General features: G+C 47.0%; 2 protein-coding genes and 1 pseudogene across 7 annotated transcripts; all 3 read left to right on the plus strand.

Annotated features, from left to right (window-relative positions):
- The first annotated feature begins 464 nt into the window (after positions 1 to 464).
- On the plus strand, positions 465 to 18522 carry DEF6 (DEF6 guanine nucleotide exchange factor). 2 transcript variants are annotated; one of them, XM_090282260.1, is made up of 11 exons: positions 465 to 614; positions 9809 to 9949; positions 10540 to 10725; positions 12353 to 12589; positions 12675 to 12821; positions 14672 to 14780; positions 14979 to 15277; positions 16275 to 16441; positions 16553 to 16751; positions 17640 to 17829; positions 17933 to 18522. In XM_090282260.1, exons 1-11 carry the CDS (start codon positions 519 to 521, stop codon positions 18154 to 18156), a joined length of 1995 nt encoding a protein of 664 aa, XP_090138386.1. In that variant the 5' UTR covers positions 465 to 518; the 3' UTR covers positions 18157 to 18522. The 2 variants fall into 2 exon arrangements, with proteins under 2 accessions (XP_090138386.1, XP_090138387.1); XM_090282261.1 differs by having other exon boundaries at positions 467 to 614; positions 17640 to 17730.
- Positions 18523 to 28569: 10047 nt separating this feature from the next.
- PPARD (peroxisome proliferator activated receptor delta) lies at positions 28570 to 109575 on the plus strand. 5 transcript variants are annotated; one of them, XM_090282268.1, is made up of 8 exons: positions 28570 to 28687; positions 32402 to 32485; positions 95580 to 95804; positions 104778 to 104932; positions 105722 to 105860; positions 107178 to 107380; positions 107537 to 107987; positions 108543 to 109575. In XM_090282268.1, exons 3-8 carry the CDS (start codon positions 95681 to 95683, stop codon positions 108788 to 108790), a joined length of 1320 nt encoding a protein of 439 aa, XP_090138394.1. In that variant the 5' UTR covers positions 28570 to 28687; positions 32402 to 32485; positions 95580 to 95680; the 3' UTR covers positions 108791 to 109575. The 5 variants fall into 5 exon arrangements, with proteins under 5 accessions (XP_090138394.1, XP_090138390.1, XP_090138391.1 ...); XM_090282264.1 differs by having other exon boundaries at positions 107178 to 107987; XM_090282265.1 differs by lacking the exons at positions 28570 to 28687; positions 32402 to 32485 and adding an exon at positions 44054 to 44157 and having other exon boundaries at positions 107178 to 107987.
- LOC150006876 (coiled-coil-helix-coiled-coil-helix domain-containing protein 2 pseudogene) lies at positions 89109 to 89950 on the plus strand (annotated as a pseudogene).
- Positions 109576 to 131860: the final 22285 nt, after the last annotated feature.

Genomic DNA, 131860 nt, shown 5'->3' on the forward strand with positions numbered 1-131860 from the left:
ATGGCACTAAAAGAAATGCTTTGTCCAGTGCCTACTCTGTGCTTTACATCCATTCTCGGACCTTCATATAACTCTGTGAGGTGGGTATTTTTCCTGCTTTACCAATAAGGAAACTGCTCAAGGAGGTCCAGTGACTTATCTAAGACCCGATAAGTGTGGAATTGGGACAGGACACAAACCCCACCCCACCCCCACCCCCCGCCTGCCAAACCTCTTCTGACTGCAAAGTCAGGATGGGCTGACTTGTTCCTTCTAGCAGCCCAGACCAGGCTGAACACAACTGGGGCTCCAGCTCTCTGGGGCTTGGTCCTTCAGCTACCTTACTAGGAGCGGGGGCCGCTGAGCACACTGCAAGAGCAACAGGCTGGTTACCACCAGTACAAGCAGCCTGCGCTCGAGCAGGCAGGTGGAGCTCTTGCTCTGTGCCTGGGCTCGCCTGTGGTCTGTGCAGCCGTTTGCATTTCCTGAAACCGGATCTTGGTGTCAGAGCCACCCCCGGCCGGGCGGGTGCCTCAGCCATGGCCCTGCGCAAGGAGCTGCTTAAGTCCATCTGGTATGCTTTCACGGCACTGGACGTGGAGAAGAGCGGCAAGGTCTCCAAGTCCCAGCTCAAGGTGAGGGGTGCCCGGGGCCCAGGGGAGGCTGGCGGACACTCCTCATTGGTCTCTACCGTCTGAGCCAGGCATGAATACTGCTACTCTCCAGGCACCCAGCCATCCCAAGGCCCCGGCCTGGAGTGGGGGCCAGTACTGGGTAACTGGAGGCCTGGCGGAGATTGCTGCTTGCTATCTAGAGACCAGGGGGTATGTGCAGAGCCATTGTCCAGAGCCTTGCCCCTCAACTGTTGGGAGGGTGGAGGTGGCATCATGGGGTTCTGAGGGCCACGGGCCAAACAACACCCCAGAGTCCATGTGATGAGTGCACATCTCAGAGTCAAGCTTGGGCACGCACCCTAGTCCTTCCTGCTGCTTCCTCCTGGCTTTGAAGAGTGGCAGTTAGCTAGTACTTGTCAGTTACTTCCTCCCGGAGCTGAGAGAGAGACTCAAAGAGCCTTTCCTAGTCCAAACCAGGCTGGCTCCATCACCCTTGGCAGAACAGCTCCTCTGAAGCTTGCCTCCCAGGTGAGACAGAGCAGGGAAGGGGCAAGGACTAAAGACACCATTATACTACTGCCTGGCTCCCACTTCCCCTCCCCCCACATACCAAGTTAGATTTTTACCTTAGGCCTTGAGACCTCAGGTTGGGAGGAGGTGGAATCTGAGTTTAGGAAGAGCCCCATCAGTTCATTGGCCCTAGACAATTCCTGGCAGACTAAAAAGTTTCTTTTCCTCCCTCCTCCAGTCCTGGGTTAGTGCTGTCCTCTCCACCCTAGTTAGGGAAGAAGCAAGATTTTCAACCCATGCGCTACAAGAGGCACACTGGTGTGCTGCAAGAATTTTTAAACGGTGCAATATCTGACTATTCAGGGGCACTGACCTCTTTTCCCTTAGCTTGTCAAGTAAAACGATGACAACAGCCAATGCTACAATAGCCATTTGGTGTGAATGAATCAAAGTTATACTATATTTTTGTTGTGCCGCAGAATTTTAGTAATTAGTTGTTGTGTGCCATGAGATGAAAAAGGCTGAAAATCACTGCCATAACTAACCTATTGGAGCTAGAGAACAGTAGAGACAGGAGCAAGGTAGGCCTCAGCTCTCTGGGATCTGCTTTAGGGGTTCATTCACTTCACAAATGTTTATTGACCACCAACTATGTACCTGGCATGAGACGAAGGCCCTAGCTAGATTCCTGGCGTCATCCTCGGCACCCCCAAAATAGGGGTACAGTCTCAAGGAAACCTTCATTCTTAATGACTAAGGTAGGAGGTGCCTGGAAACCTGAGAGAGATGACTAGAACTGTATAGGTGTTACTCCTGCCCCATTCCAACGCCCTACCTTGCTGAACTTAGAAGTAGTGTAATTGGATGTCCCAAACTGGTCCTATCCAATAATCTATCCCTTTCCCAGACTTGTGAGCATCCAGTACTGTAAATGATTCTTGACTCCACCAGAAAGGTGAGCCCACTACCGCCTTTGATCATCTGGGAGAATATATGCCTACAGTCAGGTTCTTCCTTGTATTATACTTAAATTCTTTTATTGCAAATCATGTCATCTAGTGGGGTCTTCGGTTTGGACAGAAGATCATCCAAAATCCATCTCTGCTTGAGCTCTGTCTTGGCCTCTAACTGGGTCAATGCCTGCTCCCCACCCCCACAGGTTGAGTATTTGCAGGGAAGGGGAGCTTGCATACTTGAACTGTTTGCTGTTTGTAACATCCCAGCTCCAACTGAGCCCACTGCCAGCAGACTCTTGGGTCACAGGAGATCAATGGTATATTTCTCCCTCCGCTTGCAGGAAACTGGTTCACTCTGGGAATCTGAGCTAGCTGTGAGAGTCTCAGGCAGGTGGTGGGTGGGGCAGAAATGTAGGGTCCCTGTCATGGGAAGTACACACTGGAATGGGAGGAAGTAGTGATAGTGTTGGGGGCGGGGATGCCAGAAGGGCAAAGAAGCAATAGAGAAGTGGTCAGAATGCAGAGGAAGAAGCAGATGAGAGAGATATACCAAAAGGGCCCACCCTCTCCTCACTAAAAGTGTCCCTGGTCTTGGAGTCCTTGGCTGGGACCAAGCAGGAGAACTGCGCCAGCCAGGGCAGGCTGTATCTGTCTGTGACAGTCACCACTTCTGCCCTGAGGTATTGGTAGAAGGGCTGCCGCTGTCTGTCCTGGGCAAAGCCATGATGAGGCCAGAAGGAGAAGGAGGGACAACAAGTCCTCTTAGAAGTAGCCCAAGAAGTCAGGAGCGTTTTCTGTGGAGAAGAGAAGTCTCAGGAGAGAGATCAGATGAGAGGAGAGAAGACAGATGGATTGTTTATTCTTTCTGCAGTCATTGCATGTTGCTTCTATGGGTTCTCAAGCCCCCTGTATCTGCATCTACTCCTGAAGACTCGAAACAACAGAACCATGGGCATGGCACCACCCCAATCCCTGCTCTTGAGCTTTTAGGGAACTCCAGACCCCCAGAGAATAACCACTCCCCCACATGCCTCTAGAGGAAGCAGTGAATAAACGAAGCCTCTAAGGTCAATGGCCACCAACCCAGAGATCAGGGGCTATGTGAATGGGTGGGGGAGCCTATGGGAGTTCTCTCTGAGGGAGGCCGAATGGCAGCTTGTGAAAGCTGCAGACACCTGGACACCCCCATGGAAACTCTGAGTCAGTAGATCTGGGTGGGCCCCAGCATATTTCAGTTTCACCAGCTCCCCAGGTGATTCTGATGCTCAGCCAGAGCCAATGCAGCATAGAGATCAAGAGCAGGACTTTAGCATCCTTCGTTCGACAAGACACTTCAGCTCTCTGAGCCTGATGTCCTCATCTGTACAATGAGGATAATGAGAGTCCCTACCTCTGGGGCCGAGGATTGACCTGCTCATGCTGGCCTCCATCCCAGCCGCTTCCTTTCCAGCCTGATCCTCTTCTGGTCACACCCACTCCCCACCCCAGCCCCCACTACACCCAGGCACCGGAAGCCTGGCAGTCTGAGGCCTGGTAAGCTCTCTGGGGAGAGAACCTGGGCCCTAAGTATCTGGAGCCTTTATGTAATTCCTTTTTGTCCTGATACAGGGATCGGATGCTCTGCCCTGGGCCCCTCAGACTCCACTGGCAAAAGGTATAGGTGAAGCCCTGTGTGGCTTGGTTGGTGCATCATTACAGAACCAAAGGGTTGCGCGTTCAATTCCTGGACCGGGCACATACCTAGGTTTCGGGTTCTATCCCCGATCCAGGCACAAATGCATGGGACGCAACTAACTGATGTTTCTCTCTCCCTTCCTCTCTTTCTTCCTCTCTCTCTAAAGCAATGAAAAAAAATGTCCTTAGGTGAGGGTTTTTTAAAAAGGTGAGGAAGGTAGGCCTTAGAGGACAGTGTGGGCAAATGGAGAGAAATAGCTCAAATAGCGCATGTGCTGCTGTGGTAGCAGGTTTTATCCTGGGGTAGGAGGGGGTTTGTGCCTTATTTCATTGACCCCCTCACCTTTCAGAGAGATGAAAACAGGCCCAGTGAGGTTAACCTGCTCAGAGAGATTCAGTCCATGTCTGCCTGCCTTTTGTATATTTCCTACTTCTCCTCATGAAGCATTTAAGTTCATTCAACAGATTTATTGTGCCCATTATGCGCCAAACCCAGTGATACAGCAGTGAATAAGACAAGCAGAAGTAAATCCTAGTCCTGGTGGTGCTATCATTGCAGTCTGAGAACACATATGATAAACGAAATAAGTAAAAGCATATCATGTGATGAAAGAGGATAGATGACACGGAAGAAAATAAAGCCGAAATGGGGATAGGAGTGTGGGGGTTAGAGAGGATGGGGTTATAGATTCAAATAAGGTGATCAGAGAAGTCCTCCCTGAGAAGTTGATATCTAAGGAAAACATGGAAGGAGAAGAGGGTGTGAGCCATGCCATGACCTGGGAGAAGAAAGCTCCAGGCTGAAAGGAGAGCAGATGCACAGGCCCTGAGGCAAGAGTGTTCTGGGCTTGTCTGACTGGCAAGAGGGCCAGAGTGGCTGGAGAGAAGCGAGGAAGAAGGATAAGGCCAGAGAAGGTGCAACAGGCCAGGTCACACGGTGCCTGAGTGAGAATTTACTCAGAACAATGGGAAACCAATGGAGCATTTAAATTAGACTTGAGGATCTGTCAAAAACATTCAGCATACAGGGGACACTGTACTGAGCTTGGAGTCAGGGCTGAGATTAGAGCCTTTGCTACCTTCAAGGAACATAGAACACCCAGCAATGCTCACACACAGGGAACAGGAAAAGAATGTTATTAGAGAGCAACTTAATTATAGGGCAGATTAATAATAGTGGTTAATTGCACCCTTTGTTTTTTATCTGTAATTTAAAAATTTTGTCATAAAAACTATATGTTTCTGTTTTAAAAAAATTATATAGAGTTCAGAAGAATATAATTTTTTAAAAGATGAAGTTTATTATAAAAATAAAACATGTTACTAGTTAATAAAATTCAAAGACAAATGTAATGTTAAAGATGGAAGCTCCTCCCTTCCCTGGGAGGAGTGGTGAGGTGATAGCTGTTAACAGTTTGCTGAGTCTCCTAGATTTTTTTTCTACGTACAGATAAACATACTAGGTTGAACAATATGGAATTGCTGACATTTGGCTGTTTTGACCTACTAAAATAACAGCTTGATATGGTTCAACCCAATCTTTGAACACACATTCACTTTCTTTTTTATCCTACAGCTTACTGTTTTCACCTGCCAATATATTATGCATGGCTTTCCTTGTGTTTATACAAATAGAACAACCAAAAAAGAAAATAACTCACAACTTTTGTTAAGCACTGCACTTTGCACCCCCCAGGTGCTGTGCTATGCTCTTTGTTCTAAAAATCCCCATGTAGCAGGCCTCCTTATTATCCTAACAGAAAAGTTAAATGATTTGCCCATGAGCACACACATGGCAGAAGTAAAATCTTCTCAACCACACAGAGGTCAACAACACACTGTACCCGTCCCCTACTGAAAGAGCCTCAGGCTGCCTCTAATTCTTCATATTATAAACAATGCTTCAGTGAACAGTCTTGAACATGTAGCTGTGTTCCCTTGAGCATCTGTAGGTTGGATGATTAGAAATGCTGCGCTCATGCTCATTTTTAAGTTTGATAGGTTTTTGCCCCCCAGAAAGACTACCAATCATACCTCACCACAAGGGCATTCAAGTCTGCTTTCCTCTGTGACTTCCTCAGGACTTGATATTACCAGTCTTTTGCATCTATGTCAATTTGTCAGGTTAAAAAAAAAATCACACTTTTGATACAAGAAGGGAGCCAATGTTTGTTCCATGCAGACCTAAGTCTGGACCTCCATTCTCACAGTCCCTCTGCATGGCAGGTAGTATCCCATTTTATTGACAACAAAACTGAGGCTCAGAGGATGAAGGATTTTATCCAAGGCACCGCAACTAGAAAGGGAAGGTCCCTGGTCTTCCATTCCCTGCCACTGGAATGTAGCACTTCTTAACAAGGTGTTTTGAGGCTTGAAGGAGGATAAGGACATGGATAATTTGAAAAGAGGCTAGGAGGCAACAGGTGAAGATATGTAAAACTCTTAGAATAACACTTGTCATTTCAGAAGTGGATATTTCTGTTGTGTTAGTCCCCCTGGAGTGTAGGCGGCATTGAACCAGTGGAGATTGGTATCCTATGATCACAGGTGTATCAATGAGGTCTTTTCTGGATACAAACGATAGAAATCTAACTCAAAATAACTAAAGGGGGATTTTTTTAATTGGCTTACGTAACTAAAACTCTAAGCATAGCATTGACTTTGGGCATGGCTGGATCCAGGTTCTCAGCTGATGACTCTCTTTATCCCTTGACTCTGCTTTTTTCACTGATGGCCTTATTCTTAAGCAGGCACTTCCTACACAGGAGCTAAGATGTCAGATGCATCTGTCTTCCAACAACTTAACAATTCCATGGAGAGTTTACCTTTCACTAGAGGAAGCAAAAATCCTAGGGCTGAGTCTCACTGGCCCAGATTTGATCAATGTGTCCTTCCTTAAACCAATCACTATGACTTTATCCTCTCCAGGGACATGCTTAGTGATTCTGGAGAGAGGGGAAGGCAGAGAGAGAAACATTGATTGGTAGCTTCTCGCATGCACCTGGACCGAGGAGTGAACCCATAACCTAGGCATGTTCCCTGAACAGGAATCGAACCCATGACCTTTAGTTTCACAGGTTGATGCTCCAAGCAACTGAGCCACACTGGCCAGGGCCCAATCACCATGACTTTAATGTGCCCATCCTTGGAGACATGTGAGGTAGGGGTGCAAATGGTCAATATCACAGATACTAAGAGTGGGAGAGAGGTACTTCTCAGGGAAATCAAGTCTCTATTACCAAAATAAGGGAGAGGGAAAAGAGTTCATGAGGAAGAAATTTCAGCCATCCTCTTGAGCAAGAGAAGGCAAAACCAAAGATGGCATATGAGATCATTAAAAGAGTGTGGGAAAGAGGGTTGGGGTGGGGATCAGGGTTGGCTGCCCAGAGGGAAATTAGAGAAAAGAAAAATGCAGATGCTCTGCTGAGCTCCACAACATTCCACTTGGCCAAGTTGAACCTGAGGCCCAGGAGAACACTGGGGAGAAGTCTCAATCCTTTCTCCCCCACCTCTCACAAAAGAGAATAAAGAAATGAAGACTTGGCACACATGCCATCTCTAGATGTTGTCAGCTCCTGCCTCAGAGAAACTAATTTCAAGGTTCACTGGTGGTGGTGAAATCAGTCATGAAAAACAGCATTTATTGACTGTCTTTGGTGTGCAGAAGAGAACCTAGGTAGCTGAGGGATATAAAGATGGGCAGAAACCTTGTCTCCAGAGTTCACAGTCTACTTGGGAAAGAGGCTCATGATCAATATTTTAAGAGGGAGGCAGCCTTCAGAGCCAGGCTCATCTAGTTCCAACCTGAGTTCTGCCATTTATTACTATTAACCTCTCCAAGTCTGGGTATCTTTATCTGAAAAACAGGGATACTAATGTCTGTGTATCACAGTTGTGGAGATTAGACACGGGGTACAGAAAGCACCTCATACAGTGGCTGGCACAATAGTGACTAATCATTTATGCTGTCTAAGTGCTATAGTAGAATTACCCCAAGGCGATTTTATTTTTTCCTCATTTCCTTGTTCAAACTTCAACCTCTTTGTTTTAATATCATGGGTCTGTTAACCAACCTGTGCTTCCCCTCCATACTGTCATGGCCACCATCCTTTCTAGGCCTAGTCCTCCACATCCCACAGACCATTTTCATGATCCTTCCTCTGAGCCCTCTCCAGCTCCCTTCCCTCTTTAGAGGGGCAGTGCCTGGAATTGCACACAGCCTCACCCCAGTGGACATACCTGGGTGCTAGCTAGGCACACTGAAGCTCTAACATGAATGTCTGATGGAAACTGATCAATTCAGGGCTCTGCCCTGGGATGACAGGCTGTCTCCCTGCAGACAGCCCAGCATCATAAAAAGTACTTGGGCTTTGGTGTCTGCGGAGCTGTATTTGAACCTCAGCTTCTTGTTCACAGTGGGTCCTTGGGCAAGTTATTGAATCCCTTGAGCCTCAGTGTCCTTGTCTGCAGAAAGAGAACTGATCTCCCTACCTAGTGAACTGGCTAAGAGCATGGCTGCCTGGGCTTGATCCCAGTTCTACCAGCTCTCTGACCATGGGTGAGTTACTTAATGTCTCAGGGCCTAGAGGTATTTTTCACCTCTAAAATTGGGATGTTAACAGTTATTATGAGGGTTAAGTGAATTACACGTAAAGTACTTACCTAGCTCGGTTCTTGGTGCATTGTAAGTATATAAGTTTTATTTTTATTTTTTGAGGTATAATTGACATTTAACACATTAGTTTCAGGTGTACATCATAATGATCCAATATTTGCACATACAGTAGGCACATGAACATGGGTTTGAACTGCATGGGTCCCCTTATGTGCAGATTTTTTCAATAAACATACATTCAGCCCTCCCTATCCATGGGTTTTACATCTACAGATTCAACCAACCATGGATCAAAAACAGTATTTTCAGCCCTGTCCGGGTGGCTAGTTGGTTGAAGCATCATCCTATACACCAGAGGGTCTGATCCCCACTCAGGGCGTGTGCAGGAGGTGACCGATCAACGTTCCTCTCTCACGTCAATGTTTCTCTCTCTTTCTTTCTCTTCATCTCTCTAAAATCAGTGGACCTGTCCTTAGCTTAGGATTAAAAAAAAAAACATACAGTATTTTCAATTCATAGTTGGGGATCTACAGAGGGCCAAGTGTATGCATTGTTCTACTCTATTTTATGTAAGGGACTTCAGCGTCTGTGGATTTTGGATGTTAGCATCATGGGGATCCTGGAACCAATCCCCCATGGTTACTGAGGGACAACTGTAGTTAAGTTTTTCAGGAGTCAAAAGTTATACCTGAATTTTCAACTTTGCATGTGGGCGGGGCAGGGGGGGTGTTGTTGGCGCTTCTAACTCTGTGTTGTTCAAGAGTCAGCTGTATTGCAAAATGATCCCCACGGTAAGTCTAGATAAACTCTGTCACCATACATAGTTACAAAAAACCTTTTTTTCTTGTGATGAGAACTTTTAAAATTCACTCCCTGGAAAAAAAATGCAGACACTTGGCCGGAAGGCCACACATCTGAGGTTTTGTCAAAGCACTAGAAGCCCTGGTAGTAATTCTCAACACCAATGTCCTTCCTGATGGAGAAATGGACTCTTAGCAACTTTCAAATATGCATTACGGTACTATTAACTATAATCATTATGCTGTGCATTATATCCTCATGACTTATTTTATAACTGGAAGTTTGTACCTTCGACCCCCTTCACCCGTTTTCCCCACCTCCACTCCCCACCTCTGACAACCACCAATCTGTTTTCTGAATCTATGAGGGTTTTTTGTTTTTAGATTCCACACATAAGCAACATTATATGTATTTGTCTCTCTGTCTGACTTATTTCACTTAGCATAATGTCCTCAAGTTTCATCCATGTTGTTGCAAATGACAAGATCATTTTTTTATGGCTGAATAATATTCCATTACATATTTTTTAGTTATGATTGAATTGAATAATGTATGCAGAGGACTTAGCCAGGATGGGGATGGGGACAAACAGAGAGGGAGCTGTCCTTTCAGCCAGTTTTGGTTGGGACGCAGGAAAGCTGACTGCCACTCTGCCTCAGGTGCTGTCCCATAACCTATACACGGTCCTACACATCCCCCATGACCCTGTGGCTCTGGAGGAGCACTTCCGAGATGATGACGATGGTCCTGTTTCCAGCCAGGGATACATGCCCTACCTCAACAAGTATATCCTGGATAAGGTGAGGCCCAGCATGGGGGAGGAACCTCTAACCTCTCCCCACTACCCGGGCCCTATAAACTCCCACTTCTATCCCCTCTGTGTTTCTGGTTTCCCATTTCCATCCTTCACTTCCTAGCCACTTGCTCCGTTAACTCACCTTCAGTCTCCCTCACCTCTATCCTAGCCTCCATCCTTCCCATAACTTCCCACCCCATCCCTGCGCAGTCCCACCTCCAGCTTCCAGCTGTAACCTGTACAAAGAGCTCTCAACTTCCCCCAGTGCTCTCCCCACTGCTTCTCCCAGCTTCCACTGTCTTCTCAGGTTCTTCTTGACTGTCTATTCCACCCTGGGCTTCCCCTTCTTTCTCCTCTGGACTAAGGGACTAATTTCTCTGTTGGCAGGGAACTTGGGTGGGTGTGGATGTGTGTGTCAGGGGTTGAGGGAGCAGGGTGCTTGCAACCAACTCAGGGGTTCTTCAAGTTAGAGCCCAGATTTGGCTGGGTGGGGAGCAGAAGAATAGATGTCCCCGAGAAACCAGCTGGAGCCTAGTGTAGGGGTAGAGCCAGGACGGGGCAGCCTTCTTGGCTGACTTGCAGGCCTGGTGGCAGGTGGAGGAGGGGGCTTTTGTTAAGGAGCAGTTTGATGAGCTGTGCTGGACCCTGACGGCCAAGAAGAACTACCGGGTGGACAGCAACGGGAACAGCATGCTCTCCAATCAGGATGCCTTCCGCCTCTGGTGCCTCTTCAACTTCCTGTCTGAAGACAAGTACCCTCTGATCATGGTTCCTGATGAGGTGAGGGTGATGGCAGCCCCAGGGACTGAATCACTTGGGACCAGGCCTCAGCAAAACTGTGAAGGAAGCCAGATCGCCTCTGTACTTTCCCACATCCCCTTTCTTCTTTGTCTTCCCATGCTGATACCTGTCTACACCCAGCTCTGTCTCCAGGTGCCTAGAATTGCCCACACCAAAACACCTGTGCCTTCTCCCAGGCGAACCAAAACTATACTTCCTTCAGGGTTTTGCTGGCCCTCACAGTAGGAAACTGATCTACCAATTCTATTTACACAAGTGTAAATGCCTGATACATTAATGGGCATTTAAGAACAAAAACACTTAAGATCAAATGGTAGGATTTTAGGCACTGTGACAATTGGGGGCCCTATGAGGGGGAGGGAGACCTTTATGGGGCATCTCTCCAATTATTCTAGGTGGACAACTGAGTGGCCCTGGTTCCAGATTTTCTCTTCCTGTCCTCTACAATACAGGGGAGACCAGGGCAGACTCATCTCAGGACCCCAGGAAGGTAGCCTGGGAGTAGAGGCCTGGAATCCCAACCTCCTTCCTCAACTCATCAATGAAGCCAGGACAGGTGTCCCCCTTTTCCAGTCAATCTGCACCCTCCCTCTGTTCTCCACCTCTCTCCCATCCATTCAGCCTTCTGACCCTTTAGCCCTCTTGGCTGTGAAGATGCCAGGGTGAATGTAGGTCTTTAGATTAGGGTATACAGGGGAGGGGTCTTCTGTATTTACAAGAAGTGGCATGTCTAACTGCACTCAGATTTGTATCGCTGCTTCTGTTTGTGGGAAGAGTGAGAGGAGCCACCGGAGTCCTGAACTGGCCCACCCCACCGCACTCCCAGCTGAGACCCAGTAGCCCCCAAAGTGGAAGTCCTTAAGAGGATTTCCCAAGAAGCTGCTAGGGCAGGAGAGGGACACAGACTCCTGGGTTGGTACCCTCGCCAGACCCCTGCCAGTCGGAACAAGGTGGCCTCTCAGAAGGTTGCTTGCTCCTGTGATCAACACGCAGTGTGAACAAACTGCAGCAGGATGTACCCCAACCACCACTTCCTGTTCCTCTGTAACAGGTTTCCTGTCCCTGCCCTGCTTATCCCCACCCCCAATCCCCTTGCCCTCCCACAAGGGAGGACACCCCCAGGGTTGAGGCTTGGAATGGGACTCAAATGGGACTCAGGAGGTCTGAATCAAGTTCTGGCTGCCTGCGACTTGCTGTGTGATTAAAACAAGTCACTTCCCTCTTTGGGCCTCAGTTTTGTCATCCGCTAAGTGAGGGTATTGGTTGAGAGGGCCCTTGCACCCACTCCGATATTTTTGTGTGATCTGCTGCCTCTGCCTGGCCCCCAGCCCGCAGCTTCCACTTTCACCTGCCCTTAATTTAAAGCAGGAAGGAGTGCGACTGGAGCTTGGGGAAAGGGAGAGGATTCCTGAATTGTGGTTGCGGCTCCAGGATCCCCTCCCAAATCTCTACCGCGGTCTCCACCACTTTAATCCTCTGTCCCAGTCCCGAACCTCCTGTTTCTGGTCACCTCTGCCCAGGGTCTGGAGCCAGACGGGAGCGCCCCCTACTGTTAGTGTCGGCAACACTGTGCTGCAGTCACCAGGCCTTCCTTCTCCCCCTTCAGGTGGAGTACCTGCTGAAGAAGGTACTCAGCAGCATGAGCTTGGAGGTGGGCTTGGCCGAGCTGGAGGAGCTGTTGGCACAGGAGACCCAGGCAGCCCAGACCACCGGAGGGCTCAGCGTCTGGCAGTTCCTGGAGCTCTTCAACTCTGGCCGCTGTTTGCGAGGTGTGGGGCAGGACACCCTCAGCATGGCCATCCATGAGGTCTACCAGGAGCTCATCCAAGATGTCCTGAAGCAGGTCAGGCCAAGCTGGGAACTAGGGGAGGACCCCAGGGAGGAGTGAAGGAGGGCTGTGAAGCCTCTGACTTTGCTCTGGCTGGCAGGGCTACCTGTGGAAGCGAGGACACCTGAGGAGGAACTGGGCAGAACGCTGGTTCCAGCTGCAGCCCAGCTGCCTCTGCTATTTTGGGAGTGAAGAGTGCAAAGAGAAAAGGGGTACCATCCCACTGGACGCACAGTGCTGTGTGGAGGTAAGGGGACAGGAGAAGGGGAGGAGCACACCTCAGAGCCCAGAAGGTCTTTAGTGTGGTGTGATATCAAGAGAGTCAGGTGGAGGGCAGATGGAGAAAAGCCAGCGACAAATTTCTGGGTACCTCAAGACCATTCTCATCCATGTCAGGCTTTAAAAAAAAAAAAAAAGAAAGAAAAGAAAAGAAAAAGGAAAAAAACAGACTGCAAATTAAATACTAAAGTCATTGGTGAATAATGTGGATTTTGCTAAAGATTTCAGAGGAGACAGCTTATGTCTCACACTACAAATCAAAACTTTCTCAAAATCTTCTTTACAGGTCTTACTCCTTCACCCAAATTCCATTCCCTTTGGCAACTCTGTACCTCTCTATTCTTTCTCCACACTCCTTTCCTCCTTCCTCTCCCTTGGCTCTGTCCATTATTATTTTAGAGGCTTAAAATAACAATTTTTAAAATTATAATAAATATATATAAAACATGAAACTTGCCATTTTAAGCGTACAATTCAGTAGCATTAAATATGTTCACAATGTTGTGTAACCATCACCATTATCTATTTCCAAAACTTTTTCATCATCTCAACCCACGAAGCAATAACTTATTCCTATCCCAGCCAGCCCCTACTTTCTGTCTCCATGAATTTGAGTATTCTAGGTACTTCATATTAGTGGAATCGTACAATATTTGTATTTTTGTGTCCGGCTTATTTCTCATGGCATGTTTCCAAAGTTCATTCATGTTGTGTTGTGGATCAGGACTTCATTCCTTTTCATGGCTGAATAATATTCCATTGTAGATATACAACATTTTGCTTATTCATTCATTTGTTGATAGACATCAGATTGTTGCCATCTGTTTACTGTTGTTAATAATGCTGTTATGAACATCTATGTACAAATTTCTAGGTGGATATGTGTTTTCACTTCTCTGGGTACATACCTACGAGTAGAACCCAAACTGTTTTCCACAGCAGCTGCACCATCTTACATTCTTACCAGCAGTGTATAAGGGTTCCAGTTTTTCTACATCCTTGCCAATACTTGTTACTTTACATTTAAAAAAAAATTATAGCCATCCTAGGCTCTGTCCATTTTTGTTTCAAATGAGGAAAGTGTGGTATCACTGTGGGAAGAACACAGATCTAGGCAGAAATCCCAGCTCTACCACTAACAGGCAGTGTGAATTGGGCAAGTCCCTGGACCCCTTGGAGCCTCAATTTCTTTCTCTGTAAAGTGGAGATAATGATGCCTGCCTGCCTGGAAAGACTGTCTGGGAAGAGTGAATCAAATGATGCCTATAAAACACTAGTATAGCCCTTAGAATATGAGAAGCTCAAAATGTGGTAGCTATTATTTTCCACTACAATGTAGCTTAGGGAAGGCAGGGATTTGCTCTGTTAGGCACAGCTCAGTATCCCAAATGCCTAGAACAGTGAGTGACACTCAGTAGGCACTCCAGAATATCTGTGAAAGAAATGGAAACGTTCTCAACAGCAGGGCCATGTGAAAAGCAGTGGTCTGGATAGTGAGGACCCTGTGACTGGAGGTGTTCAAGCATGATCTGCCTAAACAAACAGTGGTGACTAGATGCTAGGCCCCATGGAGAGATACTAATATGAAAACAGCCCCCCCCCCTTCAAAGAGCAAGGCTACAGAGTTGTGGGAAAACAAATGCCTCCATAATTAACCTCCAAGCGGGGGCCACCCAGGCTCCTGGCAGACAGTGGGAGGGGTGCCCAGGAAAGATGGTCAGCCAGGAGGTGTGGGGGCTGGAGCACCCCGGGGCAGGGCGGGTGTGGCCCCGACCCTAATGAAGCCAAGCCTATCTGGGGATACCTGCCCTGTCCCAGGTGCTGCCGGATCGCGAGGGAAAGCGTTGCATGTTCTGTGTGAAGACAGCCTCCCGCACGTACGAGATGAGCGCCTCGGACACGCGCCAGCGCCAGGAGTGGACGGCTGGTGAGTTGCTGACCGGGTGGCCTACGTCTTGCTGGGCCTCAGTCGCCTCATCTCTGTAAAGCAGGTGATGACACTTTGCCCAGCGGGAGACTGGAGACGAGTCGAACGACTCTTAAGGCCCCTTTTCGGCGGTGGGCCACCTCGAGCCGCCCTGCCCGGAGCTAGCCCTCGGCTGACCCCCTCCCGCTCCCTCCGCAGCCATCCAGATGGCGATCCGGCTGCAGGCCGAGGGGAAGACGTCGCTGCACAAGGACCTGAAGCAGAAGCGGCGGGAGCAGCGGGAGCAACGGGAGCGGCGCCGGGCAGCTAAGGAGGAGGAGCTGCTGCGCTTGCAGCAGCTGCAGGAGGAGAAGGAACGGAAGCTGCAGGAGCTGGAGCTGCTGCAGGAGGCGCAGCGGCAGGCCGAGCGCCTGCTGCAGGAGGAGGAGGAGCGGCGCCGCAGCCAGCACCGCGAGCTGCAGCTGGCGCTCGAGGGCCAATTGCGAGAGGCGGAGCAGGTGGGTCCCACCCCTCGCAACTGGGCTGTGGGCTGTGGGCTGTGGCGAGGCCAGGCCTGGCAGCTGAGGACTGGGGGGCGGGGCCTGGGCTGAGGGCGCAGCCCGTGGGCGGAGGAATGGTGGCAGGCTTGGAATGAGGGATTGTTGGGACAGAGGCCGTAGGCTTGGAAAAAGGGTATGGGGCGGGGCCAGTGCCACTGGGGAGAGCTTTGGGATAGGGAAGGGTGGAGGGTGCAGGAAACTAGCAGAGGGCGGATCAAGGGAAGAGATTGGGCGGGGGGCGGGGCCCGAGCCAACGGATTGGGTGGGGCCTGTGCTGAGTGCTAGGTGTAGATTGGGGCCTGGTTGGGGGCGGGGCTTGGGCTGAGGAGCCGCTAAAGATGACTTGAAGGATGAATCTGGATCAAGGTTGGAAAAGGTGGGACTAGACTTGATCTGAGTTTACAATGAAACTACTTTGGGGAATGCAGGATGGAAGGAAGGCCGCATGAAAGTGGAGGCGGACTAAGTATGTAGAGACAATTAGCTTTAGGACTTAAGAGAACTGGAGTCAGAAACAGTGGATTCATTCCCAGCTCTGCCTCTTAGGAGCCCTGTGAGCTCAGGCAAGTTACTTAGCCTCTCTGTATCTCAGTTAGTTACCAGTGTCATGTTGATGCTGATGGAACTTTGCTCACAGAGGTTTGGTGAGGATCAAGTGAGGAAACGGTTGTTATAACAATTATTATAATTATAGCCCCTCCCTTCCTAGCATTAGGCTTAATTATAATTATAACACATTACATTATATGCAGCATCTGTTCACTGATCATTATCTGACCTAGTCAGGTTCTCAGAAAGGGATCAGATCAGGAAACCCCGACATGAAGGAACTCCTCAGACTCTCACCTGGAGATAGCTAGTTGGGCCGGCCTAGCAGAACCCTGGGTAAAGGGCAGCATACCTGCCACCTCCCTCCCCAGTGCCCCCATTGACCTGGCCTTGTGTCCCTGGGCAGGCCCGGGCCTCCATGCAGGCTGAGATGGAGCTGAAGGAGGAGGAGGCTGCCCGGCAGCGGCAGCGCATTGGGGAGCTGGAGGAGATGCAGCAGAGGCTTCAGGAGGCTCTGCAACTGGAGGTGAAGGCTCGGCGGGACGAGGAGGCTGTGCGTCTAGCCCAGACGAGGTAGGACTGAGGAACTCTTCTGATTTCCCTTCCTGACTCTCCCACCGTCCCACTTGCTGAGCACCTGCCAGGTGACTTGGCTCTGGAGACGACGCAGTGCACGCCCCACAGACTGCTGGAGGAGGAGGAGGAGAAGCTGAAGCAGCTGCTGCAGCTGAAGGAGGAACAGGAGCGCTACATAGAGAGGGCGCAGCAGGAGAAGCAAGAGCTGCAGCAGGAGATGGCGCTGCAGAGCCGCTCCCTGCAGCAGGCCCAGCAGCAACTGGAGGAGGTGCGGCAGAACCGGCAGAGGGCCGACGAGGACGTGGAGGTGAGAGGAAGTGGGGCAGGGAGATAGCGTGCCTTTTAGAAAACACTGGCTCTATCCTCCTTTGGCTGTGTGACCTCAGGCGAATTGCCTGACCTCTCTGAGTTCAAGTCCCTCATGGAGAACAGGGATTGCTAAAAGCATTGTTATAAAGGTTGAATGAAAGAATACATGATATTTAGTAAGGGCTGAAGAAACATTAGCTGCTATTTTTATCATTATTATTAATGTGGGCAAAAGCTTTCCTTCTACTCTTCCAAGACTGTAATTTGCTATTTCTGTATTTTGCATCCATTCCTTGGAGCCCAAATCTCTATAAAAGAGGGTTTTGTTTTTTATGTTTTCTTTTTAATAATATTGTTTATTTTATTTTGCTTTGTTGGCTTACATGGTCATTGTAAAAATTTAAACACGGAAATATGTAAAATAGGAAGATAAAGTTCCTCTATGATCCCACCACCCCACTGCTAACAGCTAGGTGAACATTAGAACAGAGGTTTTTGCTTTAGTTCCTAGAGAGGTGGTGTGGTACAGTGGGGTAGAGGTCAATGTGTGTCCCCAAGGAAGTCACTTAACCTCTTTTGTACTTGTCTGTTGTTAACTTCTGCTCTTGAGGTTAAGTGAGATAATAAATACACTTAGCACATCTTAGCTGATTAATAAATGGAAACTATAATGATGATTATTTTTTACCCTTTGGGAAGGGCTATGAGTCTCCTGAAACTGGATACCAACTCACATATACATAACTCTGTGAATATACATGAGTTTTTCTGAGGAGAGGATTAACAGCCTTTGTTACATTCTAAAGGGCCTGTGTACCTTAAAAGGTCAAGGCACTCTGTCTTGGATAGTGGCTCTGACCCACTGTCCACTGGCTCTGCCCTATAGGCTGCCCAGCGGAAGTTGCGCCAGGCCAGCACCAACGTGAAACACTGGAATGTCCAGATGAACAGACTCATGCATCCAATTGAGCCTGGAGGTAAAAAGGGAGGAAACTCTGGAGCTATCCCTGGAATGAGGAGGGAGAAGGGAGGGCAAAAGGGATACCTCCAGATCTACAGAGCCTGCAGGACTGAAGGTCAGGAGATTCTCCTCTTACCCCAGGGTTGAGGCAAGGCCCATCAACCTCTCCCCTTCACATGTACCTTTCTCCTAATTCATGTCTGCCTGTTCTCTGCCAGACAAGCGTCCCACCACCAGCAGCTCCTTCACAGGCTTCCAGCCCCCTCTACTTGCCCGCCGTGATTCCTCTCTAAAACGCCTGACCCGCTGGGGATCCCGGAGCGACAGGACCCCCTCACCCAGCACCAGTGAACAGCAGAAGTCCCTCAATGGTGGAGATGAGGCTCCCATTTCGGCTTCTACCCCTCCGGAAGATAAACTGGACCCAGAACCAGAAAATTAACCTCTGCTAGTACCTTGTCCTCCACCCCAAACTCATGCCCACCAGGACCTGGCCACAGCTGGCCTGTGGGTGACACTGGCCCCTGCAAAAGAGGGAGCTGAGGACCTGGTGTCAAGGGCCAAGGCCCTCCAACCATGAGACAGTCCAGAATGGATCCTAGTTTATTTTTTATATCAGCCCCAGGCCCCAGAACACTGAGGCTATCTAGGATGTTGACCCCTGAGAACTTGATCATGTGCCTTAACCCCAAGGATCCTATGCCCTGGGCTGGGAAAGAGGAAACAAGCAAGCCAGGGGCCATCTGCTCCTAGACTGCCACCAAGCTGTGGAGGCACATTTCCAAATAAAAACTGTTCTTGGAGTGAATTATTGATCACGTCTGCTGTCCATTTCTCCTGCCTTTTCCTCTTTTCTTCCCTCAGGTCCAGGTATAGGTCCAAGAAAGAATAAGGTATATAGTACAGTTACTAGGAAAGTACACTCTGCCACTTCCTAACTGGGTAACTTTGGTCAAGTTTCTGTACCTCTCTGTACTTCAGTTCCCATGTTAGTAAAATAGGAATAATAGTAGCACCTACCTTATTAGGTTGTTGTGAGGATTAACTGCTTGGCACATAAGCAAGCACTGTTATTAGTATCACCCAAAAGTGTCTATTGAGCATCTATTCTATGCCCTGTAAGTTCCCAGTTATTTAATTCTCATGGCAATTCCAAGAAGTAGATATTATTATTTTTTGTTGTTGTTGTTATTCTTGTTTTACATGTGAAGAAATTGAGTCTCAAAAAGGTCAAGTAACTGGTCTAAAGCCTTCTAAACTTCTCTTTTTGTATTATCTGACTTACCAACCTTAATACCTAAGACAGAGATTTGAGAATTTAGGGTGACTTCCTCCCTCACCCACCTCATGCAAAACCCATCATCAAATCAAGTAGATTCTCCTCTATCCCCATAGCTACTGCCATGGCTAAGGGCTTTGTATCTTCCACCTGCATGTTGACCTTTGACTCCTCCATCTTGCCCCATATCTAATCAGTCTCCAAGTCCAATTGGTTGGATTTTCGTGGTCACTTTCAAATCCACCCTCATGGCCACTACCTTACTCAGGCCCTCATTACCTCCCAACTGGATGAGAGCAGTAACTAGGTCTCCTTGCTTACTTTTCCCCCTATGGCTGCCTGAATTGGCTTTCTAAAATGCAGATCTGTCCTTGACTCTTCCCATTTTCCAGTCTCTCAGTGGTAACCTGAACAGGCAATTCACATTACCATATATCCCACAGGCATTTGAAGCTCATGAACATCTGGCCCAGGAGGACATCCTATGACTCTGCTTTATAGATCTACTAGAAGCTCCCTTTTCTTTCTTCCTTTGAGCTTTCACATGGGCTGTTCTTTCCACCTTACTTCATGTAACAACCCCCATAACTAGATGCTTGAGTTCCTTGAGGGCAGGGATATATCTTTTTCCACTTAGGTCTCCAGTGCCTAGCACAGTGCTTGGCTCTTAGGAAGAATGCAACAGATTTTTTTTTTAAGAATTCATTAATAAATTCATTCTAAAATGAACAACTGTGTGTCACACAGCTTAAAAGGGATGAAGTAAGATTCAAACCCAAGTCCATTCATTTATTCAACAATTAAGCTCTTATTATATGCCAGGTATTATGCTAGGGGCTGCCTATATGACACAGAACAAAACAGCCCCCGTCCCTCCCAGAAATTACATGCTATCTGATTATAAAAATTCATGTCTTTTGCAAGTCCGCCAAGCTCTATTGTAAAGAACCTCATAATCTATAAAGTGTCATGAAACAAAGCTGCTAGTATGACATGATGAAAATGTCAGGGACAGGAAAGTAAGGTTCAAACTCTCTCTTTAGGTAGGAGCTGGGATTCAAGATGGCCCTTAAAATTTTTAATAGATAAGAAAGGAGAGTAGGAGTACATGGGAAAAATACAAGTAGAAAGAAGTATAACACATTTATGGCACAAGAACTCTGGATTCTGGATATTGGATGGAAGGATCAGTGGACCTCTATTGGTGTGGGGTATCTCTAGGGTACAAGAAATTTTAAGAACAATTTGTAAATCCTCAACTTCCAAGTACTGTTTACCAAAAGTGCTTTCTCTTTCACAATTTCGCCTTCCCTACTTTCAGTAGCAAGATTCACCATTGACCCATCCACTGCCATTCAATAGTGGATTACCTAAAAGGGTAAAATTGCTGGAACACTACATAAAGCTCCAATTTGAATGCTAGTGCAGGGCTGTGGGTGCTGAGAAGTGAATGGTTCAAAATTGGAAAACAAATTCTTTTGTTTGTCTTTTTTAAGAAAGCATAGGCTTTTATTTTAACTTATTTCTTGACTTGAAAGAGAGAGGGAAACATTGATTTGTTGTTCCACTTATTTATGCATACATTGGTTGCTGCTTGTATACATGTCCTGCCTGGGGATTGAACCCACAACCTTGACGTATTGAGACAATGCTCTAACTAAGCTACCTGGTCAGGGATTCTTTTTTTTTTTTTTTAAGATTTCATTTATTTATTTTTAGAGAGAGGGGAAGGGAGGGAGATAGACAGGGAGAGAAACATCAATGTGTGGTTGCCTCTCACGGACCCCCATATGGGGACCTGGCCCACAGTCCAGGCATGTGCCCTGACTGGGAATCAAACCAGTGACCCTTTGGTTTGCAGGCTGGCGCTCAATCCACTGAGCCACACCAGCCAGGGCAATTCTTTTGTTTTTTAAGTCAGGAGGTTTCCCAGTCTGCTTTCAAAATCCAGAAGTATTTAATCACATTGCCAGCTGAAAAATAATTAACAATGTCTCTGTGATTTTGGGTGTTGGGGGCAAACAACTTAGAAGTAGATGCCATTACTTTATCGAAATTCTCAATTCTCATCTACTTATCACGTAAACAAGGTTTCTAAGCTTTAATATGAAAAAAAAAAAAGGACTAGAATTGATGTTGAATGTAGTCCCATTCTACAATTAATAGTCAACTATGTCCTGGCCTAGTAGCTCAATTAGTTAGATCAGGGGTCCCTAACCCCGGGCTACAGACCAGTATGTTCCATGGCCTGTTAGGAATGTGGCTGCACAGCAGGAGATTAGTGGCAGGAGAGTGAGGGAAGATTCCTCTGTATTTACAGCTGCTCCCCCTCACTTGCATTACTGCCTGAGCTCCACTTCCTGTCAGGTCAGCTGCAACATTAGATTTTCATGGGAGTGGGAACCCTACTGTGAACTGCTAATGCCAGGGATCTAGGTCGTGTGCTCCTTAGGAGAATCCAATGCCTGACTCTCTGAGGTGGAGCTGAGGCAGTGATGCTAGTACTGGGGAGGGGTTGCAAATACAGATTATCCTTAGCAGAGAGGTTTGACTGCACAGAGACCATAATAAATCAATTACTTACAGACTCATATCAAAACCCTATTAGTAAGTGGCAAGTGACAATTAAGCTGCATCTGGTGGCAGGCCATAAAGCCATCCCCCAACCCCAGTACATGGAAAAATTGTTTTCCACAAAACTAGTCCCTGGTGCCAAAATGTTGGGACCACAGGGTTAGAGTTTAGACTTGAAAGCCTTGGTTTTCTCATCTCTAAGCAGGGTCCATTCCAGGCTTTTGAATGTTCTATGATGGGACACATGAAGGCATAGATGGTTGATGTATGAGATAGTGAAAGAAAGTTACCCAGATGCCTGAATGCAATCCACATTGAGACTGGAAGAAGCAGCTGTCTTGAGGGCCATTACTACGGGGCAGGAGAAGAAATTTCCCAGTCTTTTAATTTCAGGGTTAGAAAATAACTCCTCTGTCCTTCCCAACATTCTGGACAAAGCCAAGTGTATCCAATCTCTGATGAACTCAGAAATATCTATTAACTTGGGACCATGTGGAAAGCACAGATCATGTAGCCCCATTGGTCCCCTGGTCACCACTTTGTGGTTTGTATATGGGGAAGTGACTGGCTGGAGAACAAGAAGCTTGTTGCAAACTTGCCAGAATATGTGGAGATCTCTGACGAGTCTAGAAAGTGCTGCAGAAGTTTGGTAGGAGCCAACTTTTCCCATTTTGAGCTGTGCCTGGGGCAAATCTAGTAAAAATGAAGATCCAGGGTAGCTGTATTAGTCTGGATTTGTGATTCAAGTAACAGATTGATTGAAGTAAAATTTAATAGAGTATAGAGAAGTTCCTTATGTAATTGGGAGGATGAAAGAGCTAGCTTGGAGGCTGTATAGTGCTTCCATGGGTAATGTCACCAGTGCTGGACTCTGCTCTTACAACTGCTGCTTCTTACAACTGGAAATTACTGTATTTTTTGCACTATAAGATGCACCAGACCATAAGATGCACCTAGGTTTAGAGAAGGAAAACAAGAAAAAAAATCTTCTGAACCAAATGGTGTACCAAAATATTTAATAGAATATAACAGAATAGAGTATTCCCTCACTTATTGCGGGTGTTATGTTCTAGAGCGCCCCATGATAGGTGAAAATCTGCGAAGTAGGAACATTACATTTATTTTAGTATTTATATATATATTAAGGCTATATAAACCATTCCCACACACTTATAAACCATCCCCAGTCCTTTATTAACCTTTCCCACTCCCTCATTAACCTTTTCCACACTTTTATAGACACTACTTATGTTCTTAAACATATTCTACACTCTTAAACCAACGTAACTTTAATAACATATGTATACAGTACTGCAAAATCCCGCGATAGAGTGAAAAATCCACAGTATATAATTAAATATAATATTTTTTAAAAGCCCATGATACAGTGAGGCCGCGATAAGTGAACCGTGATATAGAGGACTACTGTATTTCAACCATGTAAAGTGAACAGCAGTCAACAGCAATATTAAGAACCATCATCACTGTCATTAACAAATGAGGAGGGACTTTGAGGTTCGAGTACTCTTCTAGTTTTCTGGGGACCCCAAGAACTCATCATTGCTAGTGTCAGAATTTATGAAGCTCAGTTGCTCACAATCACTGATATCACTTTCTTCGCTATCTTCATACTGACCAGACGCCCTGAGATTCAGCAGTGAAGTGGGACATTTAAGCATCCCCAGGGATTTCATGTGGGCCCACCGCTTCCTCTTCTAACAGTTGTTGCCACCGCTGACAGGTCAGGTAATACACATCACAGTCTGTGATGCAATATTTGCTCCATAAGACGCATAGACATTTTCCCCCACTTTTGAGGAAAAAGAAGTGCATCTTATGGAGCTGCTGCTCTGCTACTTACTTGAATGGATTATTTGTATTCCCCACTTCATCTTTCCAGATTACAGTGTGTCTGATTGGTGGGATTTTGGTCATGTGGCTATGCTCTAGCTACAAAGGAAGCTGGAAGCAAATGCCTGACATCGTCAGCTTCTAAAGTGGGTGATTCCCCAAATACGGGAAGGTGATTCAGAAGTTAGGAGGCCCAAACCAACAAAAGCCTTGAAAATGGCACATCCTGAGGCCAGCAATCTGGGTGGCAAAAGGCACCATGATCACTTTATATGAGGAATGAGGAATGTTTTAGCTTAAAGAAGAAAAAATATGGGGGACTGGGATCAAAAGGGCTCTCATATGGAAAACAGTTTCACTTAGTGTACCTCCAAAGCCAAGAATGAAGAGGATAAAAATTTCCTCAATATAAGGAAGATATTTATTTTTGTTCCTAAAAAACAAACCATGTTTCCATTACGCAAACAAAAAAAAAGCTCAGAATAAAAATATAGAAAAAAAAGCTCACAGAACCACAACTCAAGTGCAACTGCTGATAATATTTTAGTGTGCTTCATTCCAGTTTTTTCTATGATAATTTTAAAAAAGCTTTTATTTATTTTTAGAGAGCAGGGAAGGAAGGAAGAAAGTGAGGGAGAGAAACAGCGATGTGAGACAGAAACATCGATTGATTGCTTCTCCTAGGTGCCCCATCTGGGGACTGAACTTGCAAAAACCCAGGCTTGTGCTCTGATTGGGAATCCAACCAGTGACTTTTTGTTTTACAGGAAGACACCCAACAATGGAGTTTCCCTGGTCAGGGCTATGCTAGTTTTTTGTTTTTCAAACAATATATATATATATATATATCTCGTCGGCAGCCGTCCGTCTCGAGAGACGATGGTGTAGCTTCTTAAGAGTCTATCTGCACCGCCGAGAATGGCTGTGCAGTCCAACTCGGGAGTGACACGGTATCTGTCTCCTCCCGTGTTGAATCGACATCTTGCGATGACGCTGGAGTGTCCTCTCCAGTGAAGCTGAAGCTACAGAGCCTGGGCAGGGTGATATGGAGGGTCTGCTGTTGCCCATGCAGCAGACCCCCCCTCTCTTCGCAGCTGAAGGGTCCAAGGGAAAGACGAAGTCAGTACAGCTTGGCTTCAGGTGCGCCGCAGGAGTTGCCGGTGTTGACTACAACGTCAAACCGCCTTAGGGACTCCGGCTCCGGATTTTCTGTCGGGGTTTACTCCCTTAGCCTTTCCCCTGAAGAGGTATGCCGCAAGGCAGAGGAGGTTTTTTTTGGAGTCAGAGTTTTCCTTCTCTGATATATATATCTATATATGCTATATATATAATCAGATCCTGCTCTTTTTTCTACTGAAAATCCGATCATAACATTTTTCACTTTTTAACCAAATCTTTGTAGGAATCATTTTTTTAAATCCTTCCCTAAGGACATTTTTTTCATTCCTATTGAGAGAAAGACACAGAGAGAGAGACATTGATGTGAGAGAAAAACATTTATTGGTTCTTCTCAGATGTGCCCTGATTGAGGATTGAACTCGCAATCTGGTATGTGCTCTGACAGGGAATTGAACCTGTGACCTTTAGGTCTATGGGATGACACTCCAACCTACTGAGCCATGCTGGTCAGGACTGCAGGCATCATTTTAATTTGTTGCATAATATTTCATCAAGAGCATATAGCATATTTACAAAACATTTCTCTGCTGTGGGACAGTTAGGTTATTTCCAGTTTTTATTGTTGTTGTAGTAAACAATATTGCAATGAGCAATGGAATTACGGGATCTAAACATTAAATATATATTTATTAAATATTACATCTATCCTTGTACATATAAAAGTGAAATGAGATGAAATGTAGTATCTTAACAGTGCTCCCAGAATTTCTTTTAGGGAGAAAGCTGTCTTTATTAGGGGAAATAAGCCTGTTAGGTACCACTAACATTAAGTGAGATTTCAGGGCATGAGTGTTGACAGGAAACCTAGCAATGAAGAAATATAGCTAAGATGTTTCTTTCTGCCTGAAAAGCCAGAGGAATTTGTTTTCTCTCTGGAGAAGATGGGATACAGGAGAGAATAGCAGGGCAGAGAGGAAAGGAAGTGATTTGGGAAAAGGCTAGGCCCTATGGGGTAAAGGGCCAGTTAGAGAAAACCTCAGGAATTGATCAAGTTGACAAGACTTAGCTATACCTACTTAAAAGGAAGAAGGCATATGTCCTATAGAGAAATGCAACAAATGTATGAATTCTTAACGCCATGGAATGATTTGTGTAGAATCTCAGAATATTTTCAACAGTTTTGATAAACTATATTTTTAAACAAAGCCTTCCTAAAAAAAACAAACAAGAAACAATAACAACAACAACAAAAAACCCTCAACTGAGGGTGAGAAGGGACTTTAAATAATGCCTATTGTGTGAGTTTAAACTGTTTGTAATGAATGCATCATCTGACCCTGCCCCAGGGCCCAGAGTATCATAATGACTTCTACACTCATGAGCGTTTTGTGTGGGATGAGGTGTAGGCAGTCCTCAGGAAGGATGGAGTTTCATCTCTACATTTCTGAACTATGGGACTGCAATAGTCAGGTTGAAACAGGAGCCCAGAAGCAGAGATTTTGGAGAATATTAATCCTCAGAGATTTGCAGAAAGTTTAGGGAAGGCTTTGACCTCCACAATCCATTCTTACTTCAATCTCAAAGGGCCAGGAGGTTGACATTTGAATTACAAAAGTAATGCATATTCATTTTATTTTTATATTTAAAAGTATTTTTTAAATTTATTTTTGAAGAGAGGAGGGGAGGGAGAAAGGGAGAGAAACATGGATGTGAGAGAGAAATATCTATTGGTCGCCTAACCAACTGAGCCACACCAGTCAGAACCATATTAATTTTAAAAACTAGAATATAAAAGAAGCAGAAAGAAAATAAAATCACTCAATAAGTGTTATAATCTAAATATCTGAGGGTGTGGCCTGAGGAGTGTATGCCAAAGGAGAGAAGTAATCTTTATAATACTTGAAATATAGTGGAGAGGAGGAAATTACCCATTGATCATATATCCATGAGTCAAGATTGTTACAGAAACAGGGGAGTCCAAAAATCCCCAGAGTTTGCTGCTGGGGGATGGGGAGAAGTAAGCAGCTTTTCAAATGCTTCCACATGCCTGAGGCTGGTGGCTACTGTCTTTCTTATGCAAATAGCTTTAATGCATCCAAAGCCTCAGGTAGATGGGAGGAGTCTTGAACCAGGGGATGGTATGGAGAAAGCACACAGAACCTGCGTAAGGTTCTGTGAATGGTCAGAACTGTTTGCAACGCTCACTGCGTCAGAGGACGCAGTCAGGGATATATAAGCAGCTGTGGACATTTTAGCTCTCTCTCTCTCTTTCACGCTCACGCGCTCGGTCTGGGGCTCTCGCTCTCTCGCTCTCTTGTGTGCTCCCTCCACGTGGCTTGGTAAAGAGGCCTTCTCCATGTGACTCGGAGAAGGGGTCTCCAGGCTGCTTTAAGAGGCTCTTGCCATGCGGTTTTGAGGAGAGGAGATCCATGCGGTTTGCAGGAAGAAGGCAGTTTGCAAGGAGGCTGAGAATCCAGGCGGTCCTGCATTGAGAGCTGGAGGGCACCACAGCACAGAAAGGACCTCCCCAATCAGAATTGAGTGATTGACAGCTGCTGGTAAAGCTGAACTGTGTTTGGAAAGTAGGGAAACAGTTTCTCTGACTTTCCGAAAACTAGCCTGGTTTGGTAGGGGGGAGGCAAGGATATGTGTTTGTGGGTATTTTAAAGAGCATAAGACTTAACAACAGAAATCCGCAAATAACTAAATCTATATAACTGTTAAATAAACTATTCTTTTTCTTTTCACTAAACTCTGGTATTGAGAGTTATAATTTTGGCGGCGGGCAATCGGGCCCCTAACTAAAGAGCCCGTGGGTTTGTTTTCAACTGGAGTAGCCCAGGGGTTCTGTAACAAGATGACAAATCCAGCTTCTTCTCCCAGCTGGTAGGTACTTTTTTATAGTATTTCTGAAAGGACAGGTTGGAATAACAGGTCACTTCCAGGTCCTAAAGAGTTGGATTAAGAAGCAAGAATGGAATTTTCTACAACAGTAGGGAGGATACCTCCCATTTATGTGGGCAAGAGTATTAGGTAAGTATATGGGAGACAGGCAATGTAAGAAACACTCACAGTAAAACACCAGGACACAGGACTTCAGCAGCAAAGAAAGGCATTTATTCACGAGTCTGCAGAGTCAGGCGCACAGCCAGCCAGGGGCATGCGCTAGCGAATTAGACAAAGAAAATTGGTTTTATACTAATGCAAATAACTCTCCCTCCCTAATGCGATTAGTTCCCCCTCCCCTCTCCTTCTCCCCCGTTTTTCCATTCCTGGTTAATCTGGGTTCACAATCTAACGTGATTAACTACTTAACTCAGGGTGTGATTAACTAAGGGTAATCCAGTTATAAGTCTATCTCCAACTTATTTGCAAAGTTATCTAGCTACAGCTTCCCATTTCTCTATGTTTGGTGACAACAATCTTCCTCCTTTTGATCCCAGAGATATGTGTGAGGAGCTGCGGAATGTCATTTCCTCGACCCTTTTCCATGATTCATCTGTTAATTTTGTCTTACTGGTTTGAGAGTCAGTGGCTTTTTTATCCCTTTCAGTAAGACGTACAGAACCATAAATTTCTAGTTGCAGAAGCCTCTCAAGGGAAGAAAGTCCTTTTACTAAACGTACAAGCAGCACGAGCTCCTCCAGCGGAGTCTGGAGTCTGAAGATTCAGGTCCTGTTGCTTACAACAAGTCACTCACCTCTTCACTGGATGATGAGGAGGCTATACCAGATGATCCTCTAGTTCCCTTCCAGGTTTAAATTCCCTTTTATGTTACTTGCTAGACTTGTTTAACTGGCCTGTCACTCCCTTCCAGCTCCTTCCTCAGCTGCCACGCCCGCATCCCCGCATCCCACACCAGAGGGCGCTGCAGCCGGGGCCCAGGGCAGCGAGCGGTGGGCCGAGTAGCAGAAACAGAGGAGTCTCCAGGCGGTGCGGTGATTGGCCCCGGCAGAGGTGGAAAGGGGCGTGAGGAGGGGGGCGGGGAAGTCGAGCTGCGCGGTGACGTCATGATGTCGGGGGCGGAGCCGGGCCGCGCAGCGTGTGACGCCGTAGCCGCCGCGGAGCTGGGGATTAATGGGAAAAGTTTTGGCAGGAGCCTGCGGAGCCTGCGGGACGGTGGCGGTGGAGCGAGAGGCGGCCAGGACAGGTCAGTCGGGACGGGAGAAGCGGGTAGGCAAGCAGCGGAGGTCAGCGGCGGGCTCGGGCTGAGGCGGCCAACGGGGCTGGGACACAAGGCCAGGAGGGGAGAGGGTTGGGGAGAGCAGCAGGGGTCCGCCTACCGAGCGCTGCGGTTTCCCGACGCTCCTGCCCGGGTCGGTCTGCGCTGGTCGTTGCTGTCCTGGCGCCCCGCCGCTCCTATGCCTCCAGCCATTTGGACCTTCAGTGCTGTGTGAGCACGAACTGCAGGCCTCCCCTCCCGACTCTGTGACCCTACTTGGGCCTCGTGGTTCCGTCTCCTCCCACTTCTGTGTTCCGAGACCTGGGTCTCAGGCTTGGAGTTCTTTCCCATTCCCCACCCTTGCCTCTGCCCCCTTACTTCATCTCCTCTCTAGTGTCCCCAGATCCATTGCCCTTTACCCAGGGTCTCCATGGGGATCTTCTGTCCCCCTCGTTATCCTTGTCTTCTGCCTTCGTCCTTCCTCCATCCTTGTCCTCTCAGTCTTTGCTCTCTTTTCCCCTCCCTGTCGCCTCCTTCCCCCGTTGGCTGGACGCTGCCAGTATTAGGATTCCCCATCATCTTCGTCGCGATGGTGCTAGGCTTTTTCAGCCCGGTGCTTGCCTACCGTTTACCTAAGCTTCTGCTATTCTGGGTCCCCGCCCACCCCCACCATTCCCGCCTGAGGGCCCGTTTTTGCACCTCTCTCTGATTTCCTTATTCACCCTGTCAGCTACCTCCCCTTCTATCCCAGTGCCTTGCCTCTGCTTCAGGGAGAAGCATTAGCTCCGCACACTACTGTGCTTTTCCCTTGGCCTGTAGTTGAGATACCGGCGGGATGAGGGTGTTCAGTCCCTGACCGAAGTAAGGAGCTGAATGTCTGAGGTAAATAGCAGGTTATGTATGTGTGAGAGAATTTACTGGAGTGTTGCATCAGGGATGTTGTTCAATTTGTAGACCATTCTAATCTCAGCTTTAATACTTCTTCTTTATGGGTTTGTTGACTTCCAGGAACCCTTGGGAAGAGACTGGCCGCTGAGTTGGGTGTGCGCCAGGTGTAGCTGGAGGCCTCATCCAACTCTTTTCCCCTTCCAGGAAACAGTGCTCTGTGTCTTTGCACTCTGAATGTACTAAACCATTTAAACCATGAAACCCCAGCCTAGCTCTGCCCCGACTCCCACCCTCTACCCTATGCCTCATCCCAAAGAGCTAAGGGAGGTCTCCAGAAGATATGTCCCAGAGAATGCCTGTGTTTCTCAACCTTTTTCCTCTGTACTGACTCCAGAAATTTTTTTCCCTGTTTTAAATAGATTGCTGCCTGATAGCTCTAGGGGTGGCAGACATCTGTCCCTTTTATTATTGGTGGCTTGAACCAGCTGCTGATTTTCCCTCTACATCTCTGATCCACTGAAAGTGTCTGGGCCCCTGATGTTGGTCACTCACTGAGCAGGTTCTCTTGAAGTTTCTACCTCCGTGTTCCTTGGGAGCTTAATTACCTTTGGATTCAAGGAGGAGGTTGACACTGAAGTTCCATTTCTTTTGCCTGGGTGTTACATTGAATATTAGGTCACCACCTGCCTGGGCAATCTGTGGGGCTGCATTAGTTAGACTGTGTCAGGAACTTAAGTTGCCTCTGGTCACAGAGATCACTCTCTCTGGGACTAGAGAGCCCACCACCTATGTGGTGTGTCTGGGTACTCAACCCAAGGTGGAAAGTTCTTTTCAGGTATCTTCAATTTGAGCTCCTTCGTTTGGCCTTAGTCCCCTAGAGAGATCGCCAGGAAATAACATATCCTCTGTTTTTGCCCAATCTGGTTTTGGAGGATTCGGAAAGCGTGACCCACTCTCACGTTTAGACTTGAAGGCCTGTTGTTTCACCTGGCTCTGGGTTTCTAGGCTCCTCTTTTGAGGATCATGCTCTCTCTCTTTTAGCCAGAATTGGACACAAAATTGACAACTTTTAGGAGCTTTGGTGGAGAGCCAGCTGAACCAGCTAGACCAGACTTTAAAAGTTTTGGAATCCTCCTGGGCACTGAACGTTTTTGAGAAAAGCATAGGATCATGGATGGCTGAGCCAGTCCCCTTTCTACTGACCCATGAGCCCTTTCCTAAGCAGCACTTGGGAGAAATTTGGGCAGAATAGACCAAAAGAGGTCCCTTGTTCCTATGAAAAACATCCCTCTGGAGTTTTAATGGGTCATTCTAATGAAGCTGAGGTTGTGTGTTTGGCAATAATTTAGTCTAATCTCTGGCTCCCATGGATTTTACCTGACTTTTGAGCAGTTTGCTACTCCTCTCTCTTTGCTCACCTTCAGTCTCCACTGAGGTGGCAGGTGAGAAAGACCTGAGAAGCAGTTAAGCCCAGTCCCTGTGGAGTAGCTTGGGCACCAGCAGCTCTGGCTGGATAGCTTCTTGCAGTGTGTCCACTATTGTTTTCTGTGTAGGTAGTCACAACTGTCAGTTACCAAGTTCCCATTCAGTGATTCTTTACATAGCCTGTGCCAGCCTGCCTCTCTTTTTCAAAGATGTGAGCAGACAGGCCTCTGACATTATTCTATAGATGGTGTAGCCCATCACTTTCTTAGTTTAATGAACTAAGTTCACTAAATCACTTTTGTTTGGCTGCCTTTCTCCTTGTCCCTCCACCACTACTTTCTTCCTTCTTTGCTGGGTGCCTCAGCCCACTCAGGAAGAAGTGCCTTTACTCAGCCTCCTGACTCCACATGTGGTTTTTCAGACCCCTTCCCCCAGGACCCGGCCAGAGGACAGCTTGTGTGGGATGCTGGCATGTCCTGGGACTGTGCAGCTCCTCTCTCTCAGGAGGAGTTGGACCTGTCACTTCTAAAGTCTTCTATGTCCTGTCACTGAGCCCTCCACCCCGCCCCTGCCTCAAGGGTGTTCCTTGCCATCTGGGAAGCTAGATTGTGGGGCCTGCCTGTTAATGCCAGGAGCCAACTCACTGCCCAGCATTATCCACACCTTTTCCTCCCTCTGCAGCATTTCTATGGGCTTTGTCCTGCCAGCCCCTTGCTTGTGTTATGTCAGGAGTTCTGTGCGTGATGCCCTTGCTGTGCCATGTTGTCTCAGATTGCCCAGTGGCTGCCTCTTGTAGATGGTTTGATGTCCCTGAGCTTTCTTCTGTGCCTCTGGATCTAGGGGGAGGAGCTACTTGCAGCAGCTGAGTTCCAGTGCCAGAGGAGGGCTGGGCACTTGCTTGAGTCTGGCAGGGAAGAAATGTCCCCCTGCATCAGGTTTCAGACATGTGGGTCTTCTTGCTTGGTAGGCAGTTACTGGTCTTCATAGCTCGGAGGCTGGTGATTGGGGTGTGACTCCAGTCCTGTCTCTACCAGCTTTGGTGAAGGAACCAAGCATGACTCAGGGTATCTCCATTGGGAGTGCTGAGCTCTAGCTCCTCCTTCACCTTGCCAGCTCCTTCGGTCCCACCCTGGTACAATCAGCAAAGCTGGTGTCTTCTTACTTGGAAATGAGCAGACTACTTCCAGGATTGAGAAATGTTTGCTGACTCAGGCTCAGAATAACAACATCTCAGAGAGTGTGTGTGAGGGACAGAAGAGGAGCCAGCTGGCCTGAGGAGCACTCCTAGAGCCCTAGTGTTTAATTTTAACATATTAGAGCTGTTTTGTTTTTTTTTTTAACCCCTGGTACATCTCAGCTAAAGATGTTGGGTTTCTTTCTATCCTGCAGTGTTGCGTGGTGTTTTGGGTATGTACGTGGTACTTACGCAGTGGCTTCTGCTCACCGACAGATGAGGACAGATGCACCAAAGAGGTAATCCTATTTTCTTTACCCAGGGCCCTCTAACAACTGGCACACACATCCCAGTTTTAGGGTCCTGGCCTAGAAGATGAAACAACTTCACTAGGACTGAGTCTCACATCCCAGGTACTTGTCATAGTATCTGGCACTCATAACTTGCATATAGCAGGCACCGACTAAATAATTATTAAATGTCTGTGACTTACATGTTTTTTGTGGGAGCATTGAATTTTCACATTCACACCCACTAAAGCATAAACTCCACAAGGACAGGGACTTGTTTTGTTTCCTATTGTGTCTAGGACAGTGCCTGGCACAGAAGATGCTAAATAAATCTTCGTTGAATGAATAAATATACACACTTTCTTCTTTGCCAATATGGATGCCAGGGTCCAAAGATGGTGTGTATCATTCTCTTTCATTTATGCACTATTTTTGAGTATCTACTATGTTCCAGGCACAGTGCCAGCACTTGGGAAATGACAGTAAAAGCAACAGAATCAGTCCCTGTCTCATGGGTCAGTAGTTTGCTGGCATATATGAGAACAGGGAATAATACACAGAATTGTTTCTTCCATCTCTGCTGGGGTAGTGAGTCCTTACCAGAGTCTGAACAATGCGCTGTGCTTCCCACTGTTGTTTGCCTGTTCTCAGGATGCCTGGCAGGTTTTATAAACTCTTAGAAGGGAAGCTCCAGAGAATTTGATGTTCATTGTCCCAAATAGGGACGCTGAGCTATTGTGGGGTCCCTGCTGGGGGTTGGGAAACATGGGGCTCCTGTCTGATTTGTTTTAATTTCTGAATTTCAGTGGTTCCAGTAGTTGTTTATGGGCTTTACTTCCCTTTCTCTGCCTTTAACACCCTGCGGGTTTTCCTGTTGCCTAACAGGGTGCTGAGCCCATGTGTCTGTCTGTCTGTGGGGGTCAGGTTGTTTGTGGATCTTGCAGGAAGGCCTCAGGCAGGGGCCCCTCCTGTTCTCAAACCCATACCAAGTCTTTTCCTCTGAAGGAAGTATGAAGGAGGAAGAAGGGGAGTTTGGGAGGCTTCTGAGATTCCCTGAGAGGGGATGAAGTAGAAGTTCCCCTGAGCAGGAAGAGCCACTGAGTTTAATTGATTTGTTTTGTCATTTGTTTTGTGAGCCGCTAGCCATCGGGGCAGCAGTGTGCGTGTCCAGTTCATCTCTGAGGTGAACTCCAAGTGCAAGCTAGAAGTGTTCTTTTTTATTTCCCCTGGCAAAGTGAGGCATAGCTCTATCAGATTTTTCGGTGTTAATATCCATATAAAAAACTGTGGTGTTGCCATCTTAGTCTTTCCTATCTGAGGCACTTTTGTGGGCCAGGTGCTGTGACAAATGTTTCACGCATGGTCTCATGCCCCAAGTGTGTTGAATCTAGTTGGGAAGAGAAGACATATGCACAGAAAGGCTTTTAAGACATCAGAGAGCTGGCAGGTACTAAGAACATGGATATTCACTCAGAGGAACAAATCATCACTGAGGGTTGGCTTTGGCCCTGAAGAAGTGGGTTTCAGATTGGGCTTTAAAGGAAGGTGGTTTGTGTTGATGTCAGCTTCAGACTGTTGTAGAACAGTGATTCTCAGACTTTTGGCCTTGAAACCCTTTTACACTCTTAATAATTAAGGGTCCCAAGAACTTTTGTTTCCCAAATTAAAATTAAAACTGAGGAAGTTTTAAGAATTACTAATTTATTAATTCATTTACTGTAATAGTGCTTAAAAACTCACAACATTTATCACAGATGAAATTTTTAATGAAAAATAGCTATTTTTCAAAACAAAGTTCTGAGGAGTGACATTGTTTTACATTTTTGCTAATCTTAATATCTGGTCTAATAGAAGGCAGCTGGATTCTCATAACTGCTTATGTGTTTAACCTCTTAAAGTATGTCTTATTTGAAGGATATGTAGAAAATCTGGTTTCACATAGAAATGTAGTAGGGAAAGAGGGTTATTTTAATATGTTTTGCAGGTAATTGTGACTGTTCTTTGATACGATACCAAAACTTGACAAGTGGTAGTATAATCTTAAAGGGTAGCTGGAATGTGGAGTCTGAAACCTTATCAACAAATTTTCATGCTTTGTAACATTAAAATCTGTCTTGCTCTTTGAATTGGATCTTTTACTTTGAGTTGTTCATTGGTTCACTGAGTTACAGAGATCTTGTAAAAGCTGACATTTCATTTCAGTAAATAATATTCATTAATAGCAGCACTGATCTCGTCAAAAAAGTCATCAAGTATTTGGAAGCTGTTGAGCTCACAGTGGTGGATACAAGTTTTCCATAATTTTGAATTTCTCATGAAAGCTTGAATTTTTTATTTTTTATTTTTTATATGATTGGTAATATACTGTCAGGTCTTTTTTTTCCCTTGCGGTGACTGTCAGTTCATTTTCAAGAAAAGTTTGTCAGATACCCAAATCTAAATAATTATAATTTGTTCATTTTTTTTCCAAGTAAAAATTGTATTTCATGAGAAAAGTGTCTAGTTTAGTTTGCAACTCAAACAAGTACTTTTTTGTATAATTTCTATTTTGTTATACAGAATAATTAAAAGACTTGCACTCAAGGGTCAAGATCTAATAAGTTAGTTTTTGTTGTAGTTCATCTAGGACATTTCTAAGTGAAATTCGCACTTTATTATCTTTAATGGTTCTGTGGGTTGACTGGGCTCAGCTGGGCAGTCCTCACTTGGGGGCTGTAATTTGTTGTGGTTAAAGGGGGGCCCGGGCAGGAGTCATCTAAAGGCTCGCTGGGCTGGGCGTCCACACTGGCTCACTCATGTGGCTGGCACTTGGTGCGGGTTGTTCACCAGAGTGCCTGCATGTGGTCTCTCCGTGTACCTTGGACTTCTCACGGTATGACAGCTGGATTCTGAGTAGAAACATCCCAAGAGTGAGTGTACTGAGAGATCCAGGCATAAATGGCGAGGTTCCTTATGACTTAACTTTAGAAGGCACACAGTGGCCCTTTCGCTGTATTTTCTTGATCATAAGACCATTTCAGGTTCAAAGAGGGAGCTGCACAAGGGGCATGGTTTATTGGGCGGGAGAGAGGCCTCCTGGAGACCAGCGTCCTTTATGTGAGGTAACTAGGCCTGTATCGGAACACTTCTAGGAGAAAAGTGCATCTTCTCATGTCTTCCGTTCTTGGAAACCATTGTTGGCAAATTTCTGGGTTGATAGAAGCTCTCGAATGCTAGATGAAGGAATTTGTACTTTATATTCTTTGGGCAGTGGGTAGTCATTGGTAGTTTTGGAGTAAGGAGTGATTGTGTTAATATTGCCAAAAAAGGTGGAATGAATGGAGAAAAAATGGAGGTAGAGAGGTTAGATAGGAGACTGACTATTGCAGTAATTTAAATGTTAAGAAATTCTTCCTTATGTTAAATTTGAGTTTCTCGCCTTGGCTGTTGTGGCTCAGTGGACTGAGTGCCATCCTGTGGATTGAAAGATTGACAGTTCGATTCCCAGTCAGGGCACATACCTGAGTTGTGGGCCAGGTCCCCAGTTGGGGGCGTGTGAGAAGCAACTGATCGATGTTTCTCTTGCACATCAAAGTTTCTCTACCTCTCTTTCTCCCCGCCCCCCCCCAAATAAATAAATAAATTGTTTAAATTTGAGTTTCTCTGGTTGCTGTTAAAATTATTGATTTTGATCTATCTGCCACACAGATTAAGTGCCCAGAACATGGGTGGAGTAGCACCCCCACCTCACCCTTGTTATTTATGGATGCTGATCAATGGGAGAGATTTATGGGTTCAAAAAAGTTGAAGCAACTAAATTTAGGTTTTATTGTCAAGGGACATTAAAAAGTTAATCATGATTTGTTTTGAAAAACGTAGAGAATATAGAACTGCATGTAACACCTAACTGTTTCAAATACACTTCAGTTTCTCATAGACCAGTTGGAAGTGAGAAGAAGAAAGAGGGGGACAAATTAGAGAGTGGTAGGGAGAAAGACAACGAGGGGGGCAAGAGGGATGTCAAGAGGAGAAAGCCGCAAAAAGAATCTGAAGGGGGATGGGATTGGAGGAACTGCTTGAGACTTAGAGGCTCCACATGGAGTCGTGTTCACAGAGTTGGCTCCTGTGGCTCCCTGTGGCCCTGGCTTCTGGGTTTTAGCGCCTCCTGTTCTTTCCCTGTCTCTGTAGCTCCTTCTGTCTGTGAAGAGACCATGGGAAGGGCTGGAATGGATTTGGAGTTATGGCATAATAAGTATGATTAAAATGAACCTCAGTCAGTGCTGGTTCGTCCCCTTCCTGAGCTCAGTTCTGAGGTGGTGGACTCAGGGAGAAATGCCTTTCGGAACCAGTTCCTCCCTGATGTACGGGCTGTGGCATCAGGAGCCCAGTCTCAGAACAAGGAGTCTTCATCTTCTGCATTGGCGTTCAGGCAGTGCGTGGCGGCAGGCAGTGCGTGGCGGCAGGCAGTGCGTGGCGGCATCCCTCCTTCTTCTTTTGAGCACAGTCTTCAAAGCCTAACTTTTAACACATCCGTTGTCTCAGGGGCTCTCCTGGAGCCATTACGGAATTCTCCACAGCTAATAACGACACAGCTTGAGCGTTCTCTCATGAGGCGGGTACAGAAGGAGAGGCTCCTGGTGTCGTGGGAAAACCCTCAAGCATCAGTTCATTTTTACATTATTGTTTTAAAATAGATTTTCATTGCTTTCGTTTGTAACCTGCTTTAATCCTTTGGTCCTTATTACTGCTTTTGGGACTTTCTTCCTCCACAAGTTGTGACTTCAAAGGCTACCACTTCAGTGGTGGTACAGGCCAAGTCTGCTCTTTCAACAGCAGCGTTAGCCCGGCAGGCTGCCCACCACGCACAGCAGTCTGTGGGACCACACGCCTCAGAAACAGGTCACCCTTCAGTTTGCCAGAACTCAGGGTGCTACTTATCACCCCCATTTCCAAACAAGCAAGCGTGGCATGCTTTTCCTCAGTTTCCCTTAATTGCCTAAAACATTTCCTTATTCATAATTCTCACTTTAGTTTTCTTTGCCTGCAGTTCCATTCCCTCTAGCACAGGGTTTCTCAGTCCCGGCACTATAGACATTTCGCACTCTGTGTCGTAGGATGTTTAGCATCATCCTTGGTTTCTACCCACGAGATGCCACCCTCCCAACCCTCCAGTGGTGAAAACCAAGAATGTCTCTAGACATTGCCACAGGTCCCCCTAGGGGACAAAATCACCCCTGGTTGAGAACCACTGCTCTGTCATTTCCCACTAAATATTTCTGGCCAGCTGGGTCCACTGGTGAACGTATCAGTAAAATCAATAAGATAAACATACAGTTTTTACATTGGGAACTTAACCTACTTAGTCACCTCTTGGAGGGTTTTTGGGGTGGAATGAAATTGTTCACAATGAGCAGGGTGTTCCAAGTTAGTAAGAAACCATATGATGTCTACACAATGGAGGGACAGTGTCTGAGGTATAAGGCTGTCGTCTCCTGGAGTGGTTGTGTTTCTCCAAGTCTTTCAGTGTTGGGCAGAAGCCACCTTCCTGTAGCTCCCAATGGTGCTGTGTAGAGCAGAGTTGGTAACGTGTCATGTGAACTGTCATTAATCTGTCAGTTCCTGGTGTCAGACATCTTTACCAGTTGATCTGGCACTCTCACCACAGCGGTCTTCCTCTCCACACCCAGATGGGTTCTTAGAACCCTCCACCCCAGACAGTTCCCGGGAGAGAAAGCTTAACTGCCACCTTGATCTCAAGCTTGTTCGTCTGACCCAGACTGTTTTTGTTGTTGTTATTGTTGTTTTCAGCTCTCCTATAAAAGCCTTCAGGACAGTCCAGAGGTCCTGATGGGTTCCCCTTGACCCTCACCATATGCATCCTGAGATGGACTCCTGAGAGAAGAAAAAACTACCCTTCTCTTTTCAGAAGGTCCTCCGAGGGCCACAATGCTCAGTTTCATGAAATTGCCCTGTAACAAATTACCACAACCTTGTGGCTTAAAACGTATTTATTCCCCTACAGTTGTGGAGGTCAGAAGTCCAAAATCAGTTTCACTGGGCCAAAATCAAGGTCTTGGCAGGGCCAGCAGTACTTATAGCCAAAGAAAGACCCTGGATGCTGCCAAGACTCCTGCTCTGACTCTTCTTTCCTTTTTTTAAAATTAAAAAAAAAGTATTGATTTCAGAGAGAGAGCCAAACAATTTGTTGTTTCATTTCCTTAAGTATTTATTTGTTGATTCTTTTTTTTTTTAATCCTCACCCAAGGATATGTTTATTGATTTTAGAGAGAGAGAAAGAGGGAGAGAGAGAAATATCAATTGGTTAGTTCCCATACAAGCCTTGATCGAGGATCGAACCCACAACCTATGTATGTGCCCTGACCGGAAATCAAACCTGCAACCTTCTGGTTTAATTGGATGCTGCTCCAGCCAACCGAGCCACCCAGCCAGGGCTGTTGGTGTTCCTTGTATGTGCCGTGACCAGGGATCAAACCTGCAGTCTTGGTGTATCGGGATGATGCTCTAACCAACTGAGCTACCCGGCCAGAGCTGACTCTTCTTTCCTGTGGACCAGAGGTCTGAACTTTGTTTCTTCCAAACGTGCGGAGTCTGTCTTTCATGGTGGTAGACTAGGCAGTGGCCCCCAAAGATATCCAGGTCATAATCACTGGGACCTGTGGATGCTACCCTCTATGGGAAATGGACTTTGCAGATGTTATTTGATTAAGGATCTTGAGGTGGAGAGATTATCCTGGGTTATCTGAGTGGGTCCTAAGTGCAATCACATGTCTTTTTAAGAGGGGCGCAAAGGGAGATTTGATACAGAAGAAGGCAGTGTGACTATTGCAGCAAAGTGCTGTGGTGCAGGCTCCAAAACGGAGGAAGAGGCCAAAGAATGAGCTCTAGAAGCTGGAAAGGCAAGGAAACAATTGCTCCCCTAGAACCTCTGGAGGATGTGCAGCCCTGCCAATACCTTGATTTTGGCTAAATGAGACTGATTATGGACTTCTGACCTTCAGAACTGTGGCGGAATAAATATGTTTTGTTTTAGCCACAACTGTGTAGTGATTTGTTTCAGTGACAGCAGGAAGCTACTACAGGGCTTATCTACCTCCTGGTGACTTAGCTGATCCTTGTTCTTATTTTATGGCAACTTTAGAGCATCCCTTTTATGGCAGTTGGAGATCTAGGTTTAGCCTCTTTCCTGAACAGTCTTTGAGACTACAAGTTCTCAGGGGAGTCTTTGTGACTCCTTGGGAGCAAAAGAGAAGGCCTCAGATAGTATCTGACGCTTGCTTTTGGAACTCACCCCACACATTCAATTAAGTCAGTAATAAAGGGTTTCTTTCAGACTGTTGAGGACCCAAGATTGGTTTAAATCTGACTTTAATTTCACCTTCTCCTCCTCTCTTCTTCTTTTCATTCATTCAACAGGTATTTATTGGGTACCTTCTATGTGCTAGGCACTGTTTCAGGTACTGGGGATGAAGGAGTGAACACAGCAGAAGGAACTACTTCCTGCTCTTGTGGTGGTTGTGGTGGGGGTAAGGGGAGAGAACCAGAATTAAATAAAAACTTATCAGATGGTGATGAATGCTATATCAAAAAAATAAAGCAGTTAAGAGTTAGTGGCAACTTTAAACAGGGCTTGGGGACAGCCTCACTGAGAAGGTAATGTTTAAGCTGAAAAGAGGAGACTGAGCCATGTGTGGGCAGAATCTTACAGGTAGAGGGAAAGCAAGTACAAAGGTCCTGAGGCAGGAACATGGCGGATGGGTTTGAAAAATAGTCAGGAGACCTGTATGGCTGGAGCAGGGTGAGGGAGGAAGAGAGTAGAAGATGAGATGTGATTAGGGGTCAGCTCATCAACGACCCTGAAATACTGTGAACTTTTACTTCACGTGGCCCATTTCTCCTTCCTTCCTTTCTCCCTTCTCACACCATCTCTTGATCTTTATGCCTGTGTTCCTGAGTTCCTTTCTGTAGAATATTTGTCACATCATACCTAGGGAATATCAGCAATTATGTAAACATAGTCAACTTAAAATATTAGAGGAGGAGGGGAAAAAGCAGCCTTTTTGTTGTGGTTAATAAAAGCAGTCCCACTGTCAGTGGCAGTGTGGAGCTATGTACCTAGAAATGAGGATTGGCCGCTCTCACCAGGCAATTCTGGGGTGGTTTTTTGGGGTCTTTACTTACTACGCTCCTTCTCAGCCCCATGAGGGCCCCCAAACCTACCACTTCCACTGCATCCCTCCTGGTCTACCCAGTGTGGGTCCCACAGCTGCCCACCTAAAATGCTTTCTTAACAACCTCCTCATGTCCCTGTCCTTGTCTCCCCAGAGCAGTGCCAAGCCTCCTCTCCCCGCTCAGCCTGGAGGCTGCCAAAAAACAGAGCACCTGACTCCTGTGGATCCTTCACAGTATTGCTTGGGTTTCTAAGAATCAGATCCCAAAAGGTCAAGTAAACCCAGCTTGAAAACTCACTCCCTCAGTAGTGCTACCCCGTGGCAGTTCTGGTGCTCTGACAACTTTCCAAAACGACAGCCAGTCAGTGGTCTATGGCAAGCTTCCTTGTCATCTGGGGGCCAGGTATACATTGTCTACATATTAAGTCCTCCATGTGTGCGTCTCTGATTTTACAGTCCTCTGCCCATTACCTACTTTTAATAATGGCACCAAATAAATTGTCATTGAAAAAAAAAACTTTGATAATAAACAGATTGACATTGAAAACTAAAAGATTTTTGGTAATGAACAAATTGGCCAATATTAATTTCTGTCTCCCAAGTGAAAATCAGTTATTCCCAAACTGCAGAATATACCCAATCAAAATTGTATCAATCCAGTTCTGTTTATAGTGTTATAGTGTCTTATTTCTATGATTTTGTTCTTGGCATCTTAACACCTATTTACGACATCTACTTACAATTTGCCTTTCATATCCTTGCAGAGTGTCGCCTTTTACAAAAATATTTAGTCTATTTTCCAGCCCATTCCCTGACCCAGTAGGCATATCTGCACCCAGGCCAAGACCTGCCTCTGTCCCCTGCAAGCCCAGGGTAGGCTTGTCTTTTCCCACACTTAGCAGGACCATCTGTCTTTGATTCATTTTTGTGTGCCCACCTGGGCATGTTGTGGATAACCAAGGAGTACCTCTCACAAGGTGGTCCCAATACTCCCAGAGCCTCTGGCTGTATACTTCTTTCTCTCAGTGGACTGCAGCCTGAACCGTGCCCTCCTTTCTGCTTTCTACTTCTGTCACGAGAAGCAACTGGTTCGTTCCTCTGCTGTTCTCCGAATCAGAGACAGCCTGCAGTGCACAGCCATGTCCTCAGTCCTGATGTGTTCATTGGCTGTGGTCAGAGAGTATCTCCCTAGAAAGTGGCTCCTTAATGGGCAAGTGCCTTGTACAGAGATGCCCACCAAGCACCTGTTGGATGCATTGGTGACTGGATGCCCAGTCTAAGTGGCCTTCTCCCACACAATGGTCCTGGCACTAGCCGACACCAGGGCCCTGTCTGGGAAGTCATTTTATGGGGCAACAGTCATACATCTATTGAAGGAAACTTAAGCTGACATGTTCACTCTTGGACCTCTTTCCTAGTAGTTATGCCTCCCCTTGGTTGAAGTTAACTAGAGACAACTGAGATTTTGGCTTTGACAGTCTTTCCCAGTTGCCTCCGTCACCCTTTCTCCACTGCGGTCTGGGAAGTCTCCCTTCTCACACCTCTAGCTTGACAGCTACCATGTGCGGTTATTGCCTGCATTCTCAGCCCTGGTATTGGACTGTGAGTTCTTCAAGAGCTGGACTCACCTGTGTATGGTCCCCTTTCCATGGCTCTCGTGTGTTGAATGCACTGTTCTAATCCTTTTACATCACCTTTTACATCAGCCTGAGAGGTGGGAATCATTGTATCCCTTTTATAGATGGGGATGCTGAGACCCAGATTGGTTAGGAAAGCTGCCAAAAGCTTCACAGCTAATAAGTGGCAGAGCTGGGATTTGAACTCAGGTAAGTAAAGCCCATGCCTTTCATCACCATATGCAGGGCCTCCCCACAGACAACTGGCTGACTGAATCTAATTCTTCCATTTCGGAAAATACCTGCTTGACTGGCCAGACTGGAGATGGCTTCAGGGAACACTCCCTGCTTTCCAGCATGGCAGAGTCTCTTGCTGCTCACTGAACAGAAGTAAACCCTTGGCAGGCTTTGGGCCCCCTGCAGAGTCTCATTCCAGGTCAGTGGACAGAGGATCCCTGAGAATAGCTGTATTTAGTGCCTCCCTGGATCTGCTCCAAGGCAGTGAACAGCCTTCTAGAGCCGTAAGAAATAACCAGCTAACTGGTAGGGTGGGAGGGACTCATAGGAGAAAAAACAGTATCTTCTCCAAGTCATTAGCTAGGCTGCTTTCAGATGGTGAAGGGAGAAGAGGAAGAGAAGAGGGCCCAGACATGTACATGGGGAGAGAAGGAAGGAAGGGAAATTGCCTTTATTCAGATTCCTCCTTGAGCCAGTTGTTACCCCATGGATAAGCTTACTCGCCCTCACACCAGCCTGCAAGATGTGTGCATTGGTGCTATTCCTACTTAACAGAGAAGGAGGGGTAGGTAGGATCAGAGAAGTTCAACAGTTTGGTCAAGTCACACAGCTGACAAATAGTGGAGCTGGGGTTTGAGCCCTTTGGAGCCCCTCTTCTCAGTTCAGTAACTCTGCTGTTCCTGCTCGTGTCACCTTAGCCTGGGCTTTCCAGTCAAGTGCAGATGGGTGCAAGTATGCACCCACAGACTGAGCAGAGGCTGAAGGGGAATCAGGGCTCTTGGTACCTGTCCTGCTCAGCAGCACGGGCCCTTCCTGGACCAGTAGGACTTAATTGGTCTCAAACCAGCAGTGACATTTCATTTTGTTCCTTTCTTGCACCTTGCCATCCTGGTTTATTTTTAGAGAACTGTATTTATTTCTGCTCCCGCTTCCTGGCTGGAGGCAGGGGTGGGGGTGCAGGGAAGGCATTGCGAATCAGAAGAGACAAGCATAGGTAATATCTTGTTGGTGACCTTGGCTGAGCTCTGGGGACTGTGCTCACTTGCCTGCCTTGATAGCCCCTCCTCAGGCCAACAGTAGGCCCAGGGCATCCTGGACAGAGGAACGAGGCACCCCTCATTTTCTGCCTGCTCAGAAAGAACAAGCTTTTCCCAGGAAGTAGCAGGTGGCACTCTTTGTGTTTCTAGCTCGGTGGCTGTTTCTGAGGCTAAGGACTTTGAGGGAATATGGAGGGGGTAGTGGTTAAGAGCCAGACTGCATGTGACTAAGTTCTGGCTCTGTGAGGCTTTATTCCTCAGTGGCTTCCTCGTCTGTAAAGTGTGTGGATAACTATAGATCCTGCTACTCAGGGCTGACTTGAGGGTTAAAAGATCTCATTAAGGCATAGAGGAGGCACTCAGAGGGTGTTGATTGTGTTATTGTTAGCTCTGGACCCTGGGGACCTAGCACCACAGGTGGATGCCAATAAATGTTGGACTGAACAGAACTTCAAGACTATTTGTCGTTCTCTTTGTATCTGAATGTTGGCTGGAGTGGGTGTTGACTCCAGTCAGTGATTGCCCACGCAACCCACGGAACTCAGCCCCCCAGGGTAATTCCCACAAGCTGCCATAGTCCACCCCCCGCCAGCCCCTGCCTGGGCCCTGGAAGAGGCAGCCAGGTGAGGTGAGGAGTCTTCTAGCCTGAGGATGTCAGTAGTCCCCAAGCCCTGTTTTTGCTTTGCGAGGCTCTGGCTTTTGCGTGTGAGTTCAGGAGGCATCAGAGCCTGTGTCCCGTGGGTGTAGACACTGCCAGGTGTTTCTGAATGGTTGCGCCTGAGGTTTTGGAGGAAGGCCTTGCTGCTGGCAAGCTCTTTATCTAACTAGCAATAGTGAGAAACACCTTTGGAAACTTGTATTTGGGGGTCTTAGAAATTAATCAGATGTTACCAATGGCCAGGACTGTGAGAATTTTGGGAACTTTTTTTTTTTTTTAGGATGTGTAGCTGACACTTGAGCACAAGAGTTTATGTGTGTGTGATTTTTAATTTATTTTAAAATGTTTTAATTATATAAATAATGCTTATTCATTATAGACCATTAGAAAATACAGATCAGCACTGAGAAGAAGATAAGTCATACACAATTATGCCATCTGTAAGTGACTGCTCTAAATTTTGGTCTGTGTTCTTTTAGACTTTACCATGGCTGTGTATATCTATTTCTTTTTCCTTCAAAATTGGAATATTGTTTAACACTCAGTTTAGTGACTTGCCTTTCCCGTGTTTCAGGTGGTGTCATTATGTCTCTGTGTACCCTCTGACCTTACTGCCCTTTGTGGGTGAACAAAGAAAGGCATTTTGCTCAAAGGGTGACATTTGAGCAAAGCCCTCCAGTTCCTTGGTGTAATTGTTTAAAGGGTGGAAGGCAGAGAGGTACATGGGGTCTGTCTCTGCCTCTCGCAGCCCATGTTGCTGCCGGTCTCTGCACCCCTCCCCCTCCCAGTTCTGCTCTCCTTATCCACCCTCTGTCTTTTTTCCCTTCCATTTAAATCCCCAAAAATGTACCACCTCTAGTCAGAAAGTGTCTTTCCATAGCTTTTAGGGAGAAACCTCTCAGGAGCTCAGAAAAAAGGATACACAGAAAGTACATGGGAAGGCTCATGCCTGGGCTAGGAGTGGGGTCTTAGGAACAATGACAGCGAGCAGGGCCTTGGTGCCTGGCTCTGGCTTGAGGCAGTGAGAACAAACTGGGTAATATATGGGGGGTGAGGGGGGGGCGGGGCAGGTAGCAGGTGGTTGTGAGGACTTTTGCTGAGATGGCAAGCAAGGTGGCCAGGAAGAGGCCTGGAGGCTAAGGGGCCCACATATGGGCCAGAAATAGGGGTGAAGGAAATATGTCTTGATGGGATTTTGTCCTGCACCAGGCCCTGCTCTTTCCATGAACCTTTGCCTGGTCTGCTTTCCCCACCTGGCAGTACCAAGGCCAGGTGGTTTGGCAGGTCTGGTATCCCTGGCCATCATGACCTACTGATTATGGCTGTGTGCCAGCAGCTGCTCCATGGCACTTCCCTAAGTAGTAGGTGGGATCTGAGAATAGTAGTCTCAGGCACGAGGAAGATGTTCCCAGCATCCTTGTGATCGGAAGCTCAGATTCCATTCTGGAAAAGCAACTCGGAGCCAGGGAGAACATTGAAGAAGGGCATTCTGGGAGGAGCAAGCTCTGCCTTCCCTTTACTTCTGACGGAATAAAATGGGGTCTCTGGCAGTAGGTGAGGAAAAGGCCTGTGTGAGCCCTGGAGGTGAGTCTTGGCATCCTCAGATTTTATCTGGGCCATGTGGTCTGCACACAGGCTGGTGTTGCGTGACGGGGCCAAGAATTCACACTTATGAATGGGATCATTTTCATAAGCGGTGTCCTGTGGACCTCACTGGATCTTACTTGTTTTCCTGTGGATCCCAGTCCTGGAGAGATTCGGCAGATAACCTCTGGGCTGCAGAGCAGGGTAGCTTCCCTGTTAGGCTCCTCAAAGCCTGCACTGCTCTTCTCCCTTCCTCCACTCCTGAGCTATAATTAAGTTCCTGTGTGAAACTGTATCCCTCAGCTGACACATGCTTGTAACCGCAGTCCTGGTCATTGGGCAGCTCATCTGGGGTGACTCCTGGGGCTGGTGTCTCAGCCTGCAGACAGTCTTGGATAGGTCTGAGTAGGAGGTGGGGACCCACCAGAAAAGGGGTGGGTGCAGTGAGGCAGGGACATGCCTTTCCCAAGAGCCAGACAGTGGAAAGTCATGGGGAAACGAAGGGCTGGTGAGCAGCCAGAATGCCAGGGGACACAGGCGGAGGAGACGACAGGCAGATTTGCAGGGCGGGAGGGCATGGACAGGGACAAGCTTCCGAATCACTGAGCCATGAGAAGTTTATGTTTTTTTCTTTTTTATTCTATATATTTTTATGGCATTTAAAAGTTGATATATACTTCACATGACATCACCACTTCAAAGTATACACTTTAGTGATTTTTAGTATATTTACTATGCTGTACAACAATCACCACTATCTAATTCCAGAACATTTTCATTACTGCCAAAACAAACTCTGTACATCTTAGTAGTGAGTCCTAATATCACCTCATTCATCCCCTGGCAACCATGAACCTACCATCTTTCTGTATGGACTTACCTGTTCTGGACATTTCATATAAATAGAGCCATACAGTGTGTGGTGCTTTTGTCCACTTCTTTCACTTAGCGTAATGTTTTCAGGTTTGATTCATGTCATTGTATGTAATGGTACTTCATTCCTTTTTTATGGCTGCTGAATAATATTTCATTGTATGGATAATACCTCATTTTGTTTATCCATTTATCAGTTGATGGATGTTTGGGTTGTTTCCATTTTTTGCCTGCTGTGAACATTCATTTTTAGGCTTTTGTGTGGACATACACTTTAAGTTCTTCTGGGAATATACCTAGGAGTGGAATAGCTGGGTCATGTGGTAACTCTTGAGTTTAAATTTTGAAGAATTGGCAAACTTTTCCACAGTGGTTGTACTATACCCTCTCTCCCTCCCTCATTTATTTCTTTGTTTATTTTCTATTTACTTTTAATTGTTAAATATACATAACATAAGATTTATCATGTTAACCATTTTTTAAGTATATTTTATTGATTATGTTGTTACAGTAGTTCCAATTTTTTCCCCTTTCTCCCCTCCACCCAGTACCCCACTTCCTTCCAGCAATCCCACCCCCTTTAGTTCATGTCCATGGGTCATGCATAGAAGTTCTTTGGCTTCCCTCTTTCCTATATTATTCTTAACATCCCCCTGTCTATTTTGTACCAACTGATTATGCTTCTTAGTCCCTGCACCATTTCCCCATTTCTCCCCTCCCCCCTCCCAGCTCATAACCCTTCAAATGATCCCCATACCTATGATTCTGTTCCTATTCTGGTTTGCTTAGTTGGATTTTGTTTTTACTTTTTAGATTCAGTTGTTGATAGTTGTGAGTTTGTTGTCATTTTAGTGTTCATAGTTTTGATCTTCTTTTTCTTAAGTAAGTCCCTTTGACATTTCATATAATAATGGCTTGGTGATGATAAAATCCTTTAGCTTCACTTTCTCTGGGAAGCATTTCACCTGCCCTTCCATTCCAAATGATAGCTTTGCTGGATAGAGTAATCCTGGTTGCAGGTTGCCTTTCAACACCTTGAATACTGCCTGCCAGTCCTTTCCTGCCTGCAAAGTGTCCTCTGAGAAATCAGTTGATAGTCCTATAGGCACCCTCCTGTAGGCAACTCTCTGCCTCTCTGTTGCTGCCCCCAGACTGGCATCTCAGTCATGATGCATTCTGGTATGGTCCCCTCTGGGTCCAGCTTACCCAGGACCCTCCGTGCTTCCCGGACCTGTATAGCCATCTCCTGTGCAAAATTTTGGAAGTTTTCCTCATTTTTTTCAATTCTTGCTTCCTCGTTCTGCACTGGTTGACTTTTTTTCTTCCTTATGTTCCAAATCATTGAATTGAACCCCGGCTTCCTTTCCTTCACCATTGGTTTTGTGTGGATTTTCCTTCGTTTCACTTAGCATAGCCTTCACTTCTTCTCTTATGCGTTTGCTGTACTCAAGCATATATGTCAAGCCTGTAAGCATCTTTATTACCAGTGTTTTGAATTCTGCGTCTGTTAGGTTGGCTATCTCCTTGTCGCTTAGTTCTCCCACTGGAACCTTGATCCGTTCCCCTTTTTGGGCCATACTTCTCTGTCTCCTCATTCTTACAGGCTCCTGTGTTTGTTTGCTTCCTAGCCAGGTAGAGCTATCACTCCTGTTACGTTGTAAGGGGCGGAGCCTTATGGATTCGTCAGTGCAGGGAGACCTGTTTCATCACATTGTGGCGCTGTATGTGGGGGAGGGTCCAAGAGGGAACAATGCCGCCTGCCCAGCACACACCCCTTTTCCAGGCACCTCTCCCACTTCCACACTGGACTGGAACCTCTCTAGCTGCTGGCCTGGCCATCGTTCCCAGAGTGGGTGGGTCTGCGGACGTTCTAGAACCGTGGGGGCCCTTTAAACAAGCAGCCTCTGCTGAGACAGGCAGTTTCTGCCTCCACCCCAACCCCCACTGGTCTGCACAGTCAGAAGCAATGAGGCTTGGTTTCCCGCGGTGCTGGGACCATGAGCTGTGAGGTCCAGTGAGGAGCTGGGAATGCTCCCCTGGTGTCCCTCCCTACTTTTTAAAATGTGTGACTGTGCTTTCTGCTGAGACCTGCCGCTGCCGCTGCTGCTGCCACCACCACACAGCGTCCTCTCCACCCCAGCTCCACCCCTCCTACCTGTCTGGATGAGTATTTCTTCTTTATACCTTCGTTTGCTGGACTTCCATGCAGTTTGATTTCCTGGAACTTCTGGTTGTTTCTAGTTTTGAGGTAGTTGTATTCCTTCTTAGTTGTGGGGAGAGACGCAGCGTGTCTGTCTACACCTCCATCTGTTAACCATTTTAAATGTACAGTTCATTGTCATTAAGTACATTATGTTGTTATCCAATTGTCACCACCATTCATCACCAGAACTGATTTTCATCTTGCAAATATGAAATTCTGTACCCATTAATAAATCCCCCTTCTCCCCTCCCCCCATTCCCTGGTATCCACCTTTCTACTTTCTGTTGCTATGAATTTGACTACTCTTCAATATCTCATATGAATAGAATCATACAGTATTTGTCCTTTTGTGACTGACTTATGTTACTTAACATAATGCCTTCAAGGTTCATTTGTGTTGTAGCATGTCATAATTTCCTTTTTAAGGCTGAGTAATATTCCATAGTATGTATATACCCATTTTGTTCATCCATGCATCTATTGCTACTTTCACCTTTGGTTATTGTGAGCGTACTGCTGTAAACATGGATATGCAAATATCTGTTCCTGTCTCTGCTTTCAATTCTTTTGGGTATATACCCATATGTAGAATTGCTAGATCACATGGTAATTCTGTTTTTATTTTTTAAGGAACCACTGTAGTGGCTGCATTATTTTACATTCCCACCAACAGTATAGAAGGGTTCCAATGGCTTTACTCTTGATTGACAATTTGATTGAGTATAGAATCCTTAGAATTTTGAGATCACTCCTCCATGTTTCAGTATGAATAATGAAGTTAGTTGGATTGTAGCTGCTTTGTAACTGCTGTTTTTCCCTCTCTGAAAGATGTAGGAATTTTCTTTATTCTTGGAGTTCAGACATATCTCAAGGATATATGTAGGTATCAGTCTTCTTTCCTTAATTCCTAAAGGGTCCTTAATTGCTGAAAGCAAGTCTTTTGAGATCTTCAAGTAATGTTTCACTGTCTGTTTTTCTTCAGTGTCTCTATCCTCTGCTTCTAGGACTCTTATTAGACAAACTGGACTTTTTGACTTCCTTCCTGATTCATTGCTAGTGTGTAGAAATATGACTGATTTTTATATAGTATTGATCTTGTATTCTTCAACCTTGCTGAACCTTTTTATTTGTAATAATTTTTAGTGTATTTCTTAGGATTTGCCATATATAAGATCATGCTATCTGCTAATAGAGTTTTACTTTTTTCCCCCAGTATTTTCTTTTCTCACTTAATTGCCCTGCTAGAATCTCCAGTACAGTATGAATAGAAGTGGTGAGAGTAGACATCTTTGTCTTATTCCTGACCTTAAGGGGAAAGCTTTCACTCTTTTAGAGATGTTTATTTTTTAATAGAAAATTCCTGACTTGCTATGAAATTCAGAAGGTATTGCCTCTTTCCCTCCCCTATCTCTCAGCCCCCTGACCCCACCTCATGGAGGCAGCCCTCATTAGCCACTTTCACTTATGATCATGCACCCATATCTCTTATTACATTATTATTTTCCAGGCAGATGGCTCTCTGCTGTACTCACTCATCCACAGCTTCATGTGTTGTTTCTTGTCCATTTTGCATACCAGTATATGTGGAACTTCCTCATTCTTTTTCACTGTTGCATGGGTATGCCATTCCCCTATTTATTGATGGATGTGCAGATGATTTCCAGTCTTTGGCTGTAATATGTGTCATTTTACACACATATAAACAAACAGATTGATAATGATACAGTGTGACAGATGCAGTGGTGGAGATATGTGTGGGGACACTGTGGGGAAGAGGGGAAGGCTTCCAAGGGAGGCTGGTTGATGGAGCCTTAAGAAAGGTCCATCATGTGGCTCAGTGGATTGAATGCGGGCCTGCGGACCAAAGGGTCATTGGTTCGATTCCCAGTCAGGGCACGTGCCTGGGTTGCGGGCCAGGTCCCCATTTGGGGGCTTAAGAGAAGCAACCACACATTGATGTTTCTCTTCCTCTCTTTCTTCCTCCCTTCCCCTCTCTCTAAAAATAAATAAACAAAATCTTAGAGGAAAGGAAGGAAGGAAGGAAGGAAGGAAGGAAGGAAGGAAGAAAGGAAGAAAGAAAGAAAGGAAGGAAGGAAGGAAAGGAAAGAAAGAAAGAAAGAAAGAAAGAAAGAAAGGAAAGAAGGAAGGAAGGAAGGAAGGAAGGAAGGAAGGAAGGAAGGAAGGAAGGAAGGAAGGAAGGAAGGAAGGAAGGAAGGAAGGAAGGAAAGAAAGAAAAGAAAAGAAAAGAAAAGAAAAGAAGAAAGGCTCAGTGTGAGCACTGGCCTGTGAGGTGGGCCTTGCAGATTCTGCCCCCAGAGATGTTGTAGGAAGGATAGGTGTTTGTAAAGGAGCAACAGCTCAGATTAAGAGCATTAGTTATCTGTTACTTCATAACAAATTACCCCAAATTTAATGGCTTTTGATGGCATTTATAATCTTGCTGTTTCTGTGAGTTCAATTACACAGGGGCGTGAATACCAGGAGGCAGGTATTACATGAACCGTTTTAGAAGGCTGCCACCAATAGCAAGTTGCAGGCCAAAGTGACAGGATGGAACCATTATTAAAAATAATCTTACATGTTTGTCTGAGAATTTGGGATTGATCTGAGAACAGTTGAAGCCATGGAAGGCTTTTGCATGGGAGAACAAATGTGACAGCTATCATCTAGGGCAGTTAATCTGCTATTATTATACTAGAGGGTCAAAATGGAGAGAGATATACAGGTAGAGACATAGATTTGGAGGCATTTGTATTTACCCAGGTGAAAGTTTCTGGCCTGTAATAACACTTGCTACGTATCAAGTACCTCTGTACTATGTACTTTGGCTGTATTTTCTCTTATCTTTGAAATGACCACAAAAAGAAAGCATTGCTGATTTATACTCAGTTTGCAGCTGAGGAAACTAAGCCTCAGAGAGGTTGAGACACTTGGATAGGGTCTACAGCTAGTAAGTTGCAGGGCAGCACTTGGGTCTGCTTGGCCTTGAAGACTGTCTTTTGGTGGAGGTGGGAGTGGAAAGGTTTTGGTAACTGGGGAGGCGAGGTATTGGCCTTTCCCTGGATGCTGAAGGAAGACAGAGGAGTCTGAGAGGTTGATTTCTTGAACCTAGGTGGCTGGGACAAAGATGTCACTGTGACAGAAAGAAGAGGCCAACAGGAACACTGGTGGGGTGGGGGACGGTGAGTCATTCTGGAACACTGGGCACTTGTTGGCAGGGTTCTTCCCAATTATAGGGGGAGCTTAGATGGTTCCTGTTGGTGAAAGGGTACTTACTATGGGATTGTTGTTTATTTCAAACACTGGATTTACGTGTTCTCTTAGCAGCCTGTCCACCATGTGATGGGACCTCTGCCATATTCTACTGGGAAAGCAGTCACTGGCCCAATCCAGGTTCAAGGAGGGGAACTAGACTTCACATCTTGATGGGAGGAGTGGCAAAGAGACTGTAGCCATATTTAGTTCACAGACATCCAATAAGTAATAAAGGGCAGGGATTTTGAGCCCAGATCTCTGTGACTCAAACCCGGGGCTCGCTCTCTCTGCAACACCACACTGTGTCCCTTTCTGTCTCTGACTCCTTGGGGTCTGCCAAGCTTGCTGGCTCATGTGTGTTGTTAGAGGGAACTGAGGTTTTTTTTTTTGTTGTTGTTTTTTGTTTTTAGATTTTATTTATTTATTTTTAGAGAGAGGGGAAGGGAGGGAGGAAAAGAGGAAGAGAAACATCAGTGTGTGGTTGCCTCTTGTGCACTCCCAACTGGGGACCCGGCACGCAACCCAGACATGTGCCCTGACTGGGAATCAAACTAGCGACCCTTTGGTTCACAGGCCGGCGCTCAATCCACTGAGCCGCACCACCCAGGCCTGATTTTATTTTGACCTACCAGGAGGAAGTTGCACTAGTCTCTCTTTTTCACAGGTTAGCACCCCGGATCAGTGGGCCTGAGAGAACCTGCCAAATAGGCTTTGTCCTTTGCTGTCTTCCCTTCAGGTTTTAGCACCAACTAACACACATGGAATTTCCTCATGGAGTTTCCCTCTCTTCACTTAGTAGTCTTTTGATTTGGACTGCTGGCTTTGTGGGATCCTTGTGGCCAGATGTGCAGCCTGGCCCTGGGGCAAGTTGTCCCAGATAGTGTCTAGTCCAGTGATTCCCAGACATGTCTCAGCTGGCAGATTCACCAGGGAGTTTTGGGGAAAATGTAGATTTCCGAGCCTTGCCTTTATGCCCCTTAATTTAGAATTTCCAGGAATGAAGTCCAGGAATTTTAAAGCTCCCCATTGACTTGAGTGGGGAGCCTGGTTGGGGAATCACTGACTGCTCAGAGAGGTGCCTTTGAAGTCACTGATTAGAGATCATGAGTGTCTTGAGGGCCTCACTCTTCACATCCTGGAAGTGACTCTTGAAAGTGTCCAGGAGCGACTATGGCCAGATTGGTGGCGTAGGTAAACGTGGCTTGCCTTCTTGCAAAACTACATCAAAATTACAGCTAAACTATAGAACAACCATCATTCAGAACTGTCAGAAATTGAGCTAAATGAAAGTCTGACAATTACAGAATTAAAGAAGAAACCAATCTAGACCTGTTGGAGGGGTGGAGACACAGAAAGGCTGGTCCCACACCCATGTGTGGCCGATAAATATCAAGAGGGATATTTCAGGAGCGAGGGGTCCCAGTCCCACAATAAAGCACCCAGTCCAGGGTTCCAGTGCCAGGAAGATAAGTCTCCCTAATTTCTGGTTGTAAATAGCAGTGGGGATTGAACCTGTGGAAGACAGAAACTTCTGGAGTCCCAGGCAGTTCCGCTTAAAGGGCCCATGCACAGACTTAACTCAGATTCACTCCCTCTGAGCTGCAGCATGTAGGCAGCAAATCGAAAGGCATCAGAGACATAAGCGGAGGAACTGAATTGTCCAGCATCAGGGCAAGAGCTGGGGGGCAGCTTTCTCCCAGAAAGAAGTGCTAGCAGAGGCCATTGTTTTATTTCTGAGCTCTTTCCCCACCCCAGGACCACAGAGCCGCAGGGGGGATGGGCAAAAAAGGTGAAGGGATTAAGTAGTACAAATCAATAGTTACAGAATAGTCATGGGATGTAAAGTATAGCATAGGGGATAGAGTAGTCAAAGAACATACGTGTATGATCCATGAACATGGACAACTGTGTGGGGACTGCCTGAGGGAATGGAGAGGGGCTGGGTGAAGTGGGGCAAAGGGGAAAAAATTGGGACAACTGTAATCACGTAAACAAAATATAACTTAAAAAAAAAAGAAAGTGTCCAGGAAGCTTTCAACTGCATTTGTTCAAACCTTTGATTTTCTTTTTATTAAAAATTTTTGCTTATTTTTTTGAGAGAGAAACATTGATTTGTTGTTCCACTTACTTATGCAGTCATTGGTTGATTTTGGTGTGTGCCCTGACCAGGGATCAAACCCACAACCTTGGCATATTGAGATGATACTCTTAACTGCTTGAGCTACCCAGTCAGGGGAAATCTTTCATAGTCTTTTGCATTTTTTGATAGTATTTGAGCTTTATGGTGACTGCTTCTTTTCTTTTAAAGTGTTTGCAGAGGGTAGCAAGCTCCACAGCAATCAACAAATCCTTCCTAACCAGGACCTGCCGGTCTGATTTATCTGGAATACAAAATCCCTTTGCTTAGCTGTCTGGTTATTTTTGGTGTAAAGAATATGACAATCCTAGGTATACCCAAGTTAACACAGCTGGACCTTTCTAGTTATGTGCCTTGCACCTGCTTCAAGTTTAGTTGTAGATTTTAAAACCCTGGCTAATTTCTTTTGTCAGTTAAAATAACATCTACATTGTGGAACATTTGAAAAATACAGAGGAATTCTATAAAGAAGAAAATAAAAATTATCTATAACTTTCCTCTTAGAGAATCACCACAGTTAATATTTTGATGGATATTCTTTCACGCTCTGTCCCTCCCCACTACATGCCCATTTTTTGAAAACCATATTGAAGTCATATTGTGATATTGTTATTTAGCAGCTTTATTGAGACATACTTCAAATACCATAAATTCACTCATTTAAAATCTACAATTTGGTGCATTCACTATGGAAAACAGAGTGGAGGTTCCTCAAAAAAAAAAAATCAAGAACAGAGCTGCTGTATGACCCAGCAATTTCTCATCTGGGTATATACCTGAAAATTTTGAAAACACTCATTTATAAAGTTATACATACCCCTAGGTTCGCTGCAGCATGATTCACAGTAGCCAAACATAGAAACAGCCTAAGTGTCCTACAACAGATGATTGGATAAAGATATGGCACACCTGTACAGTAGAATACTATTTGTCCATAAAAAAGATGAAATATTGCCATTTGTGACAACATGGATGGATCTTGAGAGTGTTGTGCTAAGTGAAATAAGTCAGACGGAAAAGGTCAGGAACAAGAACTAACTATATTATTTCATTCATATGTAGGATGTAAAACAAAAAGGAATAACCAAACAAAAAACAAACTCATAGATACAGAAAAAAGAATGGTGGTTACCAGTGGTGAGGGGAGTAGGGGGAGGACAAGAAGGTAAAGGCGTCAAATACATGGTATTGGAAGGAAACTAGACTTCTGGTATACAGATGTCATATTATAATGTTGTACACCTGAAGTTTATATATCGTTATGGTTAATATATATTTATTAGTTTAATAAATAATTTAAAATTTTTTGAATTTTTTTAAATTAAATGATTTTTTATTGTTACTCTATTACATCTGTCCCTCTTTGCCCTCCTCTGCTCATCCTAACCCCCTAAATAATTAAAAAATTTTAATCAATAAACAATTTGATGGTTTTTAGTATATTTGCAGATTTGTGCAGTCATTATTATAATCTAATTTTAGAAACTTTTCATCATCCCAAAAAGAATCTTGTATCCATTAACATTCACGTCCCATTCTTTCCCTTACTTTATATTTCCACAGATTTGCCTATTCTGGGTATTTTTAAAAGATTTTACTTATTTATTTATTTTTAAAGAGAGGGGAAAGGAGGGTGAAAGAGAGGGAGAGAAACATCGATGTGTGGTTGCCTCTCACACACACCCAACTGGGGACCTGGCCCACAACCCAGGCATGTGCCCTGACTGGGAATCTAACCGGCAACCCTTTGGTTTGCAAGCTGCACTCACTCCACTGAGCCACACCAGTCAGGGTTATTCTGGACATTTTATATAAATGAGATCATACAATATGTCGTCTTTGGTGAAGGGCTTCTTTCACTGAACATAATTGTGATGCTGTTTTGAAACCTGCTTTAAACATTTATCGTCGTCGTCGGCAGCCATCCGTCTCGAGAGACGATGGTGTAGCTTCTTAAGAGTCTATCTGCACCGCCGAGAATGGTTGTGCAGTCCGACTCGGGAGTGACACGGTATCTGTCTCCTCCCGTGTTGAATCGACATCTTACGATGACACTGAAGCTACAGAGCCTGGGCAGGGTAATATGGAGGGTCTGCTGTTGCCCATGCAGCAGACCCCCCCTCTCTTCGCAGCTGAAGGGTCCAAGGGAAAGACGGAGTCAATACAGCTTGGCTTCAGGTGCGCCGCAGGAGTTGCCGGTGTTGACTACAACGTCAAACCGCCTTAGGGACTCCGGCTCCAGATTTTCTGTCAGGGTTTACTCCCTTAGCCTTTCCCCTGAAGAGGTATGCCGCAAGGCAGCGGAGGTTTTTGGAGTCAGAGTTTTCCTTCTCTGATGTACCCTGACTGGAAGATCGAACCAGCGACACTTAGCTCGCAGGCCGACGCTCAATCCACTGAGCTAAACCAGCCAGGGCCTAAACATTTATATCACTAGCAATTTGATTATAGTTTTCAAGAATGTGTTTTTAACGGCAGAGCAGTATTGCATCTTGTGGGTATATCTGAGCATATTTAACCAGTTCTGCTGATGATATTTAGGTTGTGTCTTATTTTTTACTATTGTATCTAATGCTTCCTGTCCTCAGATATCATCTTGTTTGTTAATTTATTGGTTGTCTGAATCCTTGACTATCACAGAAGCTCTTTGAGGGCAGCCACTTTGTCTCTCTTGTCAACATGGTCTTCCCATTGCCTGTCAGAGTCCTGTACTTTGTAGGTATTGTTTTAAAACTGTGTATGTGCACACATGTGTGCATAATTTTGAATGAACCAAAATGTACAGATTTTGCAAAATCCCAGAGAGTTATACTAATATACCCTCTCTGCAATATATGAGAACACCTGACTCACTAAATCTGAGTTAATTTATAAAGGAAGTCCTGTGAACCAGTTAGTTTGGGAGTCAGTGGTCACACCCCCTTTTCCTAGGCCATGAAGTCCTGCCTTTTGGGTAAGAGAGTGGTAGTGGTGTCTAGGGAGCTCTAACCTTGGTCCTCATGTGGCCCTGTGATGTCACCTGTTGCCCTGACAGAGGCTACATGACATTCTCTGGCCACTTCTCCTGTCATGTGTGGGCACACTGGGGATGAGTAAAGTTGGCTTGGTCAAGTGTGTAAGAAGATGTTGGTTTCAGTGGTTGATTGAAATGTCTTTTGAAGTCATCAGAGAGTTGTCACTCTGGAGGTTGTGTGCCTTAAAAAATAGAAATTAAGAAATATTTCCAGGAAGTCTGATGCAATCAGCCCAGTCAGTCCCCTCTGAGGTGGTAGGCACCCACACACTGGTAAACGCTGCCTGAGTCACCCACTGCCTGTAGTCCCCCCTCCTGTCTACACAGTTCCTGTGTGGGAAAGCCTGCTATCCGCCCAGGGATTTGGGATAGGCCTCCCCTGGTCATGGCAGCAGCCTCCCACTCATCGATTCACAGCACTTCTTTCCTTCACAGATGAGTTGTAGTATCTGCTTGTTTTTCAGAAAAGTATTTGACAGATTTAAAGGGAGAGCTGGATGGCAAGGCAGTGCTTGTATGTAGCAGAGAACTCACACGCCCCTGTGTGGATCAGTGAAGGCCTGAGAAATCCACCTTCCCCAGAAACAGCTGGCTGCTTATCCTTTTATTCATCTCTCATGGTTTTCATATCACATTTCCCTTGGAATTTGCTCCAAGCCTTCTCCCACTATCCCAGTCCCTTTCGTAAGGAGCTGTCTCCTGTAACTGCAGAGATCACCTGTGTTACACATGCCTTAGCTCCTTTTCTTTGCATCTCAGGAATCTTTCATGTTTGGCCTTTCACCTAAGTGTTTATTGTTTTATTATTGTTCATTGTGTTCAGCAATTGTGTCCGGTACTTTATTAGACTCTGGAAACACACAGCAGGAAGCGATAGGCCCTGCACTCTAAGAAACAAGACGTCTCCCCGCCCTGCCTTGGTTTCCTTTCCTCTCTGACGGCATCCAGGTTCCTCATGCCCTTCCCTGAGTGTGAGGGTCCTAGGGGCTTCTGGCCTTCCTCTGCTTCTCTCCCCCTCTCCCCTTGGCCCTTCCTGTGGCTGTGTGACCTCTTATAGATACCAGCACTGAACCTCTGGCCCCAAACCCTTCTCTGTTGAGTGTCAAGCCCACATATCCACCTTTTTTTTTTTTAGGGAGAGAGGAAGGGAGGAAGAGAGGGAGAGAAACATTGATGTGAGAGAGAAACATCTATCAGTTGCCTCTCCTACATGCCCTAACCGAGGACCAAACCCACAACCCAGGCATGTGCCCTGACCAGGAATTGAACTGGTGACCTTTCACTTTGTGGGTCGACGCCCAATCAATTGAGCCACACTGGTCAGGCTGGAGTACTCAGTTTTCAAGCAAAGAGCTCCTCTTCGTCTCCTTTCTTCCCACATCTCCATTTCCTTCATTATATGCCATTCTTTCAGTTCCTAAGAACCTTTTGACAGCTTGAACCCCTCTGTCTGCCATCCACAAGTGTCCTTCCCAACCTCTTGGTGTTTGTTCTCTGTTCTGTAGTGGGTTGGATAGTGCCCTCCCCAAAAGGTATGTCCCCGACCTACTCCTCAGAACCTATGAACGTGACCTTATTTGGAAGAAGGCTGTGTAGGGTTCTTTCCTGTGCTGCAGCTGTGTATATATCTGTTCTTGTTGGCCTCCTCCCCGGGCCTGAAACAGGGACAGTGTTTCCAGCTTGCAGTGATTACGAGTTCATTACTTCCCAAGTCCAGAGCAAGGCTGTGTGCATAGCAGCTGCAAGTGTATCCTTGGAGAGGCGGGTCTGGGTTTGAATCCTGATTCTCTCACTCATTAGCCAACGGCCTTGGACAGATTATTAACCCCTCTGAGCTTCAGTTTCCCCTTCTGGAAAATGGGTCTAATGGATCATTTTGAGGATTAGATTGTGTAGTGTTTAGCACTGTGCCCGACACTGTGTGCTTTGTAATTGGAGAGATCCGTTCAGCCTGTACGTTGAGTGTCCGAAGCTTGGACAATCCTAGGAACTCTGACTCAGATCCAGCCTCCCTCTGTCGTCCTACCACAGCTCTCCTCATCTGTCCGCTGGCTTTGGCAGGGGCCTGTGATGGTGTACTGCAGAGTGGATGGTCTATGAGGGTAGACAGAACATGGATATTACATACATGAGGTGGTATGACAAAGCAGTTAAGAGTGTGGGTTCTGGAGTTAGGCCTGGGTTCAGTCAGGCTCTGTGAGTGACCCTACCTCAGTGACCTTGGGGAAGTTTTCTTTGCCTCTCTGAGCCTTAGTTTCCTCATGTGTAAAATGGGAATATTAGGGGTACACACCTCACAGGGTAGCTGAGAGAATTAAATGAAAGAACGCTCTTAAAACATGCAGCATGTGCCTGACTCTGTAAGCACTTCATAAATTTTAGTAGAAATGGCCAGCTTCCACTGCGGAGCATGGTAAGTGCATTGAGGCCTGCGTCACTGGGCCGCACAGCTGCAGAGGGGTGGTGCCCTGGAATTATGTAACAAGGAGACTTGGAGAAAGCACATTTCCAACGTTGTCTGCTCCATGAACTCCTGATCCTGCGAGAGTGAACAGCACAGAGGTGTTTGCTGTTCTTAGAACCACATAGCCCTTGGTACTTCTCTGGTGGTGCTTGTCATAGTCTTTCTTGTGTATGGTTATCCTTTATTCCCCCTGGGAGCAGGGTTGGGCACTGGGTAACTATCTGACTACTTGAATTGAACTTTGAGATTCAGCAGTGGGAGTGGTTCTCATTGGTAGCAAACCATAGGGGATCTGGCTCCTGATCCTCACTTCTGGTGAGTTTTTCTCCTGTGGTTGCACAGATACAGGGCTCCTTCCAAAGAGCTTTTTCACTCTGTATGTGGGACTCGAGGTGGCTCTGGAAGCCTGAGACACTCCCTCTCTCGAGCAGAACCTGGATGGGGCAGGCATCATTGGGAAACATGGGGTTACTGCCATGGTCATGATAAGTCCTGGGACTGAGGCTTGGGGTTTGGTTGCTTTTTGTATTTTTTTTTAAAGAAAGAAATAAGTATTATGTACATTCTTGATACTGTGTTGTTAAGAATCTTATCTAAAAAACTCGAATAACCACTGACCTTGTGACTGTATCTGTAACTGTTTACGGGACATCTTCACCTGGGGGTCTTCAGAGCTCCTCAATCTCAACCTGCCCCAAAATGACCCTTATATTTTTTTTGCCAAACCTGCTTTTTCCGCAGTCTCCACCTTAATGGGAGCATCCCATGCCCTTGGTCACCTGATGGTTGTCCTCCATTTGTCTCCTCTTCCCAGTGTCTCTTAATCAGTTACCGAGTCTCGGTGATTCTTCCTTTTTAATATCTCTCCTGCTTTCGCCTTCAAGTCTGATGATACTAGTGCTACCTCAGCTTGTGGCTGTTTGCCTCATGTTTTCACCCTTTCTGTCTCATGTTTTAGGAGTTTGGTAAACAGAATCTGAAAAATATGTCCTAAATGCATTTAATTTATTTGCATTTTTGGGATTTGACTTAAATATATGATAATTTTTTTAAAAGATTTTATTTATTTACTTTTAGAGAGAGGGGAAGAAAGGAAGAGGGAGAGGAACATCAAAAAGAGAGGGAGAAAAACGTCACTGTGGAGACACATTGATCGGTTGCCTCTCACATGCCCCCAACTGAGCACACCCCCAAATGGGGACCTGACCCACAACCCAGGCATGTGCACTGACTGGGAATTGAACTGGGGGCCTTTTGGTTTGCAGGCTGGCACGGAATCCACTGGGCCACACCAGCCAGGGCTATAATAATGTTTTGAGTACTCTCCATATACCTTTTTTTTTTTTTGCCTATTTTTCTCCTTCCCTGCCTTATATTAGATTTTTTCCCTTTATTCCCTTTACCGGTTTGAAAAATTATACATCTTATTTCTATTCTTACACCTACTTTTTCTCCTTCATCTTTTTACTACATGAAAATAGTACAGTGAACATCTGTATTTTTACTTTAGTTAATATGTCTCTATATATTTTTGTTTAGAACCATTTGAAACTACATGTGGATTTGTTTTTCATTTTTGTGCTCAGGATTGGTGTACTAGGTCTGTCTGAAGACTTAAAATTTTTTTTTTTTGTAATCATTTTAGATAAATTTAGATTTACAGAATCTCTTCACCCAGGTTCCCCTAATATTAACATCTTACAATTAAATTTTTTTTTTTTTTTTAGAGATTTTATTTATTTTTAGAGAGGGAAAGAGAGAGAGAAACATGATGTGCGAGAGAAACATTGATTGGTTGCCTCTTGCACGCCCCCAACTGGGGACCTAGCCTGCAACCCAGGCATGTGCCCTGACTGGGAATTGAACTCGTGACCTTTCGCTTTGCGGGAAGACACCCAACCCACTGAATCACACCACCCAGGGCCTAATTTTTTTTTTTTTTTTAATTCTGGGAAATTCTCACTCATCTCTAGCTTTCTGGAATTTCTCTTAGACATATGTTGACTATTCTACCATCCAAGTCTATATCTATTTTTTGTGTGCTGCTTTATCTCTTCAGAATCTAAACTTTCTCATTTTGTAGTCTCTTTCAGACTGTTTTATTATTTTTGATTCTTGTGCTGCTACTTAATCTTTTTGTGCCCAATACTTGTCCCTATTTATGTTTATTTCCTTGTGTGGTTTGTAACTCTGGGTGGTAAGCTTATCATCAGGATGGACTCTTTTGTGGGCAAGTTTTGGGTCCTGGGTTGTGAAGGATTTCTTCAAAGCAGATTACTTTTGGGGGGCCATCCATAGTGCTTCAGCAGTCCTGGCCCAGGTTTGTTGTGGCTGTTGTCGTTTATCCTCACCTGAGGACATTATTCGTTGCTTTTAGAGAGAGAGGAAGGGGAAGAGAGAAACATCAATGTGAGAGAGAAGCATCGATTTGTTGTCTCCTGTATGTGCGCCGAATGGAGATTGGTGCCTGGTTGGGGATCATACATGTCCGGACAGGGAAATGCATGCACCCATGCCTGGACTGGAGATTGAACCCACAGCCTTTTTGTTACAAGACAACACTCCCAATTGAGCCACACCGGGTCCTGTGAGCCACCAGCCAGGGCGTGGCTCAGCTTTTATGTTTATTTTTCAGTTTGCCAACCCATTCACCACTCTCTAAACTACTAAGCTAGCCCCACCCATGGATATGAATCTGACTCTATACTAAGTTTCTTATGGGTGACCTCTGCCCCTCCACACAGCCTTGGAGAAATGGCCAACTTCTTGTTGCTTTCCTGGACGGGGCAGCCCTTTAAGGCTCTCATCTTGATATCAGGGCTCAGAGCCACAGCGAGGCATTAAAGCCACTCATGTGTGGTTTCAGAAGTCCACAGGTCATCGTGGTGTTAGTTACACTTACTGTTCATGTTTCAGTTTTTCTTGTGATTTTTGACACATGGGGTATTTCTTTTTCTTTTAAGTTTGATTTCTATGTTTAAGGGTATCACTTCTTTTATATAGTATTTCTGTGTGACTGTAATGGGAAGGGGAAGTGCTTTCACATTAATTCAGTCCCCTGTATCGCTGAAAGTTCAAGTCTAAACTCTTAGCATAATGGATAAAGCCCTGCCTCATCCAGTCCCTGCCTCTCCTGTATAAACTTACCTCTTAAATTTTCCAGTTCAGTATGTGCTGTAATGCTTAAGAGCTCAGGTTTTAGAGTCCAGCTGTTCAATTGAGGACCTGTATTTATCCTTTTGTAACTTGTAATTTTGAACAAGTTGCTATCCTCTCTGTGCCCCAGTTTTCTCATCTGTAAAATGGCAATGTCTGGCATATGGAGAACCGGGTCCCTGGTAGCCCCCTCCGGTCGTCTCCAGGAGAACACACTCAGGCTTCTGCACCCTTGCCTGTGCTTGCTCCTCCCAGGAAGCGCCTGTCTCCCTTTGTCTGCTTTTCTCATCTGCTTCTACAGGGTGGCCTTTGCTTTTTCTGTGCTGCGTCTCTTTTCATAGTAATTATCACCCTGGGTTGCTGTTGTTTACATGTCTCCTTTCTTTACCAGACTCTGATCCCCTTGAGAACATGGTCTCCCGTCTTTTCTTGGTGCTTGAAGCCCCTGGCATTCTTTCTGTCACTTGGTGTTGCCTGTTGAGTTGAATAGCGCTGAATTTCTCTGGCTGAGTAGAGGTGAGGACTGGAAGTGGTGTGAGACACAGATGCAGGAGGAGAGGGCAGGAAAGTTTGTGTTTTCGGCAAGTTGTATGCCAAGTTGATGGCAGCGTGGCTGGGACACAGGGTAGCAATTCTCAGTCTAGCTGAGGGTGCCAGAGATTAACAGCCAGCTAGCAGCCAGAAAAAGCCACTACATCCTGCAAACTAAAGTGGTTTCTGGCCTTAAGAATTCATGTCCTACATTCCATCCCCAAACTCAGTTTCTCTGAGTGCTAGGCAGAGGAATACAAACTAATTATAATCTCTAGTAGGCTCTAAGAACCTTTAATTTTAGAATAAGGCTGCACTTCTGGAAGGGACCGTCACTTTAGGAGTGGATGATTCTACATGCTGGGGCTTCCAGGGTGTGAAAGCTCAGTAGCCTGGTGTTTAGAGCCAAGTGTCACCCATGACTGCCCATCATTTCCAGCCCAGTTAAGATTTCTGCCGCTGTTGAGATTTCAGCCGTGAAAAAGAGCAGATTGAATAGGCCCTGGGCAGAGCTAAACAGAGCCCATCACCCCTCCCTCTAAGCTTCATTTGAATTCTCTGCCCTCTTGGGACTCTATCACAGTAATATTCTCAGAAGGTCTTTGAAGATCCCCAGAGGGTGTCCAGCAGACAGTCATCTGGTGGGAGCGGTGAACAACCAGGGCACTAACTCAGGTCGCTTGGCTGGGATTTCAGGAACCAGCTTCAACTCAGAGGAAGGCGCAGGACTAGGGGTTAGCGGACAGCTTACGCCAATACACCCGATTGCCATTAGTTCTTTCCTGACGGCTCAGTCTGTAGTCATGAATTCAGCACCTGTGTGTTCACTACTGTGCTGGGCGCCATTGCTGAAGATATCGAAATAGTAATGACACAGGCCCTCTCCTCAGAGAGGAGAGCTTGTAGTCTAGTCGGAGGCAGTTCCTAGCACACCAGAGCTGGAGCCAGCAGTGCCAGACTAATTCCACGTGGTGCTGCTTTGTGCAGACCTGCCTCTTCAACAGCAGATGCTTTTATTCAGAAGGACCTATTCTCTGTCTGAGATGTGGACAATCAGTTTATGTTTTCTTGGATGATTTGCTAGTACAATTATAGACTGGTCTGAGATTACTAGGACCGCCTTTTATGTTTCCAAGGAATGGCCCCCAACTGTGTCTTTATGAACTTCTCCTTTCTTCCATTTCTCTACATAATGACAGGGGAACTTTACAGTGTCACTTGCTGATCTCGAAGGTCTCCTGGGGGCAGGTCACCAGCCATTGCTGCTTTTAAGGCATCAAGGCTTTTCCTGTGGATTCTCAGATAGTTTCTTTACTTTTTCTAGTTTGACTCCATCTTTCTAGGAGAGTACATCTCAAATTGATTGCTGAGTCAGGACCGCTGGGAGTGGGCCTTAGAACCTGTTGTTGAGGATTGGAGGGAAATGGAGCAAGCTGAGGTCTGAAGCAGTTATGGATGGATTTATGGATGAGGACTCCAAGGCAGTTATGTAGTCTGTGGTCTCAGGCAATTGTGGAAGCTCCACTAGGTCATAAAGGACCCAAGCTTCTTCCAGTTCACTGCTCTGTGATTCTTAGGGTGTAGCTGTTGTCTTTATTGTCCAAACTGGCTGCCATGGATCCAGCTGTCACATCCATATTCTAGCCTGTGGAGTAGAGAGAGGGAAGGATGATGCGCCCCTCCCTCCCATTTAAGAATACTTCAAGAAAGTCGTCTGTCTCTACCACTTTCTGTGAGGGAAAGTTATTTAATATCTCAGCCACAGTTACCTCAATTGTGAAATGGGCATAATCCTTACCTCAGGAGGACGAGCATTAGAGAGAATGCATATGGAGTGCTTAGCACAGTGCCCAGCCTGCAGCGAGTGCTCTCTTAAGTGGTCACTGCTGCCGCAGCACACCTTGACATCATCCCCTTTCCCTTCTCTCCCTGTCCCATCTGTCCATGGTCTCTGCCCTGCCCCTCACCCCCACTTTCCTTTGTTCTGGCACTCTTTGCCTTCTACTCCTACCCTGCCTTCCCCCCACATCGCTTCTCTGCCCCTAATTTTCCCGTTCCCCTCCTGCCTCCATCCCTCATCATCTTTCTTTATCCCAACTTCTTCATCATTTACTATCTCTCCCTTGTTTCTGTCCATCTTCCTAATGCCCCTAATTAATGGCAGGGTATCGTTATATTGCAGAGGTTAGAGCTGGTGACTGGCCTTTGAACTGGATGGAAGTCAACAATGAGTAATTTAAGAAAACCAAGTTTAATTGGTTTATTCATTAATCAATTAGGGATTACATTTAGCAGTTAGTAAGCAGAGACCAGAAATAGCAGTGGCTTAAACCAATAGAGGTTTATTCTCTGTAGGTGCATAAAAGAAATTTGGGGAAGACCGTCTAGACCTGGTTCCTCTGTATTACTCAGGGTTGTGTCCTGGTCTAAGATGGCTGCTGCAGCTCCAGCTGTCATGTCAGGTTTCCAGGGATAAGGGGGAGAGACAAAAAGGACATATGCCAGCTGTTTGTCTCCTTTCTAAGAACCTTTCTCGCAAGTCCCACCCAGTAGTTTTCTCTTCTCTTCGTTGGCCTCCCGTAGCTGTAAGAGAGGCTAAGAAGTCTTTCAGCCATACACATTACTGCCTGAAATAAAATGGGGAGAGTACGTATGGCTTAAACAATTTGCAAAAAGTGCCACCACTCATTCAGCATTAGTTTAGCGAGTTCTCAGGACCAGGCAGGGAGTGCCCATTCCAGAGGGGAGACAGAGATGGGTAAACAAGTTCAGTGCAGAGTGAAGACGGCAGAGGAAGAGGAAGCGTGGAGGAAGCTGGAGAAAACGTGCCTCACACCCCTGCCAGGAGGCCAGCATTCAGAGCAGCCTCCAAAGTTTATCAACCAGCATTCTTCTCTGCCATTAGTTTCTCTGTGCCATCTCCCGCTCTTTTTTTTTATCATCATCGTCATTATTGTTGTTGGGTTGTTTTTGCCCTTTCATTCTGACCCCAGCAATAGCAGGATCAATTGGAAGCTTAATGGGAGCCCCTGGGATGGGAGCCACATGTTTGAAGCGCCAAGTCCCAGGCCCGTAGGCGATCAGAGGCTCGTGGCAGGAGTGCACCCTGTTCCTGGACATGCCTCGGCGCTGCCAGGAGATAGTGCTCCCGGAGCGGGGTCGTCACCAGGAGGGGTGTTTCTGACCAGGCACCTGGCATCAGCTGCACTGTGCTATCGCTGGCCGCTTGTCGTAAAATGAAATCATTATAGCAGTCAAATCCTCCCCCAGATCTCGTAAAATAGGTATGAGTGTTTTATCCTCATTGATTAATCAGGAGTCTCAGGATGCTATAGTTAATCATACGTAAAAAAAAAATACAGCTTCTGCTTTCTGTAAAATTTCTGTGCCATTAAACATTGATATTCTTTCTTGGAACTAAAAGAGAATTTTAGGAATAATTTATGTGACCCACAGTATCTTTGATTTCCATCCTAGGAACACCTTTTGCCCTCCCTCCTTCTGCACCCCTTACCCAGTTCCTATTGTGAAGTCAGTGAGGCAATGGGAAGCTTGCTGCAATGATAAAGGATATCCCAGTCCTTAAGGGTTTAATCTTTCAGGGAAGGCAGAAGGGTTGTTAGTTCTAACCCAGTACACTCCTTAGGAGCTTGGACTGTGACCCTGGGCAAGTTCCTTAACCCTCCTGTGCTCAGTTCTCTCGTTTGTCAAAAAGAAATCCTGGTGGTTACAGGGATTAAGAGGTGCGTGGGAAGCACTTGGCACGTTCAGTTGTTGTTACTGTTGCTCCTGCCCACTGTTGTTGGACTGAGGGGTTGGGGGCCAGAGTGTGGGGGGCCTCGGATGCCACATTAAGAAGTTGGATTTTAGGGGTATGACTGATCGTGCCTGGGCTTAGGAATGTCACCAGCAGGAGCAGGGAGGCTGGACTGGCGGCAAGGAAGTGTCTAGAGACAGGTTCAAGTGAGGGGTAGGCAGGGCCTGAGCTGGGACTGCCACAAAGTTGGGGAAAGAGGACAGTGGATGGTTGGAAAGAAACTAGTATGGAACGACCCAAGTACATTGGAATTACAGCCAGTGTGACTAGGGGACAGCGTTCCATTGACTGGCACAGGGGGGACTGGAGGAGGAGCAGGTGGAGGTGGCAGGAGAAGAAAGAAGCATGTGCATGTGGTTATTTCTGTCCCCAGGAAGCCCTGCCATGTGCTGTATGGAACTCTTCAAGCTGAGAAGACTAGCAGCCCCCCGGAGGACCTTGTCTTTCTGCCTTCTCCCTTGGATTGCTTCTCCCAACTTTGGGTTTGTGTATCTGTCAGGTGGTGGGAAAGCCTGGCCTCTCCCAGGCCTAGATCAGTTTGAGCCAGAGGACAGGGTGGGCAGCATTGACCTACCAGTGGCCTTGACCCCTTGCTCCTGCTTTGGCCCTAGGCTGTCAGTTCTCAGCTTTATACCTCCAGACAAAAGGTGGAATTGCATCAGTGGTTGCTCCTCACATGCCCCAGGGAATGCTCTGGGTGAGCTCACAGGCTGTTTTCATCTCTTCCACCTCTGCCTCTGGGCCAGTTACAGTATCTTTGGCTACCAGGGCCTGAGCCCTGGTTTAAACATCTGTACCCTCAGGATGAACTCCAGGCAGTTGTGGCGACTGTGGTGGTGGTACAAGCTCAGCCTCTCGTTTTAGCTTATTATTGTGTCAAAATGTTTATTAATAGAAGAATAACACCTAGACAGATGAGAAAGTTATATGACAGAAAGGGACTAACTGGATGTGGGATCTCTAGCCCCTCTCCCCAGGGTGAAAGTGATCAGTTTCTTGAATATTCTTCCAAAAATGTTCTCTGCACATACTCATGTGTATGTGTCGTTTTCCTCTTCCTGTAACTGAACAAAAAACCAAGTTCAGCTCCCGTCACCACGAAAGCCAAACTCTTGAGGCAGATGCTGGTGCAGAAGGAAGGAGGTTTTATTCAGGTGCTGCGTGATCTGGGAGCATGGCGGACTCCCGTCTCAAATCCCATCTTCCCAGCAAGACCAAGACAATACCAGTGTCTAGGTTCCTGTTCCAATTTAAAGTACAGTCCTTTGAGCCCATGGGCAGCTGCTGAGCAGTCATAGTCCCCATCCAGGTAGCTTGTTCCCGACTTCTATTCATTTCAGGCTCCCGCCTGGAGCCTGTGTGTGGAGCCCGCACCGCCATGGGCTGTCTGGCTGCTCGGGCTGCAAGGGCACATGAATGCACTGGTCAGTGCATCAGCAGGGGGGCAAGTGAGAGAGGCTCCCTCCTGGAGGCCGTGGGCCATGTGGCTGCTAAGGGCAGGTGGCCCGTGGGAGAACCAGCAAGTGCCCCGCGTGAGCAAGTGCAGGTCACACTAGCCAGAGAGAGAGAGAGAGTGTGTGTGTAACTTTTTCCCCTGGGATTAAATTCGCTTGGGTGTGGGACAGGTCAGATGCTTTCTCAAAATAACTAGTCAACTTGCCAAACTTTGGTGTGCTTTGGGTGGGTCTACCTCCCAACCAACCCATCTTTCCGCAGGCTAGACTGACAGGCCTCTTTGGTTCAGCAGCTCTCCCTGAGCCATTTTGACTCCTATGACACATGTGTCTGTCTTCCCCAGTCTGGTACCAGAGGTGTGGGGAAGGACTTTTTCCTACCCAATTATTTTGCTAGTTCTTCCTATTCTCGGGCGGTATCCATTGCTTTTTCTAGCTTTGCATATGCTCAGTGTAAGAACCTCCCCCTGCTGCCATCTTGGCCATCACGGGAGAATGCCTGGCGCGCTCACAATGGGCTGTCTGCTGGTAACATTTCTACTCCTATTCCTTGTGGCAGTGGGGAGCACACGTCATTGTTTTGACACCTTGCTCTTTTTACTTAAGTATATATATTAGAAATTTTTCCACATTAGCATGTACAGATCTATTGAATTTTTTTTTAAGGTATATATTCTTTTCTTTAGAATACTCAGTTAATTATACTTTAAAGCTATAGTTAAAATTCTTTTACTTATTTTATGAAATGACAGTTGATCTATTTTAAGGTAAAGGATAGTTGACAATGTATTCTTTTTTAAAAAACATTTTTTGTTGTACATATGATGTATGTATAGTTTAACCAATAATTTTCCAGAAACATTTATATAATTAAACATTTAAATGCCTTAGATTTGTCAAGTGAACTGGTGTATAGAACGTCTTCCCAGCTGTTTTCTGGTGTGATCCTCATAGCCCTGTGAGGAAGACAGACCAGGAAAAATTCTTTGCAGCTCAGAATTGTCTGTAAACAGTGAGGAAGTGAGAGAGGTTTGCTTCTTTAATGAAGACTCTGATGGTTTGGGGAGCTAGGTCTAGAGGTACGGATGTTACGGAACCCCTGGGCTTCTCCAATTGAAACAGAAACCATGGGCTGTTTAGTTAGGGGCCCGATTGCCCGCAGCCAGAATTATAACGCTCAATACCAGTTTAGTGAAAAGAAAAATAATTGTTTGTTTAACAGTTATATAGATCTAATTATTTGCAGATTTCTGCTGTTAAGTCTTATGTTCTTTAAAACACCCGTAAACACATATCCTTGCCTCCCCCCTACCAGACCAGGCTAGTATTAGAAAAGTTAGCGATACAGTTTCCCTACTTTCTAAACACAGTTCAGCTTTACCCGTAGCTGCCAATCATCCAATTCTGATTGGGGAGACCTCGTCTGTGTTATGGTGTCCACCAGCTTTTAATCCAGAACCTCGTGGATTCTTAGCCTCCTTGTAAACTGCATGGCGTTCCCCACTTTGTAATCCGCATGGAGCACCTTCCTTTTCAAAGCAGCAAGGTACTTCCCTTCCTTAAAACTGCATCGTCAGACAGTCTCCTGTTAAATCCACATGGTCAGCCTAGTTAAAATGTCTACCGCTTATTTTTAAATCCCTGACTGCATCCTGTGATGCAGTGGGCGTGGACCCCAGTTCTGACCATTCACAGAACCTCACGCAGGCTCTGCGTGCTTTTTCTATACCATCCCCTGGTCCAAGACCCCTCCCATCTACCTGAGATCTTGGAAGCATCCAAACATTTACATAATAAAGACATCAGACACCATCCACAGGCATGTGAAGGCATCCTGAAAGCTGCTTCCTCTTCCACATCCCCTAGCCACAAGCTCTGGGGGTTTTTTGGACACCCTGTTTCTGTAACATGCACACATGTACCCATAAAAGAACATGTGGGCAGCATCTGTGGAGTGAATGTGGTGGGTGGTAGATAGATGCCTTGGGGATGAGCTTCCTCAGAGGGGATGGAACTTGGACAAACCTTGAAAATAGAGGGGGTTAGGAATGAAACAAATTATAAAGGGAGGGCATTTCAGTCAGGATAGCAGCATCCGCAGAGGTTCGGGCCCCCAGAGTTCACACCCCCCCCTCCATTGCCGGCACTCTTCATTCAGTCAACCGATGTTTCAAAACCTCTGCACCCAGCACTTTTGGGGTCCTGAGAGCAGCAGGGACAGCGTGTTGCCTGCCCATGAGTGGCTCTGGCACTAGCCATGAGTTGCTTTATGCACAGCAGGCAACACTAATTGATGATGACAAAGTCAGAATAGTGGTCACCTCTTATTGGGGCATTGCTGGGAAGGAGCATGAGAGGCCTCTGGAGTTCTGGAAATGTTTTCTGTGTTGAGCTGGGTGATGACTGTGTGAGGGCATATAATGTAAGGCTTCATGGCACTATATGCTATTTAAGTTAATGCAGACTACACACTCTCACCGTGAGAATGTTATATACCCCTGTGATAAAGCAAGCAAGCAAATAAATAGCACATCCCCAAATAAATACAGCATGTAAACTGCAATAGCAGAAGTGTGGAAAGAACGATCCTTGGGGAAATCCAGGGACTTCAGGAGCACACACCACAAAAGCCTTATCTGAGGAAGTGACCTATAAGCTAAGATCTGAAGGATGAGGGAGTGGTAGCCAGGTTAAGAAGGGGGTGAGGTGTCCCAGGTGGAAGGAACAGACTGTGCCAAGGCCCAGAGGGACAGAGCCTGGTGTGCTGGAGAGTTCTGTGAACAGAGAGTAGTTTTGAAGAGGTGAGAGATGAGATTTCAGACCCTCAGCTTCTCTCACTGTTTTTTCTGAAGCCCCCAGTGGGTCTTGCTGCCCTCTCAGCTCTTATACGCATTGAAACCAAAGCACTTCTCTGGTTCTGCCCTCCCCTGTACCAGAGAATTAAGTTCACCCTCAGTAACTAGGAAGTCAAGGCCATGTTCGGGTGCCTGATCTATCCTTCAGAGAACTGGATGCCCCACCCAAAGGGACCGCTCACCATTTCCAGGTGTGCACTGCGTCTTGTGCCTTCCTTGGAAGTGCCTTTCTCAACCTTCGGCCCAGCTGAAAGAAGGGCCATAACACCTACTCCAGTATTATCTCGGCCTCTCCTGATTGGAACTCTCTCTCCCTTTGAAGTGCCTTGCTCCTTTTGGCATCTCCCCCTGTAGGTCAGAGCTGTTGCGCATAGTTCCCAAATCAATCCCTTAAACAGCTTGTTAATTGAATGGGGCTCTGGCTGGAGGTGGGTGGAAGGTTGCCATGGGGGTCATAGCAAAGGCTGCCTGGGCAAGTGCCGAGACTCTGGTGCTTCCAAATTCCTGACAGTAACTTTCAGAATTCGGGAAAAAGGCATAGAATTTCCTGGGGATTCCCAAAGTCATCTTTCATAACACTTGTATTTATGAGTTTTTAAATAGAATGAGAGACCATGATAAACTGCGAAATTTTTTTTGTGTTATAAAACTTTCAGAGGTTTTCCTGTAAAAGAAAAAAAAAAGATATAATAGTGCATTGTTTATTATTATTTAGGAAAAATATAATATATAATGTTGCAAGATTATATATTTATTAACATGTAAAAATGATCTCTACCTAATATAGATATTTGATAGTAGAAAATGTTAAAGGAAGAGAACATTAACAAAATGAATGCCACTTTTGAAATCTTTATTTTTAAATTTCCAGACACTAAAATTTACCCCTTTTGGTGTGCAGTTCTGAGTTTTGGCAAATTCGTACTCATTAATCACTGCCATCACCCCCTAAAAATAATGACATACCCTTGTGTACTTCCTTTGTAGTCAAACCTCCCCGTATCACTAACCCTTGATGTATTCTCTGTTCTTATAGCTTTGCCTTTTCCAGAATGTCATATGGAATCATAAAACATGGAGCCTTCTGAGTCTTTCACTTAGCATAATGTATTGAAATATATCTGTTGTTGCCGCATGTATCAGTAGTTTGTTCCTTTCTGTTACTGAATAAGTATTCTGTCATAAGAACGTGCCACAGTTTGTTTATCCATTCTTGAAGCACATTTAGGTTGTTTCTGTTTTTTTGCCATTTTGAATAAACACGCATATATTGGTTTGAACATAGGTTTTCATTTCACTTAGATAAATTCCTGGGAGTGGGATTGCTGGATGTATGATAAGAATATGTTTACCTGCCAGACTTTTCCAGAGTGGCTGCGCCATTGCACCCCTGCCAGCAATGTATGAGAGCTCCCGCTTCTCCACAGCCCTGTGAGCGTTTGGTATTGTCAGTTTTGTTTTGTTTTATTTTGGCCATTCTAATAGGTATGTAGTGGTATCTTATTGTGGTTTTAATTTGCTTTTGCCTAATGACTAAGGATATTGAGCATCATTTTCATGTGTTTGTCATCTATATATCTTTTTTGGTAAAGTATCTGTTCAGGTGTTCAGATCTTTGCCTATTTCTTAATTGGAATGTTTGTTTTCTTCTTTTTATTATTATTTTTTAAATCCTCACTCATGGATATGTCCATTGATTTTAAAGAGAGGGGAAAGGGAGGAGGGTGAGAGAGTGAGAGAAAGAGAAAGAAAGAAAGAGAGAGAGAGAGAGAAAGAGAAAGAAAGAAAGAGAGAAAGAAAGAGAGAGAGAGAAAGAGAGAGAGAGAGAGAGAAAGAGAGAGAGAAAGAGAAAGAAAGAGAAAGAGAGAAAGAAAGAAAGAGAGAGAGAGAGAAAGAAAAGAAAAGAAAGAAATGAAGGAAGGGAAACCTCGATCGATTGCCTCCTGTACCCACCTTTTGGTGTATAGGATGATGCGCCAAACAACTGAGCCACCTGGCCAGGGCTCCAATCTTGATCTTTGTTTCATGACAAATATTTCAGATAAAGAAAAGTTTATTTCTTTTTGACATGATGTTGGTTGAATAGTTAAAATGTGTGTCCAAAAGTATTTTCAGGATGAACATCAAGGTATATATATATATATATTACTTTATATAAGTTCATTTTCTTTTTTTAGTGATGAAAGTACTTTGCTTGCCCCAGTTTTGGTTTAGCTTTTGCTTTTACTAATCAATACTGCTTTACAATTCAGATTTTAGATTGGTTTCTGATTTTGTGTCCTAGAATTCCACAATACTCACATTTTTTCCCCTATTTCTCCTGTAGCAAATAGTCAAATGCTAGAAGATGCCAGTGAACATTATTGGGTAATATTTGAATAACCAACAAGTGTATCTCCTAAGAAAGTTAACAGCACTATACAGAATCACATATCAAAATTGCCAGTTTAAGGACGTGTTTCCAAACTTACTTTTTGGAATGCTACTCGTAGGATTTGTATATACTATGTATATTAATATATTAATACATATTTGCAAGAATGACTCACCATTAACAGCAGACAGGGCCATGAACACATGCTTACAACATGGTAATGGCTACAAGCAAGAGTTGATTAGATCGTGGCCACTCCTGTCCTGGTTACCAGAAACCTCAGCCTGAACCTTCAGCTCTACATGTTAGTTTCTTATTCTTGCTTTGACTTCAAATTAGTGGACTCCTTCAAACCAATAACATCTCTAGGTTGCTTGTTAAGCTTTAATTCTCACCAGAGGATTATAATACTTTTTCCCATTTTCCCAATTTGTCAATATTGAGATGTTTGTCAGAATTTGGGATCCAGTAAAACATAAATTTCCCAAGAAAAGCTGGGAAGAAAGTCTTGTATGGAAATACTAGCCAAGAGAGATCATAAGGCAGGGTTTGACGGAACCAGGTGCTGAAGGGAAACCTGTCAGGGGGGCTGCACAGAGCAGCCACTGTCTGGTCCATCTCAGTGCCTCTGGAACCTGGCTGGGCACCTGACCCATGGTGGGTGCTCCGTGAAAGCTGCTGGCTGACAAATGGCTTTCCAGCTAATGGCTGTTTGGAACCATTATGTAAACAAGTTGGGATGACAAGATGGTTCAGGTTATAGAGTTTTGTGGAAGATGAGCTTAGAAAGCTGTGAGATCCCTATCATGCCAAGCCCTGAACAATAAGCAGAAAAGCTGGGTTTTTCTATTTTGGACACTGGAGAGAGAATCAAACATAATACAACTGAGTCTTGGTTGGCTCAGAACCATGGGGTAGGCTGGGGAAGAACAGCTTTTTTTCCTCTTTTTTAATTTAAGCAAAAGGCCAAAGCTAAGGAAAAGCTGGAAGAGTACTACCATGAACTTCTCTATTTCCTTCACTGAGTTCACCAATTTCTAACAATTCGCCACATTTTCTTGAGAGTGTGGCATGGCTCATCCACATTCCATGTTTGTTTGGTTGTTTCCCTGTGGTTAGATTTAGGTTAACATTTTTGGTGGGAACCCGCATAGGTGAGGAATGCCTCCTGTCGCTTCTCATCAGGAAGCATGGTGTTGGTGTGCCAGCTGTCCCCAGTGAGGGTGATGCCAACTTTAATTACCTGGTTACGTTGGTGCCTGTGAAGACTACTTTTATTTAAGGAAGAGAACTTTAGATTTTTGTTGTTTCTTTGTTGGTTAGTTGGTTGGTTGATTGGTTTTTGAAGGCAGAGAACTGTGGAAGGAACTTTTCACTGACTTTTGGGAATAGCTAACAGCCATTTTGGAAAAGACTATTTTCTTGTTGGCTGTACCTGCTTTTGAGAAACAGCTTGGTGTATTTTCAAACCTTTTCATCTCATGGCACACATAAACTAATTACTAAAATCCTGTGTCACACCAAAAAATATATAATGTTTTTTGTCGATCTGACCAAAAAAAGGTGTGATTTTGATTTGTTCACATTGGACAGCTATTGTTGTGTTGGCTGTCGGCATTTTTTTTAATTTGACAGTCGACGGGAAAAGAGATCAGTGTCCTGACTAAATAGGTATTGCATGTTTTAAAAGTTCTTGCAGCACACCAGTTGAAAATCACTGGAGTAGTCAAAAAAAGCCCTGGGATTCAGGAAATGGGATTTGGGACCAAGCTTGACAACATATTTCACCATGACTGTAGACAAGTTATGTCATCTTTCTGGGCTGAGCCATTGTACATATAAGGAAATAGACACTCAGTGAGGTGAAGCAATTTGCCCAGGGCCACTCAGTCAGTAAGCAGCAAAGCCAGGGTTTGGGCCAAATTCCTGTCCTTGCTCGTGTGCCAGTCTGCCTTCTCTGAGGGGACTGCTCCTTGTTACGGTGGCACCAAGCACTAGGTCCTAGTGCTCAGAAGCCAGCAGAACACCAACTCTTGTGGGATCTGAGCTGAAAGGGAAGGGAGAGGTATTTCTCTTGCCCAGGTTGCTCTCCTGCGTGTGGCAGACTGTTCTCCAGGAAGGGCCTGGCACATCGGGCAAGCTGGTAGGCAGGCTGTTGGATGCTGCTTAGCCATCTTTGGAATAAACGCTTTTGTGCAGGGTGTTACAAAGGTGAGCTGCTGGCGCTGGTCCAGCCCCCGCCCACCCAGGCAGGGAAGTGCAGGCCTCATGAACCTGCCTGTGGCCTGTGTTAGGGTCAGTGCCCAGGATCCCCAGATTGGCCTGTGAGTCCTGAGGGCAGTCCAGGTGGATGCAGAAGGTACTGCCTAAGCCTACCTGGGCTTAGGGGAGGGTGGGAGACCGGAAGCATTAAGGGGGGAAAGGTGTGCAGAGTCTTGCCAAGCAGGTTGCTGTGGGTGGGGAGACACTACCTGCGTGCTCTGTACGCCCCAGGATTTGGGTGGAGGTTCTTGAGGAGGCAACCAGTGAGGAGGGCCATGGCGGCCACGCTGAGGACTTCAGAACTGCTCCTGCCGGCCCTCTGTGCTGGTGGCCAATCAGGCCCCCATCCTGTCATCCTCCTGGTTAGCAGCTTTCCCCAAGGCAAGTAGCACCTGAGCACTTGGTGAGTAGTGTCTGCTTCTCATGCTACCATGGTGTTCTTCCCCGGAGCACCTGTTTTGAGGGTAACAGTGGATCCGGCTCAATCAGGAGGGTATGGTCTGTTAAGACCATGTTGTCCTATTGCTGTGGAGCTGAAAGTCCAGGAGAGTCCATGTCCCTAAGTTCTCCGCGCTTCTCCCTGCCTTATTTATCCTCACAGGCCTCCAGGGAATTGGGCTGAAGTCAGGGCCAGGGTCAGAGGGGCCTGGCAAGGAGCAGGCTGCTGTGCGGGCCCTGAGGGGATTCTGGGGAGTTTTTCTACCTCCTCCCTCAGTGCATCTTAGAGAGGCCACCCCCCAACCCAGGACCCCGGTTATTGGCAGGCAGGTAGGCAGGGGCAGAGGGGCCTCAGAGGGAAGGCAGTGTTTCCAGGCAGGCTCCCTGTCATCACTGGTGGTAGTGCAGGGAACACTGGCGGTGGTTTACTTTGATTCATTTGCAGGCGCCCCATCTCCCTCTTGCCAGATGGGGCTGAAATCCAGACTGGGAGCTGACATGACCCAACGTGTAAGGCCTTCCGTTTTCTGAATGAATTCGCCAAGTCATCTTTAAGTCATACCAGCCTTGGCCTTTCCCCGCCGCCTCCCACACACCCCTCCTGGCTGGCCCTGGGTCCTGAGAAGTACGGGTGCAGTTCTGGACCAGCTTTCTCACTGAGAGCTCTTTCAGGCTGTCATGTCGGCATGAAATCCAGAAGCCGCTCGTTGTCAGTGCAAATGAGAATTGGAAGGTGAGGGCATGGGCCAATTTTCTGACTCTCAAAGGTACTTTGATGTTTAAAAAGTCTGGACTCCCTGAGATTGAATACACTTGTTTTATTTGTCCTTTCACTCCCTCACCTCTTGTTCTCCCTTCCTTCTTTGGGGGACTTCGTGCTTTTCAAATATTTGTTAACTAGGCCCTTATCTAGAACCTCAGAGAGAAACCAGATGAGTGTGCACTTTAAAGAAAAGGGAGAACAGAAAGCAAATACTGAAAATGTCTTTGAGATCCAATGCCAGGTGAGCTTTTAGTTCCTGAGCTGGTTTCACTCGTGTGAGAGCCAGAGCTTTTGTGAGGGAGAAAGCAAGAAGTGTTTGAAGGAGACTCTTGGCTCTTCTGTTCAGCTTCACTATGCACGTAAGAACTGTAACTCTCCCCCCATCACTGTTCTCCTTCACTCCCTCCCGTTCCAGACTGTGTTCCCTTCCAGCTGTTTGTGTTGTTGGGCACGTGTGTGTTAGCTCCGTGTTGTCTTACACAAAGTGGGCGCAAGGCAGACGCGCAGTTAGACCACTGAGTGCCATGGCCACCTGCCTGAGCGCCACACCTGTGCCGCCTGCTGCTCCTGGAGGTCGGCAGAGAATTCCGGGACTTGGATGTTCCAGAATGTTGCATCCTGAGACTGACCTCTTCTTCAGCTTTTTCTACTTCCTCTTGTCACTTTCTAAAATAATAATGTCTCATGTTTTTATCATGCTTTCAAAACATTTTTTTTTTACTAAACACAGCACATGTTCATTATAGAAAAATCATAAGCAATGAGATTAGCCCTAAGAGATCTCCATCATTAACATCTTGGTGTATGAATTATATAATATATATGTTTTTCACACTTACTCTCACATCTGAGCCTTGCTGCCTTCATTAGGGAAGGCATTTGGATATTAATCCCATCTTAGAGATGGGAAAACTGAATCACAGAGAGGTTAGAAGGTTGCCTAGAGGTACACAGCCTAGTGATGAAAGAGCTGGGAGTGCACCTGTCATGCCGCCCTGCACTAATGTTCTGTCTACTGTATCACACTGTCTTCTCACCTCCAGATAGAGGGGAGGATGCCTGCAGTCTGGACCTCAGCAGGGCCTGGGCAGTGGCTGTGATTTGTTGAATTGCCTTATCCAAGGGTTAATAAGCAGATGGCATCTAGATGACACTTTGGCCTATCACTGACTTAGAAGAAAAGATAGGAGGTTGCTTTTTATATTTAAAGTATTGCCATTCCAACACTTAAGCTTCATCTTGGTTATTGGGGGTTTTAGGAGCCACACATTAAGAGGGAGTGATAGGGAGAAGAGGGGATGGGAAGCTGTCAGATGACAAATGCTGCAGTAACAGAGGTTAACCTGGAGATGATGGCTTTGGGGAGGAAGATGGTGCAGACAGAGATTTAGTGACTGGAAGTCAGGCAGGACCACACTAGGAATGGAAGTTAGTTGGAGGAAAGGTCCACTCACCAGGATATGGGACACTAGCGTTAAGAGGTTCGGGAATGGAAGTGAGAGGTAGTCCCGTGAATGGTTGAAGTGCCCACCCTGAAGGCAGATTGGCTCCTCCTGGTGCTGCAGCCAGGCTCAGGTGGTCACGGAAATTACTTCACTCTTCCTTGCTCTGTTTTTCTCCTCTATACAGTAAATGGCGATAAGAATAGTACCTGCTTCACAGTCCGCACATGTGATACCCGAGTGAGTCACTCTGCGTAAGGAACTTACAATAATGCCTGGCACACAGAAACACTATGTACTGTTTGGTTCAAGCAGAATTTTAGTGGGCACCATGTAAAAAGAGTCGTAGGAGTCTTTCTTGTGTGTTTGGCTATGATCTGCTTCCCCAGCCTTCTCTGGACCCTACCTCCACCTCTCTCCTCTGGGCCTAGGAATCTGCATGTCCCCTTCCTAGAACACCCTACCCCTCAGTCTGTATAAAAAAAGTAATCTGTCCACTTCTCGATTTTATTTTCTGCTCTGAACTATTTTCTCTAATGAGCATATTTTACTTTTAAGATCATTTTTGGATGACCCAGCTCTCCTTGACCTTGAACCTTCCCTGAGGCCTCCAGCAGAAGCCATTTCCTTCTCATCCACACTCCCCTCTTCCCCTTGGTAGTTGCAGGTGCTGGTCTTATCTTTCTCCCTGACTGCTGTGTAAACACTTTATTCGTCACCACTTCTCCACCCTCTACCCTGAGAAGAGCCGAGTCCTAAGTGACCCAGGCCTCCTTCCATTGAATACTGCTCGTGGGGTCTGCTCAGTGAGAGGACTGTAGAGTCCCAGGGGAATAGAAGCACCCAACACTCCTTCCCCGGGGGTGGGGGGAAATAAGCTGAGACAAATGAACTGCCTCCCCTAGGGTCACCTGGCAGATCATCAGAACAGCTGCTATCTGGACTCCCTGTGTGCCCTGCTCTGCATTGCTACCAGTTTGTTGTGATCCTGACGAGCCCCTCTTTTGACTGAAACCGGATGGAGGGTAGGTAGCAGGGCAGCATGATGCCCTGGAAAACTAAAGCCTGAGGACAAGTGATGTCTTTGGGGCTACTTCAGGCTGGTCTATGAATGGAAATCTCTTTCCAATTATAAAGACCATTTATTCAGCAAATGTTTATTGAGCGGTTACCGTCTGTTAGTCACTCCTCTAAGACTTGAGAATCAGTATGAATCCGACATATGAAAATCTCTGCCTTGGGTTTATATTCTTTTGGGGCAACACAAGCAGTACATAAATGAGGTTTTTTTAAAAAAGATTTTATTTTTAGAGAGAGGGGACGGGAGAGAGAAAGAGAGAGAAACATCTTCGTACGAGAGAAACATTGATTGGTTGCTTCTCACATGCCTCCAGTCAGGGACCTGGCCTGCAACCCAGGCATGTGCCCTGATTAGGAGTCGATCCCTGACGTTTCAGTTCTCCAGCCAGTGCTCAATCTACTGAGCCACAGCAGCCAGGGCTATTTATTTATTTTAAGAGAAAGGGGAAGGAAGGGAGAAAGAGAGAGAAACATTAGTCGTCCACCTCTCATACCTCTACTAGAGACCAAACTCACAACCTAGGCATGTGTCCTGAGCAGAATCGAATCAGTGACCTTTTGCTTTGTGGGGTGGCACCCAGCCAACTGAACCACACCAGCCAGAGCAACAAATGAGTTTTTAAAAATATACATATATATGTGTATATACATACAGGTGTGCATATATGCACACATACATGCATGCGTGCATGCATTAGTATTCCAGATAGTGGTAAGAGCTTTGGAGAAAACTGAAGCAGAGAAGGGAAATGGAAGCCACTGAGGGTGGGCTGGGGTGATTTTAAGTACTGCGGTCAGGTTGACTGTCACATTTAAGCAAAGTCCTGAGGAGGTGAGGCAACCAGCCATGTAAATAGATACCTGGAAGAAAGACATTTTCAGCTGGAGGGAACAGCTGCAAAGGCCCTGAGGCAAATACACCTGCTATGTTGAAGACCAGCAAGGAGGCCATGTGCCTGGCGCAGAGTCTATCAAGAGGGGAGAGGCTTCTAGCCAAGATGGAGGCCTAGGTAGACACACTGCATCTCCCTCCACAACTAAGAAGGAATACAACTACCTCAAAACTAGAGACAACCAGAAGTTCCAGAAATCGAGCTGCATGGAAGTCCAACAAAGATATAAAGAAGAAATACTCATCCAGACAGTTAAGAGAGGCAGAGAGGAAGCAGTGTGGTGGTGGCAGCAGCTGCAGCAACAGCCTGTTGGAAAGCTCAGTCACATGTTTTAAAAAGTAGGGAGGGACACCTGGGGAGCGCTCTCAGCACCAGACCAGACCACACTGCTCATGGTTCCAGTGCCAGGGAAAATAAAGCTTCATAGCTTCTGACTGCTAACCAGTGGGGGTTGAGGTAGAGGAAGAAACTGCTGGTCTCTCAGCAGTCTGCTTGTTTAAAGGGCTCCCATGGTCGTTGAATGTCTGCAGACCCACTCCGGGAACGATGGCCAGGGCAACAGCTTGAGAGGCACCAGTCCCATACGGGAAGTAGAAAGTGGGAGAAGTGCCTGGAAACAAGGAAAATGCGGAGCAAGCAATATTGTTCCCTCTCAGACCCCTCCCCCACATACAGCACCACAATGTGGTGAAACACCTCGTCCTGTACTGACAGATACCTAAGGTTCTGCCCCTTACAATGTAACAGGTACAACAGGTCTACCTAAGACACAGAGGCAAACAAACACAGGAGCCTGTCAAGATGAGGAGACAGAGAAGTATGGCCCAAAAGAGGAAACAGATCAAATTTCCAGTGGGAGAACTAAGAAACGAGGAGATAGCCAACCCAATAGACAAGGAGATAGACAATCTAACAAATGTGGAATTCAAAACACTGGTGATAAAGATGCTCACAGGCTTGACAGATATGCTTAAGTATAGCAAACACGTAAGGGAAGAAGTGAAGGCTATGCTAAGTGACACGAATGAAAATCCACACAAAACTGATGGTGAAGGGGAAGGAAGCCGGGGTTCCAATCAATGATTTAGAACATAAGGAAGAATTAAACAGTCATTGAGTACAGAAGGAGGAAACAAGTATTAACAAAAATGAGGAGAGGCTTAGGAACCTCTGGGACAATTTTAAACGTGCCAACATTCATATCATAGGGCCAGAAGGAGAAGAGGAAGAGCAAGAGATTCAAAGCTTATGTGAAAAAATAATGAAGGAAAACTTCCCTCATTTGGAGAAGGAAATAGACATACAAGTCCAGGAAGCACAGAGTCCCAAACAAGCTAGACCCAAAGAAGACCACACCAAGACACATTATCATTAAAATGTCAAAGGTTAAAGGTAGAGAATCTTAAAAGCAGCAAGAGAAAAGCAGAGAGTTACCTACAAAGGGTTTCCTGTAGATGATCAGCTAATTTCTCAAACTTTGCAGGCAAGAAGGAACTGGCAAGAAGTAGTCAGTGTGATGAAAAGCAAGGACCTATAATCAAGATATCTCTATCCAGCAAAGCTATCATTTAGAATGGAAGGGCAGATAAAGTGCTTCCCAGACAAGGTAAAGCTAAAGGCATTCATCATCACTAGGCCATTATTATATGAAATGTTAAAGGGACTCACTTAAGAAAAAGGGTCAAAACTATGAACATTAAGCCCTGGCTGGGGTGGCTCAGTGGATTGAGCACTGACCTGTGATCCAAGGGGTCACAGGTTCAGTTCCCGGTAGGGGCGCATGCCTGGGCTGCAGGCTGGGTCCCCACTTGGAGGTGTGTGAGAGGCAACCACATATAGATGTTTCTCTCTCCCTCTTTCTTCCTTCCTTCCCCTCTCTTTGAAAATAAATAAATAAAATCTTTTTTTAAAAAAATGACAACAAACTCACAACTATCAACAACTGAATCTAAAAAATAAAAACAAAATCCAACTAAGCAAACCAGAATAGGAACAGAATCATAGGTATGGGGATCATTTGAAGGGTTATCAGCTGGGAGAGGCGAGGGGGAGAAATGGGGAAATGGTGCAGGGACTAAGAAGCATAATCAGTTGGTACAAAATAGACGGGGATGTTAAGAATAATATAGGAAAGAGTGAAGCCAAAGAACTTATATGCACGACCCATGGATATGAATTAAGGGCAGTGGGAGGGAAGGGGGGTACTGGGCAGAGGGGAGCAAAGGGAAAAGAAATTGGGACAACTCTTAACATAATCAATAAAAAAATTTTTTTTTAAACGGGGGAGAATTAGGCAGAAGCTGTTCTGGAAGGCCTCGCAGTCCAGTGTAAAGATGGGCAGGAAGCTCCTGGGAGGATTTGATCACAGGAGGGACAGAATCTGAGTGCTGTGTGGAGAGTAGTGGGGTGAAGCCAGAAGCAGAGAAGCCAGTTAGGAGGCTGTTGCAATAATCCAGGCAAGAGATGATGTTGGCTTGGACCAGGGTCGTAGCAGTGGAGGTGATATCAAGTGATTAGATTCTGGGTACTGTATTTCTAAAAGGCAGAGAGCCAACAGGGTTTGTTGACTTCAACATTTCAGCCTGACAAACTAGAAAGTTGGAGTTGGGATTCCCCGAGATAGGAAGGATTCTGGGGAAGACAGTCACGGGCTTGGTTTTGGATGTTAGATTTGTGATACCATTGGACATCCATGCGGAGATATCAGAGAAGCTGGGACTGGAGAAGTAATAAAATATTTGAGTTACCAACATACAGAAGGTATTGAAAGCCATGATGAACCAGCATAAGATCATGCAGGGAGGGACTATAAAATGAAAGGGACCCTAAGAGATAGGGAAGAAAATACTCTCTGGCAACAGCAAAAGAAGATTGATAAGGAGCAGCCAGTGAGGTCAGAGGAAAACCTGGAGCCAAATGAAGAAAAGGTGTAAAGGAGGAAGAATTCAGCAGTGTGTCACATGACCTGATGGTCAAGTGAGATGCAGATAATACATATTCACTACAGAAAGTTTAAGAAATACATGACATAAAAATAACAAATCACCTACTGCCCTATTCATACACAGAAACTTCCTTTCATTCTTTCTCTAGTCATTTTTATGGGATTTATCCTATATAACTTAATTCTGCTATTTTCCACTTAAAAAGTTACTAAATATTCCATGGAAACATGAGTTTAATGGCTGCGTAACGCTCTGTTTTCTGAGGATGCCCTCATTTGTTTAACCATTTCTCTATTATTGGATATTGAGTCATTTATGTTATTTTTCATTATAAAAATTGATTTCATTATTATAAATAACACGGCATGGAACAGCTTGGTACATTTTCCTGTGAGGGGAACTATTAACAAGGTCAGAGAACATGAATACTTTCAGGTGAAGTTTGAACTTAGGAGCCACAGTTTCTCCTGAATAGAACTGACTGATGCTGGCTTAGCTATAGGGTTCTTTTGTGTCTCCTCTGTCCTTGGGGAGGCTCAGAAGTCACTCAGCCCTGCTGACCCCCTTTTCTGCCTTCCCCGTCTACAACGGTGTGTCCTCTTTTTCCTGAGCTGGTTGGAGTCTCATTTCCTCTCACTAGGCAGCCACCCCTCGGTGCACTACACGCTTCCTTGCCTCCAGCCTCTGTCCCCTCACCCAGTTTGTTCTTTGGGTCAGCAGGAGTTAGTTGGAGCCTCCCTCAGAAAGCCACTGTAGTGTTAAAATGAAATAATCCATTGTAGGTGCTTAATACATGTTAGTCCTGTCTGCCTTCCTCTTGTTACCAGACGGGGGCCTGGCTCTGAGCGGTCTGCCTAGGGCCAGCTGTAATGTGTGGGTTCTTGACTTCGTGTAGGGAAGATTTCACAACACGAGTCCAGATGACTATGTGGATACATTTATTAAAGCTGGGGACAGTGAAACAAGGAAGTGCTTAGCATAGAAGAAGCAACAGGAGAGCGTCGGCTGCTGCCTTAGCTCAGTGGGAAGTCAGAGAAAGGGGGTGGGTTGGAACCTCGGTCAGGGTGTGTGCAAGTGCAAGAGGCAACCTATTGATGTTTCTCTCCCATGTCAATGTTTCTCTCTCTTTCTCCCTTCCTTTCCCACTCTCTAAAAAATAAATAAATAAAATAAAAAATAAATACTTTTAATAAATAAAAAATTTAAAAAGAAAGAAAAGTTATGTGAGCAGTGTGACTGGCCCATGCCCTGTAACCACGTATCTGCTAGCGCGGGGCCACTGGTCCACACACAGGGTGGTGTGTTGGTCCAAGAGCTGTGTGTCAGAAGTTTGAGGGGCTTGGAAGGAGTTGTCAGGCCCAGGAATGTGGTTGCAAAGTCATTTGGCCTCCTGCCAACCAGTGCCAGGTGCCACTTCTGCTTCCAGATATGTGTGTGTGGTAGCTGGGAACCACTAAGACCAGAACCGTGCTGGAAGGCTAGAGCCAGGGGGTCGTCGGCAGGAAGGGTCCACAGAGCTCCCCTAACCTGCCTTGACGTTTTACTCAGTGAGGGCCACAGGGACGGCACAGGAGAAGCACTCAACTCTGCGTAGGGCCCTCATGCCTCGGCTCCTCAGCCTGGATCTCCCCCAGAATTGAACAAGTGGCTTCCAGGGCTCTGGGGGTGACCTTCCTCCTCCTGCCGATGCCCCAGTGGGGTTTGCTATAACCCTGGCTCTCAGTTCGGCTGAAATCATCTCCTATCCATCCTCCACAGCAGCCAGAGGAATTCTTTTTTTAAATGCAGCTCTGATCCTGCCCATCCTCTTTATAGCCCTCCTAGGCTGTCTGCTGCTTTTTGGGTAAACCCACATCCTTAACTTGCCCTTTGAAACCCTGAGTGATTGCTAGCTCAGCTAGACCAGCCTCCCTGCCTTCCCAGCACGCCAGGCACACAGCCCTTTTCCACCCCTCAGAGTGTCCGTGCCGCCCTCCCTCTGAGGGGCCTTTCCACGTCTCTGTTCCCCTGTTGCCTTGTCACCCCACTCGCCTTCCTCTGGGTCAAAGGCTGCATCCTCGGGAACACCTCCCCTGAGGGCCCACCCTAGACTAGCATGCTCTGAGTGTCCCCACTGCGCTTGGCGTTTGCCCTTCACCGCCTGGTCATCCTTCCCAGTTATGTGTTTGTGTTGGTTTCTTGACTTATGTAGCCTGGCACATGGTGGTAGGTACTTAACAAATATTTGCTGAAGGAGTGAGTGAAAGCAGCTGGCAGGGACCAGAGGAAGAGTGGAGGCGCATCGATGGCATCAGCAGCCATAGCACCTGAGGTCCTGGGATGAGCAGGACTCTAGAAGGGTCCCTGGTGCTAGCACAACTGCCCTTCCCTACAGCCGTCCCTGGGCACTGAGGGGTCCTCAGCCCCCGGAAAACTTCCAGAAAGAGATTCCAGTCTCTTCTGGAACCTGGGCAGACCTTTCTTCTACGCTCAGCATCTCTCAGCATATTCAGTCTTTGTTCAAAACCCTTTTGAAACATTTCCCCCTTTTCCTTCAACGATGAAAACATTTCATGCTCATTGTGGAGAATTTGGAGGACACAGAAAATGTAATTAAGAAAATAAGAATCACCTATAACACCAGTGCTCAGAAAAAAGAACCATTAACATTTTGAGCCATGTCTCTCCACTTTTGGTTTTGCGCATTATGTACATGTCTTGACCTTGCTGAGCTTCTGTTGCTTGTGAAAACTGGAGACTTTAAGCATCTGCCCAGTCTTCACTGGCTACAGCCAGAGGCAGCTGGGGCTGGGGGAGCTGCTGGCTAGAGCCTCTGCCCATCTCCGCGGCTGCCAGGCTCAGGGCCCTCGCTGATCCCTGGTGAGGGGCCGTCTTTCCACTCAGATCTTTTCTCCAGCCACATTCTCAGTAGCTCCCTAAGGCCAGCATTTCCTTTTATTTTAGTTTAGCTCCACTCCACAGGTAGTAGGGGCTGACTCTTGGTGGAATTGGAATAATTGTAGAATGTGAAGGGCACGAGTGGCCTCCTGGGTGTCTTTTCTCTGGTTTTGGCACTGTGAACAAAACTAGCCCCAGGCTGCTTCTGGGAGGTGAGCTGCTGGGGTGGATCCGTTCCAGCTGGAAGACCATACAGGCCTCTGTGAGCCCTGAGAGTGGGGCGACCCGGATTGGCAGATGGGGAGCAGAGAGCACCGTGGAGCAGCTTGTCTGGGAAACCAGGGCATTGGGTCAGTACCAGATTAATGATTGATTGGAAAGCTTGGGAGAGAATGAACCAGGCCCAGTCTCTCTCCATCACTGCCTGTCCTGAAAGCACTTGCCAGAGACATGGGGCAACCTCTGCCCTGTATCTGGAGGCAGCTGATCCTCGTCCCCCTGAGGTGGAGGGGAGATTGGGAAAGGAAATGGCAGCAACTGGGGGGCGGAGAGAAGGGGGAGAGAAGCGGAGGAGGGTTTGGACTCATCTCTCCAAACAGCGAAGCCTGGGCTGGAGTAGGGAGCTCCCTGTCAGTTCTCTGTCCCCACAGTTGATTATAAGGCAAGGAATTGGAAAAATCTGTTTAGGTCCCTAGAATGCCAGTGGGCTAGTACATTTCTAGACCTGAAATACCACTTGTTCCATATAATCCCTGAAATGAGCCAACAGTGGTGATAGTAGTGGCCACCACGGTCCCCCTTTGTTGGACACTTACTATATACCAGCACTGTTAAGTGGTTGATGTGTGGCTGTTAATCCTTAATGACAGCTGCTCAGGTTAGGTGTTGGTATCCCAGTTTTATGGCTGAGAAACACTGAGGGGTTGCTGTCTTCTCCTAATCACAGAGGGGGAGGGGTAGAGGCAGGGTGTGAACCCAGGCCTCACATGGAAGTCAGTGGAATTACCTTCTGTGGAGTATTGCACCTCAAGGGCAGTAATACATGAGACTCGATACAGTGGCAGCTGCTATGACTGATGATAGTGCGACCGTGATTAATGTGTTTAGTCCGTTTATTCATTCAAAAAGTATATGTTGAGCACCCACTGCACCCACTTGACAGGCACTGCGCCAGGTGCTGGGGACCTACCTCGGCAAGATAGAGGCAGTGTCTGGGAGACTGATAACAGGGTGAGGCCCGACCAGTTGACAGACATTGCGGTTTGGAACAGTAATTGCAGAGCTGAAGGGCCTGGGTCAGAGTTGCTGCAGAAAGGAACAGAATGGAATTGGTCAAGGAGAGCTTCCTAAAAGAGGACGTGTAGGTGGGTCCTGAAGGACGAGGCCTTGGCTAGTAAAGGGGGCAGCATTCCAGGCTGAGGCCAGTATAAGCCTCTGTGTTCAAGGAGTGATGTAGGAACATGGGCAAGCGGGATGGGGCTGGAGAAGGAGCCAGGGACCTGAGTCCACGGCTGTCTTTAGCACGCAGTGGTTATCTATCTTCTGGCAGGGAGTATCCAAAAGAGCTTTGACCAGGGCGTTCTTGACAGAAACAGTTAGCAATTGGCAGCTAGGCAAAGGTTTGTGGGGTGATGGATCCAGACCGAGTCTAAGAGCAGCTTCCAGCCCTCTGGGGCCCCAGCTGGGCAAGGACATACCAGCTCCTGGCCAGTCTTACCCGCACCGCGTGTGACGTACGCAGCATAGCGATTAGGACTTGAGCCAGGCTGTCTGGGCTCAAATCCTACTCCTTCAGTTCATGTGTGACCTGGAGCCAGTTTTTTTCCCTCTGCTGTGGTTTCCTCATCGGTTAACTAGGGACGGGAATAGTACCTGACTCTTAGGATTTGTATACATAGAGCCTGGTGTGTAGTAAGCCCTGGAGAATGGAAGCTGGTGCCCTTGTGATGGAGGTGGTGAGCCTGAGGCCTCTCAAGCTGTGCCACATGGTGGATGGGGCCCTGGCACATTGACTGACCCCACTCAGTATACAGCCTGCCAGTGGGCAGGCATCAGGAAAGCTCCATTTCCTGAGCATGACTAGACTTAGTGGGAAGGATTAAGGCTCCAAGTGGCTTTGTTGCTTGGGCCCTAGCCCAGGCCTCTCTAGAGTTCTGGGTCATTTGGGTTAAGCTCCTAACATGCTCTGCCCATGAAATTTGCCCTGCCCAATGGGAAATAAATGGAGTTATGCCCCTCCCCCACCTTAGCTCCCAAAAGGCCTGAGTTTCTTCTTGGGGCAAGGGAATGGGTCTTGGAATGGGAGCAGTGGGGCCACATGTGTGCTGCAGGTCTGTGTGTGTGTGTATATGTGCACACCAGTATCGGAGCAGTCCAGGCACTTGTTTGTAAGAAATTATTTTGTGCAGGGAGAAGGGGGATGGAGGTGGAAGAGGATATAAGGAGGGATAAATGGTAATGTAAAAAAAATACAATAAAAATAAATGAAAGAGGGGCCTCCTGTTTTCCGCTCTCCCACTCCAGAAGCCGCCGAGGTCGTCTCCGAGTTTCGCACTTGTAGACGCAGAGGTATAGAGCAGTTGCGATGCCGCGTGGGAGCTGAAGCCGCACCTCCTGCATGGCCCCTCCGGCCAGCCGGGCACCTCAGATGAGAGCTGTGCCCAGGCCAGCACCAGCAGCTCAGCTGCCAGCACCAGCTCCACCATCTGCAGTTGGCTCACCTGCTGCTGCCCCCTGGCAGCCAGGTCTCATGGCCCAGATGGCAACCACTGCAGCTGGTGTGGCTGTGGGCTCTACTGTCGGCCACACAATCGGTCATGCCATCACTTGGGAGCTTCAGCGGAGGAAGTAATACTGAGACCTCAAGGCCCAACATCACTTACCAGGAGCCTCAGGGAACTCAGCCTACACAGCAGCAGCAGCAGTTTGGCCCATGCCACTATGAAATGAAACAGTTTTTGGAGTGTGCACAGAACTAGAGTGACCTTAAGCTTTGTGAGGGTTTCAGCGAGGTGCTGAAACAGTGCAAGTTTGCAAATGGATTAGCCTAATCAAGAAGTTCATAATGAAGAAATGGAAAATCATCTCTCATGACCAAGATAATTTAGTATAAAGATATAATTGATAGTGAAAGTATAAAACTACCAGTTAAACCTCTCATTATTAGTAGTTTTCTTGCCTCAGAATTGCAATGGAAGAGAGTGTACTTACTACATAGAAGTTCATTGAGGTGGTATTGAGTTTGGAGCTGGGCAGATGGTTTTGTGGCTTTCCTTAAACCAGCTTTTGTGATGTTAATGTTTGTGAATCAATTAAAATAAAGTGATTTTCTTCCAAAAAATAAATAAATAAATAAAAAATAAATGAAAGAGGGAGGAAGGACGGGGAGAAGGGAGAAAAGAAGGGGAAGGGTCTAGTCAAAGAACTAGTATAAATGACCCGTGGACATGGACAATGGGTGGGGATTGACTGTGGGAGAGGGAGGGGGTGGGCGGGGCAGGGGAAAGCATGGGGGTGGGGAATTGGGACAACTGTAATAGAACAATTTTAAAAATAAAAATAAATGAAAGAAATAGAATATATGTAAGTGGGTTACTTGAGGAAAGGGGTAAGAAATGTTCTCTGAACCTGTGTTTCATGGCGTGGGTGTGTGCATGTGCACCTAGGTATGTTTTATCTTGTAGTATACAGTGTATTTCTTACTGGTGGTCATAATAAAAGGAAAGAAAAAAATGATTTTCCTAGAGACTTTACTCTTTGTCCAAAAAGCAGCAGAGCAGGCCCTCCTCATTTTGGCTGCAGGACCCTTGTCCTGTCTGAGGACAGCACCAACCTCTTAAGTGAGGTGAAGCTATGGCAGCATCGGAGAGTTTCTGGCTCTGGCGCAGTACTGGAGGGAGGGGCAATAGTGAAAGCCAGCATTTTTCAGACACATGAAAGTTTAGTGCCAGGGTGTGCTGTTTTTAATGCCAGGCCTAAAGTGAGGAAGAAGAGAATAGGATTCATTGCAAGGACGGTGGTGGGTGGCCGCTGTCTGGGAAAACCCAGCCTGTGGGCCGGGGCCCAGGGGTGGTGGCAGGGGCTGGGAGCTGTCAGGGGCACCACAGCTGGCCGAGGCCTAGCCGGGCTCCGGCTCTGTTGTGTCTGAAACCCCTGGTTGTCTACTTCATCCTCTGACGTGTTGCAGAGACACCCTGTCAGGCTCTGCAGGCCTGAGCATTTTGTCACTTTTCTCATCTGCTCAGGGGCACTCACAAGGCTCACCTTACAGGGCCGCTGAGGATCGAGCAGAGCCTCTTTGTGGTGTACCTCATGCTAGTGGATATCAGTCAGCTCCTCTTCTTCCGTCTAGGATTCAGTCCTGACAATGAACTCTGTCTCATCTCCCAAGGTCACTCAGAGGGTATGAGGGAATGTATAAGAAAATATTTTGTCATGTATCCATACAAGGTAGCATTGTAGTTTTTTCTCCTCTGTTTCCACCTACTAGAGGGAACCCCCGAATCTTCATGTCCCCCCTCACTGGCTCTTGTCACCACAGCCTGGTGTGCATTTCCCCCTGTGTTCACTGACACCCAAAACAGTTTGTTCTAATCAGTCTCTTTCCACTTACCCCCGTGACCAATGCCACAGCTGTGCGCATGGCTCTCAGGCATCCATTGTCGGACCCTCTATCATCATGCTGCACGTCCTCTTGATGCTACTCCTCAGAACCCTCAGCCATGGGCCTGGTTGACGGAGTCTTTTCCCTCACCTGCTCCTGCCTCCTCCACCTCTAGATGTTTCCATTCCGTGGAGCATGAAGAATCAATGTCTCTGATCCTTGTTATTTGGATAGTAGCTAATGTTTTTAGATAGTTTAATGCATGCCACAACAGTCACAAACTGCTCTTGGTGGCGCCAGGGTCCTTTTCAAATGCTGTCACCAAGCCCCTGCCCACATCCCACTCTCCTCTTCAGCTAAGTGTCCTTTTATCCTATTTCACTTAGGATGGTGTTCAGCTGCGTGCACTGGGAATCTGGTGAACAGTGCCTTGTAAAATGGGTGTCTGTAATTTTTTCCACCTAACGGTAGTCTGGAGGTGAGCATTCCAGGGCTAGTCCAGCAGCTCCTTAGTGCCATAGTGACCAGGCTCCTTCTGACGTCATCCAGCTTCCCCCAACGTTAACATCTTACGTTAACATCATATACCCCTACCAAAACTAAAAACTGAACACTGGACAATACCATTAACTCAGCTAAGCAGGATTTGTTTGGAACTTACCTGTTTTCCACCACCATCTTCTTTCTGTTCCAGGATCCAATCCTACATTGCATTTAGTTGTTCTGTATCCATAATTCCCTGTCCGTGAGATTTTTCTCAATCAGAAAGCTAGAGTTCTATATGACTTTTCCTAAGTTTTCCCATTCTACTGTAATAATTTGGAAATTGTACATTCTATTGTATCTTGTTACTTTTAAATTTTTTCCATGTATATTTGACTTCATTACCAGTCCACAATGTTATCGTTCTTCTTTGTGGCTGCATAGAATTCCATGTTCCCACATCACAATTTATTTAATAAGTCCCTTGTTAATGGACCTTTAGGTGGTTCCCCACCTCTTACAAGTCAAATAATACTGTAATAAATAACCTTGTACTAATGTATTGTGTTATTTTGCTCAAGTGGAAGTATAGCTTAGGCTACAACCTAGAAGTGGTGTTTCTGGGTCAAAGGGCATGTGTGCCTATAATTAGGATAGATACAGCCAGATTAGCATCTTTGGAGGTTGTGCCAGTTTACCTTTCACCAGGGATGTGTGAGATTGTTTCCCACATGCTTAGCAACAAAGTGTTAGCATTTGTCTTAATCTCATTAAAAATATATTTCAGTGTTGTTTTAATTTGCATTTCTCTTTTTATGAATGATGTTAGCCTCTTTTCATATTTTATGAGCCAAAGGTATACTTTTTCTGTACACATTTTTTAAATACCTTTGGCAAATTTTACTGTTGGATTGCTGGTCTTTGCTTATTAATTTGTAGGAACTATTTTAGACAAATTAGCCCTTTGTCTGATGGGAGTTGCATATACTTTTCTCAATTTATTATCTGCTTTTTTTCTTCTGATGTTTTTTTACCATGTAGAAAGTTTATATTTTTTTGTAATCAAATTTATTAGTCTTTACCCATAATCTTATAACTCATAAAGTTTTATGGGTTTAATGTCATTCTTAGCTCCTTTAACTTTAAAGTCTTTAATTTATTCGGTCCTTGTCTTGGTATAGGGTGTAAGGTAGGAATCCAGCTTAATTTCTCCAGATGGCTACTCACTCGTCCCAATACGTACCATTTATTGAAGATTCTACCTTTTCCCTTGGATTTGAAGTACTGTCTTTATAACATATTAAAGTTCCATATGTGTTTGCATCTACTTACAGACTCTCATATTCTCTTTCATTGATTGTCTGTTCATGTGTCAGCACCACACTGTTTCACTTATTGTAGCTTTCCTATCATCCTTTGTGTTCCTTCCCAGCTAATTCCTACTGTGTTTGCCAGAGTGACTCCACCCAGCCCTTCGCTTTCTTCAAGTCCTGTCTTTTCCTCTCAGACTGAGGCTGTTCCCCATGAACTTTACTTGCCCCCTCACACACTGCTATGATGCTTTTTGTATTTTCCTCATCCTGCGCCCTTGAATTAGTCCCCTCCCATCAGTCAGCCTGCCCTGGCTCCCCCTCCTCCCTTGAATCTTCCTGATTGTCTTTCTCCACAGACCACTCCTCTGTCCACAGCTTCTTTGAGTTTCCTCTATTCTAAACAACTTCTTCCCGGCTTTGCTACTTTCTCCATCTAGTATGCTCTTATACATTCCATTCCCTGACATAGTCACCAAAAATTAATCTCCATTCACTGTCCCAGCTTCCTCGCTGCCACTCATTCTTCAGAGCCCAGGTTTCCATCCCAATCATTTGGCTAAACCTTGTAAATATATCCTCGGGTGACGATTTTTAAAAAAATATTTTTATTTATTTTCAGAGAGGAGGAAAGGGAGGGAGAGAGGGAGAGAAACATCGATCAGTTGTCTCTGTAAGCGCCCCAACTGGGGACTGAACCTGCAACTCAGGCATGTGCTCTGACTGGGAATTGAACTGGTGACCTTTTGCTTTGCAGGACGGTGCCCAACCCACTGTGCCACGCCAGTCAGGGTGTTGGCTGAAACTTGTTTCACAAGATCATTGATGACCTCACAGTCACTGAATCCAGTGGTATCAGTTTATCCCTCTTAAAGCTCTGCAGCATTTGAGCTGGTTGACCCCTTCCCCCTGAAAGACAGTCCCTCCCTTGGCTCTGAGACACTGGGCTGTCCCAAGTCTCTCCTGCCTCCGCCCACTGCCCCATTGTCTGCTCTGCTGCCTCTTCCTCTGTCCTTTCTTGATATGTCACTGTCTCCTTTGGTGAACTGAATCTCTTCCTGTGGCTTTCATATCAACAAAGATGCTCCAAACCTACAGATTTCCAACTCCCCAGCTCTTAGACTCTAGGGCTGAATTTCCAAACTGCCTTCAAGAGAACATCTAAGAGGTTATTGGGTCAGTCCAAGCAGGGGAAGATGAAGTCTTTATGGAAAGGAATGATTACAACCACCAGGGGAAATAAAAATAAGAATGCCAGTGTCCAAGCCGCTTCAAACCAATTAAATGAGGATCTTTGGGGATGGGCCCAGACATCTGTATTTATAAAAACTCCCCAGTGATTGCAGTATAGCCAAGTGTGCAAGCCTAGAGCAGAGTGAGAGAGAGGAGGAACCTCAGATTACTCCTGCCTTCCGGCTTTGATAAGTGGGTAGGTGGGCATGTGGCATAAGTAGGAGCCACAGAGGAGGGGTTTGGGGGAAGATGGTAGATCCTGTTAGGATAGGCTGGATTTGAGCTGCCTGTGGGACATCCAAGATAAGGAGTTCCACAGACACTTGAATCTCCCTAAAGCAGGAATTTTTTGCTCCTAATCCTTCCAGGCCTGCACTGAAAGTGGTAGGTTCAATTTCACTCCCAGGGCCAGCGCATGGAAGCACATGTCATCTTCCCAGCCATCCCTCCAGATCCCCTCTCCCACCGCACCCCACTCCCCAGCCAACAGGACCCCTCACTGTTTTCATTGTGCTGCATCTGAGTCTTTTTTTCAAGCTGTATCCCCAAGAGGAGTTCCGGGTCATCTCCCGTGGTCCAGACCCTCCCTACTCAGGGCATCTCCCTACTGTTTTCTGTAGGGAAGACTCTCCCCAGCACCTCAGGAACTTACCACCTCTGTCTGTGGCATTTGTGGATGATATCTTTTTTGTTGAGGGTTGGAACCGTCTCCTCCTGGGTGATTGTAGACTTGGGGGTCACCATCTAGTAGCCTGCCTTGGGGAAGATTCCAGGACAGAGCGTGTTTCCCTTGCCTGATGGCTCTGCCACTGATGGTCTTGCTGCAGATCCGCTGTCAGTCGTGAGTGGCCTGGCAGGGGCTAGCGTCCTTTATCCGTACCCAGACAGCCCCTTCACCAGGGTGGCTTCAGAGAGCAGTGATTGTTGGGCATGAGTCCTGGTGGGGACAGGACAGGGCTTGGGGAGTGTGATGTGTATCAGGATCTCCAGGGGAACTGGAGAGTTTGAAAAGCCCCTCAAGTCACTCTCATGTGTCTCCTGTAGATGCAGGAACTCAAAGGGCAGGATGCCCCAGAGGAGGCAGGGAAAGGTACCACAGGGGTGTGTCACCCCTAGCTGGTTGATGAAGACCGCTCTGAACCCCACAGACCTGCCGCAAGAGCCAAGTGGGCAGAGGGTAGGAGGGCAACGAGTAGAGATCATGGGATAGCACTGCAGGGTGAGGCATTCCTGCTCAGAAGCGATAGAACGGGAGCTCCTGTACTGTCCCCCAGATGGTACCCTTAATCCTGCCCCCTGCCCACCACCCTCTCATCCTCTTCCTGTCTTCCCCTTTGGCCAGGCTGATGGGAATTGCCCTGCAGAGGTCCCTCTGAGTTCAGACCCAGATGATGCCAGAGCTATGACCTGGCCTGCAGGCGTGGCGCCGAGGGGAAATCAACCATGGAGCAGCCGCCGGAGGAAGCCCCTGAGGTCCGGGAAAAGGAGGAGAAAGAAGAAGTGGCAGAGACACAAGGAGAGCTCAATGGAGAACCAGAGCACTCGCTTCCTTCCAGCAGTTGTACAGGTGAGGAGGGGTGGGCAGGCGACATGGCCAGGTGGAACAGGGAAGCTGGCCTTCTGCAGACAGCCCCGTGGGAGTGCAGAGTAGCAGAGTGGTTAAGGACTGGAGCCAGGCAGCATGGGTCCGCACCCCATTTTGCTGCTCATCAGCTGCAGGACCTTGGGCAGCTGCATCACTTCTTTGTGTAAAACAGACAGGGATCATAGGGGGTATAGACATGGGCTTTTGTGAGAACGACCTGAAGTAGCATGTGTCATGCATGTTGCCGTCATTATTCCACCACTACTATCACAAGGGATCTGGGACCCATCTGCATTAACAACACACTGGAAAGATGACTGCACCTGTGATATGATCACTCCAAACATACAGCTCAGTCGATCTGCTGCTAATTATACACGTTATCAAGCTGCACTGTAATTAGGCATAAATGCTGAGCAGTTAGTATGAATGACTATAATTAATAATACCTTTGTGCAGCCACTTTTTAACTTCTCTTGTCTCACTCGTTTTACCTTTATTTATCCACTGTCAGCAGCAGTGTAGACGTTTTCCTCTGGTACCTTGTACTGTCTGCCATTGTCTTCATCATCATCGTCATGACGTTGTGTCCACCCTCAAGGGCACCCAGATCCACCTCTCCCAGCCCTTGGCTTTCCCTGCTCCCCACCCCATCTTCCCAGCTTCTCTCCTCTCCCTCTCCCTGAGTGCCGTCACACCCAGCTCATCTGTGCTCCCTTCCCTCGGGGGGAACTCAGGGTCAGGACTTACTGCCAGGAGGGCACATCCTGAGCCGGCTGCTGGTGTCAGCTGATGGAGATCCCGGCCACAGGTGCTGAGTCAAGGCGGAGGAGCAGGCCCGTCTCATAGGGACAGGCTTTGGGCCCCCGTGCCTGTGTGGGCAGAAGGAGGTGGGGGGTGTCCGAGTTAAGGTGGGGGAGTGGGACACTGTTGGGGAGGCACAGGCTCCTCTCTGGGCCTGCACCTAAGAGAACCCCAGATCCTCGAGCCCCGCGGCTTTGAATCTGCAAAGCAAGTGCTGGGGTATTGCAGAGTTCCTTCCTCCTCAGGGCACACGGTGAGGTCGGGTGAGGGGAGAGCTATCGCCCAGGCCCTCTGAACCCACCCAGACACTCAGGAGTGACCGAGGTAGGCTTATGTGATTTTAGGGCCCGAGAGGAAGTATCCCCCATCCTGTAGGGTAGCCTCCCCCTTGTTGGCTGGCTGGTGGCTGGGATGGCTTTGGAGACCCAGCCAGGAGAGATCAGTCACTCATTGCTAATAACACATACTGTTCTGAACTTGACACAGGTGAGGAGGGTCAGGGCGCAGAGGGAAGACCCTGCGGGCTAAGAATGAGCAAGTTATGTCACTGAGGACATTAAGAGACAGTGAAAGGGAAGAGTGGACACAGGTCTTCGGCCTCACTGCCTGCCCAGGCCCACCTCGTCCCTACATCTGGGCCCAGGCACACAGAAGTTGCCTGAAGACTAATGTCCTATCCTGGTTTCCTACATACGCTTGTGGGGACCACCTCCCACAGTGATACTGCTGGTCATGTGCAGACCAGAGTATGGTACCTAGCACAGGCAGGGCACGGTGATGGGCACGCGGGGTGATGTCTGCGGCGGAACTTGCCCAGCCACCCGAGTTCGATAGATTCCGTTTATCAATAAATCAGTGAAGTGGGGGTAGAAAGACTTCCTTGTTCAGTAATTTTAAAAGGAAGGGTTAAATAATCACTACATGTTAGAGCCACAGTAAATAAAAACTTCCTGCAAAGTCTACAAGACAAACGACCCGACAGAAAGAAACAGGCGATTTTTGGTAGGACAAATACATATGGCTGGAAAACACGAAACGTTTTCCAGTCTATTCATCAATCAAAGAAGGTGTCTTCAGAGGACGTTGGCAGGGAGGACGTGGCCTCCAGCCGCTGGGGGGTGGGCAGCAGGGCGGCAGCCAGCATTTTCAGTGTGCGTCGCTTTGGCCCTGCAGTCTCCTCCTAGGAGCCTGTGCCCTGTGAACACTCTCTTACTGTGCAGGGGGTTGTCCATGCGTGTTTACTGCGTGCTGTTTGAAAAGCAAAAACCGGGAAACACCCATCTGTTATGTAAACTGTGGTAGAGCCACACTGTGGGAAGCTCTAGTCATTAAAAAGGATAAGGTGGGTCTGTGTGTGCTGACCGGGAAGCAAATTCCTGACACGTTAGGGGGTCGCTTTGTTTAAAAACCCGTATGTGCCTGAGAAGCACTAGAAGAGCAGACACCAAGGACGAGTGGGGCTGCCTCAGAGGAGCGGGGTTGTGGGTGGAGGGTCTGTCTCATGATGCCACGTGCCCTTATGTATTTTTCCCAGCAAGCCTGGAATAATCCCCTACTTTAAAAAGCAACCACATTGCTTTTATTTAAAAGGTGAAAAAAATAAGAAAAGGCTGGCAGGTGAGGGGCGCTGGAGACAGAGCCTCATCCTGTCTGTGCTGGGGACACACACAGCCAGCTCAGGAGTCCCAGGCCGGCCGTGTGACCTGTGGCCTCACCGCGCCACAGTCTCTTCACCTGCCCACCTCAAGGGCCAGCCAGGGGAGAAGTAATGGTGCTGACACTACAGGTCTGAGCACATGCTGGGTCCCTGCCTCACTCCATTAATCTGTGACTGTGACCTTTGGAGTCCCCTCAGAGACCCATGAGGATGGGTGGGTGCAGCTTGAGCCTGAAACAGCAGGAAGGCTGCACAGTGTGCTTCCCTTCTGATGCTCCAGAGGTTCTGCACTGACCCACATCTCTGTACCCAGCTCTACACCTGCCAAACCCCTTCTCGCTCACAGGGAGGCCAGCAGGACAGGCCTCATCATTAGTGCTCAGCAGCAAAGAAACTCATACGCCCAGGGTCCCCCAGCTGGGGAGGGGCAGGGGCAGGGGCAGCTGGTGCTCACAGCCCACTGCTGCTTGTCCCCTCCTGCTTCAGAGATGAACGTCCCAGTCACACCGAGAAAAAGGTAGAAGGTCTTAGTATGGGACTGAGGACGATGAAAGTGTCCTTCCTCTTGGTCTTGGCAGCTCCACTCACTCAGCAAATGCTTGGTGGGTATCCAGGCAGCCATTCAGTGGAAGACAAGGCTGGGTAGCTGTCATGAGAAGCCCGCAGTCCAGGCAGACAGGACACCCGAAGTGAGGAGGCTGCTTGGTAACCCAGCCCCAGAGTCTGCAGAATTGGCGCTGACTTCAGAAGCTGTTTGCCTGTGGGGTTCTGCCAGCAGAGTAAATAGACAAGACCAGCCCCTGCTGGCTCCCCTCACAGCTAGGACAGCAGCATACCTCTAGGATGGAGCCTAGGTGTGCAGGAGCCCTCCCAGCCCCACACAGTGGCTCAGTGAGGTCAGCAGTGTATTTGCTGAACTTGTAATCAAAGATACTTCAGTCTCTGCATGAGGGGGCTAGTGTTTTATATTGAGTGCAAACAATGAATAATGGCAAAGTGTCATCCTCAGCAGTGATGTGTCTTATTTATCATAATCAGAAATTATTGGTCAGTAGTAATGAACATGCATTTATATGTATGGGATGTTGTAGAGTGCAGTGGGTAAGACCTCAGCCCCAAGGGTTGGAGATAAATCTCACTTTGCCACTGTGTTAAGGTTCGCTAGAGAAACAGAACTAATAGGATGTGCGCGCATGTGTGTGTGTGTGTGTGTGTGTGTGTGTGTGTGTAGAGCGAGATTGGGAGATTTATTTTGAGTAATTGGCTCAGGCATTTGTGAGGGCTGGCAAGTTGAAATTCTGTAGGACAGGCCAGCAGACTGGACATCAGGGAAATTGATGTTGAAGCTCAAGTCCAAATGCAGTCTGGAGACAGAATTCCTTCTTCCTTCGAGAGGTTTCCTTTACATGGTGGAGAGCAATGATTTAAATGTTAATCACATCTAAAAAATACTTTGACAGCAACGTCTGTACTGGTGTTTGACCAAAAACTGGGTACCATGGGTACTATGGCCAAGCTGACACATAAAATTAACCATCAGAGCCACTGTCAGCATGTTACTTAACCTTCTGAGCCTCTCTTTTCTCTCCTATAAAATGGAGGTAAGAAGATCCACCCAAAGGGTTGTTTTGAGGTTCATGAGATTAATGATGTCAGGTGTCCAGTGGAGTGCCTAGCACATAGCAGACATGCACTGAAAGAGAGATGTGATTGGTGCAGACCCAACAGCCTTTGCAAGAAAGTCAGGTTAGGTTCAAGTTCCAGTCTCACCATGCATAGGCAGGTGACCTTGGGTAGATAGGTCCCATGACCACACTGAGCTGCAGTTTCCTCATCTTTAAATGGTACAGTTACTGTCTTCCAAAGTGATATGAAATGATACTAAAGGCATACAGACACTAACGTGCTTGACATTTAGTGGGCGCCTGGTAAATGCTGGTCCTTTCTCCTCCCCTCCTGGGGGTAGTAAAGGCAGGAGATATTGAGGGTGGGGTCAAGCAGGGTGCGACTGGAGTGGAAGTTAAGAGGCCGGGCTTAGGACCCACCCCACAAGACGGCCATCAGGGTAAAAGCAAGTACGTTTCCCAAGAGCAGGGCTGAGAGGGGTGAGGATGTGCTGGGCTGGCTGGAGAGCTGCTGGGCAGGCAGGCGGCCCGCACACAGCAAGCTTAGGGCCTCTTCCACCCGCATGCTGGAGGGGCACCACGGCAGGGGCCCCGGGGCGGGGGAGGGCCTCGGGACCGCAGTCTCCCACTAGGAGCTCCTGGGAGGTGATGGGACCTTCAGAACCTGGTCCCTAGAATGGGGGCCACCCAGCCATCATTACCTTTCAGGTAGGATGTGATGGTGATTGGAGAATAAACCCTTAAGTCAAGGGGTCAACCAGGAAGAAACAGAACCTTTATCTTTGCAAAACTCACCCCCAAGCTTCCACCGCTTCAGTATCCCCAGTACACCACACAACAAAAGCTATCCCTGTGGGATATATACATTTCTGCTCACCCAGCACCTCATCTCCCCTGCCCCTCTCTGCCTTGTGTATCAGTTGTTTGTATTCTCTTATTCCTCTCAAATAGGCAGGGGGTGCCCTATCATCCTGAGACTGCCAGACCTCTCTGACTGCTTTCAAGTTCAACAGCCTACTCCTGTTCACCCCCTGGGGCAGACATCTCCAAGGGCCCCTCTGGCACTCCCGCCCTGGGTCTCTCCTCACCCTCCAGGCCTCTGGATGATTTACTGGCCAGTAGAGCTTGGGCATCATGGCTTCTTCCAGGGTTTGGGGTAGCCCTGATGCCCCTGAGCCAGGGGCCAACAGCAGGCCAGACGACACGAGAGGAGGCTAGGTCTTGTTCTAGGGGCTCTCTGGACCTCATAAGCAAAGAAACATCCCCTCCATGCTCACAAACACTTGTGTTTCTGTGACTCTGGGGGTGGGGGGGAGATAACCAGAAAGAAGAGGAAAGGCACGGTCCTTGCCTGTGTGGGCACACTGCTGGGAAACTGCAGGACTGCAGCTTTCTAGTGAGCATCACCCGAACTTACGAGTTGGGAGGCAAGAAAAACCGGATTTATCTTCTGGAGGGCAGGCCCCTTGTAGTACAGGCTTCCCCCACTAGGTGAATGTTCTAGGAACCCATCTGTATCAGTGCACCAGCTGACGTTGTTGTGAGAGGCTGCATTTGGCTTCAGTGAATTTTTTTTGAAGACTTTCAGTGCCTTTGCCGGTTTCATGATGGGTGATTGACGAGTGCACCTGCCCACACTGCGCCCAAGGTTCAGCAGTTTTGGGCTAAAAATGATGTGACCCCCGTGTCCCACCTTCCCTACTCACCCGATCTCTCCCTGAGCGACGTTTTTTGTTTCCCAGAAGAAAAAAGTCCTCAAAGGGAAATGTTTTGCCGATGTGGAAGAGATGAAACAATAAATGGCAGAAGTACTAAAAGGCATCAAAATTGACGAGTTCAAAAACTGTTTTGAGCAGTGGAAAAAAGTCTTAATAGATGTATTGCATCAGATGGAGAGTACTTTGAAGGTGATTGAAGTTTAAGCACATAAGAATAAATACACAATTATTTATAAATAAATTCAGGTTTGGGGGTCCCCCTCCCCCCAGTAAGCACTTCCATGTTCCAAGAGCTTTCCCTGTATTAACTACTGTATGCCTCACAGTGAGGTGACCCTGAGACAGATACCACTGCCATCTCCCTTTTACAGAGAAGGAAACAGGCCCAGAGGGCAGAGCTGGGTTTTACACACAGGACACTGATTGAAGCTGGGCTACATGGCTCCTGAGCCACGTTCTTATCCCCATCCATGCCTGCTGTCTCTGAGCGCCTGGAAGCCGGCTTGGAGGTCATCCAAAGAACTCACCTTTGAGCCAGAGAGGGAATCAGTCACCTTCCCTGACCACCTCATGCCCAGCAGTGGCTCCGCCACAGTCCTGCACCTCTCTGTCTGCTCCTCGGCCCGCATCGCCACTCACTGTGTTACGTTCTAGTTTTCTTGCCTCTTTCTTCCCTCAGCTAATTGAGGGCAGGGTCTGGGTCCTGCTTTGCACACAGAAGGTGCTCATGAAATGTCTGTTGAATGAAAAGAGAGGGTGACATTACTACATGCAACACCAGTGGCAGCCAAATGACCAACACCTGCTGAGCCCCCCGGGCCAGGAGGGAGAGCGAGGAAGTACCAAAAGGTGGGAACACTGAGGTGACTGCTCCCTGTGGAAGAGGCTTGGAGGTCTAAAGGGAATGTGATTTGAGACACTCTTGAGTCTAGCAGAGGAGGCAGACAGGCAGGCCACAGCAACAGCACTGACGCTTACAGGAAGTACCACAAAGTGCCCATGCACTTGGACCACACCGGTGGGTCGGAGGAGGAAGTGCCAGACACCCTCTCGGCCAGCATCTGCGCTCTCGGTCAGCATCTGCGCTGGTCTCTACACAGGGTCTCTACGTTACCTCATCTTCTCCCAGCAACTAGGAATGTACTTCTACTGCCCCAGTTTAATGCCTCCAGGAGTGACAGAGCTCCCTCCAGCCAGGTGGTGCTGAGGCCAGGTCGCCCTGGCAGCTTAAGGGTCACTTATTCCACAGTCACTAAGTGCTTGTCGTGTGGTCCTTACGTTCTAGTGGGGGAGCCCCAGTACTGAGCACAGGCTGTCAGGTAGTGTCAAAGGCTACTGAGCAGCCCTGACCAACGTGGCTCAATGGGTTGAGCATCATCCCACAAACCAAAAGGTCACTGGCTTGATTCCTGATCAGAGCACATCCCTGGGTTGCAAGCCAGGTCCCCAGTTGGGAGTATGTGAGAGGCAACCAATCAGTGTTTCTCTCCTTCTCCCTTTCTCTAAAATAAATATATTTTTAAAAATTTTAAGGCTACTGAGCCCTGGCTGCTGTGGCTCAGTGGATTGAGAGCTGGCCTGTGAACCAAAGGGTTGCCAGTTCGATACCCAGTCCGGGCACATGCCTGGGTTGCAGACCATGTCCCCAGCTGGGGTTGCACGAGAGGCAACCACACATTGATGTTTCTCTCCCTTTCTTTCTCCCTCCTTTCCCCTCTCTCTAAAAATAAATAAGCAAAATCTTTTTTTTTAAATATGCTACTGAGCAAACCAAAGCAGCCTCACCCTCCCAGGCTGCAGTCTCCCCGAGGAGATGGAGGGAGCCCATTCCCCGACCTTCTCCCATCTGTGGAATGATTGAAGGTTGGGAGCTAAAGCTTTGGCACAGGGCAGGCCATTTTAGGAACCAGGGGCTTGTGTTACCCCTGCCCTCATCGGCCAGGGAGGGCAACAGGCTACTGAGTCCTCTGCTGTGGTCTGGTGCTTGTGCTCCCTGTCTGTGTCCAGGATGGGGCTGTGCTTTGCTCCTGTCACTCCTGGGACCTGGGATCCAAGGAGGTGGGAAGCAGGAGGGAGATGTGGGAGAAGTGGAGTGCATTTTGGAGGTTACTCTATGGTGGGCAAAACTGACTTTTGCGGAGTAGAAATGCTAAGTCTGGGCTTATTGCCATGGCGTGGGTCTTCCTTAGAGCTGTGTACTCTAAGCCATTGATTCTCTGGTTTGAGGTTTGGACCAGCCCCTCAGGAGCTTGCTTGGTCATCAGGGAAGAGAGCAGAGAACAGTAGATTGGCAGACAAGCGTGGCAGAGGCAGGACAGGTGGCGTGTGGGTCATGCAGCACTGAGTGGGGGGGGGGGGTCAGGAGACTGGGGCTCAGTACTGGTCCCCTTTGCAAGGGAAAGGCTCACTTCTGAGTGTCCAAGTGAGATTCAGAAGAGACCCCCAGCAGTTCTTACTAAGTCATCTGACTGTACGTGTACCCTGAAGCCACTGCCGTGGCCAACTGCTTTCCTTGCTGACACTCAGCACCTGGTTCAAACATCTGTACATTTCATTGAAAAACACTTGTGGAAATTCATTGTGCTGCCCAGTCAATGTGACTGATACCTATAGGTTCTTCTCCTTGAGCAAGTTTCGTGGGAATGAATTTGAGTTTCTCAGGAGATCCTTTATAGCATCTGTGGAGTCCGTGCAAGAATCAGATTTCCTGGGTGGAGGGGGTGTTTAGAGGTCTGCACTGTGCCTTCTTCACAGAACACATTCCACACAACCCCATGAGGGCCACTTCCCAAGGACAATCTAAACAAATTCTGCTTCCTGCTCCGTGCTCCCCTCCTTCCCAAACACAACCACCCCTCTGTACCCTCTGCTCCCCAAGGGTGAGTTCAGCCCAGGAAGGCTGACTTACCCCAGATAAGAGCCGCTGTATCTGGAGCACCTGCTGTGTGTCAGGACTGGGGGAATGCACTGGAAACTTCGCCATCCTCCCAGAGAAGCTGTCTTTAAGCCCATATTCTAGATGAAGAAACTGATCCTCAGGAAGGTGGACTTCCGTAGCCTCACAGCTCCTGACTGAGCCAAGGGCCGTGTGAGTGAGAATCACGGGCTCAGCCAGGCAGAATGTGAAGCCGCCGCTATGTTGTGTCTGCAGACTTCTCCCGGAGCTCCTCCCCACCCTCACTGCTGGACCAGCTCCAGATGGGCTGTGACGGGGCTTCGTGTGGCAGCCTCAACATGGAGTGCCGCGTGTGTGGAGACAAGGCATCAGGCTTCCACTACGGTGTTCATGCGTGCGAGGGGTGCAAGGTATGAGCAGCGGGGGTGCTGGCTGGCTGTCAGGGCTGTGGTCACATGGTGCGTTAACCTGCCAAAAAGGCTATCCCTGTCGAGGAGGAGGTCCCTGATAATACCCATGGCAGAATTCCTGCCTGGGCGACCGCCAGGGTCTTGGGCCCATTCCAAGCCTCTGCTCTGGGTCCTGCTGGAGAGGAGGGGTTCCCATGTCAGGGCTGCCCTGCTGGGCACCTGCAGCTGCATGCACCCCCTGGGGACCTGGCTGGAAAAGACAGGTGGACCGGGCCAGAGGCTTAGGCTGAGGCATCTTCCTGAGGTCAGGGGCGTCTGCACCTCAAAGCCTGAAGGGAGCTCTTTGAAAAAAAAGAAAAGTTACATTTCTTTTCCCAGTGGTGCTTTTGGATTCTTCCTCCTAACGGCGCACCCATCAAATTTTCACATATTGTTTTATTAAACCTAGAAAATACATAGAGCCAGATACATTTAGGAATAAATCAAGTTAGTGACGATACAGTTTTGTTACCAAATTAACAAAGAAGCATTTAAAGTAAATTTGGTGTATTATTTTAGTTATTTCAAAACAGAAACTATAGGATAATATCCCTGATGAACATAAATGTATCAATAGTTGTTTATCTCCCTTCTCCTAGTCCCTTCCAAAAAAATTCCTCCACTACTTCCACATTTCAGGAATTTTTACATCTGTATGCATAGTTGGCCCCCAGTAAAGCCCGGTGGACAGCAAGTTTCTCAAGCTGTGCCTTCCCTGTGGCTTTTCCTCCCCCATGCACTGTCCCTTAGGGCTTCTTCCGCCGGACGATCCGCATGAAGCTGGAGTACGAGAAGTGTGAGCGGAGCTGCAAGATCCAGAAGAAGAACCGCAACAAGTGCCAGTACTGCCGCTTCCAGAAGTGCCTGGCACTGGGCATGTCACACAACGGTGAGAGCCGCGCTGGGCGAGCACGGGCTGCTGGCTCCATGCAACTTGAAGCCAGTTTTAGGGAGCCCAGAAAGGGAGCGCCTTCAGCTGTGCCTGATACACCGTCAGTACTGCCAAGTGTCACTGCTGACCTTGCTGACCTGGCCCTGAGTCTCGGAGCCAGCACAAGCCTAGCCCAAGACTCGCCTTCCCCAGGCTGCCTGGTATCCACCGTGGGGCCCAGGCTGGGACCATCGCCGCCTCTGTGCCTGGGGCTCACCCTCTCTGGTCCTGAGGGAAGTGGGAATTGACCGCAGCTCCAATGCTGTTAGGAACTCCCCTCCCAGAACCTCAAGCCTGACTCGGATGGCCTGGCACTGCATGAAAAGCCACCACAAAGGCCTGGGATCTCCTCAGCCCTTCCTGGTTATTGAGGACAGGTGGGAGCCAGTGAGTGACCACATGTGTCAGCTACCAGGAGCCAAGCGGGGGTTTCCTGGAGGCCAGTCACTCCCAGGAGATGGAGCCTGCCCTGTCCTGTGCTCTAGGTCTCCTGCAGAGTTGTCTTCAAACCCCATAGAGAAAGATTTTGCAAAGCCCACCTGGCCCCCCCTTTACTCCTCTGGGTGAGACCCCCAGAGGAGAGGGAGAGCCTCTTGTTTAAATGTCCTCACCCATGGATAGCCCGACTGCCTTGCATCCTAGAGGTGGCAGGACCCGAGCGCTGTGTCCGCCCGAGCCCCGCTGCCTGGCTGAAGTGGGGATTTCCCAGGGGAGCTCAGGGCTGACTGAATTCTCATCTCACTTTTCCTCTGAGAAGCTGGGTTTGTTTCCTTTTCCATTGCTAGTGACTGCAATTTTTGAGTGCTTATTACAATGTGAATTATTTAATTGTTCTGATAAGCCAGGAGATTTAAGTGTCAGGTCTCATTTTTTCTAATGACTAAAGATAAAGTAGGCTGCCTTAAGTCTCAGGGCTGGTAAATAAGCCACTGAGCTGGAATCCCAGCACAGGCCTTGGACACCAAAGACTGGCTTCCTACCAGCCACGCTGTGCCGCCTCCCTCCCGGCCAGTGCGCGGCAGTCACTCGATAAGTTAGGGCCTTTGTGTGCTGTGCACTGTGAACAAGAAAGACAGAATCCCTGCACCCCTAGAGCTTACATTCTGGAGCGGTTCCCCAACATTCCAGCTTGCTGCTTCTAGAGCTTCTGAGGGCCCTGGGCTCCAAATTCGTGTCTCCACCTTGGCCCGTGCACCTGTGAAGGCATGAGGAGGAGGTTCGAGGGCTGGCCCCTGCATGGCCTCCTTGATGATTGTCCCCCTGCTCCCCGTGCAGCCATCCGCTTCGGCCGGATGCCAGAGGCCGAGAAGAGGAAGCTGGTGGCAGGGCTGACGGCGAGTGAGGGGAGTCCGCACAACCCACAAGTGGCTGACCTGAAGGCCTTCTCCAAGCACATCTACAACGCCTACCTGAAAAACTTCAACATGACCAAAAAGAAGGCCCGCGGCATCCTCACCGGCAAGACCAGCCACACTGCGGTGAGTGTCACTGCCCTGGCGCAAGGCCCCGCGGCCGCCCGCCTCACTCCTGGGAGAGCCAGACCTCTCCCACAACTTCACGGTACAGGCAGGGGGTATGGGAGCACATGGGCAGGGGTCCCCGAGGCCTGGCCTCTAACAGGGCCTGGTTTTCAGCCCTTTGTGATCCACGACATCGAGACCTTGTGGCAGGCAGAGAAGGGCCTGGTGTGGAAGCAGCTGGTGAACGGCCTGCCGCCCTACAAGGAGATCAGCGTGCACGTCTTCTACCGCTGCCAGTGCACCACAGTGGAGACCGTGCGTGAGCTCACTGAGTTCGCCAAGAGCATCCCCAGCTTCGGCAGCCTCTTCCTCAACGACCAGGTGACCCTCCTCAAGTATGGTGTGCATGAGGCCATCTTCGCCATGCTGGCATCTATTGTCAATAAGGATGGGCTGCTGGTGGCCAACGGCACTGGATTTGTCACCCGTGAGTTTCTGCGCAGCCTCCGAAAGCCCTTCAGTGACATCATCGAGCCCAAGTTCGAGTTTGCTGTCAAGTTCAATGCCCTGGAACTTGATGACAGTGACCTGGCTCTCTTCATCGCGGCCATCATTCTGTGTGGAGGTAAGTGAGCGTGAGGCTGGTGGGCTGGCCCCCCACAGCCAGCCCTCCTGAGGGCTGGGCCTCCTGTAGGGCCCTGAGCCTGAGCTCAGACAGCACAGGGAAGCGTCTGTGATGATGGCAATGGCACATGTGAGGCCCCAGCTGTACATCGGGACCGACTCTGTCTTACACAGATGGAGATGCGAAAGAAAAAAGGCTGAAAGGACTTATGCCAACATGGTGATAGGGGCTATTTCTGCTGGGGGAGAAATTTTCTGTATTTTACCAACATTCTCAATTCCAACACAGTAATTGTAATAATAATCATGCTGACAGTGGCCTAGAGCTTACTTCATACCAGGCTCTATTCCAGTTCCTTTTGGGGAAACAAAGGAAGAGAGGACACTCAGTGAGGCAGTCACTGGCAGAACAGCCTAGCGTCTGTCACAGCGAGGAGGCCTGCTGTTCCTGGGCCAGGCCCCCCATGCAGGGCAGGGGCAGGGGAGCTCCTCTGCCCTTCTGAGACCCCTTGCGTTCACCAGCTCCCTCCCACACCTCTGTCCTGTGTCCCCACAGACCGGCCAGGCCTCATGAACGTGTCACAGGTGGAGGCCATTCAGGACACCATCCTGCGTGCCCTCGAGTTCCATCTGCACGCCAACCACCCCGATGCCCAGTACCTCTTCCCCAAGCTGCTGCAGAAGATGGCCGACCTGCGGCAGCTGGTCACCGAGCACGCCCAGATGATGCAGCGGATCAAGAAGACTGAGACAGAAACCTCACTGCACCCCCTGCTCCAGGAAATCTACAAGGACATGTACTGAAGGGCACACCCAGGCCCCCCAGCAGGCCTCCAGGAGCCGAGAACCAGGGGCAGGCGGGCAGCGCTGGGACGGGCCACCATGGGACTTTCCTGTTGGCCGCCCCGGCGGGCTCAGCCTAGGCCGCCCGGAGCAGCAGCATCACACACTCCTGACCAGACTCACACCTCGCTCCCCACTTTCCCTTCCCCCCTCCCCCTCTTTCTCAGTTCCTCTTTCTCCAATGTCTTTGCTCTGTTCTATAGGTTTCTCTTTTCCTCCCTCCCTTGCCCTCTCTTTCTCTCTCCCCATTCCCATGTTTGTGCCTCTTTTTCTTTGAGACAGTTTGTATTATTTCACCAGCAGCATAGAACAGGGCCTCTGCTTTTGCCCCACTGCCCCCAGTGCAGAAGGGGGTGGGGCCTGCCGTGTGCACCGACAGTCACCCACAGGGGTCGGGCCTCGTTCTGCTCCCGTCTTCACAGAAGGACTTGAGCCATCCAAAGAAACACTAAGCTCTGGGCCCAGCTTCCTGGGGAAGCTGAGCAGGACATGGTCTGACTGCAGCAGTGGCCCCTTGTCGCTGGGTCCCTGCCCTGAAGGCCAGGATGCCTCCCTGAGACTGTCACTGCCCTCCTGAGGCTGAGGCTGGCACCTGACACCCATCCCTCTTCGCTCCAGCCACACACCCCAGCCCCACTCACACCAACACCCTTTTCCTTCTCTTCACCCATCCTCCAGGCTAGTGTTGCTGATGGCCCCCTGTGCTGGCCGCTGGGGGACCAGCCCCCAGCCTGGAAGGAGGTGGACTCTCTGCAGGTGGGGGCCCCACACCCCCATGAAGAGGAGCGAGCGTCAAGGGAGGTGGAGTTGGTGGGGAAGCAGTGAGCAGGCCTTGGGTTGGCTCTCGATCAGCACTTGCCCGCGCTCCAATCTGCAGCAGCCTGGTCCAGCCAGTCAGCACCACAGCCATCGCCTCTCTCCCCAGGGCCAGGACTGGCCTCGCACACGACGGAGTTCCTTTCCCCAGCCAGGGGATGCTGGCACTGGCTTGAGCGCAGCTGCCGCTCATGACCCACTTACACTCCGGAGCCACCACTCCAGCACAAGCACTGAATTCACTTTATCTGCAGGTCCTACCCCCGCGCTCCCCTGAGGCAGGTGTGCGCCCCAAGGAGCCAGCAGAGCTGTGCCCCTGTTCCCAGGGCTGGGCCAGATCTGGTGGGCAGCAATGTACTACGAGTCAGCCCCGCACCTGCTCACAGGGGGGCAGGGTGGGGGGGGTGTCAGGGATAAACTGATCCTGCTTAGTGAGGCATCCACCTGTCCCAACAGCTCTGCTACCCTCCCCTTCCCTGTACTCAGCCCAGCTGGTCACCTGGGACTCCCCCTGCACAGCCCCCAGTGCCAGGTCCTCTGGCCCTTGCCGCTGCCGTCCTCTCCCTGGGTGCACTCTGTGCAGACAAGGGGCTGAAACACAGCTTGCGGTGCTGTGTGAGCAGGAGAGCAGAGAGCCCCCAGGCTGCCTTTCCAGGGAGGAGGCTGGCTGGAGGGGCGAGGGACTGCCTAGGGTCTCTGAGAACCTGCAGTTATAGCCCAGGCTTCCTGGGTCCTGTCTGCTCCCCTTCGAAAGGGGCCTTTCTGTCAGTGCAGCTCTGGGAGGAAATGCCCTAGAGAAGGACAAGCCCAGCATCTGTCCCTGCAGGTGTCAGGGTCCACCATGCCCAGGACCACTCCCTACTGGCTAGATTCCTCCCTTGCCCATCCTGCCCTATGCTGACCAGGGGTGCCCTCCGGGAGAGGAGAGACCCTGCGCCTGACCTCTGCCTCCCTCCCACCTGCCCACCCCTCCCACCTCTACTGCTGCAAATACAGCTCTTCTCAGTGTCTGAACAATCTCCAAAATTGAAATGTATATTTTTGCTAGGAGCCCCCATTTCCTGTGTTTTTAATATAAATAGTGTACACAGACTGTTGGAACTTTAAATAAATGGGAATTAACTATTTAAAAGTTGATTTAGGCTAAGTTCTCTCTGTGTTTTTCCCGAGGTCTGATCTGTTGTCTACCACTGCCCCCCATATCCCATGCACAGAGGAAAAAACAGTTCGGCAAATGAGACTGGAGTGCTGGCCAGTTCTGGCTCGTGGGAGCTCCCCATCTTTCCCCCTCCTCTGCTCACCACTCGTCAGCGAGGGTTGTGGAGCTCAGAGAAGCTGCATCCCCACCCCGCAGGGAATTGGGGGTGTGAAGGCAGAAAGACACTCTTTGACAAGGGGGTGTGGTGCCGTGGCACAAGCAGGGTTGGGTGGGAAGGTCTCTGAAGGGCCTTGGCGAGGCAACTTCCCCTGGGCCTTGAGTGCAAAGTGGGCCTTGCAAACCCAAAGCCTGTCATTCGCTGTCAGTTTTGTACCCCGACAAGCGGTCAGGGTTTTCCTCTCCTTAGCCAGCAACCCAGTTTTCTCCTTCACTTCCCATGGTGCCATCTCCCCAGTGGCTCTAAGGAGCTCAGCCCTTGGCAACCAGTAGGTTCAGCTGCATCGCAAGGCAAGTTCAGGGTATGTTTTGGTACTTGTCTAGCCAGAAAACAAACACTGCTAAATATTTCTTAAGTGGGGAGTTTACTCCAGGGAATTGATACAAAAACACTGAAAGTACTGAAAGAAGCCCTGGCTGGTGTGGCTCAGTGGCTTGAGCACCGGCCTGTGAACCAAAGGGTTGCAGGTTCGATTCTTAGTCAGGGTACATGTCTGGGTTGCACGCCAGGTCCCCAGTTGGGGGTGTGCTAGAGGCAACCACATATTGATGTTTCTCTCCTCTCTCTCCCTCCCTTCCCCTCTCTTCAAAAATAAATAAGTAAAATCTTTTTTTTAATATGCTTTATTGATTGTGCTGTTACAGTTGTCACTATTTATTTTCCCTTTGTTCCCCTCCACTCAGTGGCCCCCCTCCCCTTGGTCCACCCCCCTTAGTCCATGCCCATTGGTTGTGCATATAGTTCTCAACATCTCCCTATGCACTCCCTCCTACTACGCTTCTTAATTCCTGTACCATCTCCCTCCCTCCCTTTCCCCCCTTCCCCCTCCCCGCTGACCTGCCCCCAATATGTTCCCCATACCTATAATTCTTTTCCCACTCTCGTTGCCTACTTAGTTTGCCTTTGTTTTGATTCCCTAGCTTCTGTTGTTGGTTGTTGTAATATAGTTTTCATTTTAATGTTCATAGTTTTGATCCTCTTTCTCCTAAACAAGTCCCTTTAACATCTCATATAACACTGGTTTGGATCTGATGAACTCCTTCAGTTTTACTTTGTCCTGGAAGCACTTTTTCTGCCGTTCTATTCTGAATGACAGCTTCGCTGGATAGAGTAATCGTGGTTGTAGGTTTTTTATTTTCATTACTTTGAATAGTTCTTGCCAGTTCCCTACTGCCTGCAGAGTTTCTTTTGAGAAATCAGCTGATAGTCTTTTTGTGACCTCTTTGTACGTAATTCTCTTCTCTTGCTGCTTTTAAGACTCTGTCTTTATCCTTAATTTTTGAGATTTTGATTATAATGTGTCTTGGTGTGGTTCTTCCTGGGTCCAGTTTTTTTTTAACTCTGTGCTTCCTGGACCTGTAAGTCTTATTTCCTTCCCCAAGTTACGGAAGTTATACTTCATTATTTTTTCACATAATTTTTCAATTTCTAGTTCTTCTTCACATTCTGACAACCCTATGATTCTGATGTTGGCCCGTTTATAGCTGTCCCATAGGTTTCTGAGCCTCTCCTCATTTTCTTCACTTTTCGTTTCCTCTTTCTGCACTGGTTGACTGTTTGTTCCTTCCCTATGTTTCGATTTGTTGATTTGATCCCTGGTTTTCTTTCCCTCACCACTAGCTTCGTATGCGTTTTTGTTCATTTCAGCAGGACTAGCCTTCATTCCTTCCCCATCTTGTTTCAGATCTGCTGTCAGGTCTGTAAGCATTTTTATAACCAAAGCTCTGAACTGTGCCTCAGAAAGATTTCCTATCTGTTGCTTCATTAGATTAGATATTTGCTGTCTGGTCAGCTGTGTCACTGGGATCTCTATCATGATCTGTGCCATCCTGACAGTTTTGTGTTTACCTTTGCTTCTTGGGCATGGCTGTCACACCTCCTACGCTATAGGGGGTGGAGCCCCGTGCACTGGTCACTACCAGGTGACCCTTCTCACCACGTTGTGGCGTTTTCTGTAGGGTTGGGGGTCCAAGATGGATTTCTGCCATTCACTCTCTGCTGAGAGACCAGGAGCCTCCTCCTCCGTTCCCACTCCCACCAGGCCTCACAGTCCAAGGCAATGCGGGTCTGCCGTCCATGGCATTGGAACCTCAAGCTGACAGGTCTGGTCTGGAGCTGAGGGTGCTCCCCAGGTGCTTTTCGCCTTCCCTTAAATACGGGTGTCTGTGCTTACCACCGTCCCGCTGCCACCACTGCTGCCAGCACAGCTTGACCTTTCCTCCCCGGCTTCACCCCGCCTACCCATCCAGATGAGCACCACTTCTTTATAACTTCATACGTTGGACTTACATTTATTTTCTGGAACTTCTGGTTATTTCTGGTTTTGCAGTAGTTCTATTCCTTCTTAGTTGTGGAGGGAGACAGAGCATGTCAGTCTAGGCCTCCATCTTGGCCGGGAGTCTAATAAATAAAGTCTTAAAAAAAAAACAAAAAGTACTGAAAGATCCAGGCATGGTAACTGGGCTGGATGGCAAATGTTATCAAGAGGCCACCGAGGTTAAAATGCCCACCAAAAGGCTAAAATGCTCACCAACACTGCAGACCCAGGCACTCAAAGCCACCTGCTGGTTTGACTAGAAGCAGAATCCATGCTCACTGTGCCTCTAGGGCTGCCAGGGGACCAGTGGCCGCTGCTGCTGCTGCTGCTGCTGCTGCCCCTGGGATTGTGCCACTTGAGCAAGAAGCCTGGAGCTTGAACTCTGCTGCTCCTGCCAGAAGTGTCATCAGTTTGGGGTGGAGAGACGGTGCCACCCTTCTTCCTATCTTCCAGTCTGTTGCGTGTACCTCACATTGAAAAAAAAAAAAACAGCTAAGGTAGTCTAGGGAATGTAGTTTGCAGACTCCCAGCCCCTGTGGTTTAGAGGAGCACGTGAAAGAGCCAAGAGCCAGCAAATAATGAGCACAAAGTACACACACCGGCCCGAGGGGAGTGATCCCTGTGCCAATGAGGCTCATAGACTAAGGTGGTGGCCAAGTCTGACACTTGCCTCCCTGTTTTCTCTTTGGGTGGCCAGCTGACCAGAGCCATCTAAACCCTGCCAAGTCCATAGGGCTCATCTCAGTCAGGAGAATGACTGTGTCAGGGGAAGAGGAGGACACAGGAGGAATGCTTGGGACAGGGGCATCTCTGAAGGTGATAGCCTTGTTCATGATGGAATCTTCTAGTTTGCTTGGTTTCTTTTTCTCAGCCCCCTGTCCTTTCCCACGCCATCAGGTGAGTGAAAAATAGTTGAGGACTGTGGGCCAGTCCTCTTCCCAAAGCTACAGAGATAAAACAGGATACAAAATAACTGATGTAACTCGGTTCCAAGAGGGGAGGCTAAGTGTCAGCACCAGTTTCCTGCTGTTACCTGGCACCCTGTCATTACCATCACTAGAGGATATTCTATATGAAGCACCCATTTTGTGCCAGGTATTTGCATACATCACCTCTAATCTCACTATAACCTGTGAGGCAGCACAATAACAGTACAGGGTGTGCCTGGGTCGCTGCTGGGAAGAGGCATTGCCAGGCCTGCATTGATCCAGGGTCTTAGGCTCTCTGCTTTCTACCCATGAGCAAAACCTTGGGGACAATAGGTAGTCACCTGGTCTCTCTTTCATGATGCTCAGGACAAATGAATCAAATATTTAGACTAAAAAAGAAGAAAACAACCTTAGAATTAAAAGATGCAATAATTTTATAAAATTCTTATGAAATAAGAAAAGAAAAAAGGAAAGAAGGAAGGAAGGAAAGATGGGAAAGAAAGAAAAGGAAAGGGGGCCTACCCTTACCAGTATGGTTCAGTTGATTGGGCATCGTTCTGCGAAGTGAAAGGCCGCTGGTTCGATTTCCAGTCAGGGCACAAGGGTTGGATCCCCGTTGGGGCACATATGAGGCAACCATGTTTCTTTTGAACATGGATGTTTCTCTCCCTTCTCCTCTCCCTAAAATAAATAAAATTTTTAAATAGGAAGGGAGGAAGGAAGGAAGGAAGGAGAGGGGAATTCCCCTGGGCAGGCCTCAAGAAGCAGCTACAAAGCCTCTCTGGAGCTCGGATACAGGCAGCACAGAACTCCTACAAAATTATGAATGTGGAGAAACAAATCTACGTGAAAATGAACAGATATAATAACCAGTGAAATTAGAGCCTTGGGGCTTCAAAAAATATAACCATTGGTTATAGTGTAGGAGATGTTTCATATTCTTAAAAATATAAAGAAATCAAAACCACAAGAAAGGAATAATTTTCTTTTTAAGGAAAAAAAGGCAAGCATTTTTAAATACCTGAAACTTCCAGAAAAATGAAAACTCAAAGAGTTAAAAAAAAAAAAAAAAAAAGATTAGAAATAGTCAAAGTGGTCTTTTTTGCACACCAAGAAAGACCTGGAGGAATTATCCAGGAATTAGTATAGGAAAACCAAGATAGAAAATGTGGAATGGAAAGAATAGCAATACAAATTCTCATATAGTGCAGAAGTTGGTACAAACAACCTGAAAACAATTCAGCAAAATCACTGAAGTTAAAGTGTGCCTGTGAAGGCTATCCCCCAGGTTCCACTCCTTAGGATCCAGGCACTAATTTCCACAACTGCTTTGAGAGTTGGCTGCTGAGCTCACAGCTGAATTTCTCTCAGGAAAGTGCCCTTTCTGAAGGGAGCTGCCTTGCCCGGGTTGAGCACACCACCCCCTCAGCGGCAGTCTGTAGCCAGCATGGGGGTATGAGGCCAAGCTTCTTTGCCCTAGTTTGGGACAGCTTAAAGGATCACCCCAGCCCCAGAGCGGAAGTATCTGTTGTAACTACATTGCAGTTCAGCTTTTCTCATTATCCAATCCTGCTTCCTTCAATTCCTTACAGGTGTTGCTCCAAAGAGCGCTCCCAAGCAAGTGTCTTGCAGGTAAACTTCCAAATCTGTTTCTTGGAAAAACCAACCAAAGACAATACCCTGGAGTGAAACCCACCAAATTACACCTCATGTATATGTTCATCGCAGCAATACCAAAAACTTGAACACATTAAAATGTTCATCAGTCGAAAAATGGATAAACTTGATGTTTATAAAGTGTAAAAGAGAAAGAAACAAGCAAACTAGGAGAAACACTGGGGAAAAAATTATATAATCTTGAAATGGATAGCCCTTTCAAAAGCCTATTGTAGCCATGGCAGCGTAGCTCAGGTTGTTAGAGCGTTTTCCCAATATGCCAAAATTGTGGGTTCAATCCCAGGTCAGGGCATGTACAAGAAGCAAACAATGAATTCATAAATAAATGGAACATCAAATCAGTGTTTTCCTCTCCTTTCCTTTCTCTCTCTCAAATCCATAAATTAAAAAAAAATTGTTTGTCTATTGTATACCCCAAAATGTGTACGTTTCATGCAGTCAGTATCCATGAAACTTAGTTTTTTAATTTCTATAAAATTTTTAAAATGAGAATTTTACCATATACACATTTTAAAATTTTCCTGGGGAAAAAATAAGAAAAAATGTTTAAGTTAGCTGTGTAAAAAAATTGTCACATAATCAGGCAAAAAGAGCTGATTTCCTTAATATATATATCAATGAGCAAAAAAAGGTTGACAATCCAAAAGAAAAATAGGCAAGGGATGTGAACATGAAAAGAAATACTTAAACATATGAAAAGATGCTTAACCTCAGTCATGGTAATAGAAATATATATTAAAACTATGAGATGCAGTTTTTTTACGTGCCAAATTGACAAATACTGCAAAGCTTGATAGCGTTGAGCAGAAACAGGCACCCTCACGCGGCTGGCGGGAGTGTGAGCTGGCACGGCCCCGCAGGGAGCAGCTTGGCAGCACCTAGGAGAAAAATGTTTTTAATAATTTTGATCCAGCAAAAGTAAAAGAAGTAACTAGATGTCCAAGACTATTGGTTTCCCAATCTAGCATCTCAATGTACTGAAAGACATAGGAAATTGTTTAAATTCAATTTTTAAACCTCCCCTTTAATGTCTAAGTAAATACCTCTTATTTGCGGGATTTTGACTTTCCAAATTCACCTCCCTCGTGGGACAGTGCAGTCTAGTGGGGAGCGCATCAGCTTTGGAGGAGTAAGATGGGAGTAGAGGGGGACTTCGAAGTAGTCAGAGCTGGAAGGACTCTTAAAGGTAATGGTCCCGCTCCCCCACCTCCCCATCCTCAAAGGGCCCAGCACATCGTTCTCCTCACTGCAAGCTGTGAATCCACCAGGCATTTATGCTGCCCAGGAGAGCGGCTTGGATTGGTGGACTTGCTATCATCCAATCTGGAACATCCTCATTGGAGAGAGTCTCAGGCAAGCCCCCTCGTGGCCACCTCTCATGGGGGTTCCCCCTACTGGGTCATCAACACTAGTCTAATTTCTGCTGATCAGGATAGCAAGCTGGCTTCAATGACAAACAAAGATCAGATCACAGTGACTTTTTGCAGAAAAAACATCCTGGGTCTGGAGGCAAGTCCCCAGAGCCTCTTGGGTCTGTCCAGTACACGGCCAGTAGGGACGAGGCCTCCCTGCAGTCCTCACCTGGCTCACACCATCTCCTGGAGGCTCCAAAGGCTCCCCGCCCACCCTGTGATCTCCCCATCAACCTCAGCTCCATGTGGGGGTTTCACACGGCCCTGAGGTGGGGGGAGCTCTGCTCTGCCCCCTCAGTTATAACTTCCCTCAGACACCAGCCTGAGGACTCTCAGTCTCCTGGCCTCCCAGGCCCTTGGTCCTCATGGGCACCTCCCAGTTACCCTGCCTTCCTCAACCTTTAATGTCCTAAAACTAACCCCCAGTTTCTTGCAGGAATCACTGAGGGATCCCTGAAGGCCTTCATGCCCATTCCACTGACATCCTGGTCCCCAGCAGTCCTGCCTTCACCCTCCATCCCTCCTGCCTGCAGGCCTGGGGTCATGGGAGAGGGAGGGCCTGCCCACAGAGCCCCTCCCCCCATTGGCCCTGCCCAGAGAGGGAGGGATAAAGGAGCGCCAGCGGGGTACTGCCTGGTTCTCACTAGGGGCTGCAGCTGGATGGACCCTGCCGGGCTGAATGGCAGCAACCGTGCTGGGGAGGGCAGAGCCCACTCCCCTTGGACATTCAGGTAGGGATCTGAGTCTTAGGGGGACACAGGAAGGTAGGGGAGAATTCTCTGGGAGTCTGGTCTGGCCATTGAAAGCTCAGTCTCTAAGAATTTGGGGGTGAATTTAAGGGAGGAGGGACTTCCTTGTTCTCCACTCCAGCACTGGAAGGGCATAGAGATCATCTCCCAGCCCCTCACAGTCCAGAAGAGGAGACGGACAGAGTGGTAAAAGCTGTACAAAGGCCGCACAACTGAGCAAGGCTAGCTCAGGGGAGGCCATTTAGGGCAGGGACTTCCACTTGCCTGCCTTCTCTTTCACCCAACAAAGGTTTCTCTGCCCAGAAACACCTCCCAGCTCCCTGCCAGTAGGATCTGGTCCTGGTCACCTTTGTAGACCCAGCACTTAGCACAGTGCCAGGTGTTCATAGATATTTGAACGGAAACACTTCAGATTGAACATCATGCCATTGGAGAGGCATTCTTGCGGGCGTGCTAGCTCCCTGGGCCTTCCATCAGATTTGGATGCCCTAGCACAAGTTCACCCTGCCAACAGCTAGAATAGACAGATTTCCCAGAGAGAACTGAAGTTGGGGTAAACGAGGGATAATTGTTGATCTTCAAGTCTCAGTGGGAAGTGGTTTTCCTGGTTCCTTTTAGTAGAAGAAAGGCAGCCAGGTGGCTAGAGGGAGACAAAAAAAGAAAGACGAAGACTAAAGGGGATTTTCAATTGTTCTTTCCTGAGCTTAGGCAAGGCCAGGAAGGTGGGCATCCTAGACTAACTTGGGGCCCTCAAGTCTCAAAAACTTGCTCTGGGGCTCCTGTGGCTGGCTCCACCTCCCCCCTTACTGTCCCAAACCCTACCCTGCTCAGTCCCGGCCCTTCTCCCACCCCCCACTCCACTGCAACAGTCAGTCCTGATACCCCAGCCCCACTGCTCGGGGGTCCACTGCTCCATCCAGCCCCCCAGCCCCTCTGCTGCCTCCAGTGACCTCTGGCTCCTCTGTCCCCACTCTTTGGCCTCAGAATTTAGCTTGAGAAACTTCCTAAATCCAGCAGCCCTCACCGCTGGTAAGTCAATCTCAGTTAACTAGAGAATTATTGTGCTAAGTGAGGACACCTGGGTTATAGTACTGGTTCTGTTACTTTACCTCTCTGAGCCTCAGATTTTGAAAATAAAAAATGATTCCTGATTTTCAAGGCTGGTTTTGAGGATTAAATGAACGAATTTGGCATTTCCCCAAACAAAATGTGTTTTATTGGTGTGTTAAGGTTGTGTGGGTGGAGCACCTAAACAAACAATAAGAAAAGCAAGTTTAAGCGATGCTAGGTTAAATCAAACAGGTTCCCTTTGCAGGACTTACCAGAACCTTTAATGTGTTCATATACTATAAGCAATATGCAACACGGCTCTGAGAAACTATAGAAGAAGGAGTTTCTCCAACTGATTTGCCCACAAAGCCCTTCACCTCATCTAATGGGCTGAGAGCCCCTCTGGATGTGCTGGGAGAGCTCTGCCCCTGGACCCCTCAGCTTGTGACAGAGCTGGTGCGGCAGCCTCTCTAGGCGGTCCTGGAAGTCAGCCTCATTGGTGGTTTCCGGGGCGGGGCGGGGAGCAAGGCTTTCCCAGCGCACCTTCCCTCCCGAGGCTTCCCACTGGGGGCTGGGGTGGGGACCGGAGGCCTGTGAGCCCTCCTCTGAGGGTTACCGGCTCCTCCCCTGGGAGATAAGGGGCTCCTCCTCTCACAGTCCCCCACCCCTTCCACAGTGCCTCTCATTTCCACCTCACCCCTCACTCCACCCTCCACCCTCCCAACCCGCCCTAACACTGGCTGTCACCCACTGACCTGGTCCCCACCCCAGCCCAGCCTCTTCCCATCTACGCCCCACATTGTAATTGGGATCAGAAACAACAGTTCAGACATCTTCTGTAAACGTCCTAAAAGAAAGCAGAAAAAACATGTATCCCCTCCACACTACAAATTATCTGATGTTTTTATCTTAATTAATAGGTTATAATTTTAATGTATTCTAAATGCTCCCATTTAAAAGTAAAATGATTATATTACTCTTTTTTTTAATTCCAAAAGATTTTTTTACAGTGTAAAATTTTAATATTTAGAATTAGTCAACTGGGCTCGGTGTAGATGGTTCCAATTTTGTTGGCAACATCCAAAGCCTCCTAGTTGGGAGTCGGTCAAACGTAGGCCTTCTTCTCTCCATCAGGCCTGATCAGGGTGTTGACCTTGGCCACACTGATGACATACAGCTTCTTCACAGCCTGTTAGACCTGGGGCTTGTTGCCCTTGACCTCCACAGTGAACACGAGTGTGGTGTTGTCTTCTGTCCTCTTCATGGCTGACTCCGTAGTCAGGGGGAACTTGATGATGGCGTAGTGGGCAAACCTGCATCTCCTGGGGGCGCTCTTCTGAGGATATTTAGGCTGTCTTTGGAGCGGCAGTGTCTTTGGCCATGGGAAGGTGGGTGACTGTGGCGGGTCACCTGTGGCTGCGATGCCTTCCGGCACTGCTTTCTTTGCCTTCAAAACCTTTGCTTTGGCTTTGGCTTTGGGAGGGACAGGGGCTTCCTTCTTTGCTTTTTGGCACCATCTTTGCCATCTTCTCAAAAAGCCCGATAGATTTTTAAAAGATATTTTTAAAGAGAAGTTACATCACTAAATCATATGCTTTTCACCATTTCTGAATCTTTCTTCTCCAAGGTGGGCACTTCAGGCAACATTTTGAGGGATGTGGTTTTTTTTGTTTGTTTTTTGTTTTAATAATTTATTTATTTGTTTGTTTGTTTGTTTTTAGAGAGAGGGGGAAAGGAGAAAGAGAGGGAGGGAAACATCACTGTGTGGTTGCCTCTCACTTGCGCCCCCAACTAGGGACCTGACATGCAACCTAGTTATATGCCCTGACTGGGAATCGAACCAGCGACACTTGGCTCGCAGGCCGACATTCAATCCACTGAGCCACAGCAGCCAGGGGTTGAGGGATGTGTTTATTTTTATCTTCTCAAAGATTTTATTTATTTATTCTTAAAGAGAGGAGAAGGGAGGGAGAGAGAAACATGGATCTCTTGCCTCGGGACCTGGTTGCAACCCAGGCACGTGCCCTGACCGGGAATTGAACTGGCGACCTTGCACTTTGCAGGACAACGCCCCACCAACTGAGCCACACCAGTCAGGGCAAGGGATGTATTTAAAGTAGTCAGCCCACTGAAACTCGCACTCAGTCTTCCTGCGGGGGCTTCTCGGTTTTCCCAAGCCCAGCGGTGAGAATGATGACAGGGCCCCAGGGGGAAGGCCGGCTGTACCCCGTGCAGAACTTGCATCCAAGGTATTTCAGGCTGCTCGCTTTGGGTGCTGCCAGTGAACTTGCTGTGTGGCAGCTGATCAGAAACAGCAGGTGAGCAGGGTGGACTTGAGTAAGTACATTATTCTTGTCATGTGTCCAGTGGTATCTGAATACCAGAGGGACTTAACATGAAATATCATCCATTTAAAAATATATTAACAGGCTCTTACAGTTTTACATAATTTCTTTTTCTCCTTGAATGCCTATTCTATTCCAGTCACCCTCCCCAGAATTTCATTCTAATGTAAATATTTTTACTCTCAGAAGTCTTTTACTAATCCCAATATTGTATGTTCCTGCAAGAAAAATATTTGTAAAACAGAAATTTAATTTTCTTTAGATTTAGGTATTAATACTACTCAATAAAACAACTTAAATATAGTATACATTTTTGCAGTTAATTACTAAATAATAAAAAAGTTCCTTTAGAAAATTTTCTCCTCCGTAGATGGGACTGTTGGTTTTGTTTCCCCCAAAAACTCCTGTGGCCACAGATAAATATTACTTATTGCTAGAATAAGACAGGGTTCAACATCAGTTTCGGTTTGTAATTATTATAAATGGAAGCATTGAGAAATCTTGTTCACACAAATACAGTGGTACCTTGGTCCCCATTGGCTTCATCAAACCTGGTACTTGTCGCATTTTGATGAGAAAACATGTTTCAGCGCTCGGCGCTTGCTCGCCGCTCTTCGCACTTGCTAGAGCTCGTCCGCATCACGGAGACACCCCGCAGGAGAAAATGCTTCATCAGTCGGCCCTTGCTCACCACTCATTGGCATGAATTAGCAAGGTACCACTGTATAAGTGGATAGAATTAGAAGACCATTTTTTATAGTAGGGGCACTCAGTTCTTTGAATTTCCTCTGGATTAAATGCCAAAAATTACAGTGGTTTATCATCAACAATTACTACTTAAAGCTCTCACTTTATACCCCAGCCCTCATAAAAGCTTCCATAAAAATAACAACAATAGCAACTGTTATTATTATAAATATATTATTATGTTATCATGTAATCATGGTCATTATAATAATGATTACTACCGCGGGCCCCGCCTCAAGGCCTTCCTAGCCACCTGTCTGGAGCAGGCCCCCACCCTGCCAGCTGAGTATTTCTGCTGCAGCCCTTTGCACGTCTGCATTTGCCTTGGTTCTCTGTGCCCTTGCTGCAGGGTCAAATCCTGTCTTTATTTAAAAGTTTGATCTCTTGTTCATCGTGAATTTTTCTACATTAATTTTGTCTTTTAAAAACTTGCTCTAAAGTGTAATTTCTTTTTATCCCTGAGTTCTATGGGTGTCCCCGGGAGTTCTGCGCCTGAGCTGAGTGCCTCACTGGCCTCCCTGAGTCCTGGCCCTGGTTTCTTGGTTCTCTGCTCCATCAGCTCAGGGAGCTCCCCAGGCAGATTCCCTGTCCATGGGGCTCCACATGTGGTTGTAAATAAAAGACAGCCTGGCACCTTCACCAGCAAGACCAGCCTGTCGCCCCTCTGTCCCTCCCTCTGCCTGCTTCTCTGCTGGGGCCTCACTCTCTGACAGTTCTGGGGAATGGTGCGGGCCCCTCTACGGCAGACCCTCAGTGTGGCTGGCAATCTGTGACCTCTGTCCCCGTCCCTGATGCCCTGGTCACTTCATCTGTGGGCTTACTCCCCCTCCAGGCAAGGAAGCACATGACAAGAGCAGTCGTCCTCTCTACCTTGTACCTACCCCAGAGCTCTGGCTCAGGCCTGGACTTGCAGTAGATCCTCAGTGAATGTTTGCCCAACTCAGCCTCCTCCCACCCTTTTCCACCTCATGCCCTGACCTTAAAAAACCCTGTAATAGTGATGATGGTGGTGGTGGTGGTGGTGGTGGTGGTGGTGATGATAGCAGAGTGATGATAACAGCTAGTTTTGTTGCGTGCTTGCTGTGTGCCAGCTACTTGACATGCATTGTCTCCTATAAGTTTGACATCACCCCATGAAGTAGGTACTCATATTCTTTTCATTTTACAAATGAAGACACTGAGGCTTGGAAAGTTGGAATGCCTTGCTCAGACTCACGTCACCAAGAAGTAACAGGCAGAAATGGCTATGGCTATATGACTCGTGAGACCAAGTGCAAAATTAAAATCAGGGCCCCTTGCTCAGAAACTTAACTGCAAAATGACAACAGCACAGCATTAAAGCGCATGACTGCACAGCCCCAGGTCCACAAAGCCAGCTCTGGGACCCGTGAGACTAGCACTGGGGGAAAGATTTACTGAGCACCTGCTATGTGCATTGTGCAAAATCTTCAAAAACCAACCCTCACGACAACCCTGAGGCATTTTTACATTCATGCTTAAGGGTGAGTTTCCCACCCAGGGTTACCCAGTGGGGCCAGGATTTGAACACAGGACCAGCTCTGGAGCCTGTGTCCTCATATCACACAGCCTCTCTGTGACTGACTCAGATCATCTTTTAGGGCCTTTGCCCACAGGGCCTGTCACTGGGGTTCATACTGCCACTTTGCTCAAGACAGGAAGGGGTCCCAGGTCTGCAGATACTTCCAGCGAGGCTTCTGTTTCCATGGAGATCGATGCAGGTGAGCACCTCTTCTTGTCGAATGGGAGTGGGGTGGGGGTCACAGGAGGAATTGTCTGTTCGTGGACCATGCACCTCCCCTGAGCCTCTTCTCCGCTCTCAGCTCCAAGTTCCAGGCCAAGCTAGCTCTGGGCCCTGGAGAGGCTATCCCTGTCTCCTCCACCTTCTTCTCCCCACACAGGTATCAGCACCCACAGCCCCCTGGCCTCCTGCTATGGGGCCGCCGCCATTCAGAGCCACTTGTCACCCTGCCAGGACCCCTGCTGGGGCTGACCCGAAGGGGTTCCGAGCCTACCTGCTTGCCCTCAGTGGCTGTCGGTTGGGCTGGGGCCACCTGGGCCACGGAGCCTGACCTGCAGGGGCTGACAAGTCAGCATGAAGAGCTTGGTGGCAGCTCCTGGAAGTTCCTGTCACCATCATGTGAGTCATCAGGGGCACAGCAAGTGGGCACAAGTAGGATTTGAGACTGGGGTTCTTGCTCTGTCTCTGAGCAAGGTTTAGATTTCTTCCACCTCTGTCCCTTCTCAAGATTCCCAGCTAGAGAGAAATTTTCCTCCCCTTCTATTGCTCTCTGTGTTCTAGAAGCAGAATACCCTGGTGCCTGTGGAGCCAAACCACATAGTTTCAAAAGTCAGCTCTACCACTTAGTTTCTGTGTAATCTTGGACAAGTCACCTAACCTCTCTGGGCCTCAGTTTTCTCATCTGCAAAAGGGCGCTGATAATAGTACGTACTGCACAGGGTAGTGTGAGGGTATAATGAGTTCATACATGTGATGTGCTAAGCAAAGTACCAAATACCCGGCACAGAGAAAGCATTAAATGTTAGTGGTTTTTTTTTTAAACTACTGCTGTAATTTAATGTTAACAGAAACATAAGTCACACATGTGACTTTTTCTAATAGCTTTATTGAGATATAATCCACAAACCAAAAATTCACCAATTTAAAACATTCAATTTAATATAATATGGTATATTCAGAGTTGTACAAACATTACCACTATCTAATTTTAGAAGATTTTCATCACCCCCAAAAGAAGCACATGGGCAATCATTCTCTATCCACCCCACCCCCCTTCCAGCCACTGGCAGCCACTAATCTACGTTCTCTCTATAGATTTGCCTATTCTGGACATTTCACATGAACGGAATAATACAATATGTGGTCTTTGGGGGTCTGGCTTTTTTTACTCAGCATAATAATTTCTAGCTTCACACATGTATCATGGAACAGTACTTCATGCCTTTTTGTGGCCAAATAATGCTCCACTGTACAGACAATACTGCTTCTGTTTCTTTCATTCATCAGTTGATGGACACCTGGGTTGTTTTTGCTTTTTGGCTATTATAAATAATAGTTATGCATATTCATATACAAATTTTTGTGTGGACATATGTTTTTATTTCTCTTGGGTATACACATAGGAGTGGAATTGCTGGATCATATGGTAACATGTTTAATATTTTGAGACCTGCCAAACTTTTTTTCAAAGTGGTCACATTGTTTTATAATTCACATATGTAATTTAAAACTTTCTGGTAGCCACGCTGAAAAAAGTAAAAAGCAACAGGTAAAATTAATTTTAATAATGTTTTATTTAACTCACTATATAAAATGTCATATCTAATATCAATACTATTATTTCAACATGTAATTAATATAAAAATTATTACTGAAATGTTTTAGTCCTTTTTGGTACTAAGCTTCCAAACCTTATGTGTACATTACAGCATATCTCAGCTTGGACCAGCTCCTTTCAGGTGCTCAATAGCCCCATGTGGCAGGTGTCTGCCATATCAGGCAACACAGTTATAAGTACAATTTGACTGGACTGGGGGCAGGACTTGGTGGGCCCATAGAGCCTTGGGTGCCACAGTCCATCAACAGATGCCGTTGGAATGAATAAATGAATGACGGGATCCAGTTTTCTCTGACAGCTGCTCATGGAGACCACAGCTACTCCCAGGGGTCTCAGCCTAAGTTAGATCCTGTCCAGGAGCCCGTGGCCTCACTTCAGAGCATGGACCTTAAGGTATAGCAGGTAATGGGGGAGGGGGAAGAAGAGGGAGAGAAAATGCTGTGCCGGACCTCTAGGATGCCCAGGCCTGCTGGGCTGTATTTGGGGTGGCAGAGTGCATGTGTGTAGGTGTTCCCTGACCCTTCCCACGGCTGCAGAGGGAGCAAGACAGTCGGGACATCGTGTGTGGCATCTGCATGGACAAGGTGTGGGACAAACCAGAGGCCAAGCGGATCTTTGGCATCCTGCCCAACTGCACTCATGCCCACTGCCTGGGCTGCCTGCGCACCTGGCGGAAGAGCCGACAGGACTTCCCCCTGGATGTCATCAAGTCAGTGTCATGGAGAGGTCAGCAGGGGGGAGATGAATGCCCCAGAGGCCGGCCCGTGAACTGTGACTATTCTCCCACTTCACAGGTCCTGTCCCCAGTGCCGTATCCATTCCAGCTACATCATTCCCCACAAATTCTGGGTGAGCAAGGGGGCTGAGAAGGAGCAACTCATCAAGGACTTCAAGGTTCGGACCAGGTGAGGCTGGAAAGGGGAACATGACTGGGGTGAGGGAAGAGGGGAAGATAGCCCCTGATCCATTCCAGCTCAGCCGTGGTTTCCCAGCTCAGGATCCCCCAAATCCTGGAGGTTCAGAGTGATAGAGATGGCAGGTGAGGGAATGACCTACCTACTTCCACTATTTCCGAAAGCCCAATAAATAAGCTCCTGTCTTGAGTGACTGAGACAGCAGTGGAAGAGCAAGGTCAAATTTCTCTTCTAGCCTGGTCTGGATTGATGCAGGCAACTCTGGTTCTTGCTTGGCTTTTATTTCTGATGTTTTTAAAACAGGAAAGTAAATTGATCTGAATACATGTTTGCTTAGATGATCTTTGAAAACATGAGTCTCTAAGGAGACTAAAAGACAGCTCTTGGAAACAAATTTTAATCTTCTTGGGGAGGGTAAACATTTATCTAAGATCTGGAATTAACTACAACTCCAGGTTCTTAATTCCACCCCCCCAAAGGGTTTATTATACTTGCAATAAGCAAAGTATATTTGAATAAAGGGTGGATAAAGAAGGTCTTGTCTACCTGTGAGACGTCCAAACTTGTTGGGAAGACACCTGGATTTTGCCTGAGAACTGTAATGGCTCCATCAACAAAGTTACTGAGACAGAAACTTGGTTGAGTCTCACAGAAGGGGAAGTATCGGAGCTGGTGTTGGAGGAGGAGTAGAGGCTCCTCAGGAGGGAAATGAGAGTACTCCAGGCAGGGAGAGGTCAGGGTGGGAAAACCCTGGCAGCTGGGATACCGGTAGGGGGTCTTCACCAAGTATGGTAGGCAACAACGGAAACAGAGGGATTATTATGTGAGACAGACTTTGCACAACATAAACTCAGTGAAGTAGAGACTTACTATCCTCACACTGCAGAAGAAGAAACTAAGACTACTCTATGTGATTAAGTGAGGAAGTGGGATTGAGCCGGCATTCTGACCCACAGTGCATGCTAGAAGAAATGGTGGGGGCACACTGACTTGAGAGGAAGAAGGGCCAGACCTGGGTGGCCCACTGACCGTGAGGTTGAAAGGAAAATGCAAGATGACTCATGTTCCAGCTTTGGTGACCACAGGACTGCTGCTGTCATGCGAGTTGGGTTAGGGAGGCTAATGGGAATTTTGGCAGGTTGTAAGTGGGGGTTTTGTTGGCCATCAGGATGGAGTGGTCCTGACGTTAGCTTTGGTCAGATGGGAGGAGGAGGAAGAGAAAGGGACAGCCCTTCAGAGGAATTCCCAGACTTCCAGCTTCAGTGGCCTCTGGGGTCCTGCATTCACATGGGGACCAGAGGAAGTAGGAAAGACTCAACTGTTGAAGTCAAGCAGAGTGATAATGCAGGAAACAGGCTACAAACATGCACTCTTTCCCTTTCATCCGTCTTTCTCACAAGAAGAACGCTGTTCTTATTAAGTGGATCATAAGTTGCCCACAAACCCCTCCTGTATCTAACCTTTTATGGAGTGAATTTGAAATCTCAGAAGTGAGAAACTTCTTAATCAGTTTTATTAACTAGCAATTATCAAATCATAAAAACAAGATATTGTTCTAATTTGGTTACAGAGACATATTTTGGGGTTATCTGCTACCCGCCCCCCCCTCCTTTGGTGGTATTACTGGAACTTAGTTCAGAGGAGGAAAGGAGGTTCCCAGTTAACTGTGGGCCCAAGTCCAGACTGTGGGAATTAGAGAAAGACCCCCTCCTTGAGACTTTACTGCCATCTGCTGGAAAACAGATGTAATAAATGTAAAATCCACACAGATGCTGGTGGTGGTGCCTGCATAGATGGGGTTGGTGGCTTTGTGCTGTGTTCCACCTACTAAACCTTGGGTGTCAGCCTTGAGTGCCCATTTTTCCTGAGGCAGCAGGGCTTGCAGGCGATGGATGGTCTTCTCTCCTCTCGTAGTCAGATCCCATGCCGATTCTTCATGCGGGGGAATGGCCGCTGCCCCTTCAAGTCTGACTGCATTTACCTGCACCAGCTCCCGGCTAAGGCCCGGTCCTTGGATCCTCCCTGCCCTGAGAGTTTACAGCTTGCCTCTGGGAGTGAGGTGGTAACAGCAGGGATATGGGGTGTTTTATAACAAATGTCTGTGACAAATATACAACCTGTATGATGTCTATGACGTTAATGGAGCCCAGTTAAATGTGGCACCTGCCCAATCTTATGTAGGAGCCCAATTCCATTGTTCCTGGGGCAATTAGAGTTGAAGCAGATAGTTTTTCACTGGTTCCTCTCTTTACTCCCAGGTGCTGGGCCCAACAGCATTGCTAGAGGACGAAATGTTCACAGATTATACCCTGGCCATGGCCTTCTGGGCTTTAGAACTCCTGCTGGATCCCAACAGTTCTCACCACAGTCTCCTGTAGCCAGGATCACCATGTGGGGGGATGAGGCTGAGGGCAAGTGTTTGCTAGGTGGTAGGTCTTTTCCCTTCTGGGGTTTGGTGGGGGATAAAAGTAGCCAGCCCTCCACCTCCATGAACACGGGAAGAAGGGTGGAGAGCTCTGGGGGAAGGGGAAGGGTTCTCACTCTCCCTCTACAGACTTGGATTTTAACTTTTTTGTAGAAGGATTCTGAAAGAAAACCAATAAAATGCACCTAAGCTATCACTGCTGGTATCTGAAGAGTGTCCGCTCATAGCCCAGGTACCCCACCCCCATCCCAACCAGAGATGGCTTCTGCTTTCAATCTGTTGCAGTATCAGCCATCACTTAGCCTCTGGAAAACGTCACTTAACACTCGTAAGAGTATGAGAGGAAATGGCATCTAACATCTTAGTATTATTAAAATAGTAACGATGTCACGGATCCCCATAAAAGTATGCAGAGAATCTCCCAGGGTCCTGCTTAGAACTTTCCTCCCAGCTCTCCTTGCACTGGTGAGAATGCAGACTTCGGTGGGCACGAATTAGAGCCACCATGAAGTAAAGCTGGTAGTTGAGGATGGATGGGCAAGGCACTGATGGCTGTTTAGCATTCTGGCTCTGCCCACTGCCAGTCAGGTCCTACGCCTACAACAGCTGGTCATTAGAAGACCAGAAACACATCCTATAAAGTTAAAATTGCTAACCTGAGATAGAGGTGCCTAGAAAGTTTCTTTGCTGCTCTTTTGGCCTTCGTGAAGCAGGTACTATCTAAGAAATATACTTCTTAGTCTTTTCCAACAGCTCCCTTAGAATTATTTAAGGAACATTTTTAAAATATTTTTAAAATTTATTTTTAGAGAGGGGAAAAGGAAGGAGAAAGAGTGGGAGAAAAACAGCTATGTGTGAAACATCTATCAGTTACCTCTTGAGCGCCCTCAACTGGGGACCTGGCTCACAACCCAGGCATGTGCCTGACTGGGAATCAAACTGGCAACCTTTCAGTTGACAGGCCAGAGCTCTCAATACACTGAGCCACACCAGCCAGCGTGGGAAAAATTTTAAATTTTTGGCTCCAATGGATATCAGATCCAGCTCAAAATATTTCTTATGGCTTCCCATACTATTCAGAGGAAAAGCCAAGTTTCTCTCTATGACCACAAAACCTCGTAAGATCTGGTTATTTCTCTGATCTCATCTCCTGTTACACTCTAGCCACATTTCTGCTTCACGGCGTTTGCATTGGCTGTTCCCTCTGCTTGAAATGGCCTCCCCACAGACCTGATCACCTATTGAAAATTACCTCTCCCTTCCACTTTTATTCTTCTTAAAAGCTCTACCACAATCAAACATTCTATTACTTACTTACTTATTTAGTTATCTGTCTCTCCACACTTGAATGTCAGCAACAATGTGAGTAAGGGTATTTTTATTTCCTGTATCCCAAGCCCTAGGTGCACAGTAAAGATTGGTTGAATGATATTCCAGGAATGCAAGGTTGGTACAACATTTGCAAATCAATAAATGGGATTCACCACATAAACAAAATGAAGAATACAAACCACATGATCATATCAATAGATGTAGAAAAAGCATTTTATAAAATCTAGCACCGATTTATGATAAAAACTCAGTAAAGTGTGATTAGAGGGAACATACGTAAACATAATAAAAGCCATATATGACAAACCCACTGCCAGCATTATACTCAATGGGCAAAAACTACAAGCGTTCCCCTTAAGATTGGGAACAAAACAGGGATACTGTATCTGCTTTCCCCTCTCTTATTCAACATTGTGCTGGAAGTCCTAGCCATAACAATCAAACAAGAAGAAGAAATAAAAGGCATCCAAGTTGGAAAGAAAGAAGTGAAACTGTCTTTATTTGCAGATAACATGATACTGTACATATAAAACCCCAAAGCTTCCCCAAGAACTACTAGAACTTGATAAATGAATTCAGCGAAGTAGGATACAAAACAAATATCTGGAGATCAGTTGCATTTTTATATGCCATTAATGAACTAACACAGAAATTAAGAAAATACCATTCACAATTGCTCCAAAAAGAATAAAATATCTAGGAATAAACCTAACCAAGGATGAAAATGACTTGTACTTGGAAAATTATAAGAAACTGAAGAAGATACAAATAAGTGGAAGTACATAATGTGTTCATGGATATGAAAAATTAACATAATTAAAATGTCTATACTACTCAAAGCAATCTATGGATTCAATGCAATTCCTATCACGATTCCAATGACGTGTTTCACAGAACTAGAACAAATATTTCAAAAATTTATATGGAACCACAAAATGTCCTGCATAGCAACAGCGATCCTGAGAAAGAAGAGCAAAGTTGGAGGAATCATTCTACCTAATATCAAACTATGCTGTAAGACATAATAATCAAAACAGCATGAGACTGACATAAAAACAGACACAGAGAGCAATGAAACAGAATAGAGCCCAGAAATAAACCCACACCTTTATAGTCAATTAACATTTGACAGAGGAAGCAAGCACATACACTGCGCTAAAGATAGTTTATTCAATAAATGGTTTTGGGAAAACAGGACAGATACATGCAAAAAAAAAAAAAAAAAAAAGAAACCAGACCACTTTCTTACAACACATACAAGAATAAATTCAAACTTGATTTAGAATTTAAATGTTTGACCCGAAACCATAAAAATCATAGAAGAAAACAGGAAGCAAAATCTTGGACATTTCTTGAAGCAATATTTTATCAGCTGTATCTCTGCAGGCAAGTGAAACGAAAGAAACAAGTGGGACTACATCAAACTAAAAAGTTTTTGCACAGCAAAGAAAATCATCAACCAAAAAGACAACCCACAGAATGGGAGAACATATTCACTAATACATCTGGTAAGGGGTTAATATCTGAAATTTATAAAGAACTTACAAAACTCAACACACATAGAC

Source organism: Furipterus horrens, unplaced genomic scaffold (assembly GCF_987537825.1).
Source record: "Furipterus horrens unplaced genomic scaffold, mFurHor1.1.pri manual_scaffold_6, whole genome shotgun sequence".
NCBI classification, from domain to species: domain Eukaryota; kingdom Metazoa; phylum Chordata; class Mammalia; order Chiroptera; family Furipteridae; genus Furipterus; species Furipterus horrens.

Excerpts from the sequence above, each read along its gene's own strand:
- DEF6 (XM_090282260.1), top strand. The coding sequence starts at position 519 with ATGGCCCTGCGCAAGGAGCTGCTTAAGTCCATCTGGTATGCTTTCACG. Across the intron at positions 10,726-12,352 it reads TGATCATGGTTCCTGATGAG|GTGGAGTACCTGCTGAAGAA; the intron begins GTGAGGGTGATG and ends CTCCCCCTTCAG. Across the intron at positions 16,752-17,639 it reads GGGCCGACGAGGACGTGGAG|GCTGCCCAGCGGAAGTTGCG; the intron begins GTGAGAGGAAGT and ends TCTGCCCTATAG.
- PPARD (XM_090282264.1), top strand. The coding sequence starts at position 95,681 with ATGGAGCAGCCGCCGGAGGAAGCCCCTGAGGTCCGGGAAAAGGAGGAG. Across the intron at positions 105,861-107,177 it reads ACTGGGCATGTCACACAACG|CCATCCGCTTCGGCCGGATG; the intron begins GTGAGAGCCGCG and ends CTCCCCGTGCAG. Across the intron at positions 107,988-108,542 it reads GGCCATCATTCTGTGTGGAG|ACCGGCCAGGCCTCATGAAC; the intron begins GTAAGTGAGCGT and ends GTGTCCCCACAG.